Source organism: Parasteatoda tepidariorum, chromosome 5, assembly GCF_982258835.1.
Source record: "Parasteatoda tepidariorum strain Cologne lab strain chromosome 5, Ptep-v5.0, whole genome shotgun sequence".
In the NCBI taxonomy this organism is placed as follows: Eukaryota; Metazoa; Arthropoda; class Arachnida; order Araneae; family Theridiidae; genus Parasteatoda; species Parasteatoda tepidariorum.
In genome coordinates, this window is record NC_141759.1 from 97,940,325 (window position 1) to 98,084,503 (window position 144,179).

General features: G+C 29.7%; 4 protein-coding genes across 4 annotated transcripts; 2 read left to right on the forward strand and 2 right to left on the reverse strand.

Moving 5' to 3' along the window:
• Positions 1–40,615: 40,615 nt before the first annotated feature.
• On the reverse strand, positions 40,616–50,723 carry LOC107454375 (magnesium-dependent phosphatase 1). Its single transcript, XM_087164590.1, has 6 exons — positions 50,495–50,723; positions 48,141–48,201; positions 47,306–47,416; positions 46,489–46,596; positions 42,365–42,450; positions 40,616–40,834 (listed from the first exon to the last, which is right to left on the reverse strand). The coding sequence occupies exons 1-6, from the start codon at positions 50,529–50,531 to the stop codon at positions 40,755–40,757; spliced, it is 483 nt and encodes a 160-aa protein (XP_087020716.1). The 5' UTR covers positions 50,532–50,723; the 3' UTR covers positions 40,616–40,754.
• A 109-nt stretch (positions 50,724–50,832) lies between these two features.
• Rrp4 (exosome complex component Rrp4) lies at positions 50,833–79,677 on the forward strand. The gene is made up of 8 exons (XM_043044183.3): positions 50,833–51,097; positions 52,545–52,649; positions 55,183–55,318; positions 71,125–71,190; positions 72,217–72,285; positions 74,298–74,471; positions 76,162–76,290; positions 79,547–79,677. Exons 1-8 carry the CDS (start codon positions 50,982–50,984, stop codon positions 79,625–79,627), a joined length of 876 nt encoding a protein of 291 aa, XP_042900117.2. The 5' UTR covers positions 50,833–50,981; the 3' UTR covers positions 79,628–79,677.
• Positions 79,678–85,057: 5,380 nt separating this feature from the next.
• Positions 85,058–96,334, reverse strand: LOC107454373 (uncharacterized). Its single transcript, XM_043044181.3, has 2 exons — positions 91,228–96,334; positions 85,058–86,106 (listed from the first exon to the last, which is right to left on the reverse strand). Exons 1-2 carry the CDS (start codon positions 96,144–96,146, stop codon positions 86,070–86,072), a joined length of 4,956 nt encoding a protein of 1,651 aa, XP_042900115.2. The 5' UTR covers positions 96,147–96,334; the 3' UTR covers positions 85,058–86,069.
• Positions 96,335–97,145: 811 nt separating this feature from the next.
• On the forward strand, positions 97,146–100,342 carry LOC147809892 (protein FAM200C-like). The gene is made up of 2 exons (XM_087162925.1): positions 97,146–97,181; positions 99,785–100,342. The coding sequence occupies exons 1-2, from the start codon at positions 97,146–97,148 to the stop codon at positions 100,340–100,342; spliced, it is 594 nt and encodes a 197-aa protein (XP_087019051.1).
• Positions 100,343–144,179: the final 43,837 nt, after the last annotated feature.

A 144,179-nucleotide genomic window follows, 5' to 3' on the forward strand; every position in this document is an offset into this window, starting at 1 on the left:
ATATATCAATACTATATGGTATACGATAATTTTTACATTTGTTTTCCTCACTGCATTTTTATGTTTATATTAATATAGAAAAAAAGTTGTGTAATACCAATTTTTCTGTTAGTTACCAATTCTTATCGCAGTGAAGCATTTTGTAAAACAATTGATCAAATACTGCTTCTGCTACTTGGTATATCTGTATACTCGCAATATAATGAATCCATTTCGAATCCTTGAGAAGCGTTATATAGACTATTACTGCATCACAATATCAAGATTTAATTATTAACTTTTTTAGCAAGTTAATAAATAAAAAATTAAGTTCAAGGGAGTGACATCAAATATGCTAATTAATTAGTGCAGAGGATTCTTTAAGCTACGAAATCGGACGCAAAAACGTACTTTCACTGAATAAACATACCTTTTTAAAAGCGGATTCAGGTTTCTGACCCCCAAAGTATAGGGGGTAACTGCAATCAGTGAAATATGTTTGGTCAGGAGAACGATCATGTTCGTTTAGTGAATCAAGTACATAAATGTTAATTTTACTTTTTGAGTATTTCCCTATATCTCGAGAACTTTTTAAGCGAATTGAAAACTTTTTGCACATGATTGTAAAATTCGTTCATCCAGAAATAATTCCCATTGAAAAATAAGTTTTAGTGAATATTTATTATTTTATTTAAAAATAGTAAAGAAAAAGGGTTGAATTGTCAGGTCTCCTTTGAATCCTTAAGACTAAGTTCTAAACCGTGAAGATCTGATCATTAGATCAAAAATAATTCAGGGTGGTCAGGTTTTTATTTTGCACGTAATACATTTTGTATTTAAAATATATGAGTGACTTAAATGAAGCATCAAAGCAAAATGTTCTTAGAAATACTGTCTTTTATTATAGTTTAAATAAATATTAAAGTGAAAAGAAAAAGTTATATGAGAAAAATTAGTTACATAATATATTATTATGTCACTAGGGGTCTTAAAAACCAATAAGTAAAAATGATAAAGAAACTTGATGCGTGAATAAACTAGATTAGTGGCGAACTATTATGCAAAAAGAAAATTTTTTGCCATAAACAATAATGTGAAAATATTTGATTATGATTAATTTAAAGACAGTGTCAATGCTCTTAGCCCGTTGACGCAGAATATTTTTTAAACATATTTTTCTTGCTTTTTTCATCATTTGATATACATTTGGGTCAAAAAACGTGAAAAATATTATATTTAGGATTTTAATAATTTATAGTTATGAAATACTATACGAAACACCGATGTTCTTTTTTCTGTGTTAAAGGTAATACAATCTTCCAAACACGGCTCACTTCGAAACAATAATTTTTCTAATTTGTACTTATTTGCAGTTATTTAGATCGAAGAGAAACGATGATTTATCAATATAATTTAAATTTACCAAGTATATTATTGATAATTTTTTGAATAATAATGAAAGAAAATTTTTTCCATGATACTTATTTTGAACTTAATGTTTTAATACAAATATAATTCCGATAATCTAACAAAAACTTTTATTAGCTCTTAGACTGTTTTTCGCAATTAAGAAATACCAAAATATTTTTTGCTTGTAATAAGAGCGATGGAAAAAATTATATATAAAGGAGACAATGGTGCACTCTCATCATTAAAGGGATAAAGATGTGCATCAAATTAAGCATGCACATTTTATCTTATCGTATATATTGTCTTAATAATTTTACTTAAACATATTATATTAAGGATGAAAACTAAAAATATGTAAATATCAATAAAAATGTTTAAAAAAGTGTAAATATAAATTTTTATCAAGATACGTAACAGTTTTAAGTTTATGCACCTATGTGATTTTATATTTTGAATTATTACATTTAATTTTTCTGTTTATCTATTTACCTTAATTAATAAATATTTGAATTGTAGATTAAGCGAATTAATAGTTTCTTACATTATAAAATATGTATGATAAAAATTATTGGCTCCGTAAGGATAGAAAATACGCTTAAAGAAGTAAATATAAATATAAATTACGTTTGATTCCTAGCATCATTTCCATAGATAAATGTTTGCAGGATATCTAATGATAAAAATGGAATATATAATGTTTGATTTGAGTAAGATAGTTAAAGAAACTTTTGTTAGGTACAGAGCCAAAACACGAATATGAAAAATTTTCGTCCTTTAAAAATTATGATTTAAATTATGATTATTGATAAATTCTTTAATTTATGATGCATAATAAACATGAAAGCTCTCAAAGTAAATTTTTAAAAGAAAACTTCAATTAAAATTTTCTAAATAAATAAATTAGGAGAAAATTTTAATTTACTTTAGTTAGAAAATTTTAATTTTCTAACATAATTTTTTTCTAATTTTTTTATAAAATAAATGGGCTTTCTAAATATTATTAAATTTGCTATTAAGTTGCTGTGCAAGAATTTAGACTCTGGATTATAGTTTGTACAAATTAGAAAATTTGCAATAAATATTGGTATTAGTTTGTAATGGATACCAAAAAATAATTTTTTTTATTCAACCTAACATTTAAGCATATATAACTTTTTGCATACATTTCGGTACTAAAGAAATTGGAGAAATATAACTACATCAAAGAAAATAATTCAACAAATGTTTATTTTTATAATTACTGTTGTCAAAAAATATATTAAGAAAGTAGAATTTTATTTTCAAACACCTTATATTCAATGGCCTAACCTAAATCTAAGATTAAAAACTATAGATTTAGGAAGAATATTAGTAAAATGCTAATGATTTATGTATCATATGTATATTTTAGCCATTTTTAAGGCTTATTTATCCTTAAATTACGAGATACATTATATATTATGAAATATATAAAAAAAATATTATGATTTAATTCGTACATTTCGACGCAATTTAAAAAGAGGCTGTATTATAATAGCATCAAATAAAATATAATTACAAATTATGCCTTCATATCATTCTTGATAAAATAATATATTTAAAATTCAAATATATTTATAAAGAGAAAATTTTGTTTTCAATCTCAAAATTTGACACAACATTAATCTAATAAGTGAAAATATTCTATTTAAGTAGGGTATAAGCAAAAATGTACTTTCCTTCAAAATGTATATAATTTTAATGCATATATATAACCCATAATCGAGAATATCAAATATTATACTACATATAAGATAAATATTACTATTTAATGCATGCATTTTATAGTCAAGAAAATATTGGCAGGTAACTTTAACCCAGAAATGTTTTGGATAATTTAATATTATTTTTTTCCCATAATGTATTAAAAGCTGATTAATATATGGAATTAAAGAAATTTTTATATTAGCTATCCATCTTTAACTTCATTCACACACAGATAAAAATCAGTAAGTGAGCATCATTTTAATATATCGCATACCGATAATTATAAGTGTTGTTAACTATTTTTCAATCCGTATCCGTAATAGCCCGCAAGTTGTGGCTACGTTTGCCAGCGGACAAATACGGAAGATATCTTAAATCGATATGTTAAAGAGTACCAAAAAGCCATTCCAATACATACCCAGTGCTTAGAGGGTACTTCGCACATAGCTTTAAGCACCCATATCCATTCCTAGGGAGGCAGAATAGGTTGGCAAATCTGGATCTGTACCACCACATGTACACCCGGTAAATTGGAAAGTTATACCGTATAACTATTGGAGCAAACGATATACCGACACCATTACGGGCGCCATGTTGTAGGCAAGCAAAACTGGAACAAGCGGTCGGCGTTATTATTGTTGTAATTTTTTCCTCTCTCTTATCTTTCTGCGGATGGCATCCAGGTGGCGCTACTGCTGATCGTCTGCCGGTATCAAAGATTCTTTTTTTATTGTTCTGTTGCTACTTTTTCATTCCTTTCTCTTTCGTTTCGCCGGTACAGCAGCGAACGATAGCTCTTTTCTATGCCTGTTTCTTTATTCAAATGAAATATTTGACGAATGATTACAATTGTTCGAAAATTGGAAACAAAAATTCGAAAGGAAAGGTAAAAGGAAAGAATAAATGAGTAGAGAAAAGAGTGAGGATTCGGATAGCTTATACTACTCCCGTTGTAGGGGGCGCTGGTGCTCTTCTGTGATAGGGGTGAGAGAATTCTCCTCGTTCGGCAGCCCCTGTCTTGTCACATGGAGACGCCCTTGCACTAGGGCTTATCCACTATGAGGATCGAACTTTTCAGAAGCTGTGAACGGGATCTCCCTTCTAAAGGTGGGATGACTTGACTCTGTCGTGCCTTAATTCTATTCCCTTCATTTAGAACTTCTTGGCACGCTTATAAATTTCGAATTTCTTTTATTTGTTTCAGGGTGGTGATTATTATTTGCACTTTTGTTTTTATCATATTCAATTTGGTAACAATAATTTGCACTCGTAATAAACATACTAATCAGAAATAAATAATAATTATCAATAATAAATAAATAAAGTATTCCACTTTATATTGTAATTAATAGTTTTAATTATCCCGGTATTCTACTACAAAATGGCAAAGATTGAAAAATATCTCTAAGTATAGCAGATTTTTGACATGAGAATAAATATTTCAACTTAGCACTAACTAACGTAATCACCTTTTACTCACAATGAGAAAATTTATTTTTCCAACTATGAAATATATATTTTTGATTTTGTGAAAACCAAATCCATTTAATCCATAATTGCACTTAAGTCTTAGTTAAATTTTTAATTAGAATATAAATTTTTATTTATGCTTATAAATTTCGACTTCTATTAATTTAGGGACGGAGATTATTGATTGCACTATTTATAATATATTTAATTTGATAAAAAATTATTTGATTTCGCGACAATTATGTTAAGTAAATAAAAAGAAAATAATTACACTTCAAAACAGAATAATTTATTTTAATACATCCATTATTCCACAACATTTTAATAAATCCATTATTCCACAATATTTTAATAAATCCATTATTCCACAATATTTTAATAAATCCATTATTTTGGAAAATATCTTTAAATGTGTAAGATCTGTTGATACAAATATGCTGAGCAAAGAAAAACATTATTCCATTTTATTGAGGAATAATTTATTTGAATTATTCCAGTATTAAACCAAAATATGTTTCAATTTGTAAAATGTCTCCAAGCATTGCAGATGTTTTTACTTAATTACTTCCCAGATAGCAAAGTAAGGTTGGTTTTAATGTCAGCAACAATATTTATAAATAATTCGAAAATTAACCATGCAAGCTTGAAACAATCCTACATTCAACTATGCTAGTTTACGCGCTACATCGTTTGTATGTATCTTCCCTAAGCCACCCTTTTATATCGAGATTGAATCTGTCTTTACAAAACAGGGACAGAAAAACCTTTTGGATTAGAGGATGAATCACCAGCCGCAAATAAAAAAGTAGAAAGCGTTCTCAAACCGACCTTCTCAAGGTTTATTTTATATTTTATAACCATCATTAAAACAAGGTTTATTTGCTCAGGCTTTTATATATTTTTTGACACTTTAAAAGCGAAGGTTGGCCTGATCATTGAGTTTTCAACACAAACAAAATGCTGCATTAGAGACCCTTGACAAATCTAGAATGAAAAAAGTCAGAAACTGGGTTTACAGCAAAAGCTAAAATTTAGTTTTTTTTTCATGCCTTTATTCAATCTTTAAGAGAATATGCTTGGCATACTAATATTTCTCCTAAGTTTAAAAAATGATTAATCAGTCAACCTTACTCTGTCTACAAAATGAAAATATAACGTTTTCCGAAAGGTCGCCAGCTATCTGGATTTTTATTGAAAAATAAAACCAATAAGGAATGTATAACTGCATTTTAGCATTTATTTAAATTTTTTACCAGGTTTAATTTTTTACCTGGAATTTCCCCTCCTTGTAACGCAAATGCGGGTTAACTCCATCAAAAAGTCCACCACAAAGTTTGTCCTAATGATTGTCAGGTTTGTTTGTCAGAATCTCCACTGCCATCGGGCTAACCAAGGGAGATTTTCGTGGTTTTCCCTTCCATGTAATGCATGTCTTTGTTAGTTCCATTAAAGAGTCTTCCACTGAAACAAATTTTCTTCCAATTCTTCAGCAGTTCCCTTATCTTCTAGATGGGGCTCACAAGGCTGCGAAGTTGAACAGTGGTAGTTCTTAACTCAAAATTGGATTGATTGTTACCGACGGTCAAAAAATGAAATGAAATAATTAGAAAAGATCTCAAAAGACAAATTCTATCATCATTCGCCTTCCAATGAGGTGACCGAGACTCGAATACCAAAGGTAGTTAGTTGATACGAATTCTGCTCCCGGTTCGCACCAACTACAGTACTGACGTAGAATATTCTCAATAGTAGGCGGATCTTGGGTTAGAATCCCCTTGCCACCGGGCTAACCGAGGGAGGTTTTGTGGAATTTATCTACAAGTGTGGGTTTGCTCCCTCAAAAATTTGCCATGAAGGATAGTTTGGTTGAATGCTTGATACAGAAGTTCCCTTGTATTCCGGGTTGCGTTCAAAATTCAAAGGGAATTTAAACATTTACTAGTAAACTCAGAATTGGATCGACTGTTCAATATCGGTTATAATATATATATATATATATATATATACGCTGAATGGCCAAATTATTATGACCACCTCAGAGTCTTAAGCAAATGAGTTATTGCGTCACAGCGTTGCCGCTAGAGGGCAAGATAACAATAACACGGGAATGCTGGACAAGTGAGTCATCAGTTATACTGTGTTGCTTGCTCAGATATGGGAAAGAAAAGTGATTTAACCGAATTTCAACGTGGAATGATTGCGGGTGCGAGATGTGTCGGAACGAGCATCAGCAAAACGGCTGCACTTGTGAAGTGTTCTAGAGCAGCAGTTGTTAATGTGTACAAAGAATGGACAATCAAGCAAAAAACCGGATCTCAACGTCAGACTTGTGGTCGCCACAGGGTACTGAATGCTCCATCAGAGAGAAGGCTGGACAGGGCTGTGCAGCGCAACAGGAGAGCAACAGTGCGACAAATTGCAAGTGATCTTAATCAAGGAGCAACTGTGAACTTCTCTGAACGTACTGTTCGACGCACATTGCGCCGTATAGGGTATGGAAGCAGACGACTAAAGGGGTGATCATAATAATTTGGCCACTCAGTATATATATATATATATATATATATATATATATATATATATATATATATATATATATATATATATATATATATATATATATATATATATATATATATATATATATATATATATATATATATATATATATATATATATATATATATATATATATATATATATATATATATATATATATATATATATATATATATATAATGTCTCTGTGTGTGTGTCCTTTATGGACTCCTAAACTATATACAACCGAAAGCGATGAAATTTGTCATACAGAAAGTTCGAAGCAAGTGAATGGTCATTGTCGACATTAGAACATTCTACTGCAAACCATTCGAGCCGAAACACGAAATCAAATTATCTGATTGGTTGAAAGTTAGCCATTGTTTCAAATGAAACTGTAGACTATTCAGCTTTTCAAATATTTTAAAGGTAACACCACTAATATTTGCTATCGTATTGATTAAAAAAAAATTTTGCAGTTACTGCAATATTTAGTTATTTTTTATTCCATATGTCAGATAAATTCAATGAACAACATTAGCGTGGGAGCATTCGTAGAATGCGAAACCAAATTGATATTTCTTAAGTTATCTGATACCACAAGTTTATTTTGTTTATAATAATTCTGGTGATAATTTTAGTAATATGCACTTCTGGTATTATGGTAATTGGTGAAATTTTAATAAGAATTCTATAACGGGTTTACCGTAGTTTCAGAAAATATTTTTCTCGGTAATATTTACCGTTGTGCTTTGTTAATGATTTTAGTAAAATTAACAATAAAATAATTTTTTACAATGTATCATTCTAAAATTTAATAAATGTAGTAAAATGATGTATGGGAACTTTAGAACATAGCATGAAAACCAATCATTCGGTTAAATTTGCTTTTCAGTTTTGTATTTTTTACAAAATATGTAGTAATAAGAACATTAATTTTGGAAAACGGAATTTCTTGTAAACCGTTAGCATGTGAATGGAAAAATTACCAAACAAATGATTTCAAAACCGCATATTTTAATTTTATTAACCAGAATTCTGTATTTTTTTTCTTCTTTTTCTTTTGAAAATCAGAAGAGTTATGATCTTATAGTTCGGTAATGTAATCAGAGCTTTTTCATCTATGTACAATAAAGTAAAACAAAAATAATAAATAAATATAACGTACTTAAAAAATTATTTTTAACATTTTTCTCATTATTTAAAAATATTTTAACAGATATTATAGCAAATTGCTTTTTTTAAACCATTGTTTATTACCACTGAAATCAAACTACTTTTAAAATTCGAATATATTTAAAAAAGAAATAAAATATCTCACTAACTTTTATTTAATATAGTCTATGTGTGCCCATAATCCATTTAAATGCATCTATAGATTTATGTTTAACACACGATCATGGTAATTTATAGTAAAAAATGGTGAGAAATATTATTCAAATAAAGTTATTGATTTAATGATTTCTTTAAAGATATGGCTAAAATGTTTATTCCAATAAGTATGAAATATCAGTAATATTTTAGCTTTAGAAAGTAATCTTGAATAATGGTAGTTTTAGTAATGGAAATAAAAAGTTTTGCTATTTAAGATTTTAGATTTTAAGATTTAATATTTTAAGATTTATATATTTTTATTATTTAAGTTTAGTTTTCTGTCCCCATCTAATTATATTACACACTGGGAAATAAAGTATGGACAAAAGTACCAGAATATGGTAAAATATGCCATGTTTCTGAATCTATGGGGACACCAAAAATGCTCAATAATTTTTATCGAAAGGGTTTCTTAGAGAATTTGGCAAAGTTAACAATAAAATATAGTTTTATAATATGTGATAAAATTTGGTACCATTTACTCGGTCAAACTTACTTTTCATTTTAGTATTTTTTTTTTTTACTAAATAGACGATAATAATAACTAAAATTGTGAAAACCAGAATTTTGATTAACCGTTACCATATGAATGGGAAAATTAACGAACGAATGGTTGAAATACCGTATATTTTAGATCCAATAAACAATAATATGATTTTCTGTCACAAATATCATTACTATACAATATGGCAATTTCACCAGAATAGTTTTCTTCGTTCAGTCTTTGTATTTTAACAATATTAAATGCTTATTATGAAGTAATTGGCACAATGCAATAAATTAATCACTTTTGGATTCTTAAAAAATAAAGAAAAGATGCCAAAATGTTGTGACTTTTCTGATAGGATGTCAGAAGTCGTCTCTGTTTCCTCAGATAGTCATTTTTATTTATTTTTTATCTCTTAAATATTAATTTACGACCCATAATGTGTATACTTTTTTGACAAAGATTCTAAAAATGCACATTACGGATGGTAATTACAATGCGCAATGTAATTTCTCCAAACGAGGTAACTGCACTGTTAGAAATTTCTCGGAAAAGATGGTTAAATAAGCATTTATTTAATCGTTATTTTGTCATATTCAAATACCAGTCAAATAACCATAAATGAGATGTTATTCAAACTGTTAACTGTAAGAAAAACCGTTTATTAACTGCTTTCACCTAATACAGATAAACAACTAAAATTTGATCTCACCAACTAAGCCCACCTAATGAAACGACTTAGTCCTTGCAGTTGGGTGCATATTACAGCCGAGAGTGTTAATTGGTCTCATGACCAATAGATCAGAGGTACGAATCCCTTCACTGACACTACATTTTCACAGTTGGAACAATTTTGTAAAAATAAATTGATGTATTCAACATCAAATTTTAATATTTTTTAAGCAATTTAATTTGCCATAGCATATCAGTTGCATTTGGTGTAAATATGTTATAAAAAGTTACACAGGAAAGTTTTACAGCGAAAAAGCTGGAAAGCTACGCAGTAAAAAACTGGAAATATAACACAGTGAAAATCTCCCGCATATTTTAACACTAAAAATGGTGGCAACTACTTTACACCAGAAGTGCCGTTCTGATACAAGATTAATATTCATTTACGCTACTTGCAGTAAAGTAGCCGCCACCATGTTTTCTTTCAGTAACTCTAAAATTTCCAATAACAGTAAGATATGATAAAACACATAAAAATCAATTGAATTATTCTTACGAGACAGTATAAAAAAATCAGCATTTGAGGTTGCGTATATACACTAATTCTCAAAATAAAAATGAATTTGTAAATCAAACATACACGGAGTCAGAGAGATTATTAAGATGAATTCAGTCTAGGCTTAACAAAGCAAAAGTGGACTGATATTAGACATAATAAAATTGTTCGATTCAGTTTACAGAGACTTAAAAATAAAAATATCCTTATAACACAACTAAAGAAGTTGGCAACATAATTTTGGTATTCAATGACACTAATATTTATAATTAAAGTAAGATAAGATATGTATAAGAGTCAGTAAAGTTATTTTTAAGAAGCAGTATAAAGTAACGATCATTAATTCAGGTTGTATGCGTACACGAATTCTTAAAATAAAATTAGTTTGTAAATCAAACATACCGTAACACAGAGAAAATATTAAGAAGAATTCGAATTAGGCTTAACATAGCAGAAGCGGATAGGAGCGATGTGCTATTAAATAATTTAATACAGTTAACAGAATAAAATATGAATATCTTAATTATTCAAATAAAAACATACATTCATCTTTTAACGGGAACTCTAGTTTCTGTTTTTATAACAATCAGAAACACTTGACAGCTCGTTATCGATAGTAAACAATCATAGGTGACGTCACAACGAGCCAACATTGAAGTTTTCGAAAGTGAAAATATTGAACATCTGATGTAAAAGACCGTGATCTCGGTGTACTTTTTTTGTTGCATTTAAGGTGTTTAGAGTTTTCATATATTATTTAAATTGTATATGAAAGCTATATTTGGTATTGAGTTGAAATAAAGTGCACTTTCACACATTTTTTAGCGTTGTTCATCATCAAATTCGGAGAAATATTACGCCATAGTTTTTATAGTGTGGAAGCTATATACCAGCTGGGGTTCTCTCAGCAACACCCTCGATTACTTCTCTATCAGTTTAGTTTCTTGACGTTAAACAGATTTTTGTTCCATCAAAATTCAAGGTAGATAGGTATTTTATTTACGTCGTACTAGAGCTGCACAATCGGCTATTTATAACTGTCTGGGAAACATCTCCGAAGATGATCCGAAGACATGCCATCACAATTTTGATCCTCAGCTGAGGCGATGGTACCCCTACCTTGGTGGCTCGATGACCTGCACGCGAAGTCGAACATTTTACGGTAGAACAGTTTAACGAGGATCGATACCTCTCACCCTACGTAGGATGACAAAAGTGGTCACCCACCCGCTTACTGACCGCAGCCAGTGATGCTTGATTTCGATGTTCTACTGGGAACCGTGTCTTTGCGATCAGTTCACTGCGGGACCATCAAAATTTTAAATTATTCCGCTAAAAGATCTCAAAATTCTTATAGAATTAACGCAAATTTAGCTTCCGTTCATATTGAGATAAAAGTAAGGACCTAATAATTTTATCTGTTTTCTTTTACAATCTCATCCATAAACTAGTTTTTTAAATTCTTATTTAAGTTTTGTTTACTATAAATCTCGATCAATATTTTTTCTCCAAAAAATATTTAGCGAACGAGCAAAAGTTTCTTTAAAATTTCAGATATTTATTTTGTATTCATTATTTAAATTTTATACTACATTTGTTACAATATTAAATATAATTTTTAGAAAAGTTAATATGCGGTTCATTTACAGTTCAATCATTGTAAAACGGTAACCAAATTTCTTTATCATAAAATGTTTCATACACCCTAAAAAAATTTCGAATCAAATTAGGGTAAAAAGTACCTGCACTTAGCGTGCCGATAATTCTTACAGTAAAATCCATTTTCCGGAACGTGTTACAGAACAAAAAATCTGATACATCGTAATTTTTACAGTAATAATTTCCATAAAATCATTAAAAATTCCAATTAAATGAATATTATCGCAAAAATTACAGTGCAATTTTTTACGGTTAAAATGGATTTTAAGGTAAAATGGATTCTATGGTAAAATGGATACTACGGTAAAATGGATTTCACGGATGATGCAAACAAAGTACCGGAACTTTATCCTGAATTTTTTACAGAGCATTAAGGTATTATCATACGATAACTTTATAATATCATAATGGTACAGAACTTTAATTTTAAATAATAAAATTCAATAACGTTATAGAGAAAAATAATATAAAGGTTCGATGATAAAATAAGTTACCATTACTGATTTTTATTTCAATTTTTATGCTGATGACAAATAAAGATTTCCAGATCCTTGTTAAATATTTTGATTTTCCTATACAATGATAATGCACGAAACAATAAAATAACTATTATCTTTTTATGGCATATAGAGATCTGGAGAAATTCTAACGCCATGAATTGACATTAATTCCGACATTTTATTTAATCGATCTAAATCATGAAAACTATGCTGGAAACATGTTAGATATTAGAATAATTTTCATATCGTTTTCTTCAAAACATCCATCAAGCAAAATGGGAGAGTCGTTTGAAGCAAATGATAGATGAATTTCATACCACAATCTCGATAAGAATTATTCTTTTGTGTTTATTTCGAATTGAGGAATCGATACAAGTTCTTCATCTCAAATCTCTAATGCATTCATAGTTTACTGATAAATCAATAATTTTCTATGAATGTTGAGTTTTAGATTTATGATGAGTAACAACTTTTCTCCAAATGCTTTCACCATTTTGCAAAAGATTATAAAAAATTAAACCTTAAATAGATGTGCATGCTTAGATATTAGTCAATAAGATCTTTAAGGTACCAAAAATTTAAAAAATTTAATTGGTTTTTTAAATTGAAAAACTTTGAGTTAAAATACCGGAAAATTGGATTCAATGGAAGAAAATTGATCTTTAATCACGTTCAAGTTGAAAAAGTGAAGAAATTTCAATATTATTTTTAATTAATGCTAATTAAATCCTCTAAGGAAAAGAACCAATTTAAAAATTCAATAGGTTCCTCAAATTTAGAAGATTTGAATTCGAATTTAGGAAAGAAGAAATTTATTCAGTTCGATAACTGAAATCTCTAATACGTTCGTAATTTACTGATAAATCAATAATTTTCTATGAATGTTGAGCAATTTTTCAGTAAATGCTTCCCCCATTTTGCAGAAGATTCTAAAACAACTTTAAATAATTAGTTACGATTTTGATGTTGGTCTATATAACCTTTAAGTAAACAGAGCTAATTTGAGAACTTCAATTTGTTCTTCAAATTGAGAAGAGAGAAGAAAGAAATTGAAGAGAAATTGAAATCCAATTGAAAAGAAATCAAATTGCAAGTAAGAAATTGACACATTTCTAATTTGTTGAACAATATTTCCAATCAATGCAATTTAGTCGGTCCTGCAAAATTTTCCAAATTAGTTAGCTGAATTATGAAACATTGAGTTTACTTGAATAAATTAGAGAAAATTGAAGTTCTAATTGTGATCGAATTGAAGAATCAATACAAGTTAAATAGCTTACCTTTTCCATCAATAATTTGCTTTTTAAATTATGAGTATTAGATTTTTAATAAAGAACAAATATTCAGTAAACAATTTTACCATTTTACAAAAGATTGTAAAATAACCTTAAATTGGAAATTCGCGTTTTGATATTGGTAAATAGTTTAACGGTAATATCTTTAAAAAAAGGCGCAAGATGAATTAATTTATAATAATAATGTTCAACTTGACGCCATATTAAGATTAAAATGAATTCGAGTGATTTATTCCAGAACTTATAATGCGATGATTTCATTGTTCCAGGGTAACACTAGACTACAATACACAGCTAAATGACTACAATTTTAGACGTTAGTTAAGATCCCCTGTCTGTTAGGGCATACAAAAGAATTTCTTTTTAATTACCGTCCTATAATAATTATAATAGTAAAAATGATCAGAATAATTAAATGAAGAAATTATTGACTTAATCAATTGCCAGAGTTGACCATGCTGCATCAACCTTATCAAACACAGCTGTTAACTAAGCCAACCACTCAAAAAAAATGTAAATCTAACAACATCAACAAAATAACTCAGGGTTGTGGAACCCGTTTTTGTATAAAGTAGCCTAACCTCCATTGGATAAAAAATTAAACAGAGGAGCTGACATAATTTATAGCATAAACGATCTAATCTTGACAAATTATGCCGACACGTTGATAATTTTGTGTAGAAATTACAATTTCGCTTTCATAACAAACTAATTATTCGATTGGTTTTATTTTCTCTTGTGAAAGATTAATTCACTATTTCATATTAATTTCTTCTTATTCTAATCTTTAAATATTCTACTAGGATACATTTAATATTTAGTTTAATTTTTACATCACATTAAAGTTATCTTTAAAATATTACTCATGCTGCCATCTACCAATAGCATTTGTGTTCCGTTTCTTTAAAGATGTATATATTATGGATTTTCTATGCTTTAGGAACGCCATCTATTGATGTGTTGACGTATTAAGAACGATTTCTAAAAGAAGTTTTATTTTATTTATAGTACTAAAAAATTTTTAAAAAATTGAATTTTAACGAAAAATAGATTTCAAATGTTAGGCTTGTTGATAAACGTTCATAATACGAATCATAAATTTGATATTGACATTCAAATATACGTATGAGATAAGATTGGATTTTTATGACTGTACTCACAAAATTGAAATTAAGAGAAATAACAAAAATTAAATGAAAAAATTTTATGTCACTTTTCTAAGACAATTATTTAAGATATGAATATAAGTCTAATAGTCTTTTCTTTTTAAATTTAATAAAAATAAATAAATTTTTGACTTCAAATTCAATATAATAAATTTCAAACATTTTCAAAAATTTAATTCTAAAAATAATTTTTATTTATAGACTGTTTTCACTAAGCATCATTTTTGCACTATTTTTAGAATCTTTGTCAGAAAAGAATTATTACTAATGCATCTCAAAAAAATTGCAAAGGAACGTGATATGTTGTCTCCTCTTACCCTTGACATCTATTTTACCCTTTGCGGCAGATTTACATATTCATTGCTGATGTATTCACATTCATATATTGACGATGTAATATGACCACATATTCATATAGTCATTGTCGTTATATTTATATTCATATATTCACAATGTATTACGTCGGCAGATTCTCATATATTCAGTGTTGATATATTCATCTCCATGTATTCACTATGTAATATGGCCGCATATTCAGATATTAGAAGTCGTAATATTCATATTCATATATTCGTGATGTAATATAACCGCAGATTCATATATACATAGTCGATATGAAGATAAGCATATTCATATCAACTGGATGTGAATAGTATTTTTCAAGCTGAGAGGAGATATACGACAGAAAAATGGGAAAAAAGCTTTAATTGCTACGAAGAGTAGATATATGACTAAAAGGGTAAAAAAGTAAATAGAAATTAATGAGACCATTTTCTGTTTTCATCCTGTAAGTTTTACAGTGACTCACATGATTTTAATTTGTACATTAAAATAAGATTTTTGTCAGATGTCCTAACTTAATGGTTATCATTAATAAATTATCAAATATAAAGCGTCTCCTTCAGAACATTAAACTTGCAGCAGTGTACATGAAAATACAAATATTTGAAACAAAGTTATTTTAGCCTCTTATCTTGTTTGACAATAGTTGGAGCATTTTAAGGTAACAACAACCAATTCTAACTTTAGAATACATTTCCTTTTTTCCTCTTCCTGTTGCCCATAATCCAGATATATTTTCTAGCACTGTTTGATTATTAGGATACTACATAGAAGATGTTAGTGTAGTCATATTTGACTAGATATCATAAACGTACGTTACGGTAATTTTATTTACATATCGTACTAAAGCTGCGCAATGAGCAATTGGCGTCGGTTTGGGAAACATCCCTTAAGATGATCCGGAGACAACATACATACGTCACATCCCGTTTAACATGGAGGACACATTCACACACCATCCATCCATTCACAGATTGTAGTTCTGACCTGAACCAGAGCACGATCAATCTCCGATCCAGTATCACCAGAGGTAATGATTTGTTATGAGAACTTGGAGGATTTTGTGACCCCGACGGATTTAGCGTGCACTAGTTTAGCACCAGTTTTGTACACGAGGAGTGTTCGGACAGGTAGATACAGAATTAACAGGTTAAGTGAAAGAAAACTTTTAATTGAATGAAAATTTCTTTACATTACTTAATATATTTCGTATTATTTTTCGTATATGTATAGATTCATAGAAAATCGGTGACGGTGGAGATCGAACTCAAGATCTTTCGGTCATGAACCTAACACCCTGCGAGCCAGGCTGTCCCGGCCTCTATAATAAACTTAATTTGTCAAGTTATTAAATTTCGGAGAACTTAGTGTATGAAGGTATCAAGAGCGAGTTTTAATTGTTGTTGGAGGGGAAAAAGATTCGAAGTGCACTTATTTATTGATTTATTTGTCGATTTCTTTCCTTATTTATTTATTAACTTGTGTGCTTAATACTAAGACCAGCTCGTCAGCCGAGTTGAATTATCGAATGTCAAATTATAGAACAGATAGTACAAAGGACATCACGATGATACCTCCAATGATAAAACGGAATTTGAACCCGCTACTTCCACTCCACTCTTTGGAAATTTAGGAGGACAGTCGATACCCCTTTGACATAGAGGTTTTATTTACATTTATCAACAAACAGCCAATAGGTAACCTTAGAAAACATGCTTTTTGGTAAAACACTAAGAGTGCGAACGCGATGACAGGAACTGTTTAATTAAGATTTAGGAATCAATTGATTTCACTGGGAAAAAAATAAAAACAAACCATAATATTAATTTCTTATTGTCAACATATAAACTTTGCAGCTATTTACTCAAAGTCACAGAAATGTCAATTAGAACCTTTATCTACTCAGATACCGCAGTGGACTGATTGTTAAGACACGGTTCCCAGCAGATCACCGAAGTCAAGCATCACTGGCTGCGGTCAGTGTGCGGGTAGATGACCAATTGGATTAGTCTGTGATGAAGCCGAGGGCGAGCGGTTCTTGTTAACTTGTTCTACCATAAAGATCTCCACTTCGTGCTCAAGTCGTTGGGCTATTTCACTGATAATTCACTGATAAACGTCACAGATAAACTCTCATAATCGAATGACTTCCATGTCTATAATTGAACGAAGAAAAATGCACTTCAAAAGAAGAAAATAGTAGAGTGTCGTTGTCGTTGTAGTTCATTTACGTCGCACTAGAGCTTCACAATGGGCTATAGGCGACGGTCTGGGAAACATCCCTGAGGATGATCTGAATACGTGCCATCACAATTTTGATCCTCTGCAGAGGGGATGGCAACCCCTGCTTCGGTAGCCCGACGACCTGCACTCGAAGTCGAGCACATTACGGTAGAACAGTTTAACGAAGACCAATACCGCACACTCTCGGTCCCTATGCAGACTGATCCAAGTGGTCATCCACCCGCACACTGACCGCAGCCAATGATGCTTGACTTCAGTGATCTTCACGATCAGTCCACTGCGGGACAGCACGTCATATTTAAAAAGAACAGCTTGCTAATATGTTACGGGAATTTGTTGATAATATTTGAACCCGGGTAACCTAAAAGTTTCAAAATCGTTGAACTATGAGCGACTGCAGTTTTAAAAATCATCTCACATTGCAGTCGCAACGCTGTTATTACCAATGCTCGCAGGGTATTAATGATCTTGCAACACTCAAGATGTCGGAGCATACTGAAGAGCTCAAATCACACAGAATACCATTTATCACAGCCTATCAATGAACTCTCAACTAATTTGTATACTGTATATCGAAGCTTATTAAAGAGCTCATATCACTCAGAATACCATGTATTTCCCCTATTAATGAACTCGTAACATTCAGGATAAGACAACTTATTATGAAACTCGCAACACTCAAGATACCGCAGTTTATTATGAAACTCGTAGCACACGGGATACCAAAGTTTATTAATGAACTCACAACACTCATAATACCAAATTTCGCAGCATATTTAAAAACTTTTAATATTCAGGTTATCATAGTTCGCAAGACATTTACGAACTCAAAAAACTCAGGATATTGTTCATAGATTATGAAAGAAATCACAAACCTCAGGAAAACTTGGTTTGAAGTTAATTACCAACTTCAAAAAATTAGGGCACCATAATTTGCGGCTAATTAATAAATTCGAAACTTCCTGGCTGCCGAAAATTATTATAATTCTATCCAACATCTTTTTTTAATGAGGTAGGTAGGATTTACGTCGCACTAGAGCTGCACAAAGGGCTATTAGCGACGGTCTGGGAAACATCCCTCAGTATGATCCGAAGATATGCCATCGCAATTTTGATCCTCGACTTAGAGGATGGCTCCCCTGATTTGGTAGCCCAACGACCAGCGCGTGAAGCCGAGCAGTTTAACAAGGACTAATACAGCAAATCCTCGGTCCCTACGCAAGCTGATCAAAATAGTCACCGTCCCAATTACTGCTCGCAGCCAATGCTGCTTGATTTCGGTGTTCTACTGGGTACGATTAGTCCACTACGGGACCTATTTTTAATGAATCTATACATATACGAATGATAACGACAAATATATTAATATAAGGCAATTTCCATTCAACTAAAAGTTTTCTTTCACTTAAACTGTTAGTTCGATCTTCACCACCTGAAGATTTGTGGCTAATGCCCGCTAAATCTGTCGGGGTCATAAAGTCCTCCAATTTCCGATAACAAATCGATACCCCTGGGGATACTGAATTACAGATTGATTGCGCTCTTGTTTAAGACAAAATTGCGATCTGCGAATGGATGTGGGTGTGTGAATGTGTCATCCGTGTAAAACAAGCTGTGACGTATGTATGTTGTCTCCAGATCATCCTCAGGGATGTTTCCTAGATCATCACCAATAGCCCATTGTACAGCTTTAGTGCAAGGTAATTAAATGTACCAGTAGCACTTAGCCAGTTAACTGGTTGCTGCGATATATTTCGTCATATACGAAATATTACTACAATCGACATAAATTTTCGTCAAGGAAATTACTTCAGGAGTGATAATGTTACTTTTAACTATGAAGAAAAAGTAACCAATGTGAAACGAACTAAACACAACACAAGGTTTTTTTCGCAGTTGACCGGTTAAACCTTAAAATAATATATATATATATTTGCTTACTAGAACTAGTTGGGAGGTAAAATTATAATGGTGGCTGGGAGGTAATAATAATAATAATAATTTTTATTTATTATTTGAAATGAACACGATGATTTGAATAATTTTAAAGAAACAGCTTCATAAATTTCGGCTTCTTCTTAAAAAAATCAATTTCAGATGACAAAAATAGGAAATAATCGTTGTTAAAGCTCCAGAGAAGTAAAACCTAAGAAAATTATTTTATTTTTAAATTTTTATTTATTGAAGTTTATTCGACCATTTTTATTTTAAATATTCGATTAAATCATAAGAAATAACTTTGCTAAGATGATGTATATGAAATGTTATATCTATTTTAAAGTGTACGATCATCATATGAAATAATAAAAAATGAACAGTTACATAAATAATATTTTGCTGTAAATAATTTTTGGGTAAACGAGTTAAAGAAATAGAAGCAAAACAGCAAGTTTTTTCTGAGTTATGTTGAAATAATAAATAAACCTACTCTGTTTTTTTTGTGTGTGTGTGTTTACTATCAAGATATTTTTCTCTCTTTCTGACGCTGAACTTTAATGGGAGAAAATTCAATTTTTACCTAGAAATATGTTCGAAGAAAGTAATCTCCCGAATGTGATAAAAAAAAAATTTATTAGCTTCAATTTATTAAACTAAAATTATTTTCTTTATTATTGCAAAAGAAAGGATAAATTATAACCATTAGCATTTTTTACATTATGCAGGATACTTTTATAGAACATATATTCACATTTTGGTTACTAAACAAAATCTGCTGAACTCAAATGAGTTATTTATATGCCATAAAATTTTGTAACATCTAAACATCTTAATTTAATTACACATTTTACCCAACATAAGCACACCCAAATATGGTTTTACATAGATAATCGTTTATAAAAAGCAAGCAAATACAAAACATCTAAAAATGTAATTTTTTAATTCATAAAATTATTCCAAATATTGTCCAATATATGAAACACTGTGTTTAATGCGGCTATGCAATTATCTTAATGTTTTACGGATTTCAAATTCGTTGAAAAAAATTATATTTATTTAGAGAAATTACGTTTTTACGTTTGATTTTGTAACTCTAGTTAATTTATAACCTAAATCATTAACAAATTTATAGTTTAACTTTTGAGCAACTGAAATTGCTGCTTAATATGTAACAATCTGATTATTATATCAAAAGTTAGGAAAGGTTATTTGCTTTTGGCTTTGCAGATAATACATGCAACAGCAACAAGGAGGTAAATTGGGCATAAAAATAAATGCAAAGAAATCTAGCAGCATACAATAAAGAAGATGCATGCGGCAGTGTATAAAAACATAAAAATGAAAGCAGAACTCATGGAAACAATTCGTATAAGTAAACTTTCGTGTGTTTCGTATTTATATCCGACCAACCTAAGTCTTTGTTCTGTTCGTCAAGCAATTCTCCGTCATCAAACATAACGATTTAAAGAGAGTTCCGTTATGATCACGTGTTATACAGGGTGTCCAAAATGTATGGTAACGGTCATATATCTCGAAAAAATGCATATCAATTCAAAGGTTTGAGAATACACATGCGAAGTATTTATTACCTGAAGTAAGGCTGGGACAACTTCAAAACCTGAATTGGAAATCTTTATTTTTATTGCAGATTTGGATTTTCCATAAAAAAAAGTATCACATTTTGATTAACAAATTGACCATAGGCAAATGCAATTGCCAAAGGAAGTTAACAGTTGGCTTAAAAATCGCTTAAAATAGAAATACCTCGAGAACTGCATGCCAATATTGAAAAAATAAAAATAGACTTGCTTGATATTCTAGAGAAAAATAACTAGAGATACCAGTTTTGGTGATTTTCATCCGATTTTCTACATTAATACGACAGATTTTAATTATGTACTTTTCTTTGATCTATTTTTACTAGGATTTTAATAATATAGATTAAGTGTGATGCGAACTTATATATTCAATATATTTCACATGATAATTTTAAATATTTTTCTATGATAAATATAAACTAGTTTTGAAGTTATAAACTAATAAATTAAAATATTTTCAGTAACATTGCTTAATGATAATTATTAACATCTGTAAAAATAAGGCATATTATAAGTTTAATTCTTCATTATTTAGAAACTAAAATTTTCACAATAAAATTGACATATTTATTAAAACATTTTACAAATAAGCTAACATAGTTACTACAGTTACTCAACATAAATAGCATAAAAGTAATAATTTTTTAATAGGACTTCATATCATAAAATAATGCAAATTCTAAAAAATAATCATTTTCCTAAAAATGTATTTTTTCACTTACTTATGCTTATCTTGCAAATGTTCGTAATGTTTAAACTCAGAACTATATTAAAACTTAGATAGCTGATTATAATACAGAAAAAAAGTCCGCAAATAGTGATTTAAGGTATTGCTATCTATTTAATTACGAACGAAATTGTTTTTATGGCAAAAAAAGTGGAACTATCACTTTCTAGTCGATGTAATCGGCATAGTCTAATAATTCATAAAATTAGTCAGTAAGAATTTTCTCTCAAACTTCGTTCTAATCTTTACGAAAACTTGAAGGTTGAAGGATTAAGAATATCCTGCTAGTTTTGAGGAGTCGAAATGTTATCCTGAACAACTGAAGAACCGAAAACTAATCTTCGAATATAATCTTCAACGTCTGGTGCACTATTAACATAAGACACAATTGCAGGTTCTGTTGAAGAAAGTAAACTGTTCTGGTAAGTCGAATTGTTATCATGATATCCAGACTCCAATCTTTCAGAAAGCACTTCCCTGTCTGTACCACCATTAGCATATGGCAATGATTGAGCAATAGCAGGTACGTACTGTTGCTGATAGTTCTGATGAATCGAAATGTTTTCTTGAACACTTGATGAACTAGTTATTAAACTACAATCACTGCCTGTTGCACTATTAACATATGGTAAGTAGATAGGCTGTGCAATGTTAGGTAAATAAAGTATATTTTGTAACATTGAAGAATAGTTTATTGCATTTCCAAATTCACAAGTAGTAGGCGAATCTTGATTTCTAACTAATAATTTGCCTGCCTCACTAAAATTGTCATTAAATACATAATTCAGTCCAGATATAGGGCGTGATACACAAGGGAAATTCTGGAGTTCCATAAAACCATCGTTTACTATAGGTACCGTATTTCCATTGTTTGGGAAAAAATGGGCATCTTGAATACTACTTGGATCTTCTAAAGTACTGTTAAATACGCTGTTTACTTCTCTAGTTGTTTGGCAGTCTTGTGTGGGTACAATATAAGAAATGTAAGGGTAGTATTGAATGTTATGGGGGTCAGTATGTTCAATTTTCGTTGCATTGGGAATATGAGAGATATTCTCTATATCTAAGGGTCTAATCGCTAAACTATGTTCCTCCAGAAGTGGGTCTGATAGTCTATTTGCTTCATTAAATGTAATATTATTTGTGCAATGCAAAGGAGGAGGGATGTTTTGATAAAACTGAAACTCCTGGGGAGTCAAATAGTCATAATTGTGCGTCTTTTCAGCTGTTCCTGTATCATATAAACCGTGAATATTGAAAGAACTATCAACCAATCTATTTTCCTCTAGATTTCTGTTTAATTGTCTACTAACTTCTCTAGGTGCATTATTCTGTATAGAGTATGAAGATTCTTCTATTTTACAATTGTAGCTGAAACTCTGAAGTTTGTGAGATCCATACTCTCCAGCTATAGGAAAATCATGGCTACTTGAATTATTTGAAATTTGTTCCTCTATATAACTCTCTGAAATTTTATTTTCATCTCTAAAACTGAAATTTTCTTCTCTAGAAGAGACATTTTCTTCTCTAGAATTGACATTTTCTTTTCTAGAAATGACATTTTCTTTTACACTAGGTGCAGATACAGGATGTGTTCTGAAAGATAAATCTTTACATTTCTCAAATGATATTAAGACATTTGGGTCTGTAGATTCATTTTTTATATAGTTAGTTGAAAAATCGGGGATTAATATATGCTGTTCAGCATTAGTGGGTAATGCTCTATTTACATCTCTAGCTTCATTTTCTTCATTAAATGTTGATTTAGGATTCTCGAAGTACGGTAAATTCTGACATTTCTGGAACGGCACAAGAACATCATTTTCTGTTGATTCCTTTTTTTCATAGTTGGTTGAATGGTAGGCAGTCAATCTAGTTGAAAGATCGGGATACAAAATATTCTGCTCTAAATTAGTATTTGGTACTGTATTTACTTTTGTAGAATTGAAACATTCTTTGTCGTTTGAAACAGTTACGGGTTGTTTAAAAGTCGGCAAACCATAGTTTCCTGACGAGGAATTTTTCTCTTCTTTAGACGAATAGGAAATATTTTCGCTGTTTCTAGTTTCAGTGACTAACATTTGTTCTTTAAGATTGCAATCCATCATTCTACTCTCCTCTATTAAAGTGATACTACGTATATATACAGCTTTAGATACTGGCTCTTTTATAAAAGGAAAGGTCTGAGAGGATTTAGATAAAGCCACGTTTTCCACTGATGCAGTTTCTTCAGATTTTGATGTCTGCTGAGTGACGTTTTCAGGTAAAATTCTCGAAATGTGAGAACAAATCTCGATGTTTCGAGATTTCTCCAAATCTTTAACCTCTACCGTTTTAATGGAGTGTTGAGTATTCTGAGTATTTGAAGAACCAGCAACTAAATTGGTTTCCTCTAGATTATTTCTCGATACTTTTTTTGATTTTATAACAGTTACAATTCTTTTACAAAGAGCCTTAGGTACAGGTGATGATATGGGAGGAAAGTTTTCAATTGAAAATTTTGGCACTTCTAAGGATTCCGCTTTCATATTATTTAAGAGTATTCGTTGCAATTTTGATTTCTCAGTGCTTACATTATTCTCAAATTGAGCGGTAACAGCTTGGGTAGTATTATTATACTGGTATGAAGTCTGTTGAATGGGTGGGTCTGCAACAGATCTTGGCTTCGAATTAATATTCTTTGAACGTACAGTCTGCTTTTTTAGCTCTTTGTCACTACACTGGCTCTTATATTGAGCTGACGCAACTTGTGAAGTGTTATGAAACGGCTGAGAAGTCTGTTGAATCGAAGGGTCTGTAGCAGATCTTGGTCCAGAATCCTTTGAACGTACAATTTGCCGTTTGGAATCTTTGCCACTAAACTGGCTCGTATATTGAGCTGACGCAACTTGTGAGGTATTATGAAACTGTTGAGAATTCTGTTGAATCAAAGAGTTCGTATCAGATCTTAGTTCCAAATTAATATTCTTTGAACGTACAGTTTGCTTTTTCGGCTCTTTTGTACTAAACTGGCTCACATATTGAGCTGATGCAACTTGTGAGGTGTTATGAAACGGCTGAGAAGTCTGCTGAATCGAAGGGTCTGTAGCAGATCTTGGTCCAAAATCCTTTGAACGTACAATTTGCCGTTTGGAATCTTTGTCGCTAAACTGGCTCTTATATTGAGTTGACGCAACTTGTAAAGTATTATGAAACTGCTGAGAATTCTGTTGAATCAAAGAGTTCGTATCAGGTCTTAGTTCCAAATTAATATTCTTTGAACGTACAGTTTGCTTTTTCGGCTCTTTCGTACTAAACTGGCTCACATATTGAGCTGATGCAACTTGTGAGGTGTTATGAAACTGTTGAGAATGTTGAATCGAAGGGTCTGTAGAAGATCTTGATTCCGAATTAACGTACAGTTTGGAACGTACAGTTTGCCTTTTTGGCTCTTTAGTGCTAAACTGGCTCTTATATTGAGATGATGCAACTTGTGAAGTATTATGAAACTTCTGAGAATTATGTAAGATCGCAGAATTTGTAACAAATCTCGGTTTCCTTTCAACATTTTTTGTACTTAAAATCGGCCTGCTTGGTTCCCTAGTATTAACAGGATATTGAGCAGATGTAGCTTGTGAAGTTGGATAAATATTGTAAGAAGCATGTGCAGTAGACGGAGTTCTAAAATTGTTTGGACCCGAACTCATGTTTTTTGAAGGTACATTTCGACATCTCGCCTGATTCTTACAATGGACTGATACATCTTCCGAAGCATCATGAGGATGGTGTGATGTCTGTAAAATTGAAGGGTCTGTTACCGGTTCCCGTCCAACATATTTAGAAGGTATATTTGGCCTGCTGGATTTTGTAGTGGTAATTTGACTCTGGCATTGGGTCGATGTGTTCGATGCAACTTGCGAAGTATGAGACATATGATGAATTGAAGAGTCTGCAACAGATCTTTGTTTCCATCTAATGTTCTTTGAAGGTATATTTTGTCTGATTGTGTTAATAGCAGCATATTGATTATCATTGACAACTGATAGATCTTGTGAAGTACTTTGAGAATTTTGCGGTATCTGTCGATTTGAAGGATTTGAAACACATCTGGGTTCTCTTTGATTATTTTCTGTATTTATATTATCTATATTAGGAGTTCTAAAAAAAATTCGACTCTTAAATCGGATTGATGCAGATTGTTCATCATTATGGGATCTGCGTGAAGTCTGCAACACTGAAAAGTCTGAAGCACTGGTTGGCTGCAATTTTTCCTTCTTTGATCGTATGTTTTGCCTGTTTTGTGGCCTGCCGATATCATTGCTCCTGTACCAATCAAAAACAGTCTGCGATGCATGTTGAGATAAATGTGGAGTTGGTAGATTTGAATGACCATCATATCTTGACCCTCTTTTAACATTGCTTGATCGTGCGTTTTGCCAATTGTGTTTCAAATTGTTAAAATTTCTCTCATATTGACCAAAGACAGAATAACTATGGGTCATGGGAAATTGATTTAGCGTCTGTTGAAGCGAATGCTGAGTTACATATCTATTATTTATCAGACCCATCTTTTGCAAGTTTGGTTTTCTACGTGTAATTTGGCTTTCATATTGGGATGATTCACCTCGTGAAGTATTATGAGACCAGTGGGAAGACAGAGTAGAAGGCGATTCTGAAGTTGCAAGAATTGTATTTTCTTCTTTAGATGCAGTTCTTATCAATTTAAAATGCGAGTCTGGGGATATAGAAGTTGCAGTTTTTTCTCTTAATGGAGATTTTATCAGTTTAGAATTTGGAGATTCTGGTAGTGTTGAAATTGCAGATTTACCCATACATGCGGTTTTTGCAAGTTTAGAATTCGGCTCTGCTGAAGTAGTAGCAGTCGCAGATTCACCAGTTTTTAGTTTAAACGGCGATTTCGATAAAGGGATGTTTTTTGTACTTTCCAAAACTGAAGTTGTTTCTTTAAATGAAACAATCTTCTTTGCCCCGGCGACATTCTCAAAATTATCTGCATCTGTTTGCACAATTTCATCCTGAGATTTACTACATGAGTGTCTTTTGAAGCATTCTTGAACAAAATCTTTTCCAAAGCCACTGTTTTGTACAGCATCAGAAATATTTGTAGTTTCTGTGTCATTAGATTGATTTGATTTTTCTGCCATTATACAATGCAATTCTGATGATCGTTTTAAAAAGTACTTAAATTGTATTTCAAATTCTGTATTTACTACTTTCTAATGACACAAACTTAAATCAAGAAATTCGTCTATATCATATTATTCGGATTTGTTGCATCAAGCATAGTCATACCAAAGTTGCAATAGAACACGTTGTTTTCTTTTCTTTGAACTTAAAACTATTTCAAATAAACGAGCATAAAATATTATTATAAAATAAATAGCTTCCGTTAAGTAACTTACAAATATTTCCACATCCAAATGCAGTTTGTATTAACACTTAAATGCTTTATCTGATAAAGAAAAATACAGAGTCTCTTTTGTTTTGATATTTGTTTATATCAGGCGAAAATGCACTTGCCATCACAAGTTCTGATAAACTTAGTTAGGTCATTTTAGAAAAGTAGTGCACAAATCGGAAACTCAATTTTTTCAACTTTTGAGTTCAATCCATCTGCTTATATCCAGCTGCATTTTTAAACTTTTTACGAACGTCACATAATTTTTGTTCTTTGATACCAAGACGACGTAAATTCTCATTTTAAAACTCCCATTAACTAATTTTTTTAATTTTCCTTTTTTATAGTATCCTACACTATTAAATTATTCTTCGTTGATTAAAGTATAATTACTAAGTGTATTATTCTTTAATGCTACAGTACCAAATTTACAGTTGCGTAGTTTTTCAAACCTTGAGTTCACGCTCTGAAGTGTAAAGGTCACGGGTTCCGTCCCAATAGTTTTTTTTTGTTATTATCCCTGTATATTTCTATAATTCATCCTACTTGCTTTTAAACTAGACAAAAACTTATAGGCCTTTTTAGCACGCATACAGCAGATTTATTTAGGAATAAATGATTAACTTCATAAAGAAACTATGTGGTTGTGCGTTTAAGCCCTCATCAAATTGAAGGACAAGAAAAATTAAGATTTCACACCGTAACGGAAAGTTTAATACATCCTGTACCTCGAACCGGTTGGGGAATCTTACTGCTTACAAGTAAAAAATATACAAGACCTTAATTGAAGAAGAGGCCTCTTCGGCTTAGGGTCGTTGTCCTTCCACTGAACGCACTGAAGCATAGAGGCAGTGGGTTCAAATCCTATTGCAACCTTGGTGTTGAAGTTGTTGTTGTAGTTCATTTACATCGCACTAAAGCTGCACAATGGGCTACTGGCGACGGTCTGGGAAACATCCCTGAGGATGATTCGAAGACATGCCATCACAATTTTGATCTTCTGCAGAGGGGATGGCACCCCCGCTTCGGTAGCTCGACGGCCTGCATGCGGAGTCGAGCACTTTGTGGTAGAACAGTTTAACGAGGACCAATATCGCACACCCTGGGTCCCTACCCAGACTGATCCAAGTGGTCACCGTCCCACTGTGGACTGATCGTTAAGACACGGTTCCCAGCAGATCACCGAAGTCAAGCATCACTGGCTGCGGCCGGTGTGTGAGTGGGTGACCACTTGGATCAGTTTGCTTATGGACCGAGGGTGTGCGTTATGGGACCTCGTTAAACTGTTCTACCGTAAAGTGCTCGACTTCGCTTGCAGGTCATCGGGCTACTGAAGCAGGGGTGCCATCCCCTCTGCAGAGAATCAAAATTGTGATGGTATGTCTTCGGATCATCCTCAGGGATGTTTCCCAGACCGTCGCCAATAGTCCATTGTGCAGCTCTAGTGCGACGTAAATGAACAACAACAACAACCAAGTGGTCACCCACCCGCACACTGACTGCAGCCAGTGATGCTTGACTTCGGTGATCTGTTGGGAACCGTGTCTTAACGATCAGTCCACTGCGGGACATAGTAACCTTGAAAGCATCCTTGTGCAGTGCTCTACTTTGTTCTACTTGTTCGTCTACTAGACAAATGCTTATAATTTGTTCAGGGTCTTGTTAGGTAGATACCTGATTTTTGTACTAGATTTTCGTAGGTAGGTACTTGACTTCACTAGATCTTCCCAATGGCCTATTGGCGACGGTCTGGGAAACGTCCCTGGGGATAATCCGAAGACAAGCCATCGCAATTTTGATCCTCTGCAGAGGAGATGGCTCTTCCGCTTTGGTATCCAAACGACTTTCACGGGAATTCAAGCACTTTACAGTATAACAGTTAAACAAGGATCTCGACCACTCACCCTCGGTCCCTACGCAAACTGATCAAAGTGGTCACCGACCCGCTTACTGACCGAAGACAGTTATTCTTGACTTTGGTTGAGCTAAATAGTTTGCATATGTGCAAAAATAAATGAATAAATTGAAGTTTAACTAATTTCACTCAGGTTTAAGAGATACGAATTTTAGGGGAGGATGTATTGGAGACTTAGATATACAGGTTAGATATATGTTGGTTACAGGTTCGTGTCCCGAGACGATTACAGAAACTAAGTGGGAATAGCCTAAAAATTTTACTAAAAATCCACGGTGTATTAAAAACTTCGATTTCGGACAGCAAAAGTGAAAGTCACAATTCCGTGCCCGGAAACCTCAACACTTAGAAGCAAATAGCTTGAGCGCTTAATTGCTAGGCTAGTTTGTAGAAGACCTGATTAGTTAGGTGAAGATGGTTTTGAGATTAAGGTCATAGCCAGTGAGGTAAAACGTTAAGTTCTGAAATTGCTAGAAATATTCATCGCTTTCAAGCAAATAGCATACAAACGCTTATGCACAAAGCTATAAACTAAAATTGTAATTAATTTTCTATTTAAACTCGCAGGTTCTTCAGTAACACGTGGACACGAACCTACAACCTCTTATGTCATAACCCTAAAAAAGGCTTTCCTAGAAAAAAACTATATAAGCTATTCTGTAAGGGTTGCCAAGATTCTAGATTCTACTACTTTAACGAAGAAAATTGTATTTATTTCTTTGTTATATATCTAGATATGCAAGCTCGTGTACAAAATGCAAAGTATAGTTTAGGAGAACTTATCAGAATGATGAACAGATTACAAAATTTAGAAGAGGACATCGCAAATAAACAACCAGTGTTACAGTATTTATACAGTATATAGTATTATAAATTATAGTTAAAAGAGATTCGTTCAAAGGGATTCGCTTCATGCACAATGTGATACATACACAAATTGTATTTAAATGATAATATTAAATTGCGGTTATTTGACCACCAGATTTTGAATCTAAACCCTTTTACCGAAAAATAAATTTTCATAATTTAAAAAAAAATTTAAGTAGTAAGTGTAGGTACGTCGTTTCTGTTCATAGAGCGCAAGTATGTTCAACTATATATTTTTTCTTTTTATTAAAGAGAATTTCCTACAAAAAAGTTATTAAAATAAAAAAAAATAATACATTTTCTTTCTCTCCGGCTAACGTAAAAATTCCTAAGTTAAAAATACCTTATCTTTGATAATAATAAATGTTAAAAGAAGCACACACAATTTTATTAAATTTTTTGTGAATTTGATTTTCAGGTATTTTTTTTCACTTTTCATTAAAATCATTATGATGTTCTAACCATAAAAATAAGAACACATAAATAATGTCAGTACATGAAACCAGACTTCGTAAGAATTAATCACAGGCAATAAAGATATTAATTTCAACAAATCGCTAGTGAATTCAGTCTTCTGCATTTATAGTTCTCCCAGACTTTTAAGTTTGAATAATTATGATACCTTCCTAATAATAATCACAGATATCAGAGACCTGATCGATATTTAATATTAATCGGTTTCTTGTCACAGAGAAATTTTTCTTTAGATCTTTCACCATTTCGATCTATCAGCGACGATCGTTTCCCACGACTTGGTGATCGGAGCGTCGTGATGCCATCGCCTAAATAATATTGATCAGATATAATGTCAGTGTCCGGACCGTGAGAATAATATTCATAGGGTTCGTCAGTTTCCGTCTCGTAGTCATCCGTTTCATATTCATCCGTTCGGAAAGTCGTGGTGGGTGGTGTGGTTACTCTGATGATTTTTCTACGTGATGGAGGTGGTTTCAAACGTTTCCGTGCGGTTGGTTTCGGTGGTGTTGCGGATGATGATTTTATAGTAACTGGCACTGTAACGTACACGTCTCTAACTGTAACGCCTTTGAAAAGAGCTTTAAGATCAATGCCTGGTCCAAGCATTGCATCGCTTATTTCGATTTGCTTAAAAGCCTTAAATGGTTGTTTCGGAGCACCTGCAGCAACCGGGTGGGATTGCGATGTTGCGTCACTGTCTATTTTACCGGGAAAGTAGTCGGTTAAACTGGGAATTTTACCAGGAGCTTTACTGCAGAGAATAGGGGTAACTTGAGTTTGTTCATAATGAGTTTCAATATCAAAACTTACGGCAGGTCGTACAGCAATGTTCGGCGGGGTATTTATAGTCAAGAATTGGTAAGCCTGATAAGCCTGCCGCTTGACGTGTCTAGAAGTGATTTCACTACCTGAAAGAATAATATCCTGTTGATAGTTTTTTTCATCATAAGAGGTTTGTTTGGCAGCAGTATAGCCATCGTCTTGGATTGTTGAGTTTTGAAGAGTATCGTTCTGCTGAGAAAATAGAAGTTCGTTTTCAGTAACGTTTACTGGATAATTAAGCTGTAACTGCGAGTTTTGCTCTGCCGTGTATTCAAGTGCATTTGAGTCGTTATATAATGGATTATCTCTGCGCATTCTGTGATAATTCTGAGCACTATAACGATGATCAGACAATTCTTTCCAAATACCCGATACTACTGAAGGAGGTTGAAGATGATAATAGCTGTAAAATGGATAATTTCGGCGCAGTCTGTGATGAATCTCAGCACCATAACGGTGATCAGACCAGCCTTTTCCAATGGCCGGTAATAATGGTGGAAGAGTCTGGTGATAATAGCTGTATACTGGATAGTATCGGCGAATTCTGTGATGATTCTGATCAACATAACGATCATCAGACCTGTCTTTGCCAATACCTGGTGAAAATGGAGGTATATTCTGGTGAAAATAACTGTATAATAGATGATTTCGGCGTATTCTGCGATGACTCTGTGCACTATAACGATGATCAAACTCTTCCTTGTCAGCACCCTGTACTACTGAATTAAGGTTCTGGTGATAATTATAAGATTTTTTAGGTTTATGTTTAACTAGCTTAGCAATTGCATATCTTTTCATCCTTTGAATAGTCAGATCGGAATTTGACTGATTCTTATCCTCAAATTCGTTTATCGAAACAAACTGCTTATCTCTCTTTTTTTGATGTAAAATTTTAGCCACTTGTGATTTTACGGGACTAGTAGTTTGAAATTTTGAGTTTAAAGATGCGGCATATTCCTGAACTTTATATGATGAAGTGTTGTCACGTGTTCTATAATAAATCTGATCATCGTCGTATGCAATTGAGAATGAGCTATTATTATCAGTGCCTAAAGTAAACTCTGAGGTAGCCCGATCTTGATTTTCATTAGCTGAGAGCATTCTATTGCCGTCATCGTCTTGCTTAAATGCTGTGGATAAATATAAGGTATAAGGAGTAGAAACGAAATTCTTCTGTTTATACAATTTATACTTGTTCCCACTTCTGTCAACTGAATCTACTCTACGCCTTTTGCTTTTTAACTTCACTAATGGCGCATAAATAAGTGGCATAATGCATCTTTGAGAGTCATTATTGTTCGTACAATTCAAATCTTTTAATGAATTTTCAAAAAGATCATTGGATACAATTCCATTTGATTTGGCATAAAAGTTATGATTTTGTTTTGAATTCGATTTAATAGAATAATCGTTCTGGAGACTATTTCTGCCACTATTTAGCAGCCGAAGTGTTGATTTTTGCTTAACATTTCTATATGGGTTCTTGTTTCTTTTCATAGATTGTGTGGCGCTGTTTACTACGGCAACGTAGTTTAAACAACAAAAATTAAAGAAAATAAAATCAAAAATTGTCATTTCCGTTAATATCAGTTAATCTTTGCTTTATAATACATTTTGTTTATTATGAAACAATAGTAACTAGTTGCTTAATTCATTTTTATGCTTTCATAGTCATTATCGACGCCATGTTTAAGCATACTAAGAAATGAATGTTTCAAATTTCGACTTAAAATGAATTATACCCAAATTACGAACATAGATTATTTTTAAGTATGTATTAGAACTATCATTTTACATTTTAAAACAGCGTGACGTTGAAAGCTACTATGCAGTTTCGATTGTGCGTTAAAAAAATCAATTTTCATGAATTTTGCGTTCCCCAGATGACGTATTCGAGCGTGAATTCTCCCTAGATGACGTATTCAAGCGTTGCGATTGCCTATTTCAGTTAGAAAGGTCTGTCATGCAGCAAAACAAATTCTGGTATAATATTTCAAGTAAGCAGCATCAGCTGTTAACGAACTTGGTAGCTAATATTGAAAGTTTGTAAGAATAATAATCTTTATTAAGAAGAGCTCATAAAATCGTACATTTCTATCTATTTTTATTTTTCATTAATTGGCGACCTACAGGCGGCAGTTTGGTGATACTGAGTACAAAAAACGCTCTTATATTTTTATAAAAAAATTACTTTTGAAACTAAGACATCAATAAATTTAATAAAGAATTATTCTTATCAGTACTACAATTAAGTAAATAATTTAAAGCTACTATAAAATGTTTGTCATTAGAAGATGTTTCAATGTCATGGCAAAGTTAAGAATCACTTGTCACTACAGTTATAATTGTATCGCAAGTTATATTCTTCCACGAAAAACATTAATGTCGGAAGATACACCACAAATAATCGCACTTAACATATTTTTACAAGGAATTCTGACCTAATAGTATAACTCAGAAGAATAAGGAACTCAGACACAAAACCTGATAGCTGCACTGTTAATAAAAAAAAGAAAGAAAAAGCATGAAGTTTTTTTCCGGCAATCTTTAAAACGACTTTTTTTATTAATATTTTATGAAATTGATAATCCGAAGAAACATAAGAGGAAAGATAAAACATGAAATTGGAAAATCCGTTTACTTCGTAATTAATGTGGGGGAAAAAAACGACATGCTGGTTGAGTTTAATGTTCTAATTTACACGTTGTTAGTCTTAAAAGAACGAAAAGAAGCCCTTTTTGTCAAATTCTCTCTATGTTTGGTAGTATAAAATGTATAGTGTAGAAAAAATAATAAATTCATACAAGCCCTAGAATAAACTAAAAACAGTTCATTCATTCATTCAATAATTTATCCATTCACCTATTCATCCATCCATTAATCCTTTTATCCATTCATTCATCCTTTCAAACTTTGAACGAAATCGGTCGAATAGTTTCTGAGAAATCAATTCTCAGAAACTATTCGACCGATTTCACGCAAATTTTGTATTTTGCCATGTAAAATTATATTCCTTAAAATGAATCAAAAAATTGCATACCTTACAATTCAAAAATTTTTCTACCATTGTTAAATCAAATAATAAAAAATGATAGAAATTTACTAAAAGTTATTTTTTGTATAGAATTATCTTCGGATAAACAAATTTTATAATTATGGGCAAAAATGTTTCAATTCGCTTAAATAGTTCTTGAGATTTAGTGGAATACACAAAAAGTGAAATTAACATTAAGGGGTTCAAACTTTGGAGCACACTCCTGAGCAAACTATTGGGGCCATATTTTGGAGGTCAGAAATCCGAATCCGTCAACAAAAAAAAGAAAAAAAAAAGGTATGTTTATTCAGAGAAAGTACGTTTTTATGTCCGATTCTGCAACTAAAATATCGTCCTCACTAATTAATTAGCATATTTGAGGTCACCCCCTCAAACCATTAAGAATGAGTCTAGAACTTGAAGATCGTATCATTAGATCAAATGTCATTCATGTTAGTCCGGTTTTTTTTCCATATTGTGCAAGGAGCAAAAAACGGAACACCCAAAACAAAGGAAATCCTAAATGATCTCAGATTTGAACAAAATTGGTTAAATAGTTAAAAATCGAATTCTAACTATACGGCTTTTTTTAAAATTCGATTTCTCAGAAACTATTCAACCGTGGAATTAGTTCAAGCTTTGTATTTTGTCATATAAAATTACACTCCTTAAATTCATCGCGTCCATTTTTTTTTGTTAAACTGTACTTGACATGCTCTCTCTAAAGTCACAGATAACACTAACAATATCAATTGTTAGTGTTACAAGGTTACAAATTGGCTGTTACAAATTACTTTACAGTTACAAATTACAGTTACTCTGTTACAAATTGGCGAAAACTAAATTTTTTTGTCTGAAATAAAATTAAAAAAGTAATGCTGTCATAATTTTTTTCCCTTAACGAATTTATTAACCAAATTATTGTTAAATATGGGGTCAAAAAAAAAGTATATACATTAGGAAAAAAACAAAATAACGTTATCAAAGTCAATCGAAACATTAGTGTAAAAGGCGGGACATCACAACCAAATTGATTGAGGAAATTTAAAGAAGTTTCTAATAATCACCCTTAAATTTATGAGTTTCTTCAAGCAATTAAACAGGCTTTGATTTACTTCCTCCTGCCTTCTTTGGTAGTGATTCAACGGACTTGAGTGTCATTGTTTCTCTCTCGCTTGAATTTTAATATGAAACACCTAATGTGGATACTTTTTTGACAAGGATTCTAAAAGTTCTCATTAAAGGCAGTTATTACGAAATACCCCGTAAAAGAGGAGATTACGGGGTAACAAAAGAGATTTTATAAAATCCTTGATAAAATTGTTGATTCAGAATGCAGATGTCAAAATTTATTCAAAGCAAAAGTAAATTTAATTCAGAATCATTTTGGAGCCTAAAGTAACGAATAAAAATACTGATTTGTTTGAACAACTTACAAATTTTATTGATGGAGATAAAATAGAAAATAAGCGAGACACTTTTTTTTTCTTATTTTCCTTTAATTTCATATAGCTGCCTTTGTATGTCAAAGATTCCAAAACTTACTTGACTATGATTCAAATTTCTCCAAATTTTTTAAAAATTATTCTTCAATGAGTTTAAGGGTTCTAAATAAATCCCATACTTTTTACATCGACTTTTGCAATATTAAATATAACATTTCTCAATGCAGAAATATAGGCAGAAAGCATCTCATCTGCAGTATAATGTATAGATACGGAGCAATTAATTTTGAATATTTTCTTAAATAAACACTGCTTTCACAATACTGATATAAAATTTATTAATGAAGGTATTAAGTGTTGAAAATGTCGGATCTGCGTCAACAATGTAACATGCATTAATGCTGATACTAAATTATACCGAGTGTTATAATTGAAGATTCAATTACAGTGAATTCGCGATAACTCGAATCTGATAGGACTGACGAAAAACTTCGACAAATCGGAAGTTCGACTTACCGTTAGTTTCGGTTTTGGACTTTCAAAATATTGTCGAATTATTTAATTAATGCTTATTAATTACAAATCTTCTGATTGCTTACAATATTTAAGATAATTTTTCTGACAGGCCATTTACGATAAGACTGTTTGAAGCACTTTATGATACCCTGGTCCATCGGCTGCAACTTTGCTGTTGCGTTTTGGCGGGAGAAGCTGCAAGTTCACTGCTTTCAAATTAGGTAGATCACTATGTGCTGTGCATTTATCCATAAAGGGTATCACTTTTCTTTTTTTTTGCGAAGAATTTCCGATCCCATTTTCTTACATAGTCTACAAATAAAACTAATGTCATCCAAAACTTTTTGTTAGACTTGTAATCCAAAGGATACGTTTTTACATTCTTGAAACATCGGAGATTTTGGTATTTTCCGATAACAAGTAAGGACAATTTCTCTGTCTCAGACGCATTTCCTCCAACTAGAACAGTCAAACGTTCCTTGCTCATTTTACCCCCTGAGAAGTTTTCATCCATAAACATCATAGTCTTATTTGGAAGACATTTAAAAAATAAACCCATTTCATCAATATTGAAAACATCATTTTAACTGTATCCTTGAAGAAAATTTGGTAACGTTTCATTTAACCACTGTTCACATACTTCAAGAGGGACAGCCTTAGCTTCTCCATGAAGAGTGCAAAAGACATTGTGTGTGTGTGTTGCAAAGGTAGGGGCAAGATATCAGCTCCTAGGTTTTTTTTCTTGCTTTAAAAGATCCAAAAAAAAAATCGAGTTTAAGGGAGTAAAATTCGAGTAATCGAGAATAATTAACATGAAATTGAAGATAAAAGGGTCGGGACCTCATAAAAAAATCGAGTTATAGTAATATTCGAGCTATCGTACTTCGAGTTATAACGAATTGACTGTATTATATATAAAAAAAATAAAGATTTAGTTAAATAACAAAAGGCTTTTTACCATTTTATCCATTCAAACGTCTAATTCAGAACTAATTAAACAACAGAAAATTCTTTAAAGATGGTATAATTCAATATTTCAGTAGATGATATAATTCGAAATTCTTTACTTTCTTGCCAGTATTCCATATTTATCAAAAGATTTCCCGCATTTTATATTTCCTGTAACAGGTTTTCAGCACTTTGCCACAAAAACTGCACCTGGATCAATCAACTACAAAACAGTTCCAAAAATATTCTTTTTAAATTCTTTTCTTTTTAATCTAAAATTCTTTTTAAATCTACTGCTTTTATTATTGCTTAAGTTAGCCTGATTTTTAATAACTCTCACAACATGCTTGACTAAAAATTTTTTAATAATAATAAACGAGAGAAAGTAGTAATAGTTTATTTACATCACACTTGAGCAGCACAGTGGGCTATTTTCGACAGTCAGGAAATTATCTTTGAGGATGATCCGAAGACATACAAACTTAATTTTATGCAGAGGGCATGGCTCCTTCCTCTTTGTTAGCCCGAAGACCTGAGCGAAATTAAGCATTCTACAATAGAACAGTTTAATAAGAACCGATACCGAGCACCCTAAGCAGAATAATCAAAATGGGTCACCCACCCATTCACTGACAGCAACAACAAACGCATTCAATTAGTTTAATGTATTAAAGCTAGACTTTTATAATCTAAAGATCTTAAAAAGTAATATATTAGTGCATAATCAAGCTTTAAATTGTAAAAAGAACTAAGTCTTAAAACTATCTGTCAACTCAAATCATGAAAAAAAAAAGTATTTGGAACAATCTTCCAGAAAAAGAATATTTAAAATACTTACAGACTTAATTTATTTTTTTACTATATGTCTACATAGATAGTCCAACAAACTGTCAAGCTTTATGTAGATAAAAAAAATCCAGAATAAAACAATAATAAAGTTTAGAAATTTAATTTCTTTTTAAGTTTAGAAAGTTGGAAATATTCCTGATTAATACTTAAATTTGGACAATTTTTAAACTATTTTCTATCAAGTTAAAATAGAAAAAAAAAATAGAATTCCACAATTAAAATTGTAATCATGTTGGATGTAGAAAAAAAAATTTCATGTAGAAGCTTTTTACTTTTTTTTTTCTTTAATAGTTATTCTAATTCAGCTGAAATATTTAATTGTGGGTCCAGTAAAAATTGTGTGAAATATGTTTTAAATTAGAAAATACCTTCAATTTTAGGAATTGAAAGTGGAAAATAGACACTGTTTAAAAAGAGATAGCATAGTTACTTGTTAATTTTTTTTTAATTTAGAAGGGTATAGAGGAGGAGCTCATAGACTCAATACGAAGCATAAAAAATACCTAATTGATCAGATATTTTCAGTTGCACAATTTTTGAAAGAATTTATGTGTTTTTTGTGTTGTATAATGTATGACAATATGTAACTAAAAGTAAAAGTACACAGTCAGCAAAAAAATCACACCTGTTCTAACATTTAAATTAAAACATCACATTATTAACAAATTAAACATTAACATTAAAACCAGTTTTGATAGCCCAAAAGGCAGATTTCAATATGCTAATTAATTAGCGTCAACTAGTAAATTAGTTTATAAAATAGCTGACAAAATGGCATTTTCTCAGAATGAACCAAGTTTTTTTTAGTCAGATTTAGATTCTTAAGCATAAAAATATAGAGAAGTAGCTGCAATCTAGGAAATACAGTTCCAATATTTACATGAGAGAGAGGTATGTAGTTTTTCTTTTTTAAGAAATAAAAATCTCTTAATAATCCCCCCCCCCCCCAAAAAAAAAACATTTTATCTTTAAAATAATATATCTAATAACTTATAAAAAAAATTAAACTACATAAATGAGAAACTATTCGACTAACAATTTTATATTTTGCTATTTAATTATATATTTTAATGTGATATAATATGATAATATGAGCTATATATTTAAAAATGGTGCAAAATTTTGTGTACCTTAAAATTCAAAACTTTTTTTAACCATAATTGAATTAAATAACAAATAATTATTAAAATTTCAGTATTCAAAGATTTATCCAAAAATATGAGTTCCATAATTATGAAGAATGAAATTTCAAATTTTGTTCCCCTTAAGTTTCCTAAATGTGGTAAAATACAGAAAATATTAAAACATTACAGGAATCAAACTGCTAAAGCATAGACTTTTCATTTAAGCATTATTATGTATGTTTCAAATTGAATTTAAACACACATTTCTCTTTCATTTATATCTACTATTTACAAATACAAAATTTTGCTATCTTTATTAGGTAAGCCTTATTTTTACATTATTAATCTCCCCATGATTGCGTTTCGTTGCAGACAAACTTTAATTTACAAAGATGATGCTGCAAATTGGCTCAGAAAATACTGCTACTGAGGTTACCACTATTTAACCAGCATAAAGTACCTGAATTATTCCAACTATCAAAACAAAATTATCCAACCACTATGACATAAGTTTTTCGGGGTAATACATATTTTTTGGCTTAATGTATGAGCCCTAATTAGTGTTTTATAATGTGCAAACAATTTAGTTGGCAAGAAGTGATTTTATACAATTTGAAACAACTGAAAATTAGGATTTTATACGCAAATATTTTTACCTTAATTTCTTAAGCAAGTAACTCTTGTTTGAAACATATATATAAACACTGTTCCAATAATTATAATGTTACCATTAAAAAAAAACACATATACACAATTTGTCCAGAATATATGAAATTTTATATAAAAAAAAAGGAAGGAAATAATAAAATAAAAGTATATGGTAATTTTTGTCTACATAGTGCATGTTTTGTATGGGCAGACAATCATGCCTTATTTGCCCAAACTTAGAATATGAATATTTAAAAAAAAAAGATGCCATATCTGAAAAAAAATTTATTAATATGGAATTTCAGTACATTGTTTTTGTGCAAACATAAAGAATTAAAGTATCATTACTGCTTTAAAAAAAAATTTTTCTTTAGAAAACAGCCAACAATAGGGTACACATTATGCTACTAAGTATACAGCACCTTTTCATGGTAATAAAATTAACTGCTAGTTATATGGTAACTTGGTAATATGATGGTTATCTGTTATTAGTAGTAGTATAGTTTATAAGAATTGTTACTATCTACTAGAATTAATCATCATGTAGTATTATTTATAAAAAAGTTAACTATGGTTATTTTATTTTTATTCCATAAAATGCTTAATTACAGGAGATAAAAAAGTTAATTATGGAATTGTTAGAAAATATATAACAGTTGATGCTCAATCTAACTGCCCTTGTTGTCCAAGCAAAACTAGACACAATAAAAGATCACTTTGTTACGAGTGCATGAAAAAAAATATTAATATTTTTTTGGCAAATAAAAATTATACTGATTCTAAAAAAAATTTTAGATAAATTTTAAAGCATTTCTCCACTAAAAAACTTGCCCCTTAAATACTAAAAAACATGACTTCGAAAGCAAGAAATGAGGGAAAGCTTTCACAATAATATATGAAAAACCAGCTTTAATATACTAATATCCACTCTATTTATGTACAAATAAATAATTATGAAATTTTACACATAAAATGCAACTGTAATAACATAATAACAATCAATATTTTAGTAAAAAAAAAAAAAAGCATTGCTAAGAATTTTCAAAATTTTTTAAGGCATCATCAACTAATTTCTGAGTAACACCATCTGTCACCAATATACTTTTTACACCTGAGAATAAAGAGAAATATGAGGTGTTTTACAATAATGATATAAAAAACAAATATAAGATAGAAATATAGAATTCTAGCTATAATTAGAAATTTAAAGTCAGAGAAATATTTTTCCAGTTATGGTTAAGTGGTTATGCAACCCCGTAACAGCAAAAAAAAAAAGCTTTCTTTTTAGAATTTTATTAGCAAGATAATGGAATGAAAGAAAATTCTATAAAAATTAATTTATCAAAAGCAATACAAAATATTTTGTCGCAGAATGGCAATTTATCAATAGATCCTTTCTTTTTGAAGTGTACACAGGAGAAGTAAATAAGTTATAATGAAAAAAAATCTTTGAACTATTAACTCAACATTGTAGTCCGTGGATCGAGATTCAGACAGAAAGTGAAGTTTATTAACAAAAAGCAAACAACACATACAAAGTTAAAAAGAACGCTATCTGGTGGCATAAAAAGAAAAAGACTTCGTAGCTATTCTTCCCAGGGAATGACAACAATCTCCCCCTGCGAGAAGGATTTTACTTTTTAACACAAATAACAATATACACATAAAAAAAATTAATTCTCTTAATATAAATTTCAAATTAAACTTATTTTTTCCAATGAAAAAATTAACTTCTCAAAAGTTACAGCTTTAGTTAAAAAATCAGAAATATTATCATTAGTATTCTTATAAACAGTTTTCAATATTTTATCTTCAATCATATCTCGCACAAAATGAAATTTAAGATTTACATGCCTGGTTTTATTAGAAGATCTTCCCAGGGAATGACAACAAATATGATACCCCTGGTCATCAGAAAGAAAACGAACATTATTATATATGATTTTTAAACAATAAAAGCTCTAAAATACCACCCCATAATTACAAGATTTAGTTAAAAGCTGGAAAGTGTTTAACATTATTACTTTTTAAATAGATCTCATAAAAGATTAAAACTTTTTTATCTTAATTATTTGTTCATGTTTGTCTGTAGAATGAAGGGCGATAGCCAGCCTATTGAAAAAAATTAAATAACCCTTTCCTATGATGGTAAAATAAATCACTAAATAAAAAAGCTAAAATAAAATAACACTAAAAAATAGCATATTTCATTATTCTTTTTTTCCAAAATGAAAAAAGAATGGTGAATAATTTCTGAATCTAAGTAATAATAAAATTATACAGTGGACTCCAATTATTTTATTGCGATTTAATCCAGTCTTCTAGGGCATTGAAAATATTATGGTAGCAAATAAAGTGGGTTTTTTCACCAGTCTTTAGTAGAAGACAATAAAAAATATTATAATATTGACTATTGTTACATAATTGAACAATATAAAGTTTGTCTACATCTTAAAGAGTGTGATATATATATGGTGTTGAATTTTATATATAATTGAATAGAGTGATATTATAAAGTGATTTATTCCCAATCTCTCATTTTTTTCTCTTAATTTTTTGACAATGAAAAATATGATAGTATTGAAACAAGTTAGATATGCAACACCACAATTTACAAAATATTTCATGAAAAAATACAAACCAATAGCGTTTAAATCATGTATATTTCGATCTTCATCATCAAAGAATAACATTTCCGAATAATCGACTCCTGAATCTTTCTTAATCCTGTGAAAAATCAATTAAGTTATTAAACATTCAAAAAGTATTTTTTAACCCATAAAAACTCACAAAATAAAGATAGCCAGAAATTAAAAGTAAAACTTAGAAATGTAAACACAAAAATAAACTGGCAGAGATAAATATTCACGCGTTTTAAGGAGTCAGGTTATTCCAGAAGCTAAGCAAGAAGCATTTTTGAATTCTTTTCAGCAGAACAAAGGGATAAAACAAAATTTTTAAAAAGTTGTTTGTTGTATAACTAGTGAACAGTAAAAATTAACCAAATTATACAAAACGAAATGACAGCTGTACAAATGTTTTACGAAGCAGTTCTTTTTTGAAGAGTGTACTTTGCAATTTTAGTTAGAGTGAAAAACAAAATATTTTTTTTTTATTACATACATGAATAGTTACAGAAGTAAATAGGAGTTTTTTGATAAACAACTTTTAGCAAGAAAGGCACATTTAAAAAAGAAATTCAAAATTTCCATAGCAAACATCCACATCATTGCTTTTGAAAAAGAAATGAAATAATTGTATGTCCAAGGCTTAAATACAATATAATTTAAATTTGAAGTTAACTTGAGAAAGATTTTCCCAAATTATGAGATTGGCTAACTTGGCTTGAAATATGCTTAGTCTTCTAAATGCACACTGTGGCATATAATTTCAAATTTAAATACTTAAATACTATTTGTGCTTGTTCATAAAACTAGGGGTGCATCAATTTAATATTCAGGAGCACTCAAAAGACAAGAAGTTGTCTAACCTTTTAAATAAACTAAAAATGAAAAATAAAGATTGAATAAAACTTTTACACAACAAAAAGTCATTGTTACCCAACCATAACTAAATGCTTTAACATCTTACCTGGATGATTAGTCCCTGGAAATTCCATTTTTTAGTAGAAATTAACCTTTACATGTTTCTATGCGCATAAAAGTTTAATAAAATATAATTAAACTATAACAGAATGACATTCCTCATTGTAACAAATTATAAAGTGACCTAAAAATATACTGTTATATCTAATAAAATAATTATACGTTTAACTAATAATAGTAGATGTTTATTGACAATAATGTAATAAATGATATGTTTCAACTCTTGGGAAAATAATAATTTATATTATAAAATGTCCAAAACGTTTTATCTTTAGCAGTAAAAAGAAATTATAACATTACTATATGGAGTTCCACCTCCTCCACATAATTATTAGATACACTTGTTTTATTCCTTTGTTTTCATATTTCCCCTTTTTCATATTACTAGTAATGAAGAAATTCCACATTTCTTTAGTGCCAGGCAAAGGAATGCAAAAAACTCAAAACAAAAATGAGCTTGAAAAACAATTTAGAAGACTATTTTTAAAATATCAAATTTATTAACAACAGCTGTGACAACTCTAACCTTAAACATGAATTATAATATTTGCAATGTCCCATAAGTATAAAATAGTTTACATTAATATTGTTCATGATCTTGCTAAAAGAGATGTCAATAAACAAATACAAATTCTATTGATAAGAATAGTAATAACTACGAAGAATTTAATCAAAAAGAATTTAACTTATATTTAATCTTGCTAAAAGAGAAGTCAACAAACAAATAAAAATTCTTCTGATAAGATAGTGATGACCCCAGTGGCAGAATTTTTTCTGGCTTTCTGCGACAAAACTCTCTAGCACTAATATCTTTCTGCAATGTACATTCAATAATACCAAAGATGAATGTTACTAATTAAAGGTAATTAAAACGCTGTGTTTAAAAAAAAAACAATACATGGGCAATATTCTCGCATATTGTTGGAGGGCGCACTAATTATTTCCTTTATCGCATTTTGCAAATCATCATCACATGAAAAAAATAATTCAACATAATGAAATCTGTAGCAGTAATAAACAAAAAACAGATCGACGATGAAATCACGCGAATCGGACTCTTCAGAAAGGTGTTAATCAAATGCAATGTTCCATTTTCAGATTTGATTGTTGTAGAAAATAACACCGTATGAAAAATATTGGGTTTTAAGAACAATGTGGAAATCAAAAGCAATAAATGCCCAAAAAATTGATAAAATGATTGCCTTAAAAAGTAAATGATCAAATGCGTAATTCGAATTTCCCATATCACCTACCTGAAATACATCCGGACATCTAAACGCCACGTGAAAATCAATGTCAATAACTGATGAAAATACAATCAAAATGGATTAACGATATCGGCATTAATTGAGGGCTTCAAAAAGTGATTATTTAAATGCGCAATTTGAATTTTGCGTGGAAATTTCTGATGAAAAACAAACCAAAATTTTTTACTTCTCTAAAGAAAAATCTTTCTGCAAGAACTCTGTTAAGTTCTGCGACAATGTCGCCATGTCGCCGCGATTCTGCCACGGGGGTGATGACTAAGAAGAATTTAATCAGAAAGAATAATCTAATTTATATTTAAATGACTTTCTCTAAGAGTCTATTGAGTTCACTAGATATTTCTAACACTTTATAACTTTATGGGAGATTAAATCTTCCATATGGTTAACCTACTAATTGGGTGTATTAGTTAAAAAGATTTTTAAGACTCTGTATACAACTAAGAAAAATATGCATGCGTTTCCTTACAAACAATTTTATGTACTATTACAAATTATTCAACAATATACTTTATTAATAAATTACATCTGGATTCACAAATTTCAATATCAAATTCATTTAGCAAAGTAAATTAAAAAGATAATGCATAAAAATTCAATGCACTATTTGAAGTAGTTTAGCCGTTTTGAAGTAGTTTGAGCATGGGTGCAAGTTGGAAAAAAGGTCAAGACTGAAAATTTTTTGACTGAAATACCTAACATACACAATACCCCATACCTGCCAACTTTTAATCCCTTCCATTATCATTTTTCCCAGTGGTATTAAATTAGAATTAAAACTTCAATTTTAAGCAAACAAATATGTTGTATATAAGCAAACTTAAGTTGACAACCATGATAGTAACGCATATTAATATATGTGCTTAATTTTTGTAAGAATAGTGGTGATCAAAATCATTTAAAAATTAACTTTATAAGAGAAAAAATAGTATATATTTACTACCACTTTAAATATGAAAACAAAATCTTCCGGAAAATCCGGAAGAGTTGGCAGGTATGATACCCCCTCGACATATGCAAATTGCAAACTATCTAAGAAAGCCTTACCATAATACATCAAGTTTAAATACTGTACAAAAAATATTTATTCATCTGTCTTTTGATAAAATAACAACAGGACATAAGAAAGCAGACCAATAACGTAGACCTAAAAAATATTTTTAAGGACAGAAAAAAAATCCGATTTTCGTCTTCAAGTCAGTCTTGTTCCCGTCTTACTTCCGTCCGCGGACATTTTCGAAAGACGGAAATCCGTCCTGGGGACGGAAGACTTGCACCCATGAATTTGAGTAGTTAAGTAATTATCCGTTTATGAATATTCACTGTAGAATCTTTGTGGAATAAGAAGATAATAAATTGTTATTTGGCTCTTGATTTCAGGTATCCAGTTAATAGTTTTGAACAATTTCAATATTTTTAACAAATAAATTAAAATTTATTTTTTCAAATGTTATGTGGGAATATAAAATTTCATTTTAAATACATAAAATATATTTAATTCTAATCAAACATAAAAAAATTGGAAATATGAAATTATATTAGAATTTAACATTAGTAATAACACTTATACTCTCTAAGGACTTGGTTAAAAGTTTAACAGAGTACAAATTAGAGCTGCGTTTTCGAAAAGTTTAGAGTTGGAGTCAAACATTTTAACTCCTCACAGCTCTGATTCTTAGTAGTAAGGGATTTAAAATCAACTTAAACAAAGAGATGCTACAGTTACATGTAAATGTAGATTTTAGGACACTAAAAGTTTAATTTTCTAGGTTGAGCTTTTTTTTTTTCAGATTTAAATCAAATTTACACAAAATTCAAACTAAAAAATATGCTTTTTCTTAACATATATTTATTGCAAATATAAACACAATACAACACAAAATTATTAAACTTACTTTTGAAAATGAGTAGTCTTTTTTCCAGGGTAAATTTCTTGAAAGGTAAAAAACTTGTTCCAGTCAAATAACTTAAGCAACTCTCTCGCCCCTGCTGGCCATTCTGTTCTAAAAATAAATACAATTAATTAGGAATTAATTAAATTTATTAATAATTCTTTCAGAAATAAAACTTTAATAAATTATAATTTTTTCCTTTTTTAAAAAATGGCTGAAAATATATAATATTAAATATGGAATATAAAAATATTAAAAAAAATAAGTTAAGAAAAATTTAAATCTCAGAGTAATTATTTATTAAAAATAAGATTTTTATAAGATTAATAAAAAAATAATAAAATGTTATAAATTCTGTTAATGTTCAGTCTTAATTAAAAACAGTGCTTAGCTGTGCCAAAACATTGCACAATTAATTTACATTCAAAACTACCTTCAAAATTTCAAATACAATATTTATTTTAACTTTAAAATCCTCACCCAAAATTAAAATTCTTTATTTCATCAAAAATGCATATAAAGGTTTAATAATTATTCAATAACAAGAAAACATTAAAATAAAAAACAAACTTAAGATACTTATTTCATAATACCCTAATTTTTTACTGTTTTATTTATTTATTTTGCTTTAAAAGAAGTCTAGAGCAAAATATTACAAAATACTTAACTAATTTTTTACTTTAAAACGTGTATTAGCTATTGTCATTGCTGCAACAAAACACTTTAAAACCCTGTATTAATGGTTATTGAAACAGAATTATATTTTCATAACTTGACATTAATTTAAATTGACAATTTGAGATCTTAGGTAACCTCATACCTTGAAGCAATTCCAAGTAAATAACCATCATTTTTTAACTTTTTTAATACTTCAGGGACATCTGGATAACACTTAACCTTTTGACCAGAACCATCAACAATTTGATTATGCCTGTTAAAATAAAATTAAAATGAGAAAAATTAACATTAATAGTATGATAAAAAATTTCACATAATTGTAAATGAATATTTACAATTAATACAATAGACTAAAGGGTTATTCTAAAATATTTAATCAATTGTAAGGCTCCACAATAAAATTAAATATTTTCAAGTTTAAATTTGAATCTGTAATGTTTCTGAAATAATAATATATATTTTTTTTTTATAAGTTGTTACTTTTGTTTCATAGTTGGTGATTTATCAATATATAAAATGGCTAAAAACAAATTCAACACCGAGTAATTAATATTAAATTTAAAATAATCTGGTTACATCTTAATCACCAAAAAGACTGTGAGAATTAATATAACACAGTAACTGAAACATTTTGGTTGGGAGAGAAATAAAGTAGCTTAAGGAATAAAGAGTTAAAAATAGATTTTGATATTTAATTTTGCAGCAACAGTAAATTAATGAGTTATACATTCATATTGAAATAAAAAATTAACCGTTACATTGATTGTTAAGGAAAGAATAAAATATTCCTCTTCATTTTTTTAAGATGTTGATAAAAGTTAAATAATAATTAGATTCAATTAAAATTGGATAAAGAATGATTAAAAAAATTAAACCTATAAATTAAAAACATTTTAAAAGCTAGGAAATATATTTTAATGCCCATAATGGTATCACAATGACATAAATTAATAAACTATCATAATAAGCAGTTTTACTTGTCTTTTGTTAAAGGCATCCTGACGTGAGTATCAACCCAAAATGGCCACAATGTGTAATCTAAAAAAAAGAAAGAAAAAATTTATTTTAAAACTATTAAATATCACATAAATTTTGAGTAATTTAAGAGTTTATATTATTTTATAAAAAAAGTTAGATTATAAGAGGAGGTAAGATTGTTATCCCTGTTTCAAAATACCGATATCACTAATATAATAATTAAAACCCCAGGACATTTTGGCTCAATCAGAAAATTTTGAAGGACCATTGCAACGATAGCTGACGCATCAGCAACAGTATGCTTCTGATTGTGCTTACATTGAAAAGCAGCTAACAAAAATTTTACTTGGATAGGCAACAATCTGGGGATTATCTTTCGTAGAGACACAATCAAATACTCTCCGTATTAAGCTCTATATTTCACCGTCCATTCCTAGTCCATACCTAAATGTGGTGAACTTAAGTGGTCAATGTGAGTGGAAGGGTTGGAGAGAAATTTCTTTTTTGAAGTGTTAGTTTTATACCTTCTTTTCATCCTGTCATGGTGGTCTCAAGAAGCGACATTAAGGCTAGAAATTATGACATGTTAATTCCATAGAATCAACAGGAAACTTGGCATTGGGACTCTTTGTATTACTTGTAAGAGCAGATTTTAAGAGCTTGGAATTATTCTTGGAATTATTCTTTAAAAATAACTAGTATAAAAGCTTGGTTAAATGTTTCAGAGAAGGTATATGAAAGTATGAACGACTTCAACAGTCGATGCTAAACTGAATTTCCTGATAATACTAATTATATACATGAAGTTAATTTGATATGTTATGTCACTCAGTTGATTAAAAGAATATTTTGTACATAAATACTACTGAACAGCCGACCAAATTTTGAAATTGTGACTACAAATGTTCAACTCGTAGCTTTGACAGTATTGTTCAATTGATGATAGTGATGCTTTTTTTTTACCAGACAACAATAAGACTTGTGATTTTTTAAAGAAATAAAACTATTTCCAAGTCAGCAAATGTTAGTTAAAATTAAGAAATGAAACATTCAATAGAAGTATGCATTACTTACTCTAAATTGTAAAGAGGAAAAATTTCATAAAATACCTTCATAAAAGTGCCAAAAAGTTTTTAAACTAGCAAAAAAAAAATTTTTTTTTTTAAATTTATAGTTTGCCTGGGAGTCAAAATAAGTCTTATTCTTCAAGTTGGTTTCATACTGGAATTTAATTTTAAAGCCCTTTGCGAGGTGCTAACCTGGTTGTCAACCAGGTAATCAAATCGAAAAACTTTCCTTGTAGTGCTAAACAGCTACACTTAAGTTTCAATTAGGGATGTAACGAATATTCGGCCACTATTCGGTATTCGGCCAAATAATGAAGTATATGCTATTATTAATTATTTAGATTTGTGAAAGCCTTATTGTTGGCATCAAGATATTTAAAATATTACAAAAAATACATCAAGTTGTAAATTTTTTTTAAATATAGAAAGTTTAAAAAAGAAAATTTGTTAATATTTATTTCATTTTTAATTTAAAATTTGAAAATTTTTTAATTACAAAATTATTTTTAAAAGTGAAACTTTTTAAAAAGTAATTTTCTGAGTTTTAATAATTTTTCTGACAAAAAAGAAAATTAAGAATACATTTAACAGTAGTAAGTAATGAGTTCTTATCTTAAATAAAATAGCATATAAATTACAAGTATAACTATAACTAAAATATGCTATTATTAATTATTTAGATTTATAAAAGCCATATTGCCTTGTTATTGGCATCAAGATATTTAAATTATTACAAAAAATAAATCAAGTTGTTAAAATTGTTTTAAATATACAAAGATTAAAAAAGCAATTTCGTTAATATTTATTTCATTATTAATTTAAAATTTGAAAATTACTTTAATTACAATGTAAGTTTAAAAAGTAAGTATTCGGCCTAAAATTTGGCCGAATATTCGGTATTCGGCCCCATCACTATTCGTTACATCACTAGTTTCAATATGAAACCTGCATTTCTAAAACATTAAATAGCCACAAGATGATAATTACAAAACACTGTTGGTTTTAATTAATTGCAAAAACCGCAACATAAACTCTGCGAATGTACTTCAAGAAAATAAACTTCCTCTTATTTGTGACGTACTGTATAAGAAAACGAAATTAATTAAATGTAACTTAACTTTAGACTCACAAACGAATATATGTTGCAACTAGATTGTTTCATAAAAATTAATACAAGACTTTAAATACTATTGCGACACTTTATTATCTATTTTAATAGTAAAATAAACAATATTTGTTTTTTTCAAATTTGATAAAGCAACAAAATAGTAATGATAGTACTTTACCAAGATCAAACACAATAACTTTTGCCGTACGCATCATGCTATAATTTCTAAATTAGACTAATTACAGCTTACAATGAACGACAAAACTGGCGAATTAATCTGACACAATTTTTTTTCTTACAATACTATAGAGAACAGTTCATGGAGACTACAGTATCAACTAAAGACTGGAGCTTCAACATCCAGGGAACAGTTCTACCAGTTTTTATTATTTTGTTGATGTCGGAGAGCAATTCCGCAGCATTTGTTAAAGTAGGATTTACTTATAGCTTGGATGTTGAACCTATTTAATCCTCAGCGTTTTTCCCCTTGCAGCGAAAACATTTAACTGTTGAATAAAAGAAATTCAAACCTGGCAACTTCAGTAGTTTGTTTATTTCTTTTTCGCGAATAATTTGTGTTGGGTTTGATAATATTTTTTTTAAATAAAACTAATTAAATTTTTTCTGTATTTAATTTATGAGAATCTTCTGAAGTTAGAAACAAAATGTTTGATATACGACGTTATAGGGACGAAGATGAAGAGGACAAATCCCCTGTGCTGGAAAATAATTTAATTGTGACTCCAGGCACAGTTATTTCTTCTGATGAAGGATTTATGAGGTTTGGATTTAAGGAAAACCTTTTTTTAAGTGGTAGCTAGTAAAAAATAGTTTTATCTGAATAATAAATTAATCATATTTTGAATATACTGCTTTAATTTGTTATTGCCAGTTATGTGAATAAGTTAAACTTAGGTACTCTTAAATTTAGAATGAATTATTTAAAATCTGTAATGACTCGAGAATATTTTCGTATTGCGTGCGTAAACTGCAATCTTCAAAGTGCCAAAAGAACAAATCAATAAGGAAAGAAAAATATCTACTACCTTATAGTCTTCTAAATTTCTACTACCAAATATTCTACTGAACTTCATTACTTAATTTAAAATTCAACTCTTTTAGTGAAGAAGACTCATATAACCATATCGCTAAAAAATGGTCCAGTATCTCTAAGAGAAACTAGTTTTTTTTTTATTTTGCAGTAAATATGATAAAGTCACAATAATTCTATAGTGCAGCTTTGTGGAGAACTCCTCCAGACTGAAAGTCTGGGGCTGTCTGCTGCTATGGTAACAAGCGAGAGCACATTTTTAATGGGTGTGAAATGGAGGAAAGAAGGTATCAATTAGTTTACTGTCAACGACCTACCCTAAGATGCAAAACTATTTACCCCACACCCCTATTCGAAGTGACCTTTCCTCGTAACCATAGTACGTGCCACAACGCAAGACGGGTGTCTGGAGGAGTTCTCCAGAGAGCCGCACTGTAGACTGTCAGCTCCTTAGTATCTTCTTTCACTTCCAAACTTTTACAGCTTTTGTCAGTACCTGATTATATGATACAGGCTGCCAAAAGAAATTACGACGCCTATGTTCCATTGCAAAACAGGAGATTTATTTTAATCATGTATGGAAAGTTTTTTTTTCTTTAAAAAAATATTTTAAAGGTAAAAAATAATTTTTCTTTATATTATCAATGTAGAGAGTAAACTATTCTGTGAGTTTATTAAAAACTTAGCTTAACTTGCCTTTTTACTAACTGTATTTTTCTATCATTCGAGGAAATAGTTATAAATATGCATTTAATAAATTGGTAATATTTTACTGATGAATCATCTATTAAACAATAGAAAAAAGATCACCTGCTCAATATCACTGTTTATTTTTAACTTTATTTTAAATCTTGGAGATTTTCATATTTTCTCCCTTTTCCTACATTTGGTTTTAATCTATAAAGCATTCACAATTTTTTTTAATTTAGGTATATTTTTGTATCTTTAAAAAAAAAATTTCTAATGTTTGTTTATTTTAATAAAATTCAAAATAAGTGCAATCTAGATTATTTTGAGACTTTTTTGTGGTTTTCTTTATTGCTTTCCTGTAATAATTAAATATACTTTTTCCATTCATTAATAATAAGAATATAGAATAGAATAGCATTACTATAATAGAATAGAATACTTTATAGATTGCATTACTTATCAATATTTATTTATTGCTGAATTTCAGAGGTCATGGAACATGGATTGATGAAGAGAATAAAATATGTGCTACAGTAGCTGGTACCATAGAAAAAATTAATAAGCTTTACACTGTGAAGCCTCAAAGATCAAGGTAAAGATTTATTGTTTTAAATTTCTTGCTTTAAGTTTTTACAGATTTCTATAGGTAAAATTTTATACATAAGTATACATATTTTTAGCTTATTTCATCATCCAACTCTTCTAAAGTTTTCTTAAAGCAGATTTCCTATTTAACCATTTTCTCTTTCTTGGGATAGAAGACCACTAAATTTCGTTTTTTTTTTAAACTTTTTTTTGAAGAAAGAGACTTGGAACAACAATATCATCCTTTTTTAAAGGCAGCATTTTTACATTTAACCAGAATTATATCCATTTATTACATCCGCTAGTCAATATAAATTTTGACCAATGAATTCTTTATTCAATTTGTTTCATTCTAATCAAGCATATTTCACTGGCATATGTGTTTGAGCTAAGTTACATTTGCTAAAAATGTCAGATAAGTAACGTAACACCAATAAACACAACTTAAAATCAAGCATGAGAAAAAAAAAATCCTAACATAATGCTAAAATAAACAATAACACAAATGTTTTTATTTATTTTGGTTACACTAGGTCTTTTTTCTAATTTATTAGAATTAAGAAGCAAATAACAAGGTTTACTATTTTCTACATGCTTGACAGTTTCATATATTTTTTATTTTGGATTATTCCAAATGTAGGCTGATATCACAACTCATTAGATATAATTAGGGTATACACAGTATGGCCACAATTGTCGCCAAATTTCACTAAAATCACATGAAAAGGCCACAAATTTGTCGCTTTGAAGTATGTGTGGAATTTACAAAATAATAACAACAAAAAAATGTTTTTTTTTTGCAACAAAATCCATGCATTTAAAAAAAAATTATTGTACTAATTTTTTTTTGTTTAATGCATGGTATGGAATTTCAAATGTGTGGTATTCAAAAGAATAACAGAGAGTGCCTATACAAAAAAAAAAAAAAAAAAAAAAGATTTTAAATGGTGAAATTTCAAATTTATATGTTTTGCTGTGCTTTGGATTCATGTACTGACATTACAATGGTTCATCACTAAAATGATATTTTTTGCTCTTTTACAATTGACTTAATTCATTAATTGACTATTTAAACTATTTGAATTAATTGAATTGATTATAAATAATTAATTAACTATTTAAAGTCATATAACAGCATCCTAATTTCTATGTTGAATCTACTTATAAATATTATTTTAGCTTTTTTGCACTTTTACTAATCTTTAATTTTTATGGGCTAATGAACCTAATTTATTTTAGACTGTAACATATGGCGATTAATAACTTTTGACTTGTACTGTGAATTATGGAATTGTAAAGTTCATTTTTTTCTAAAGTTAAGCTACCATAATGAGTTTTTGGACCACTTAATAAATACCTCAGTTGGCCTAATGGACTACTAAATTTTCATTGCTGGTGTGAAACCTAGATATAATGCTAATTCAACAATTAACATTGTATTTCTCAACTCATTTATTTGTTTAAAATAATCAGTACAGATAATTTTCAGCATTTGTAACGGGTTTTCTCCAAATTTATGTAAATACAGAAAGTTCCTTATTGTTTCAAGGTTATCTGCAGGTGCTGGCACTAGTTGTGGTTCTGTTTCACTACCTTCATCAGTATCACTAGCTGATGCAACTATTTTCATTTCTTCAATCAATCACTAATTTCAACATTTTCATGTGGTGTTTTGTGAGTTTTCACCAAACTGTAACTAACCCTTATTTTTTTTTCTTCAACATTAATATCCAGAGTTTCTGTTTTTTTTTTTTATCTAACTTTTATTTATTTATTTATTTTTGCAAAATAAAATAACTGAATTAAAAAAAAAATTTGATTGAATTTCTGAATGATATATGCCTGAATCTGCTAGTTTCAAGGAAATTTAAACTGATTTTATTAGCATTATAATAACAGAACTTGTGACTGGACCATTAAAACAAGGTAATACATACAGGATAAGGAAAGTTGCAAGAATGATGGATCAAGGTTCAACCATTAACATAGCTGCCAACTCTACTGGATTTTCCTGTAAACTACTGGTTTAATAAAAATTCTCCCACTTTTTGTACATTTTAGTAAATTCCCTAAAATTGTAGTATAAGTTTCCTTAAAAAATCTCTATTGAAATAGAATTTTTGTGCAGATTATTGTTGTCTTGAATATTTAAATAAGTCTTGCTAATACATAATAAAGTGAGCCTCATTTATAAAATTCAGTTAACTATCTTTGATGAATTTAATGCCTATTACTATTCAAAATTATGAATAAACATAATGTATAACATTTCAAGATAATTCAATGTGAAATCATAACTGGAAAATAGTGCAGTTTTTTTTAGTTTGATAACTATAAAAATCCTATGTGCTAAATATTTTGTATATTTTGCTACAACTATCATAAAATTTATATTATTTCATAAAATGTACTGGATTTTTTCCTATCCGTGTTGGCAGCTAAGCATTAATTATTTTTTTATCTGACAGTGATGTTATGATGTCTTGTGAATGGATGAAACTAATAAAATATTTTAATCTGAAATATTTATAATTTTTTAGGTATATAGGTGAAGTTGGTGATGTTGTTGTGGGCAGGATTGTAGAAGTGCAGCATAAGAGATGGGCTGTTGATATCAATGCCCGTTTGAATGCAATACTGTTGCTGTCATCGGTTAATCTTCCTGGAGGAGAACTGGTAAGTCATTTTTCAATTAATATACATTAAAACTTGTGTAAGTTGACCACTTGTGGTGCATTGATTTGGTGGTCAACTTAGACAAGTGGTCAACTTATAGAGGGGGTGGGTCATTATTTACTTTTTCGCTTCCTATATCATGTTGCTATATATTTAAAAAAAATTTTTACTTGACTTGAAAATTTTATTTAGCAAATAGCTAAATGAATATCTTAAGAAATGTGCTTAAGCCTGAATGAACTATAATTTGTTACATATAATTCTAATACTTAACTAACTTTTTAAAAAAAAAAATTATTTATTTAGTTATGCATGTGAAGTGTTTAATAAAAATAATTTCTTATAATATCAGAACACGAAAACATGTAATTTGAAAACTTTAACAAAACAAAAATATTTTAACACTTCAAAATTTATTGTTATTGCTACATTTACAAACCTATCTGTTACCAAAACATTCCCTCATTGTTGCTTGGCGCTGCTGTTTAGACTTTACATCACCCCAATGTTTTGAATGAAAGAAATGGTCAAAAGCTGACCCCCTACAGTTTCCCAAGATGGTCAACTCACAAAAGGGTTTAGATTAGCTTTTTACACTATTTCACCCCAAACAAGTGAAATTTTAACATATATTGCAAAATGACAGAAATTTTCAGAATTTCTTTCTGGTCAACTTATGAGGATTTTAGAATAGAATTTCATAATACTCCTAGGCTAAATTGACTGATTTCAGTGGTCAACATACGGGATAGACAGGTGGTCAAATTACAAAGGTTTTGCTTTTTTATATTATATAGGAAAAATTCCGTTCTTCATAACTGAGGTCAACTTGGCAGGTTTCACTGTATTTCATACAATGGTCAAAGGATTGTGTACAAAAATTTCACATCGTCTAAGTTTAAAAGTAAATATTATGTATTTTTTGAAAATGTAAATCCAAAAAATAAGTCATTAAAAAAATGAAAATTTTGTCTAAAATGTTCTTGAATTTTTAGATAGATTTATGTTTTTTTTCTTCCATCATAAAATTCTTTTAACTTTTTTAGTTCTTTTATTATTTAAGTTTCTTTTTTTCATATCAGTTTCCAGCTTCTTGTTCTGTTTACGCTGAGTCCGAAAATAGATATTCAGTATAGCTGTCCCTAATATAATTTTTTTTAAACCTTTGTCAAAAAATGAAGTAAAAATTAAAGATTCATTAAGGATCGCAATTAATATTTTAGAGAGGAAAAAAACATGTCGTTAAAACATGACAAATTATTAGTGATTAAAACATCAAAACCTATTTAAATACTGGAAGGAACAGAAGATAATGTTATTAGAAATACCTCAAGTTTTATCAAGCAATAGAGCAGGTTTTAAAGTTTTGCATAATTTTTTTTTTTACTTAGGGCAGCTTTTACAAATTTGATTGTGCTTCAATTCCCTTCCCCCCCCACTTAAATTTTATTTGCAGATCCCTATATAAATAAATGTGTTTATATAGAGATTTATATTTGTGTGTATTGCTTTTTAAATATATTTTTTTTATGGAATCTCAAAAGAACATGTATAATAATTTAAAGATAACTAGATGTAACGTACGTAAGGTGCATTTAATAGACAATGTTAACCAAACATGGTGTTACTGTAATGTTTAATTTTATTTGGTAGATCGCATTTAGTGTATGTAGAATAGGAAGCTGCATCACAAAGTTTTGTTACACTCTATTTTTTAAGTTCATAATTATTAGGAAAAAATAAAGCTACGTTATTTGTTCTTCTTTCTAGTTTTGATCTGGGGAAAAATAATACAATAACATTTCAAAATAATTTTATTAATGATACTGAGTTTAAATGCCATTGATAAAAAATACTAAATATTTTGATCATTATTTTCAACTTCTTCTGTTTGCAGAGAGTCCAAAAAATAGATATTTAGTATCGCTGTCCTTAATATAAATTTTTTTTAACCTTTGTCAAAAATGAAGTAAGAATTAAACATCCGTTAAGGATCACGAATTAATATTTTAGAGAGGAAAAAAGCATGTTGTTAAAACCTGTTAGATTATTACTGCAGAAAACTAGACTGAAAACATAAAAACCTATTTAAATGCTGGAAGAAACAGAAAATAACATTATTAGAATTGCCTGAATTATCAAGCAATACTCCAGCAAGAATTATCAAGCAATAAAACAGGTTTTAAAGTTTTTTATCTTTTTTTTCTTTTTTTTAATTACTTACTACAGATTTTACGAATTTGATTGTGCTTTTATTTCTCTCTCACTTAAATGTTATTTGAAGATCCCTATCAAAATAAATGTGTTCATTTTTGACAAGGATTCAAAAAATATGTATTAAGGGCAGTGAAAGTAATGAAATATATATTATTTCTTTCATATTGTTAAACTATTTAAAATGTAGAAAAAAGAAAAATCTCTCCAATGACAAAATCAATTGGCCGAAAGGGTTTTATTATGTACAAGAAATTTAGGGGCGCACAGTGCAATTCATAATATATAATAATAAATAATGATTAAATCATCCAAACAACATCTATTCACATAGGCATGTCTCCTTAAACTGAAAAGAAAAAAAAAATTCAAATTAATAATTAACTTTAAAATATGACACTGAAACTTAAGTAACAATTATAACAATAACTTATAATATTAACTATTCTTTTACAAAATTTTCTTCTTTTAAATGTTTGCGTAAATCAGTAAATTAAAAAAGGTATAATTTTTTTTTAATTCGAAATAATGCTTGCATTTTTCTAAAGTTTATTTTTAAATATATTTCATATTTGTGTATATTGCTTTTTAAATATTTTTTTTAAAAGGAATTTCAAAAGAACACATAAAGGAATTTAAAAATAAATAGATGTTGCATACATAATGTGCATTTAATAAACAATGTTTCCCCAAAATTGTGTTACTGTAATGTTAACTTCTATTTGGATACATTGAAGCTGCATCACAAAGTTTTGTTATACTCTATTTTTATGTGTGCAATAATTTTTAGAATAAAATAAGAATATGGTACAGTAGGGAACCGATTATCCGGAACGATCGGGACCATCGCTATTCCGGATAACTGATTTTTCCGGTTTTCTGAATCGCTACAAAAAGCCGTTTTTTTATTGTTAAACCCAACTAAAGAAAAAATATTTGGAAATAATCTTAAAAAGAAGAAAAATGATGAAGTAATACACTAATAATTATTTCCAAAATGATGGTAAGGTAAACATTTTTCAAAAAAGAAAGAAAAATCCTGAAATCTTAAGAGGAAAAAAAAAAAAATTTTTTTAAATGGCGGGAAAATTTATCGAATTTCGTTCCGGTTTTTTGGTTTTCCGGTTTTCTGTTTTCCGGATAACGGGTTCTGTACTGTATTTGTTCTTCTTTCTATCTTTGGTGTGGGGGAAAAGTAATGCAATAAAATTTCAAAATAATTTTATTAATGATATTAAGTGCAAATGCAATTCATAAAAAAACTAAATATTTTGACTTATTTTCTTTTAAAAAAATCATTGCTGCCCTTTTGAGGAAGTCTGAAGTCTTCCTTCTTTTAAAGTGATAAAAATTCAGTCGCATTTTTTGGAAAAGGTATTGAAAGAAGAATGACAAAATATATGGTTAAGAAACGTACATTTTGTGAAGAGCCTACACATGACTCAAAAATCTAATTTTTTAAAAAAAAAAAATTGTATTTGGGAAACTTTGTACTTAGTTGTGGCGGAACATAGTAATAGAAAACATAACTCTTTTTATCACATTTTGAAATTTGACAGGAAATTATGATGCAAATGAAAGGTAATTTATGTTGTAATTTGCTAGAAATAGAACAAATAGAACTTGTCAAACGAATTCAAGTAATTTTTACTTTTAACAATCCTAAGTTTTAGGTAGTAAGTAAAAATGTTAATCAGGTATTTTTGAAACGATATTGCTTTTTATTTTACATATTTCCTATTTTTCAAAAAAAAGAAGAAAAAAACGAAAAACATTTCTATGCTTATTTATATTGTGTGGTTATTTAATGAACTAAAATGCTTTTGAATTATTTTAGCTGAAAAAAATTTAATGCTTAGAAACATAACTTGAACTGTTCAAAGAAAAAATATTGTTATATTCATAGCATTTGTATTGTGACATGGCATGACCAATCCTATGTAAAAGCCTATGTATTCCTACCAATCCTATGTATTTGAAGAATAGTTGTTTATTCGAAATATATTGCCTAAATTTAATACCAGTAAAATGTCAAATTAGTTTGGCCTTATTTACTTTAGTCTTATTTATTCTCCAGGAAGACAAGGCAGCAATCATTAATTTTAATCTTTCTTTACTTTTATATATATATATATATATTAACATTTTGGAGAAATTTAATGTAATATTCATAATGAATTGAGTTTTTACTTGTTAGGAAATTTACTTTTAAATGTTGTTGGTTTTCCAACTCCAAATATAACTTCAAATTTGGTTTAAATTTCAAAAACTTTTTGGAGAAATATTAGGGTGACCCGGGGTGTCACATTTACACTTACTGTAATGTGACAATTTTAATTTCTAATTTTACCTAAGCCTTTAATTTTTCTTTAAACGTTATTCCTCTTTTTTTTATTTCAGCAATCTTTTTAACTTTCTTGGTGACCTTTCTCATGGTCAGCGCGGTCATCGCACTTCCTGTGGGGAAAGTCAACCAACCCCTCTATTCACGCCTTTCTTTTTCTTCTTTTAATTTTAGGGGGGCTAACTAACCAATCTCTTTCCTTTAAATTTTAAATTCTCGCTCTTATCTCAATATGTGATTGAATTTTTTTTATGACAAGATTTTGATCTGGTGATGTAAAAAATGTTGGAAATACTTTGCGGAAAATGTGTTTTTTATTATTGTGAGTTTACGAAGGCTATGTTATAGTGTGTTGTCGATGTATAACAACGATTCAAATAAAATAAACAGATTTATTATATTAATGGTTTTTGTTTATCTACTTATTTTTCTAAATTTTTGACCCAATGGACCTAATGGGTTATTTCGGAGTTCAACAATGCTGAACTACCAATATTCGGCCTTTCATTTAACGCAATTTAATGTATAATTTTTAACCTTACCATTTTCATTTAAGTATTATTTTATTTTATTTTGTTATGCATTCTTGTGGGTTTGCCTTGCCACATACGCAATTTTTATTGTATTTATTAGATCATGTACTTAAGTTGTGAATCAATTGTCTCTAGTTATTGTTTTAGCATTAAACTTTTATTAGTCATTTAAGATTAACCTTATCTTTTAATCTTAACTTTGATTAATTATTTTAATGTCATATCTTGATTATTTTCAGTTTTTAATTCCTTTATGACTTTAACTAACTTATATAAATTATTAAACTTTAAGACTGGGTAATTCACGATCACTCTGTTTCTGGGGTAAATAATGATCACCTAAGTTTTATTTAAAATTTTTTTTTTTTTTAAATTTGAGACATGGACAAGAATGCTTGTTCACTTTACTAAAGTATAACTACATTTACTTAAAAATAGTTTTTTATTTAATCTAACAAAATAAGTATCTTTTAAATTGCTTTCTGTAATTTCCATTTCAAAGATGGGTTTCAAAATGTGCTCATTTCTGCAAAGATCCCCCTCCTTCTCTCAATAATAAATATTTTGAGTTACTTTCTTTTTCTTTGATATAAAAATAGTGTAGGCTTTTGCTTAATTATTTCACATCTACTGTAAACATTATAATTGATTATAGGAAACTATATCAAATGTTGCCCCCTACAGATTGGGTAATTATTAATTACTGGGGTAATTCCTGATCATTGTTATTTCTTCTTATAAATAGTATAAAAAATAGCTAATAAATAGTCAATTGTCTTTTCTTAAATATTACAGTTCATATTTATTGAGTGGAACAACTATAAAATATATTTTAACTATAATCACAAATTTTTTTTTTAACTGTATACAAGAAAAATGTGTTCTGATATGCACCATTTCTAGCTTGTCTTACCTTGCTTCTATCTTAAATTTATGTGTGTAAATTGTTAGAATAATTTTTAAGTTGATAAATTAACCTAATATAAATATGGTGAGAAATTATAAGCTTAAAAAGGATACTAAGCTTCTAGAAAGCAAAAATAGTGAGTTTCTTTTACTGATTGAAAATGAAAATTTCAGTGTGAGAGCTACTGCCAGAGCTGAAGTGTTATTCTTTATTCCTGATTTTAAATAAACAGTTTTATTAGCTGCTTAAACATATCTTTTTGGTTTATTTGGTTGATCTTAATGTCTTATTTGTTAATTACCATTGTATAATTATTTTTAAACAGCCCATTTACTATAAAAACTGGTGATCAGTAATTACCCCAGAAATGATCAGGATTTACCCCAGAATTGATCAAGAGAAGGGGTAATTGCTGATCACTAAAAATTTAAAATTTTTTACATTCTAATTATATTTTCAAACAAAAGAAGGTAGCATAAGACTCATCTCATATAGCCTCAAACTTCCATAAAATATTAAAATTCTATCTTGAATAGTTTTTTCACAAAATCGATGTTTGCATTTTTTGATCAGGAATTACCCCAGGTCACCCTACTCAAATCAAATGCCTCTTTATCTAAGGGTTGCTTATCAGAATTGTCAAAGTTTAGGTCAGTAGTCTGGAGATCAACTAAGACTTTTTTTGAATAAAATTGTGGTAAATCTACCTATAATTTTGTAAGTTTGAGAAAATAGGGCCCAATTTTTGTGTTTATATGAAAATCTCTATAAACTAGTTACCTGTCTCATCTTTGTGACAGTTCCTGTTTTATTCCAATTTTTAAAAATCCTATTCCTAATTCATTTAATCTAAAACTACTCAAATTGGGTACAGGCGGTTAAACACAAAATCATGTTTTTCAAGGAGACAAAGTTTTAAAATTATGAATGAGTTACCGTATTGACTCTATTTTTCAAGGAAAGAATTTTGTGATTGTCCATTTTAAAAATAATAATTATTTTGAAGAGTTCATTTTTATTAAATAAGAAAATGGTAGATTAGCAGGGGTCTATTTATCTTAATTACGAAGTATAGAAATAATTTTTTATCTCACCTTTTAATTAAAGAAAAACTGCCCATTTTTCTGAAGTTCATCAATTTTCCGCAATTCATTTAGCAATTTGCGGCTTGATAAAATGATTTCCTCAGAATTGAGCATGTCATATAAACTTCGAGGATTAGTGGTCTTCCTCTTTAAGTGATGTTTCATGCCCAACAATACATCCACATGGTGGCAAAATGCCTCCCTCAATTCACTCTGCTCAATCTTGTTTTTTTTCTTTGCCTTTCCAAACAAGGCTCTACCTGGCTTTGGATGCGCTGAAAAATAAGTTTGAACGTTAAAATAATCTAAAACTATACTTTCAACGATCTTGAACTGATAGTTACTTTAGAAAGAAAATTGTGTTTGATGGATTTCTTCAGAAACTAAAACAATTGTTGTTTTCCTACAAGTTTATGTAATGAAATGTAGTAAATCCTAGTTTTATAAAAGAACTATTAAAATCTCTTTCTGCTCATAATTTCTGCAAGAAATCAGATATTTTATTTACAATTTCAATAAATGAAAATATATTTTTTTATGTAAACATAAAAAACTTTTTACTTTCTTGTGTTATATTAAATTTTATTTGTTTAAATATATGACATTTTTATATTACGCTGAACAATCCTATTAGTTTATTTCATTTCTTTCAGTTCTTTTTCTGGAATCTAGTTTTTTTTTCCTTTCTTTTTATTTCTTCTACATATTAGTTGCTTGGTCAAGTTTTCAAGTATAAGTTTCTCGGATGAATAACAAAATAAATATTCAAAGATATAAAATGAATAAAATATATCAAATGAGTACTGAACATATTTAAATTTTTATTTTTTGAAAAAAAATGAACCTTGCTACAAGTTTTAATTTATTATTTACTAATTAGGAAGATTTTACTAGATGTTCTTCTTAATGAAGCAAAATGTTTTTAAATTATTTTAATTCTTAGAACTTTTGTCTTATCTACTTTTTCTGAATAAAACTCTGTTTTAAAGACCTCAGTATGGTGCCTGTGGTTGTTAAATTAAAAATTCACAATTTTAATTCCATATCACTTACTTTCCATCCGATGAATGAAATCAAATTGTAAGAATACGTAATGAAAACCCTCAATTCTCAAAAAGAAAAGTGAATAAAAAGGAATGCAAGTTTTAAAGGGGAAGAAGATTCATGGGAATAAAAAATAAAAATCCTTAGACAATCTAGAGGGGGGAAATAAATAACAGATAAATTTGGTAAATTAATAGTCTGAATTTTTGTCTGGTAGGATATTTTTTAAATGTAAAAACAGAATACATTTTGTTCTCATTTTGAGCATTCTATTAATTTTAAATAACATATTACGTAAAAAAAAATTAACAAGAACTTATTATTAAGTACAGTTTTAAATTTCAAAAACTGCAACTATTAAACAGTTTAACCCCAATAGGTTAATAATTTACCTGGTTTACTTTTTTTCAAATCGTTCTTATAATTTTTCTCTCCAGCACCACCAGAAGCGCAGGTTTTAGTACATGGCATCTCAGCCTTATCACAAGATTGATTTTCTATGTCCGGAAATCGGACAAACTCCTCTTCAAAAATCAATCCTTCATTAACAGGAAGACAAGAGGGCTCTTCAATTATCTCGACTTCAACAAACTCTTTTCGCTCAATTTTGTTGGTACACATTTGAGCAAATTCTCCATCAGGCTTTTCATTAAAGCCATTCTGATCAGTGTTATCCAAAGTTGAAACATCCACAATTTGGTTCTTTTTCTTCTTCTTCTTCTTAAAGATACCAAACCAGGTTGTACGGACAACACTAGTCTCTGAAAATATATTTACAAGTTTCAATTGATCTGTTTATAATTTAAAATAACACAACTAATTTTTAATACTCACTTAAAATGTAGCAAATACATATTTTTGAGCCATGAGTTTTGCCAGAAAATGTAAATACTTATACTCACAGAAATCTTACTTAAGGAATATTGATATTACTTTAAAATTCAAATGCCAGTGTGTTAGTTTTTAAAATGATTGTGACGGTAACAGAAATGTCAACTTGGTCTGTTTTGTAAAAAAAAATTTCTACTGGTAACGAAATTTAAGTTATTTTTAGTTTAGTTCTTTTCATCTGAAGTAATTTTTCTACCACTACATATTGAAAATTTTAAAAAAATGACATAAAACTTTATTGCAGTTATCTTGTGGTATCACTTTGAAAGAGTAGGCATAATTATTCTTATTATGTTTTACTATTTAATTCACTTTAAATTTATTAAAACTTTTGTAGAATGAAGAGCAGTTGGCATCTCTGTTCAAAATTATACCTAAACGATAAGTATTTAAAAGTTGTAGGAAATGAACTGAAACTACAAATATTCTTTTCAATGATGTAATAAGTGACTTGTTATTTACAGAAAGGTTTGCTGCCACTTTAATGTTTTATATAAAAAATAAAGTAATAATAATTAATTTGGTAGGTTAAAAAATATTTCTTCTCACCAAAAATAGTATATTTCTTCTTACCCATAGATAGCATGAGATTACAAATAGATAACAATATAAATCGAGATATAAAGCCATAAGTTCTTCATTCACAAAAATCACATTTCCAGCATTCGTTTTTTTTCTTTCCCATTATGGAGAGTAGCATTGAGAAAGGAAAGACTGGCATTTAGTTCATGTCGAAAATTAATTGAAAAAGAAACACAAAAATTATAAATTTTTATGATTTTTTAAACCATTTTAGGGGGAACTCCTCCTTTCTACAACTGTTCATGTTTTAAAACTTTTCACCTCTTTAGTTAATAAAAATAAAAAACCTATTCCTTTCCTCAAAATCAAATCCATGGCCATAAGATGATCAAAAAATTATAAAATCAAATGAGTGAACATTTTCTATATTTTATAAACTACAAAAAAAAAAAAAAAAAAAAAAAACAATACTAATGTACTTTTTACATTAATATTATAAATAATTTTGCTGTTTAATTTTTTCAACTTGAATGTTCAGACATTTCCAATGCTAAATAAAATAGTGTTATTTGGAAAATATAAACCTCAATTATAAAAATGGTAAAATTTTACCTTTTAAATCATCTTTTGATTTTTCTTTTTTAAACAGTTTCTTAAAGCTATTCATGTTTTCAATGTTACACAGGCAAGCATCAAAAATAGAATGAGCATTTTTTTATGCTCTTCCTTTGTTTTAATCTTCCAACAATACATAAAAATATTGAACATTGTAGAAACATTTCTTAAATAATAGCTTTCAACAATCAGTTAGAGTTATTAAAAATGAGCCTTAGAGTTATTGAAAATATTAAAATTTAACATTGTTAAGAGTAAATAGACATTGTTGCATTTTCAGAAATAAAATTAGAAGATTATGTATTTGGCGAGGTATAATAATAAAAGACATTCTTAATAGAAATTATGTCACTCAGTACTGTGGAGATGTCAAATAATGAAAATCATGCATACTTATCTCAAAATTTTAAATCTTAAATTTACAAGATCTTGAAACAGACAAAATCTGGTTTGTCTTGTTGAAAAATATGCATGTACAGTACGCCAACACAAAACACCACCCAGAATAACTTTTGATCTAATGATAAGATTTTCATGTTCTAGGACTTAATCTTAATGGCTCCTAGGGGTGATCTCAAATATGCTAATTAATAAATGCAGATAATGTTTTAAGTTATGAAATCAGACATCGAAACGTACTTTCACTGAATAAACCTAATTTTTAATGCGTTCGGATTTCTGAAGCCTAAAATATAGGCTGTAGCCGCAATCTGGGAAATTGGTCCCAATAGTTTGGTCAGAAGAGCTCTTCAAAGTTTGGATTCCTTAATCTTAATTTTACTTTTTGCTTATTTCACCGTATCTTGATCACTTTTTAAGCTAATTGAAATATATTTTGCCTGCAATTATAAGATTGTTTATTCAAAGATAATTCTATGAAAAAAATAACTTTTTGTAAGTATTTATTATATTTAATTAATTTTATTTAATGACAGTCCAAAAAATTTTGAATTTTAAGATATATAATTTTTTACATCATTTTAAAAAAAGAAATTTTACGTGGCAAAATACAAAATTTCAGCAAAATTGGTTGAATAGTTCCTGAGAAATTGAATTTTAAAAAAGTGTACTTAAAAAAAAAATTTTTTTTTAGGAACTATCAGCCAATTTCACTCAAATTTTGTATTTTTCTATATAAATTACATTTTTTTAATGGTATCCAAAAATTGTATACCTTATAATTCAAAATTTTTTCGATCATTCTTAAATAAAATAATGAAAAATAATAAATATTTGCCAAAAGTTATTTTTGCATAGAATTTTCTGTGGATAAATGAATTTTATAATTGTGGGTAGAAATTTTACAATTCACTGAAAAAGCTCTTCAGTTATTTAGATTGAGTCCTAGAACGGAAAAATCTGATAATTACGTTAAACGTTATTCAGGATGGTCCTTTTTTTATGCACTGTACATTGGTTATTAAATGAAGTTTTAGTATAAACTAAAAAAAAAAATGTTTTTAATGAATCCTTATATTAAGCCGAAGATAGATTTTTTTCCCAATATATCCTTTTGTCATGAAAAATTTTTCTAGTTTCTTCAACTTTTTCAATAAATATTATTTCAAAATAGGCATAAATTTGGTCGATGAACTTCTTTTTCGATGTGAATCTTTATCTGTTGATCCATTTGATTCAAGTTTGGAAATAAATGTGGGCTAAATCTACTTATTATGATTTAAACTATAATTCCATAGTTTTCACTTTTTAAACCGCTGTTACGTTTCTTTATTGTTGTCTTAATGGAAAAGGATTTTTTGCTCCAAGTGAAGATATTTTATGTTGCTTTCTTCTCTTAACCAGTACAAAAAAGGTCTATAATATTCTTCATTTATGGTTTGACCTTTTTGCAACTAATTAATGTAGATGATTTTGCATGCAACCCCTAACAATTCGGCCATCCCAAGGACTGATTCATGACAGCACATTTGGGGCAAGTTTTCATGGTCCCCATCTTGTGAGGTGCCCCCATCCAAGGTTGATAGTTTAGCTAAATTAAATAATGAATTTATGTAAAAAAATAAAGCTGCAGTTAGGTTAGAATTTGCTGCTGTCTAAAAGGTTATATTTTGATATTATGATTAAAAACTATACATGTTAACTGAAACTTGTCGACTCTCATAGAAGACCTCCAAGTGGTTTTGTGACCAGGATCCTAACATCTGTAAATTAGGCCCTAGGCCATGTACATAATCATACGTTTCATCTGTCATATATTAATGCAGAAACTCGTCAAAATTTCGCCAAAATAGGTTCCAAATCAAATAATTGCATTCAGTCACCTCTTAGAGCAATAAAGCGACTTTCTTAATCCTTTCAAAATTTTTTTCTTCAAAATAATTATGAAAGAGCCTGATGGATTTGGCTGGAATTTTAACAGCAGTCTGAAACAGAATGACTTACGGAAAACAAACCTTTTTCGATGCTGCAAAGCTCACGTCTCGAATTCTCTAAAGGACTTATTAGACAACCCTCCTGTAAATACTAAAAAATGTCTTTTTTTAACCATGGGTGATCAAGACTACTTTTTAAGCATAAAAGGAACTAAGAGCTACTACTTTTTTTTTATAAAGTAGTGATTTTTTGAATATTTAAGCTTTTTCAGGGGTTTTATCTTCTTTAGATCAAACACTGGGGGTCCCATTCCCCCATTGACTTAGTTGTCTTTCCTCCCTTTGTTTTTTCTTCTCTCTTGTTGTAATTGCCCTATTTACTGGTGAAGGTTTTACCTGTGTCTAATCACCACCCTGTTGTATTAGACCAAGGAGAAGGAAATCCAGTCTGTAAAATTTTGCAAAACCTGGCACTTAATGAAGCACGCCTAATCCTCTTCGCTTGTATACCTCATTCTGGCATGTAGTATTACAAGGCTGCTAAGACCTCTCCTTGTTCTGTCAATACGCAAACTGTTCTAATGTCTAATATTTTGCCTGTGTCTAATCACCACCCTGTTGTATGAGACCCAGGAAAGCGAAATCCAGTCTATAAAAGTTTTTCAAAATCTGACACTTATTGAAGCCCGCCTAATCCTCATCGCTGGTACACATCATCCTGGCGTGTAGTGTTCCAAGGCTGCTAAGACTTCCCGTTGTTCTGTCAGATCTGATTCTCTAGCCCAGTCATCTATGTCAAATAAACAGTTTAGACCACCTATGTAAAAACCTGTCTTTAATTTTGCTGAACTTTTGACATCCCATGGATCTACATCACCTCTCTACCAAAACTTTGATATTTGAAAACCGTGATAAATTTCGGCCTGTTCTATAGGAGCATGCAAACCACACAATCACAAATTGTATATAAATCTTTAATTAAATAACTAAAATAAATCTAAATTAAAGAAAATGTTAATCATAAAATAAAATGCTATTTTTAAAACACCTATAATATAGAATAAATAAGTAAAAACAATGTTAATAAAGCACAAAAGGTACAAAAATTTAAAAACTATAATTTCTCATCTATTAACAAAAACCTTCCTCAATGACTATACACCAAACAACTATATAACACGACAACCACTTGCAAAGTGGTTTGACAATATGGGGAAAAGGAAACAAGTTTGAACAAGATGTTAAAAAAGGAAGGAAATAAGAAACAGGTCTGAAGGAATTTGCCCGGAACCCCAGGGATACATATACTCTGAATTAAAGAATATTTTATGAATATTAATTTATTTTTGATTCTGTAAATATTATTTTAAACTTTATTTATTTTTCGTTTTCAGAAGTAAAATTTCTATATACTATTCATTTACTTTTTGTATACAAAGTGATGATTTCATATTTTCAATTTGAATTTTTTTACTTCAAGTAAGATTTTTTTCATTATGAAAATAAAAAATAATTATAATAATTTTTGTTCAAATTTTAAACTGAGTTTTTCAAAAAGAAAAAAAACTATAAATTATTCCTATACTTTTTGAGTTTAAAAATAATAAGAATAATAATGTTTTCTATCTAATATTTTCAGTGTGGATGATCCATATTTTTAATAGGGAAATAAATCATTTTTATTAAAAAAATAGGCAGTACAATTATAAAATAATTTACTAAATAAAATTTGTGATTTAAATTTACCTTTATCTTTCGATTTTCCCTTTTTAAACAGTTTTAAAAAGCTATTCATGTTTTCAATGTTACACAAGCAAGCATCAAAAATAGAATGAGTAATTTTTTATTTTTTCCAATCCATTTGTTGCATAGATAGACGGTGTAACGTTTTACCAACAATGCTTTAAAATATTGTGCATTGTTGAAAAATGAATCCCTTTTATTTAAACAATAGTCCTCAACAATAAGTCTGCAATATTTTAGATTTATTAAATATATAAATATTTACATTTCTTTACATCTTTCTCTCATTGTTGTGATTTAAAAAATAAATTATATTTAAAACAGGGGGGGGGGGTTCTTCCACAGTGGGAACCATGTAAAAAAAATTCATCAAGAAAAAGTGTTTCTTTCAGTCTAAGTTGAACTAATTCTTTCTGGAAAAGAAATATCGAATATTAAAACAATTATTTAAATAGTTTATAATCAGAATTTTTTAGCTACTTAAAATACATTATTTTTAAATAAAAGAAAATTAAAAAACAACAATTCAAATTTAAAAAAAAACTTTATTTCCTTCAATATATTATTTAAAGTTTCAAGGGAAAGCCTAATTTTATAATTAAATCTAAACAACTGCTAAAATATAATCAAATTTTATGAATACATTTAATTAACAAACCAAAACATTTACACAATTATATATTATATATTGAATTCACAATACAAATCCCATGCTAGTTTTTACAGTTAAATACTGTTAAATTTAAATGCTCAAACTTATTCATAAATAATATTATAGATAGATAGCAGTTAATATTTGTATACTGTGATGGCTTGAATACCACCCAGTTTCTGATTGTTAAGTACCAGCTTGTCTTTGAAGTAAAGGCAGCCTATGCATAATGCTAGCCATATTACATGCAGTTGGTCTCAAAATTAGGGTGCCTTGACCACTAAATTCCTTTTGGCTCACAGTAGAGCTGTTGCGGCAGTACTTTTTATTGATATTCTGTATAACACTTAAATAATTTGAATGTATCTTTACCTTTCGGATACTATATTAATTTTAATTTGTTTAAATTTAAACCACTTTTGTTGTACTTATTGCTAGATTAATTGGTAATATGAATAGCAGAGTTTTATTTAAATCAGATTTTTTTTAATTCAAATACACTGAAAAAACTTTGATTTATAATTAAAAAATTTTTATAAATGTTTAATCAAAATTAAATTAATATTAAAACAATATTATAACAATATTTCAGAAGATCTAACTACCTAAAACAATTTTTCATTATAATACTTAGCTTTGAATGGTTAGTAACCATTTTGAAATAAATGCATGATTGAAATTTAAAGACTAGAAAAGAAAAAAAGTGCCAAAAGTTTCCAAAAAGTGCTTATGTGAAAAGAAAATATAAATACTGGGTGTTCTGAATATCATCGGTATTTCAAAAAATCTATTAAAGCCAACATGATAAATTTAATGAAATTAGCATAACTTATTAAAAGTCAATTGAATTTCCAGCAAAAAATTTATCATATTTCGTTTAAACTTGCAGCAACATTTTCAATGACATGGTATTATTTTTGCAGAGAAGAAAAACCGAGCAAGACGAGTTGATGATGCGGCACTATTTGGAAGTTGGAGATCTTATTAATGTATCCTTTATGCTGTGTAAAAGATTAACAATTTCTTTAAATGTTCTTAATTTTTTTTTTTACTTAAATTCTTTCAAATTTTTAGCAAAATTTCTGATTTTCTTGACTTTAAAAAGGGAAAATAATAGAAGAAAATGTTATGTTAAATGTCTAATACTACTATGCTGCTTTTTTTTACTTTATTGTTATTTAGTTCTTTTTTAATTATATTTTATTTATAAAGCTGAACAGTTTATTGGACTGTAAATATACAGATATAAAAGAACTTTAAAAGAAGAATTTGTTATGTAATATTTTCTTTTACTATTCTTTTTTTCATTCTGCGCATTTTAATAGAAAGCGTTGTTTTATTTTGTTTTAGAGTTTCCATAGCATTTAGTTTGTTTGTGAAATTGCTGTTTGAGCGGTTTAATGCGAATTTTTATTTTCTCAAGATTTTGTTGAAATTTCTTTTCTGATTTGGTTTTATGTATTTCATGTATTTTTTCTTGGACTTCTACAAAGCCTTCGGGGTACTGAGAGAGTTAATTTAACCTCTCTCTCAATAGAAAAGGTTTTGTTTTATGGCTTCCGAGGCCGGTACCCCTTGAAGACGTCGGCTTCGGTGGTCATATTTTTATTTCCATTGTTTTCTTTATTGCTTCAATTTTGAAAAAAGACACATATAAAAGAAGTTTTTGGCTAGTGTCAAATAGTTTCACAATTTTTTTTTTTTACTTATTTTTTCATGATTTGAATTGATAGATGTTTTCTGTCTTTTTGTTCTTCACCCACTCACATGCCTAAATAAAATTTAGTATTACATGTTTAAATCAATAAAAATAAAATGCTTTGAAAATATTTTAACTATTACTGATGTGCTAAATTTCTTTTAAGCTGTTCATTCCATTAAATCCCTATTTGTATAGATATCATTCATAGAAGAGACTATTATTGTTTTTAATTTAAATTGTTATAAAATCTAGATCTTGTTCTTTTTTATTTGTTTATTTTAAAAGTCACAGTTTTTCCTTGATTGACTGCTAGGCTGAAGTACAATCCATATTTGCTGATGGATCATTGTCACTCCATACCAGAAGTTTAAAATATGGAAAGGTAATTTCTTTAGTTATGTAATTGGTTTTTAACAAAATACTAAATAATTAATAATCTTTAAAGAAAGTGTGTTCCTAATATTTGCATCAAAGAAAGCAAAATAATAAATATTTTCTCTAAAGTGTTACATTAAAGTTTGCTCATTATTTTCTGGAATTGATATCCTTGATTATTTAAAAAAATCTTTGATTATTCTACAAATAATGTAAAATATGTGCACTAACTATTTTTTCTGGTCTTATAGAGGAAACATTCCATCAGTATGTTATGTGAAAATTTGTTGGAGAAACGTTAAAAAAATGTGTTCTGATTAATAATGTGCCTTCTTCAGATTGCAATACAATGGTGGCCCTGACTTTCTATGCTGTCAATTAAGTTGTCCGACAGCTAAATCAGGAGCAAAGATCAGAAAAAGAGTAAAGCACTGTTCAATTGCATGTAAAAACCATTGTAGAGAACATAAAGCATCTGCTGAGTTAGTCCCTAATATTTTCGATTGAATTGAGGTATCTGCAGATTGAGCTGGTCAGTTCGTTTTCTTTAAACCATTAGCCTAAAGGTCTAATCAAACAGCTCAGCTCTCTGAGGCCCCACATTGTTATTCATCAGAATGAAATTACTGCCTAAAGCTGCAGCCCAGTAGCAGAATTTACTGAGACACTCTGCAGTTCATAATATTCTTCATAAATCAAAATATTGTCTACAAATTCAAAAGCAATGATGCGGAGACTATTGTTATAAATTTAAGGCGTACTCAAACGTTTGCATCGAAAATTTTAAGTTTCAAATTTAAATCAGATTAAAATTATATGCATGTTGTTCCCTTTTAATTTGAAACTATACTTAACAAAGTAAAATTTAGTACATCCATTTATCTTTATCATTGAAGTAACTGAGCAGAAAGAAAAAAAATATGCACGTTAAATTGAATAAAAACTTTTATTCAATAAATACTATCAGTATAAATACACCATTCCAGATCCATTATTTTTAAACTATTATTGTCATTCTTGTTTCAATAACAGCTCTAGACTCGGACAGGAATAGTTCTTTTGATCCACGGGTTATGGCATCTTAAATATGCATATCATTACATGAAAGTATGTTGCAAAGTATTTTATAATATTTCTATTTTTGTGCAAACATTTTGATAAAAGCTCCTTTGAAGGGAAATTTCTGCATATTCATTGCTGATTTCTTTTGCAGACAAATTTCCCTTCAAAAATTTCTCTGCTAAAAATTAAATACTTTTGAAAACAGTGTTTCAGTTTTTTTACTCTGAAATCTCAAATGGAAAATAATTTGCATATTTTCTCATAATCCGCAGTGCCTACTACCATGCTAGAGGGCCTTTGTTACCAGGACTGCTGTATATGGGTAGATATCTGTATCACAAATAACACGCAGGTATTTTACACCAGCCTCGGTCTTTCTATGGAACATGCAAAACTTGCTATTAAAGGGATGGCAAAAAAAAATCCCGAAAATATAGAGCTTGATGTATTTGAAACTGGCATAGTGGTGAAAAAAAAAGAAAAGATAAACAGAAAATTTATGAATGAGAAGAATCAGGAATACTAATTATTTTTGGTAAAAAATTGTGGAAATTGAAATTTATTTTAAAAAGCATATGAAATGTTCTTAAAATTTTCCAGAACTTTGTTTAGATTTATTCATATAAGCTACACAAAAATAACTAGTTTGCAATAATTTATGGCTGTATAGATAAAACTAACAATTAATTCAATGGTTTTTGTAATATGTTTTAAAGACATGGATCTACATTTAATAATAGTTTAATTAATAAGCTGTTAATTTTGTATAGTTTATTGCTAATTTAACAATATTTTTGTTTTACTTAAATGAAATTTCAACAAAATTTGGAAACAAGTGGAACTAATTTTAGATCAGTAAAATTCATGGGTTTTGCCATTGTGTCTAACACCCTGTTCATAATATTATCTCTGCTTTTTTCATACTTGGTTTTCTTTCCTAATCTAATTTTATTTCAGGTATCTCAAGGACAACTTGTGAAAGTTCCCGCTTCATTAATTCAAAGGAAAAAAACACATTTTCATAATATTGTCAGTGGAATACAAATAATTTTAAGTAATAATGGTTACATATGGATTTCCCCTGCATCTGCTGAAGATGTTGAAACTGGTGGATTTGCTGAAAATTTGGAAGTAAAGTACAATTGATACTAAGTATAACGTTTATTTTAAGTATTTTATATTTTTGTGCTTGCTGCCATTGTGCAAATATCTAATTTAAGGGTGCACAACCAGTTGTCTTAGATTAAAATGTTGACCTTAAAATTATAATGTGCAGTCCACTGTCTTCCAGCAAAAAATGTATTTGAAAACAATGCTTATCTATCATAAGAAATAGACTAGTTGTTTTCTCATCAATTTCAATAAACCTTTTAAACCCTGGAGTTATAAAACTGAATATTGAAAATCCATGTTTTCTGACTTATGGATTTTCTTTTAAAAGAAAATATGCCCAAACAATTGTTGTTTAAGTATTTATTTTAAAGTTGAAATCATGATGTAATTTATATAAAGTAAAACATAGTTAAAAACCTGCTGTGATTTAATTTTATTAGGAAAGACAAAATGTGCAAAACCTAAAATGTTTTTAAATTCAAAAATATTATGCATATTAAAACTTTATCTTTCATTTTTAAGACAAATTGATATTATTCTTATTGTATTAAGCACTGGGAATAATTAAAAAAATTATTAATTAATATAAAAATTAAATTTATTATATCCCCTAAAACTAATTTTTCTTTCCTGTGGCTCTTTTCTGCATACGTCTGTACATCCCTTACTTTTCCAGCTTAACTTATATTAGTACCATTATGAATTTATTAACTACTATAATAATATTAAATTTAAGAAATATATTGTTTAGTTATTTTCATTCTGTATTGTGTGTGTTTAGCATATTATGATTTTGTTCAACTCAAATTCTGTTTATGCCATTATTTTTAATAGTTTGTATCAATTTTGAATGTTAAAACAACCCTTTCCAGATCTGTGTCTCCTTTAAAAATGATATACACATTAATTTTAATACAGCTACCTTTTTTTTCCAATTTTTCACCAAAGTTATACAAAATACAGCATTTCAATATAATATTTTCTGGGCTATTGCTTGTAAATCTGTTTCAATTTAGTGACTATCAAATATTAGCTACTGTAAAGAAGTATATTTATCTTCAAAAATTAAATTTGTAAGCAAAGTTTTGATCATTGCATCAGACTGTGCCAAAAATTCACTATAAAAGGGTAATTGAACGCACCAAAGTTATAAATACTAACTAGTAAAATAAATTGTATATTTAAAGTAACTTTTTTATTTAAGCTAGAAAAATTATCTTTAAATATTAGAAAACTTAATTAAAATATGTTATTATTTATTTCATGTAATGAAACAAACTTCATTTCCTTTTTTTTTTAATTATTTTGATCTGTCTATAAGTTTAAAAGTTTATTTCATTATTTCTGTCCTACAAGCATCTAAGTTTTTATTGTTGCATAATTTTTTATTTTTATCTAACTATAGGGGAAATTATCTACCTACAGCGGTTTATTAATTATCCCCATCCCCTATAGTTATATAATTTGCTTTTCTCTCATAAAATCAAATATACAATCTAATAACATATTTCATTCACCTGAAAAAAATGTTCAAAGTCTAATAATTTAAAAAGTTCACAATAATATTATTAAATATCAAAAAATGTTAAGTTTTTGGAAAATTAACACTGACGTTAAGATTATTAATAACAATACAACATTGAATTATGTGTGTCATAAAGCAAAAATATTGGTATATTATGTAATTATTTTTGTTTTCTTTTTTCAGCGTGTTTCTAAGGAAGACAGAGAAAATATTTCTAGAATAAGAAATTGTATTCTTGCATTGACTCAACATAATAAGCTGTTGTCTGATACCATCATACTCTATGCTTATGATGCCTCTTTAGTATATGAAGTGAGAAAATTTACAATTTCTATGCTTATTAATATGTTGAGTCATAAATATTTTCCTTTATATCTATCTTTATTTAGCTTATAAAGTAAGGAAATTTACAACTTTTAGACTCGTTATTAGATTGAGTAATAAATAATTTCCTTTATACCTCTATCTTTGTTTAACTTTTAAAGTAAGAAAATGTTCAACTTTTAGACTTATCCTTAGGTTGTGCCATAAGTAATTTCTTTTAGATATCTATCTTTGTTTTGTTTATGAAGTAAAAAAATGCATAACTTTTAGATTTTTGTCATTAGGTTGAGTGAATAATTTCCTGCACATCACTTGAGTTTGAAAAGAACATTTTAAACTGTACAATCCACAAACTATAGTTTAAATAAACTATAAATATATTTCATAGTTATCTAAAATTAATTTTTAGAAAAAAAAACATTTATTTTAACAACTTATTTTGAAAATTTGTTTACCATATAAGTTAAAGTTTTTTATTTTATAAATTCTTTTATAAATCATTCTTTTGCTTGCCTTGTGCTCTGAATAAAGAGGGCATGTTGAAAATTTTTATTGTAATGATCTAATTCTCACAAACTAGGACTCAACGTTAATGGTTCGAAATCCTGATCTTAAATTTTATAATTAAATTGTCCACAAGATATTTAAACTTATAAAATCAGACTAAAAAAATATACTTTCTCTAAATAAATATCAATGTTTTTAATTTTTTTATTTATTTTATTTAGTTATTATTTATTTATTAATTTTATCTGTTTATTTTTTATTTATTTATTTGTTGACAGACTTCTATTCTTGACCCTAGAAATGTAGGAGGTGGCATCAGTCTGGAAAATATAATCTCAATACTTTAGGTCAAATGTTGTGACCCCTTAAGTTTTATTTTACTTTTTATGTATTTGTTCATTTCATTGAAATTATTTTTAAATTTTTACTTATCAAAATCAAGTTACTCCTTTAAAACTCTTTAGAGATTGCTTTAAAACTTAGATTTTCACTTAAAATTATGTAGATTAAAATGGTGTTGTATAGCTTACTAATCAAAATATTTTGACCATTCTTAAATTGAACAATGCAGAATTACAAATAATTTTAATGAATTAAATTTTCACAATTTTCAAATCTCTGTAAAAATCAATTCTTATTTTTTGAAAAAACGTTTTTGTTTCACTTTATTAGTCCTGGAGATATGAAGGGATTCAAACTTTCAACTTGCTTAAATTATTGGGATTCCAGATTGTGGCTAGCCTCCTACTTTAAGGGTCAATACTCCATTATGTTAATTCTGAGGAAGTATGTTTTTGTGTCTAATTTTTTAACTTTAAGATTAAGTTCCAATAATTCAATCATTTGATCTATAGTTATTAAGGTGTTCTTCTTTGTTGTGCAGCATACAGTTTATTTTTATAAGAAATGCATGTATTGCCTAATCCAATTAAATTTGTATTTACTTCCTAGTGACTTTACATTATTTCATAAAGCATGTTTTCAGAAATTACATTTTTTAAAAGAAAGATTAACTATACTAGAACAGATTTGAAAGATTAACTCAAACTGTTTGAGTAGCAAATTAATTTGGCGACAAAAATGATTATATTGATCCAGGTCAATGAATAATAATCAATATTTACTTCTGCCACATTGTGAATTATTAGATTTGTAGTTAAACTCATGCACTTCAAAACTTAGCACAGTGAAAAAATAAATAAAATTTAAATTTCTTTTTATTCTCTTTTTAATTAATTTTTACACTTAAATTTGATTTTATAATATTAGGTTAAACAAAACATGATTTTAGAAGATCAACTTATTGAAAGGAAGGCTACCCATACTTGATCTAATTTTAAAGGTTTACTCAAATGTTCAAAAGAGATGCTTATCTCGGCTTGAAAAGCGATGTTTTTGTCCATTTGTCATTGAATGATAGTCAAATTTTCCTCTGACATATTGTGATTCTTGGGATTGTATGTAAAAGTGTTAACCTAAATATGAAAAAGTTTATTTAAAATATACAGTATGCCATCTATTACCAAAATTAATAACTCATAAAGGTAACAAATAACTCACAAAAAACCTGACTTAAATGTCAATCTTAACAGGCTGATAAAAATTCCTAGTCCCATAAAGTTTTGTTGGAACATTTTTTTTAAAGTATCAAAGAGTCTCTGTGGTTGCCATTGATAGTTATTAAAACATAGCATATTTTAAAACCACAATCAACCTCAATAACACAAAGAATGAAATTTTGCTATTTATAAATTATTCCATTTCAATTACTTTTAACTTTAAATTATTTTGTTCCATAGAAACAAGTTTCAAAAGCATAATAAATAAAGTAAACACATGGTTTCTTTTAGTTTAAAAATTTTTAATTTGAAAACTTCTCCTTAAAATATAATCTGCACTGATTTTACCTGTACGTAACTATGAAGATAAATAATCACGAAACATGCATTTAATTCCCTGATTAAATAGAGTTGCAAACATTACCAATGTTATCTTTTAATAGATGAAAAAAATTATCCACCGTTTAAGTGGCAGCAATACACAATGCTTGTCCTGTACGAAAAATAAATTTCTTGTGCATGTGTTCTGAATGGAATGATTAACATTTTTTGACTGATTTTCGGAATTTACGCTAAATTGTATTATGCAATGTTTTATCCCTCCTACTTTTTAAGTAATTTAAAATTTAAAGTATAGAATAAAGGGAGTTCAGGCAAACTTAAACTAATCCATGAAGTTTCAAATATTAAAAAGATATTTTCAACATATTGAAATGAGAATAAATTATAAGAGAATAACTTAAGATTACTCAATGGTGAAGTTTTTTTTGAATAATTTATGCATTTTGTTATTTTCAAATTTTATTTAAAAGAATTAAAACCTCATGACTTACTTTAGGTTTACCTGAACTTACTTTTCTATATTTTAAATTAGTAATTTCTCCTGTGGTATAGATTTCTCGTAAGTTTCAGGATCCTAGTGTGAATAGTTCTAGAGTTATTAAGAGAAAGACTTACAAATGAATTTTTCCTTTTGCTTTTGTGGATAAAAAGACAACAAATTTTAGGACTAAATAAGTATTATAATTAGAAATGTTTTATAACAAGTGTGTTAATTCTGATAGTTTTACTGCAATTTATTTTTAAACAGCTTGATAATTGTTTCTAAGTATAATTAATCAAATCGTTTGTTACGATATAATTTTTATTTTCTCTGTTTTTCTTAATTAATGTTATAGGTAAAGGAATTGCTAAAGCCTGAAATTATAAAAAAGGTTGTTACTGCTGTTGAAGAAAGAATAGAGCTGGAAAAGAAATAGTTGCAAAAAAAGTTTTTATATTTTTAATAAATTTGTTGCTTTTGTAAAAATATTGTATTTCTTGATGCCTCATTTTGTAAAATTCATTTAAATACCTTTTATTTCTAAATTATAACTGACCCATGAAAGAGTTTCCAAGATTTTGACATATATAATGTAAAATGATATGCCTGATATTAATCTTTTGACGCTGTGTATAGAGTGCCAGTTTCCATCATTCCTTTACAAATATAAATATATATATATATATATATATATATATATATATATATATATATATATATATATATATATATATATATATATATATATATATATATAAACAAAGCATCTTTGTCACCTGGAAATGAATTTAGTTTTTTACGTTTTGGAATTTATAAGAATTAATAAAACAACCATACTTGAAAGAAATGGTTAACAATATGATGTGGGTAATATTCAGTTGGTTTCTCAATTTAACTCCCAAATACCTATAAACTATACAGGGGTCTGTCCAGGCCGAATTTACTACCGTTTAGCGGTACCTTCACAAATTCAACTTTAGGAAAAACGGTAGTTTCACAAATTCAATTTTGGAAAAACGGTAGTTTCACAAAATACTTTTTCTTAAAATTTCATTTTTGTATCCCTTAAGAAACGATAAATCCATATTTTTGTGTTGATTTTTTAATATAATTTTTAATTTTTCACAAATTACGTCTAAATTTTCACAAAATAGGTACCTGTCAGAAAAACCTAGACAGACCCCTGCTATACTTTGTTAGATATCCCTTCAGCAATTATTTTATTTAGTCAAGTTTTATGTCATGTCTTTTCCAGAAATTCAAGTTTGTATATTAGAAATCCTATTGTTATTTTTTTCTCCTTGATAACTTGTTAGTTAACTTATAGACTATTCCTCAACTTTGCTGTTAGTTTATCATATTGAAGAGTACAGGTTTTCTGAAAATTTGACTGACAAACTAGAATGTTTAACCAACATCCAGGCGATATGAATGATCGTCTGTTAAATACAGTGCTCGTGCACACACAGGACAAAAGTTTGTCACCCTTGTTTTAAAATGTATCATACTGAATTAAATTACTACGATTTTTTTTCTAATAATTTACTTTTTTGAATTATCCTGTTCATTTACAATGTTTACAAAATCTAACAATATATTGTTTTGTCACATTTAAATAAGAAAATTTGAATATCAGCTAACCGACATGCAATGTACATGGTTCACGGCTTTGTGCACTGTTCAATGGGCATCACTTGCTTTAGCCAGGGGGGTGCAAGTGCACCTTTGCAAGCAAGGGTGCACTTGCACCCCCCTGGCTTTTTTTAAAAAAAAAAAAAAAACAATTAAAGAGATACAGAAAAACAATTTTATTATAAAAATTTTTAATTAAAAATATTTTTATTCAAAAACAAATAATGAAATAATTATTGATACATAACAATTATAAAATTTTTTAATCAAACAAGAATTGTAATCGTCTTATTTGCTGTCCAAATCTGTTTATAACTTTTTCAATGAATTCTGAGTCATCTTTGACTCTTTTCTTATGCACATTGAGCATGCACAAACTTGGCAGATATCTAAGCTATATTTTTAAATTTCATTTATTAAAATATAAATAATGTCTTTAAAAGAACTTTAAGGGTGTCTTTAAAAGAACTCCGAGGTTTTGAGGCAAAATATTTTAGTGAAACAAAAAACATACATACATGTTTTATACATGACTGAAAAGCTTACATTTTCAAGTTTTTTTTTAACGCTTAGTAAAGTTCTATATGAGCCCCGTTAGTGGCACGGCAGACGTCTAAACGGTATTCTACCTCTTCCCATGTCCTGGCGAGCATGTGTGGGGGGACGGTTAGCACACAATTGACTATTCGTTCCCTGAGATGTTGAACAGGACGAATTTTCTCTGCACTTTGTACGGTAACTAAAGACTTAGTTTCTATGCCAAATAACACATTGAGCCTTTTGTTGCGGAGTCGCCATCATTTCAAATTTCGCGACGCCATTTCAAGGTCAACGCCCTGCAGCACCGCCAACAGTTGATACAAACATTCCCAATTGGTATGAGTAAAACTTTACTCTTTTAGTAACTCTTTTAAGTTACTCTTTTCAGAGAAATCGACTAAATTTTGCTATCTTTTATAGTTAGTGAGATATGAATTTTTAAAACCCCGGAGTTCTTTTATAGACACCCTGTATTATATTTTCTATTAGTTATTTAGTTTAACAAAGGTGTATAACATAAACTGACGTCTCACAACTGTAAAACTTCATCAACACAATAAATACCAATGCTAAGCTTGTTAGTATACAAACTACTTATACCATGTTAGTATACAAACTACTGTTTGTAGTTATTTGTGTTTCAAAGTCAGTAGCTATGCCAGCGCCATCAATACAGTTTCTCATGGCAAAATTTGCAAGTTACAAGAAATTCGTACTTTTTTTTTTTTAAGTATCTTGTTAACAATGATTAAATGTATCTTGAAGAAAAAATGAAAGATGGAAGTATATATAATAACAAAACAAAATATAATAGCAGAATATTTAAAAAAAAAAACTTTTTCGGGGGGGGGGGTAGTTTGTTAGAGGGTTGCGCCCCGTTTTATATTATACTGCCGGCGCCCTTGTAAGTGAGAAAAATTATTAAAATCTAACACATCACTGCTGAGGAAAGAAATAGTGAAGCAAAACCTGTTTATATAGCCAAACAAAACAGAAAAATATTCAGTTCTCAAGAGGTAGTTCATATTAAATTCAAAGAAAAAGTTTTAAAGTAAATTTATAATTCTGTTGAGTAACAGAAATTAATATAAATTATTGCAAAAGTTTTCTATGAATACCTTAATATATTCTAATCAAAGGGATGAGATTTTTCCACTTTTTAGTAGATTTTCGCTTCTGTCAGTCTGCCTTTTTATTTAAAACTCCGATTCTTTAAAAGTTTCGATTTTTTTTTTAAAATAAATATTCCGCTTTTTCTGGAAATTCAGGGTCCCGCAGTGAACTGATCGTTAAGACACAGTTCCCAGCAGATCACCGAAGTCAAGCATCACTGGCTGCGGTCAGTGTGCGGGTGGATGACCACTTGGATTAGTCTGCGTAAGGACCGAGGGTGTGCGGTATTGGTCCTCGTTAAACTGTTCTACCGTAAAGTACTCGACTTCGCGTGCAGGTCGTCGGGCTACCGAAGAAGGGATGCCATCCCCTCTGCAGAGGATCAAAATTGTGATGGTATGTCTTCGGATCATCCTCAGGTATATTTCCTAGACCGTCGCCAATAGCCCACTGTGCAGCTCTAGTGTGATGTAAATAAAATACCTACCTGGAAATTCAGTCGTTGAAATAAAATAATTATTTCCGATTTTCAAATATAAACTGAAAAGTCAATCTACGTAGCCAACAATCCTTTCGCAATTTTACTTATTTTAGCTATTTTCTCCATTTATGCGCGCAGAAAATAAGATTTTCCGTATTTCTGCCCACCCGCTAGATAGTTCGTATTTTCGTAATTCAGATGTCGCTGTTTCTTGCCTGCTGGGGTAAAAGCAAGCGAAATAATAAAAAAAAATAGCGCAGGATTTGCAGTGAAAATATTTATTTGCCCATTCAATTAACAGGGTGCATGCCGTTTTTAAAAGGTGCTTATATTCGTTTTTTAAAAGCTCTTAAAGGTGCTTTTATTATTGGGTGCTTAATTTTCCCTTTTCCAAAATGAGATTTTTCCTTTACTATGTTGATTTTCGGTTCGAATTATGCAAAAAGACACAGTTCACATTGTTCTATTCAACGTTTTCATAATTAATTCAACCACAATCTATTTCGGTGTATTGTCAGTCCGTAGCGTATGAAAACGCCATTCGTTTTACATGATTCAAAATTTCATGATTTTTGACAATTGTTAAAAACAATGCCAAAAGGTATTTTTTCTTTTTTTTTTTGAAATGACGGTTAAAACAAGATAAAGCCGTCGATTGTCAAAAACTTTCCAACCCTGCCTAATTATGATATTTTTTAAAGTGCTTGAAATATTTTTTGAGAGCTTGAAAAGTGCTTATTTTTTGTTAAATGATTTGGCTACGCACCTTGATTAATCTTGTTAATTTTTATTTATCATGGCTAAACGGAAGCAATGCAAAGAAGCCTTTTAGAAATACCAAGCCCAGAATCTGCTAATATCAAACATCGATTTTCTTTTTTACCTGATTTAAAAGTTGCGCTTTGCGATTTTTATTCGTGCGATTTCAATATCGTACATTGTGATTTTTATTTACGAGATTTAAAAATCCAATATCGCGATTTGTATTCACGCATTTTCAAAGTCGCGATTTTATTATCAAACATCGATGTTCTTATTTACCTGAATTACAATTTGCTCGTTGCAATTCGTATTCACGTGATTTAAGCATCGTACATTGCGATTCTTATTTGCGAGACTCAATTTAAAATTCAATGGCGTGATTTGTATCTACGCGTTTATAAAGCCCTTTTTAGTGATTCGTATTCATGCGAATTTAAAATCCATTGTCGTGATTCGCTTATACGGTTGTAGTATAAAACATTTTTTTTTGTCCAATGCCCCCCTGGATAATGACCTAGGTCACACAGGCACCTGTTGGCCACTCCTTCAGGGCCACCATATTAAGTGGGCCAACGTTGCTCTCACAGTAAGGACAGATAGTACAGAGAAGGAAAGAACATCCATGCCTTGCCCGGGATTCGAACCCAGAACCTTTCTGATGTAAGGGCAGTTTCCTAACCCTTACACAGGCCGGTCGGCGTAGTATCAAACATAGATTTTCGTATTTATACGTTATTTAAAAAGTTAGACGTTGGGATTCGTATTCACGCGATTTAAACATTATGCATCGTGATTCGTATTTAAGCCATCTAAAAATTACGCATCATGATTTGTATTTTCGCATTTTTGAAATATATATATATATATACATTCATTCTTGGATTTCCTCTTTTTTACTCTTTGACTACTCTCATCCCTGTAAATCAAGAGGACCAATTTTGGACAGTCACGATGTTAACCACGAGACAATCTAACACCGCAAAAAATTTTTTAAGTAGTTTCTAAATGTTTACAAATAGTATAAATTTTAAATAAGTCTTACTATATTATACCCTTATAAATGGATATTTTGCATAGCATAAAGATCAATAGAATCCAGAATTAGCTTTTAGGTTATTGTTCCCACCTTTTGAGAATTCCCCAGTTATAAAAAACTTCATGTTTCGCTGAGCAATCAAACTGGTTTTGATGTTAATCTCATCTTTTTCAAGTGATTAATTTTCACAAGGTTTTTTTTCTGGTCATTTATATATTAGTTTTATAAATGTATTCTAAATTGTAGACTAATGAAGAAGTCTCCTGTATAGTGAGAAGCGTGTGACCAAATAATGTGAGACGTTTTATAATAAATATTTTTATTTAATTTCTTTCTCATAAATATACAATAAAAGTAGAAAAATGACATAAAATAGCAGTGAAAAATTTATCCTACTGAGCAAGACAATCTGATAATATACTTAATTTTACATAAAAAACAATTTAATTTCGCACATAAAATTAAAAAATTGCATAAATTGAAGAAACAAGCAATATTAAAAAAAAAACAATATTTAATAATTTGTCTAAATGCATACTCTATAAAATCAAATTTCATTTTGTCTTCTTACGCTTTTGTAAAAACTTGACACTTGTAACATAAAATTCAAAGAAACACCTACAATTATTAAAAGCACGTGATTAAAATACAAAACTTTTTCGAACATTTATCTAAACGCGTAAAAATGCCTCTTGCAACTTTTTATCTTTATTTTCACTAAATTTGGAAAATAATGTAGAAAATTTTAACTTCCATTTGTAAATTGTGATAAATATTTTAATTCCTATGTAGATTGTAATATAAAAACTTTTAGTGTAAAATACTAAAAATAGGTTTTTGTAAAAATAAAATTAGGTAAATTCAAATTAATTCCTTTGTTAATGGATTTTAAGTTAACTTACACACAATAAAAAGAATTTTTTTCGAAAACGTATACACATTCATTAATAAAAATATTCACTTAAAAATATAATCTTGTGTTAGAAATTTTCCTTACTAACTTGTGTTAACGTTAACTTTCTACACTGAACTTTTGCATTTTGTTTTTATACAATTTTTGCACTGTTAATGTAAAGCAATAAAAAGATGCTTCTAAAATAACGAATAAATCGGGTAATTTAAACACTTTGCTAATAAGTTATAACTTTCACATACTAAAGCCAAATTATTCGAAAATTTATCCGCATCAATTAAAATAATTTTAAAATCTAAAAATTTCCAATTTTTGTGCTAGTTTTTCTTGCGTCTTCGCACTTGATACAACTGATATTGAACTTTAAGAAATGTTTCTTGTATTTACAAAAGTGCTTCTTCCTAACTTCCTCGATTTCTGTCTTCTCTTTCAGATTCTCTGAAAAAAGCATGAATCTCAGTCAATTACAAAAAATATATTTCATAAACAATTTTCATAGGTTTAAAATTACAAAATGCAAGGATGGGAAAAAAAATCAAGAAATTTAAAAATTTTATCATAGAGCATTTTTTAAAAAGTTTTTTAAGTAAAAGAATATTTAAATAGAAAATAACAGAGTCTGAAAGTTTTTTTCCACCTTTATTTTATTTTTGTTGGCAACTTTTAGTTTTATATTTAAATCACTTATTTCTTCACATTCACGTCTGAAATCTTGAAAATGGGTGCCTGTTTTTGAGCGTTTAAAACATGCCAACTGTTATTTCCTATTTATATATTTTTGAAGCTATTCCTATTTATATTGAAACTCTTTCTGTTCCTATTTATATACATTTTTTAAAGTTTTTTAAATATTTAATTATTTCCTATTTTAATTATTTCCCATTTATATATTTTTGAAGCTATTCTATTTATTTTGAAGCTATTCCTATTTACATTTTTCCCTCATTGTAAAGTCTTATGAATAAAAATATATAAATAGAAAATAACAGTGTCTTAAATCACTTATTTCTTCACATTCACATCTGAAATCTTGAAAATGGGTGCCTGTTTTTGAGCGTTTAAAACATGCCAACTGTTATTTCCTATTTATATATTTTTGAAGCTATACCTATTTATATTGAAACTCTTTCTGTTCCTATTTATATACATTTTTTAAAGTTTTTTAAATATTTAATTATTTCCTATTTTAATTATTTCCCATTTATATATTTTTGAAGCTATTCTATTTATTTTGAAGCTATTCCTATTTACATTTTCTCCCCTCATTTCAAAGTCTTATAAATAAAAATATATAAATAGAAAATAACAGAGTCTTAAATCACTTATTTCTTCCCATTCACGTCTGAAGTCTTGAAAATGGGTGCCTGTTTTTTAGCGTTTAAAACATGCCAACTGTTATTTCCTATTTATATATTTTTGAAGCTATTCCTATTTATATTGAAGCTATTCCTATTTACATTTTTCCTTCATTTCAAAGTCTTATAAATAAAAATATAAATAGAAAATAACAGAGTCTTAAATCACTTATTTCTTCCTATTCACGTCTGAAGTCTTGAAAATAGGCGCCTGTTTTTGAGCGCTTAAAACATGTCAACTGTTTTTTCCTTTTTATATATTTTTGAAGCAAATGAAGTTTTGAAACAGGTAGATCAGACCAATTCTTAAAAAAAGAAAGCGGTGCCGAAAAAATGAACTTATTATGCAATTTTAGCATATTTAAACTTTAATAGTTTTATTCTAAACACAAAGTTTTTTTTTTTTAAACAAATAAAGTGGCTACAGAGCCCATCTTAGTATTTTTTTAACTGTATTCCATTATGAATATACATAATTCAACATTATTCTACATGTTTAATTTAAACTTAAATTATGTGAAACAAAATTATCAACAATTAAATTTCTCTTTTGAGGTTATTTAAAAACGGCAGACATGATAACTCCATTTTCTTACCCAGTTTGTTATAAAATTTGACGCTTATAATGATCTTGATGTAGTTTCCGTTGTACAATTCGAACAAGTTAACCACCCTGAATGAATTTTGTTCTAATGATCGGATCGAATTTTTTGCAATTCATCTGATCGTTGGATGAAGAACAATCTTAAAGGTTTGAGTCATGGTGACTCAGGAGATTCGAGATCGCAACTCTTAAGGCCTGATTTCTTAGGACAAGACGCCGTCAGCTGGAAATCAGCGCTAACCTCTGATTGGTCCATTTGCGAGTTTGATAGTATACGTCATTGAACGCTCATCTTGAACTACAATTGCCGTCCAACTCAACTGCAGTTGGATTACAACGTGACGTTAACCACAAAAGCAATGGCGGACAACATCCAACAGCACATTGAAATCAGCCAAGATTTTGATTTTGACATTAAACATAGCATCTTCGTTAAACATAGCACTCTTCATTTAGCTCAGCTATAATGTGTTTTTTCTTGAACAAAGTCATTATTTGTTCTCTAAAACATTGGTCGACAAAAACAAAATCAATACAAATTCAAAATAAATACTATTTGTTTACGTTATTAACGCATGCGCAATGAGAGATAATGTCTGCGTTGGACCGACTGCTCACGCTGAGCTAACAAAAAAGTATTTTTTTGGAGTCAGCTCTACGTCAACTTTCCGCTGACGTCCAGATAAGGCGTTTGTCCTAAGAAACCAGACCTTTAAATACACCATCTGAGGATGAGACCGGTTCCATGTTTTGTCCCTTCCCTCTCCTCAGCTATATGGGAACATACTACATTTTCTTCCGTAATATTTTTCGCATTTTATTGTTCTAACTATTTTCTTAAATTTCCACGATTCTTTCTTTAAGAGCTATGTTTAATGCAGTTTTGAATTCCATAAAGTTTCTTAACTTAAAAATATTTATTCTGTTTGAAAATATCGACAGCAACATTCTTCCATCTCCTATGACTATCCAGACACTTATGGAGGAAGCATGCGAAGCGTTGCCATAAGTAGAAAGTTTCGTTTTGCGCCAATTGTAGCCCGTTTTGATCACCAAAAGAGTGCTCTCCTCCCAATGAGACGACTCATGTTCGCATCTCAACGGCGGCTGGTTGAAATGAATTTTGCTCGCACCGAGCACTGTGATGACGTAAAATATCTCCAGTGGTAGACTGTTCCTGGCTTGGTATCTCCTTACCGTCGGACTAACCGTAGACTTTTTTTGTGACTTTCCTATTCGTTTAACAAAAATGTGAGGGTTAGTTCCATTCAAAAGTCGTTCACGAAGGCGAATTTCTCTTAATACTTGATCCAGGATTTCCCTTGTCTACTGGGTTGGGTTCAAAATTACAAGTCTACGGAGTTGAATAATGGTAGCCATAAAATTGAAATTGGGTTGGCTGTTTAACAATTAAATAAAAAAGAGCTTACAGCAATAAAGTAATCCAGCTTTCAACTCTAACTTTGAACAGACGACGAGATCTCGCGAGATAAATTGAAGCGTGATGTAATTTCAGCTTTCTTACTGATTTTTTGTAAAGTTAGTTGGGGCTTGTTTTCACGCTCTGATAAAGCATATTAAATACGAATAAGAAACTTGCAATCAGGGTTCGTGATTTTTTTGATTTAAATCAGATTTTTTTAAATTCAAATACACTGTAAGAACTTTGATTTATGATTAAAAAAAAACTTTATAAATGTTTAATTAAAATAATAAAACTATATTATAACAATATTTTGGAAGCTCTAATTACCTAAAACAATTTTTCATTATATTATGGTTTGAATGCGTAGCAAATGCATGATTGAAATTTAAAGACCAGATGAAATAGAGAATTTAAAGAATACTTTAACTATTATAACAAAGTTTCAATTAGCAGACCATGATTTTAATTTAAAATTGCAATTCCTTTTTTTTTCGCTTGATTTTTAAAATGACAGAATAAATGTAACAGACTGTGTTTATAAATGTAGTCATTCATCAAAAAATAAATTAATATTTAATCTATATATTTTTATATTAGGATATTTATTTTGATATAGGATTAAAAATGAATAAGTTTAAACAAATTTTAAACAATCTATGTACTTATTGGAATTTTCTTTTTTCACGAAATTTCTTTTTAGAAAATCTGACAATGTCAAAGATTCTGTAAACATATTATGAGAAAAAAATACTTATTGATAAATGAGACAGCACAATTCTGGGTTATTTAATTTAATAACATCGACATTTTCATTCTGCGATTTGAAATTAAATTATAATAATTTAATAAAAGTATAATTAATTTAAAAGACTGCTTTTTAACTTTTTAAATTAATATATATAAAAAAATCAGTTGATTTAAATCGCGATTTAAGTGAAGCTGATTTAAATCAACAAACCCTGCCTTCAATATTTATGTTCTTAATATCAGGTTTTACTAATAAATGAGATAAAAAAAAGATTCGAGTTAATTTTTTTTAATGAAAGGTGGGAATAATAATTAAAACATCCGTGTAATTCCTCAGAACCGAAAAAAGGAAGTTTCTTTTTATAGACTAAAATGTTTATTTCACCCCTTTTGGATCAAATATGCCTGATTCTTTAAATAACAGCACATCTAATATGCAATTGAAAACATATTTATGCAATCAATTTAAAAAAAAAAAGATAATAGCTTCAATGCTTTTTATTTTCATCAAATGATTATAAAAGATAAATGTTTGAAGTACAATACATTTTGAAATTCGTATCTAATAAAATTTTTGAAACATTGAATATTAAACTAAAAAATAATCTAACAAAAATTATTAGTTTTAAATTATTAGTATTAAATTTTAATTCGAAAAAAAGTGTTTTTTCCCTAAAACATATAGACTATCCCCCAACGAGAAACCGAGATTTTATCATCACCAAAAAATCACGCATTTTCAAAACCATTAAAAATCAAAATTTCATGCATAACTGTTCACTCTAAAAAACAATAATCAATTCTATTTCATTTAACAACTGGCATTGAACAGTTACCCGATTCTGAGTTGGCGACTATCAATGTTCAACAATAATCCCGCATTAAGGTCATTGTGATTGAACTAATCTAAATATGCGTTACATTGAAGGTAAAACCAGGAAAACCTTCCATGTTTAGCCCGACGGCAAGGAGAATCTAACCCATGATCCGTCTACCACTAAAAATAGTTTTAGTCAGCACTCAGCCGGGATTAGAATTCGAATCGACCAGCCATCGCTGGGATTTGAACCTGGGGCACCTGATCGAGAAACAAGCGCTCTGTCCCCTAAGACAAATCACGTTAATGAATTTTAGTTTTTGAAAATGTATCCGTATTTAATAACAGTTGTTAAGATTTTCTTGAATTCATAAAATACGAGTAGTGCGCAGCCTTGCATCGATACGTTTTTGGAAATGTGTCTGTGCAGTAAACTGAGACAAAGGCATTAGGGAATTTCAGCAGATTCAATTAAATGTTATTTTCCGTAGAAACAATGAAAAATTTTTTTTAAAAGAACGAAAAGCAAATTTCAGCTAATTTAATTAAATGTTATTTTCAATAGAATCAAAAATTGAACATGTTACAGCAAAATACAAAAATATATTACCTCTTTTTCCCTGGTGGACAATTGTTCAAATGGATTCTGAATTCATTATTTGTTGCATAACTCCTCCAACAGCGAAAACACGCAAAAGGTTTCCTTCCAGTATGTTCCTGAAGGTGTTCTAAGAAGGCTGACCTTAAACGGAACTTTCTTTCACATTTGAGGCACCAAAAAATAGAATGCATCATATTATGTGCTATGAAGTTACTCGCAGATTCAAATGTTATGTTGCACTTAGCACAAGTGAACGCAATTTCACCTATAGGTGCAGAACTTGACTCCGGTCTGGCCTTCTTTGGTCGTATCACGTAAGTTCCAGACACTTCAATTTGAACCACTTCTTGATCATCAGACGATGCACCAGCAGAAATGTCCGCATCGTAATTTTCCGTTGTTTTGATGGCTGGAAGCCGAGAATCTGGTGGACTTACAATTGACTTGTACTCTTCCAGACAACTTTTCACTTCGTTATCGTCTTTCCTAATTCCTCCCTCTTCCACAACAGGTGTATAGGTAAAAATCACTTGGCTATTTGGTAAATTGATTATTTGGGGTGTGGAAGAACTTGCTATGGCAGCTATAGATTCCTGTAGACTCCTTTCAGATTCTTTATTTTCCTCTCTTGTGATGTCTTTTTGATCAGAAGGTATATCTGTGGAAGTAATTTCAATGTAAACGGTAGGAGGGCTTTTGGAATCTTCAGCAGATACGAATGCTTCGAAATTCCCCTCACAATTCTGACTTGTTTTATTACAGTCTCTTTTATTGATGTCTTCTTGATCACAAGAACTTGCACTTTGTGAAATAGAAGAACTGGTAAGAGATATAGACTCGTGTTTATTTTCTTCAGATTCTTTGCCTTCTTTAATGACGTCCTCTTGATCTATACAACTTTCCAGCTGAGAAACTGAACTAGATGTTGCAGATATAGATTTTTGTTTGTTTTCTGTAATGATGTCATCTTGATTAGAAAATACATTGGTGGAAACGATCTGTTGAGTGCAAGGTACAATTTCAGGACTTAGAGAATCTGTAGCAGATTTTGAGCTCTTTAGATTCCTTTCAGATACATCACTTGTTTTTTCATTATCTTCTCTAGTGATATCTTCTTGATCAACAGAACTTGCAAATTGGGGAACTGAAGATTTAGGAGTAACAGATAATGATTCCTGTACATTCTTTTCAGATTCCTTACTTATCTTTTTAGTGATGTCCTCCTGATCCGAAGATACACTTGAGGAAACAATTTGTCTAACGTAAGATGAATGCTTGATTTGTTGACTCGAAGAACCTGCAACAGATATAAGTGTCTCCGAATTGCTCTCGAATTCTTCATTTTTCGTTGAAATGTTTTTTATGTCTTGCTCACACGATATCTTTGCAGACAGAACTTCTTGTGTTTGTGTAGAACGGATTTCTGAAAGCACAGAACTTGCAAATGTGGTTTCCTCGAGGTTTCTTTGAAATTTTTCTTCTAATCCTTTCTTTATGTTCTCTTCATCATACTGCATATTTTTCGTTTCAGCTTTTCTGTAATTAGATGATTGAACAGTTTCCAGGCTTGGAGGACTTGCAATGGATTTATGCTCCTCTACACACTTTGAGCTGACATTTGTGTTCTCAGATGTTTGTTTTTTGTTATTTTCATCCGAAGGCATATTCGTACACACTCTTTCTTGACTTGTAGGTGATTGAACGAACTGGTCGCTTTGAAGTCTTGTATTAAATCTGTGTTCAAGTTCTATGTTTGATTCATTGGTTTCATTTAGAATTGTGTCGTCATTAATCGCCTTTTGCTCATAAGATGAATTTGTATCGATATTAAGTCTACTAGTATCTCCAACGTGTTTGGCATTAGGGGAATGATGATTAGCCTGGTCCACCAAAGAGCTCTTTTCAGATTTTTGATTATCTGTAGCCTTCTTTGATCTCTTTCTTCTTCTCTTCGGCATGCTCTTGGCATTATCTTGATCTTCAGTTGAATTGGTCAACTGAGCATCATTTCGTGAATCGCGATATATCTTTATGATATCTGTCTCATGTTCTTGAAAATGATAATCATAATCAGTTAGGGTTGCTAGGAACTCGTGACATATAGTGCAGGTAAACTGTCGAGTGTAAATCAACTGGAAATGATCTGTCAAAGCATTCCAATCTTCAAACTGTTTTAAACAATAAGGACACACTTGGAACTGATTTGAAACAGCGTCCGGAGACTCGAAATTTGACGGATAGCAAACTCTCAGCAATTCGTGAATTGAATAATGGTCAACCATGTCATCCAAATGCTCACACGCATAAAAACAATGCCTACACGTAAAAGCCGTCTCTTCCACATAGTTACTTGCATAGGGGTCGGAATAAGCTCCCTCTACTTCTATTCCCCTTCTGTCACCACATTCTGCTGATTCGCATCTATCATTCTCTTTTATAGGATCTGGAATTCGTGATGTTCCTGGACCGAAACTTTTATCTGCAGATGAAAAATCGGAATGTAGTTCAACAGATTCTGTTATTTGTGAAAATCCCTGACAGCTCGTAGAACTTTGATTATTGGTACTTGGAATTTGTAATAATCCTGAATCTCTAACCCCAGACTCAGATATGGTACTTTGTTCAATAGGATTTGGAATTAGTGATGATTCTGGATAGCAATCTCTATCCACAGAAATCGGTGTGGCATTTTGTTCAATAGGAATTGGAATTTGTGACGATTCTGAATTGCAACCGCTATCCACAGTCTCTGGTGAGGTATTTTTTTCAATAGGAATTGGAATTTGTGTTGAACCCGAACAGCAGCCTCTATCCACAGCACCAGATAGGACATTTTGTTTAGAAGGTTCTGATATGTGCGATCCCGGACCGCAATTCCCTTTGGCAAATGCATCAATATGTTGTTTTATTCCTTCAAAACTGCTGAATTTTTCACCACATTTTTTACATTTAAAAACTCTCCCCTTTACAAACTCATGCTTGCTCGCATCAGCAGCTAATTCTCTTGCAGCATCTCTAGCAGAAAATGTCTTCTTCATATGTTTATTTTTTATGTGCTGTCTCAAAGATTGATTTTGCACCGGTTCTATACAGATGGGACAGTTATAATGGCTCGACTCAGAAGATGAAGCATAATCATCCGTAACCTCCGATATCTGTATAGTTGATATTATAAATTGAGTCTTATAAAAATTTAGCATGTTGTATAGGAATTCGGAAGTGACAGTATTATCGGAATGTGTAACAGAATAATTCCCTCCGGAATCAAGAATATCATCGGGTCGCGTTACCTCGCAATCAGGGCGAGGCATATTTGCGAAAAAGCATGTCACTGCATGATGATAACACAAGTCAAGATCTGTGCATGATAGTAAACACCCACATTCAGGACATTTATAAAACTGCTGAAGCTGACCGTTATCATAATCTAGTTTTTGTGATGCTGACGAAATCGGGATTGAATATTTTTCACCAAGATTTTCTCCTGGCTGGGACTCAAGGGAAGACTTTTTGCCAAGACTATCCTGCAAGGGACGTTCACCCTCTAAATCCAGGTTTACATCGGAACTCACTTGTGTATCTTTTAAATACCATTTGCAGGATGCGCTGTGGTCATCCAAATCTTCTTGAGTCAAGAATAGTTGAAAACATCTGTTGCAGGTGTAAAGATGGTTGTCTTCAGATTTTGCAATTTCCGATTTCAATGAAACAGGATCCAATTGGTCCTGTACAGGCGTTTTCAACATTTTGTTCGGTGACACTGAGGGATTGCCATCCCTTGAACACACTGAAATCGAATCTTTTACTTCCAATTTTCTTTTAGAAGTCGAAGACGACGAAGCGCTGCTTGAATCACTTGGAATAAATTTTCCCGTTAAATCATAAGTAGAAATTCCTTTTAGCCACTTTTGGATGCGATACAGTTTCACTATATCCAGTTCTTTTTCTTTTTCTGGAATTTTGTTATCAGTTTTATCAAATTTTTGAGCTTTAATAGTTTTTACAGACTCTTTATTTATTTCATAACATTCTAAGTTTGCAGGTTCTTGTGTTAAGCCAACATTGGGTAATGTAACGTCTGTTCTCTTTGAATTTAATTCCTGATGATAGGAGCTTAAATCTAACACTATGCCAGAATTTATAGACTCTTTATTCGTTTTACCACAATCGACATCTTCTGATTTTTGTATTAATCCAACATTGGACGAAGCACCGTCTTTTAATTTAGACTCGTTAATAAAGTCATCACATTCAACATTTCTTGAGTTTTCTATTAATTCAACTTCGGGTTGTGCAACTTTAGTTTCCGTTGAATCGGTTTCTTGAAGTTGAGTCTTTAATTCAAAACGTTCCCTGACCTGCAATTCCGGTGATATTTCTGTTTTAACATCCAATTTCATTGATGTAGATTTTACCACTTTATTTGGGGATTCTGAAGGATGAAGATCATTCGAATATTCCAAACTTGAAACTTCAGAATAAAGTTTTCTTTTTACAGTAGAAGTCACCGACCTAGAAATTTTATCCGATAGAATCCCGCTTTCAACATCTGAATCTGGAACTGATACTTCTATTGAATCTTCTATCGTATTATCTTTGATATCTAATATAAATTTAGTTGTAGTTTCCGAAGCAATTTTAGCTTCTCCAGTATCAGCTTGAATGACTTTTTCAGAAACGGATTCGAGAGCTGAAAGTTTTTCAGAGCGACCATCAATGCTGCATTTATCGTCTAAAACTGGTTTTCTTTCGTTTTCTGAAGTTTTTTCAATATTACCGATATTAGATTCATCGGACTTCCGGAGTAAGTCTGGTATTCCAGATTCTTCAATTTTATCTTTCTGACGATCTTCTTGGCCAGCACTAAAATCTGAACTTTCCTTGATATCGTCTCCTTTGCTTTCACCAGTTTCACCCGGAGCACTCATGTTTAAGCAATGAGAAATTTAAAAAAAAAATTATAATGTATAGTCTAGAACACCAAATATAAAAAGTTCAAACTAAAAGATAAATGAAAATACCGTTTCTAGATCTAATACGCTCATATCTAATGACATTGCGTAATAGATTATCCGTATAGATAGGTGGGGTCACTTTCTTGTGAAGTTGCCATCTGCACATTACGATGTATTAAAAATTTTCGAAGTTGGATTAGCCTCCATTTTCGAGAAGTATCATTCTTACACCAAAAGTTCTGAAGAATAGAGGTAGTGAGTTCGATTCCCGATGTATGTGTTTATGTGATATCCTTCAATAATTTGTGTAAATTGAATCTTTCTTAGTGCTTTCTTTCTGTAAATGATTCTATCTTTAAGATTGGAAAGCCGTTATTTAATGCTACTCAAAAGTTAGCAAATTTATGCATGTGATGTTGTATCTGTTGTCGTAGTTTATTTACGTCACACTAGAGCTGCACAATGGGCTATTTTATTTTATTTTATGAACAGCTGACCCAATATTGGGTTTATGATAACTAATGTTTAACTCCGTAGCCTTGTAATTTTGAACCAATCCAGAAGACAAGGGAACTCCTGGATCAGTACCCCCAGAAGTATTGATTTGTTATGGGAACATGGCGGATTTTGAGATTCGACAGATTTAACGTTTATCAGTCACCATTTACTACACAGGGAGTCTTCGGCCGGCGAGGATCGAACCCACAACCTCTTGGACATGGCCCAGCGCCCTACCGACCAGTCTATCCCAGCCCTTTGCGCAATGGTCTATTGGCGACTGTCTGGGAAACATCCCTGAGGATGATCCGAAGACATTTCATCACACTTTTGATGCTCTTCTCAAGAACAAGTTAGATAAGAAAATCCCAAAAGTAACGGCCGGATTCGAACCAGCTTTTTCCTCGCTACAAAGTGGCAGTAAGACCATACTAGGTTCACCCTTGGCGAGAATCTAGTAGTACTTGAGCCGTGATGGCTCAAGCGATAGAGCGTTCGACTCCAATTCAGGTGAACCGGGTTCGAATCCCAGAGATGACTGGTTGATACGAATTCCGCATCCGGCTTCCATCGACCACAGTGCTGACGTTAAAGATCCTCAGTGATAGACTGATCATGGGTTAGAGTCAGGGGACTCTACACACACACGGCTAATTTCGTTGTTGGAGGAGTTATGTAACAAATAATGAATTCAGAATACATTTGAACAATTGTCCGCCTTAGAAAAAGAGGTAAAATATTTTAGTATTTCGCTGTAACATATTTAATTTTTGATTCTATTGAAAATAGCATTTAATTAAATTAGCTGAAATTTTTGATGCTTTTCGGATTTTTTTCCTTGTTTCTACGGAAAATAACATTTAATTGAATCTGCTGAAATTCCCCCAAGGCCCTTAACACAGTTTTCTGAACAGATTTTAATGGGACTCATTTTCAAAACTGTATCGATACAAGGCTGATTACTGCTCATATTTTATAAATTTATGAAAATCTTAACATCTGTTATACGATACGAACACATTATTAAAATCTAAAATTTATAATCGTGAGCTGCAGTGTCTCAGGGGATAGAGCGCTTGCTTCTCGATCAGGTGTTACAGATTCGAATCCCAATGTTGACTGGTCGTTACGAGTTCTGATCCCGACTGAGTGTTGACTTAAACTATCCTAAGTGGTAGACGGACCATGGGATAGTATCTCCTTGCCGTCGGGCTAACTGTGTGAGGTTTTTGTGATTTTGCTGTCAATGTAGCGCAAATGCAAGTTAGTTCCATCAAAAAGTCCTCCACGAAGGAAAATTTCTAAAAATACTGATCGTTAAGACACGGTTAGCAACAGATCACCGAAGTCAAGCATCACTGGCTACGGTCAGTGTGCGTGTACGTGACCACTTGGATCAGTCTGTGTAGGGACCGAGGGTGTGCGGTATTGGTCCTCGTTAAACTGTGCTACCGTAAAGTGCTCGACTTCGCGCGCAGGTCGTCGGGCTACCAAAGCGGGGGTGCCATCCCTTCCGCAGAGGATCAAAATTGTGATGGCATGTCTTCGGATCATCCTCCGGGATGTTTCCCAGACCGTCGCCAATAGCCCATTGTGCAGCTCTAGTGCGACGTAAAGTAACAACAACAACAACAACTAAAAATACTTGAATCAGGAGTTCTCTTGTCTTCTCGATTGTTTTCAGAATTACAAAGCTACGGAGTTGAATATTATCTGTCATATACGTATAAACCCAAAAAAATTAGTTTAGAAGTTCAACGACAGTTATGAAATAAAATGGTAGTAGTACTTTATTTACGACACACTAGAGTTGAATGATTGGGCTATTATACAGAATAAGGCATGGGAAATCATCCCTGTAGATCAGTGTTTCTCAAAGTGGGCGATAACGCCCCCTTGGGGGCGTTTGAAACCTAGAGGGGGGCGTTAAGGGGCCCAGAAAAAATGGGGGGCGTTGATGTGGGTTAGGGGGGCGATGTATAATTTGTAATTTCATTTACTTTATATAGTATTCTAAATTTCACTAAAATTAAAGCACACCTACTACACAATAACGAATAATTAGTTTATATTTCTACCCTGTATGATGTTATAAAAACTTAAAATACTTAACATAGATTTCGTAGGATAGCCCGCACACCGTACGCAATCAAGTTGTAACAAGTTTCTACGGATAGATAAAGGGACATGATCGCTGATAGTTAAAAAATTAGAGCAATTTTACCTTAATTACATTGCACCAGAAATTATTTTAAACATTAGGAAAAAAACTAACATGCAGAGTTTTGAAGTATTGTACATACGTAAACTAACATAAATTGAAGTTTACTTTCTTTCTTGTTTTTAACATAAGGGCATTTTACAGCATTTTCCTAGCATTTTATAAGAAATTACTGATGTAAGAATCATCATTTTTATATAAAATGGAAATACGTGTACAATTAATGTTCAAAAACTTGTGTTAGAATTTTTTTTTTATAATTATCCCATTACCGTCCAGTGTCAAATAGTATAGTAAGCTTAAACAGTTCACTTATTGTAAACATTGTTTACTATTTCTATATATTATAAATATTAAATATGACAAATAATAAAAACGCTGGCTTAGGCGGCGGTTTTCATTTGAAACAGTTCTAAATTATAAACTAAGATTCTATGAGAAATTACCCATATTTATGTATAATACGAAATGATATTAATTTATTTTCCGTAATTAAATAAGTTATTATTGTTAGTAGTATTATTTACTAGTCGAAATATAAAATTTTAATTATCTTATGATGAGAATCTTATATTATTATGATGATATATTATATCTTATTATGATGAGAATCTTATCTTATATCTTATTTTGTGATGAAATAGGAATTCCGTTTTAGAATATTATATCAGCTGCTACAGATGGTGCTCCAGCTATGACGGGGTGTCAAAAAGGCTTCATATCGTACTTAAAAAAGAAAATTCCTGATGTGCTTCCTATACATTGCGTTATACATCGACAGCATTTAGTTGCTAGAAATTTAAGTGAACGACTATTTCAATCATTGTAACATGTCATCAGAGCAGTCAGTAAAATCCGAAATAACTCTTTGAATGACAGATTATTTAATCAGCTTTGTGTTGATAATGATGAAGATTTCAAGAGATTGATCTTTCACACAGAAGTGCGTTGGCTATCAAAAGGAAATTGTCTGACTCGTATTTACAATCTGCTTGACTCTGTCATAGAGTTCTTGGAAAGCAAAGATGCAGAATTGTGCGAAAACCTCATCACATCAAAGAATGATATCGCATACCTGACAGACCTTTATACACTGCTTAATGATATGAATCTCCAACTTCAAGGCGATGACTTGAACTTAATAAAAACAAAAAATGTCGTCGCTGCTTTCGTAGCCAAGCTGCTCTTACACAAAAAGAATATTGGCAGACGTGAGTTCCATAATTTTCCCAATTTATCAGTATCCTACAACAACGACGAATTGCTCGTCTACTGCCAACATTTGGGGAATCTTCACAGTGATTTCATTGAAAGATTCCAGGACATTTTGAAATTGGAAATACCAGACTGGGTGTTAGATCCTTTTTCAAATGTCAACATAGCAATATCACCCCAGTTGGACGAAGAACTTATAGAACTCACCACGAACGAGGAAATAAAAATCAAATAAAAAAATGGCTACCAACAAAAGTCAATTCCGCAGTTGTACCCTGGATTGTGGTCTATCGTTGAACGATTTTTGATAGCATTCCCATCGTCATATTTATGTGAACGTGAATTTAGCGCTGTGTAAACGCTGCAAACCAAACGCGGCGACTTACGACTGTTTTGGGGTAAAATCGAACCTGATATCAACAAACTTATTAAATATCATCAAATTCACCCATCTCATTAGATTAGTATAAAAACGAAAACTTATTACATATTTATATTGTTTCTTTTAATTTGATTAAAATATATTATTAATATTATAAAGTTGGGCTTTATTTGCTCTCACTGGTAAAAATTTCTAGTTTAGAATGTAAGTTTAAACGTCAGAACCGACTAATATGTATAACTAAATTAATTAAAGTAATGAAATTGTGGTTAAGTTTTTAGGGTGCAAAAAAATGGGGGGCGCTGAAAAATAATTCATTTTCAAAGGGGGCGGTAAAAGAAATAAGTTTGATTATCACTGCTGTAGATGATCCGAAGTTATACCATCCCGATTGTGACCATTTACAGTGGGGTCATGTCACCCACTTTGGAAGCTCGATGATCTACGAGTGAAGTCGAGTGCTCCATGGAAGGACAATTTATTGAGGACTGATTCCATGCACTCTCGGTTCCTTAGCAGAGTGGTCACTCACCCACTCCCTGTACACAGCCACTCATGCTTTGCTTCGGTTTTCTACTGGAAGCCGTGTTTTTATAATCACTCAACTGTGAGACGGCGAGAATCTAGAGCTGTTGTTGTTGTTGTAGTTTATTTACGTCGCACTGGAACTACATAATGGGCTATAGGCGACAGTCTGGGAAACATCCTTAAGGATGATCCGAAGACATACCTTCACAATTTTGATCCTCTGCAGAGGGGATGGCGACTCTGTTTCGGTAGCCCGACGACCTGCACGCGAAGTGGAGCACTTTACGGTAGAACAGTTTAACAGGGACCAACACCGCACACCCTCGGTCCCTACGCAGACTGATCCAAGTGGTCACCCACCCGCTCACTGACCGTAGCCACTAATGCTTGACTTCGGTGATCTGCTGGGAACCGTGTCTTAACGATCAGTCCACTGCGGGACGTAGAAAAAGTGTGAGTAGCAGAGGGTACTTTATTCACATCTCACTGGAGCTGCACAATGGGATAATAGCGACTATCTCAGAAACTTCTCTGAGAATGATCCGTATAGACATGCCATCACAATTGTGATCCTCTGCAGATGGGAGGGCTCTTCCACTTTGGAAGGTTGTAACGGTGAAATAGTTTAACAAAGACCGATACCACACAATCTCAGTCTTTTCGCTTGATCAAAGTGATCATCCACCTGCTCACTGACCACCGTCTGTTATGCATGACTTTGTTTATTTACTGGGAACCATGCCTTACTATCAGTTTGCTGTGAGAAGAAAAATGTTTAAAGGGTTAACTTGATTTCTGAAAATCGATGTGTTGAAACCCCAGAAAGGATGTTTTTATAGTTGGTTGTCTCAAGCAAAAAAAAGTAAGCTCACGGAAATTGGTATACTGTAATTAATTTGTTTTGGTTATGTGTTTGCTATTAAGTTATGCATCTACGTTTTGCATCTAGGATAAATAATATAATGGAGCCGATTGATCTTTGTGTTCGCCCTAATTTATGCATTGTTTGCAAACGCCGATTTTGGACTCTAAAGGAGCTACACGATCATTTAACAATCGACCATGAAGTGATTGAAGCTAATATTCCATATCCAACTAACCTAATACAACAGCAACATCGCAGTGTTGATCGATCTATCAATTCCGCTCATGACCATGATCTTGGTTCTACAAATTTAAAAAGAGGACACCCAGAGGCTAATCAACTGTACCCCGAAAGTAAAAAACTGAAAAAAGTCTAAGCGTAATCAGCTTGGCAGCTAAACTTGGCCAAAACCTTCTATTTATTAAAAACTAGAATCAAGTGAGGGGATCATGTTGGAGAACTGCTAAGTAGTAATCTCACATTGAAAACTCCAAAGGTTGGAGTTATTTTATAATTGTACTGAAATTTCAAACGACAAATGAAGAAAATATGAAATGTTCTTTTTTAAAACAGATTTTATTGAGAATTAATGGATTTGATTTGATATATCAAATCCATGTTTTCAAAAGTGATTGTGGTAGACATTGCGAAGACAAATTGTCCTCTTAATCATATAAAATGCTTTTTAGTGAACCATGATAATAATTCGCAATGGACAGTTATTTAGATTATAAATTTAAGAAAACTTCTGTTCTAAACTCATATTGTTTAGATTGTTTTAACTTATTCATTTTTAGCCATACTTTTAATGTCATCACTTACAATTTCGAATGTAAAAATTAAATCTATTTATTCTATAAAATATTTCTGAAACTTATTTTATTAAGCTTGTGTACATAGTAACTAATTTATTTACTTATTTTTTAAACTGTTTGAATCACAAGCTGTATGGTTTTAATATGTATGCAAATTTTTAAACCAATATCTAATGCTGAATATTACGTTAATATTGCGCATTTCTCAAGTTTCAATGCATTTATAAAATGCTGAAAAAAAATCATGTTCTGGTTTTAAAGTAATTAAAATTTAACCAGTTAACGTAGAATTTTTGCTTTACATATTTTTAATACTTTTTTTATTTTTTTTGTAGTAATTTAGGTCAAAATAAGTGAAAAATATTATATTTATTATTTCAATAATTTATAATAATGAACAGGGTGGCCACCCACCTGGAAAACCTTGAAAACCTGGAATTATCAGGGAATTTTTTTATACTGGAAAAAACCTGGAAATATCAGGGAAATTTGGATAAAAACCTGGAAAAATCAGGGATTTTTCCAAAAAAAAAGCTGGAAATTTTTCTTTGATTTTTCAAATTTCACTAATTTAAATTATTTGCTAATTTTCTTAATTTAAATTATTTCATCCATTATACCCACTTTTTTTTAACAGAAATGTATCGCCAAGCAGTTGAAATATCATCAACTCAGCGATACTTTGCTTGCATCAAAATTTGCTCCATTATAGTTCTGTTAAACTAGAATGCCATATAAAATTCTTCCACGGTTGCTACACAAATGTGGAAACTTTTGACCGCTATGGGAATTTAGGTAAGATTCTGGTGGAAAAAGGGATTAGGATATTAGCTTCTGTTTTTAAATTCTGTCCTTGGGCTAAATCCATTTATGGCTCAAGTTTGTTCCGATGCTTTGGTGGTTATTTTTTTTTCTCTATTTTGACAAAATGTTTTTGTATTTTTAACTTTATAAAATTCTCCAAAAATTAGTTGGTTATAATTTTATGATAATAGATTTTATAACGCACTCTTTTTCTGAAAGATTTTCTACTCCTATTCAAAGAAATCTGTGAATTATTTTTTCTGAGCAAACCAACCAATCACACAGTTTTTTACAATCACTAACAGCAATGTTCGTCGACAAATTGTTACAATTGTTTCATTAATGCTAATTTTTTTCTATTTCATTTTAACCTCTTATAACATATTCTAATTTTAAACAAAAAAGGCTCCTTTGTTGGTCAATATATGATTTTTGATTCAAAATTTTGTGCCAAAACATTAAAAAATAAATAAAAAATCTTGAAAATTGTCAAAATAAATTATTTTTTTCAAGATGATATGTTAAAAAAATAACATTTTGAATAAAATATTTTATAATATAGACACTTTTCATGTACACATCCTGTACTTTATAAGAAAAAAGAAACAAAAACCTGGAAATTTTAAGATTTTTATCTGGAAAACCTGGAAAAATCAGGGAAATTTTAAATCTGATTTGAGTGGCCACCCTGATGAAATACATGAAACACTGATGAAACAGTATTTTTTCTGCGTTACAGGCAAACTGTTTCAAACAAGTTTCACTTCAAAACAATTTTTCAAATTTACACTTATTTTTATTTATTTAAATCTAAGAGAAACAGTTATTCATCATTGAAATTTCTTTAATTTGAAAAATCAATTTTTAATGAAATTGTAAATAGGAATTTAAAAAAAAGGCAAATCCTGATTGAACTCCATTTGAATTTTAAAATTTAAAGTTTAGAGAAATGTATATTCAGATAGATCATGGTGTTTCAATGGTTGAAAAAAATGAAAAGAACACAACTTCTGGAAGGGATAAAGAACACGAAATGGTGGGGTAAACCCAACTTATGACTGGGAAAATCTCAAGAATTTAGCTGCTTTATAAGACCTAAATTTTATATTTCTTCTGTCTTTATAAAATATCAGAAAACGGTCAATAATTTGAGTAATGGTTGATGAAATATATGCTGAAAATTTTAGTACTATTACTTTTATCTGAATTCACTAGGTTTGCAAGTAATTTTAATTTCTTTTTGAAATGCCTTAACCTCCTGAGACTAGAGCTTTGAATTGTGGAAAAATTGCGAGTTTTAGTTAGAAATATTTTGTTTAGAATAACGTTTGAATAATTTTGTTAAAAAACTCATAAATGCAACAAAATATTTAAAAAAAAAAACATTTAATTCAACTTTTTTAGTTATTTTTCATTACTGCATAAAAAGTGAGGCATTTAAATCTCGGCAATTTTTGCACATTGTAGGATATTTTAAAGTAAATTGCTTCCTGATTGCTCTAAAGTGAATTGCTAATCTGAAAAATACTTATTTCACGCGTGTTCCTTAAAATGTTTCTTTTTTTTAGAGATCAAGTAATGTTTATCATATATTTTTAAAAAAGAGCATCATAAGACATGATATATATTATTAACCCTTTTCAGGTACGGATACCTCTTAGGCATCCTTACCTTCCATATTAAATAGTAAAATTTTTACAACTTGAAGTTTAGTTACCATAATAGTACTTTTCAGGTATTATATGGTAAGAGCGCAATCATCAAGTTTTGTCTTGAAAACTTTTAGTGGTACTCTTTTTTTTTTAACAGACGAAGGAACATAGAATACAAAAGAGTCACCTTTTTAATTTTTGAAAACATGGGCACATGTTTTTAACCCCTTCCTTCTCGCTCTCGTGAAAATGACGGAGTGAGTTTTCGCTCGCTATTTCTCGCTCCCGTGATATTGACGGGCTGGAGGGTTCAGTAGTAATGCGCCAATAAGAATAAAACTAATTCATTTCTTTTGCCCGGAAACTTTTTTTTCTTCTCATTTTACTCACCATATATCAGTACCAGGATAATTTTAAGGTAATTGTAAATAATTAGTTTATTTTAAACTAGATACTAGCACTAATCAAATACGCGTATTTGGCAAAATAGACACTTTTATGACCGTTTTTTTGAAAATTAACCGATCGTTAAGGGGTTAAAAAAGTTGCTTGCTTCAAAAGTATTAATTTATAAGAATCCGATCCTTCAAACAAAAGTTATTTAGTTGATATCTTTCTTCATTTTGCGCACTATACAGTTAAGTTGTTGTAGTTCATTTACGTCGCACTAGAGCTGCACAATAAGTTATTGGCGACGGTCTGGGAAACATCCCTGAGGATGATCCGAAGACATACCATCACAATTTTGATCCTCTGCAGAGGGGATGGCTCCCCTGCTTCGGTAGCCCGACGACCCGCACGCGAAGTCGAGCACTTTACGGTAAAACAGTTTAACTAGGACCGATACCGCACACCCTCCGTCCCTACGCAGACTGATCCAAGTGCTCACCCACCCGCACACTGACCGCAGCCAGTGATGCTTGACTTCGGTGATCTGGTGGGAACCTTGTCTCAATGATCAGTCCACTGCGGGACCTATACAGTTAAGAGGATTCATCCTCGATTTTTATAATTATGATAAACATATATAGCCCTAAAAAGGTGTTACACAAAAATCAAATATTTCTGAAAATTCGACATCATTCAAGTTTTTTGAGCTTAAATCATAAAGTAAGGATCAGAGTTGTATTAATTAGATGGTTAAATATTAAAAAACATATTAGAAAAAATTAATTTAAGAATCGAAAAATAATTTTAAATAATTTCCGTTGATAAAGGTCTTCAAAATAATTCTTCATCAAAAAATAATTTTAAATACTTTTCGATAATACATGTTTCGCTGTGTGACAGTCTGGGATTTTATCAATGGTTTTAGGATGGCTAACGAGGAACCAGACAATTACTTTTTTTTTTCATCTGCAATGAAAGGGTAATACAATCATTCATAGGAAAAGAGTTCAAGAAGACATGGGAAAAAAATATATAGATAACATAATATTATATGATTGTTTGAAAAGGGACGGTCGGTAGGTACTTTTGCGCACAATGGGCTATTGGCGACGGTCTCGGAAACGTTTGATTTTGTTCGTTTTGTTCATTTACGTCGCACTAGAGCTGCGGAATGGGCTATTGGCGACGGTCTGGGAGACATCCCTGAGGATGATCCGAAGACATGCCATTACAGTTTTGATCCTCTGCAGAGGGGATATCACCCCCGCTTCAGTAGCCCGACGACCTGCACGCGAAGTCGAGCGCTTTACGGTAGCACAGTTTCACGAGGACCAATACTGCACACCCTCGGTCCCTACGCAGACTGATCCAAGTGGTCACCCACCCGCACACTGACAGCAGCCAGTGATACTTGACTTCGGTGATCTGCAGGGAACCGTGTCTAAACGATCAGTCCACTGCGGGACTCTAAAAGATCAAGATCATTAATACCGTGCAACCTCGATCCCTCCACAGGCTGATAAAAGTGGTGAATCACTCGCCGCTTACTGACCACAGCCAGTGATGCTTGACTTTGGAGTTAGAGCCGTGTCTTTACGATAAGTTCTCTTTGAAACTTCAAAAAGGGACAATAAACCCATAATTTTTTTAAAAAAAATATGACGCCTGTGGAATATTATACTAGCCAATTTGTGATCTTCCACATTGATTGTTGTAGCTCATTTATGTCGCATTAGAGCTGCGCACAATGGGCTATTGACGACTGTCTGGGAAACATACCTAAAGATGATCCGAAGACATGCCATTGCAATTTGGATCCTCTGCAGAGGGGATGTCACCCTCGCTTCGGTAGCCCGACGACCTGCGCGCGAAGTCGAGCACTTTAAGGTAGAACAGTTAAACGAGGACCAATATCGCACACCCTCTGTCCCTACGCAGACTGATCCAAGTGGTCACCCACCCGCACACTGACCGTAGCCACTAATGCTTGACTTCGGTGATCTGCTGGGAACCGTGTTTTAATGATCAGTCCACTGCGGGACCTTCCACATTGATAAACACCTGATAACAATGAGCAGTCGCTCTCTAGGGGTCTCATATCCATCAGTATTTGAAACAGAATGGTAGATCAGGGTATCTCCGACCATGTCAAGTCGCACAACACAAAACCCTTTGATTCATGTTTTAATAAAGTTTCTTCTTATTCTAAGATTTATATGAGAGCTATATGCTACATCTCTTGAATAAGTTTCAATTATAGTCGTCACTTCAAAAGCTAGCAACCGATAAGACAGCGTGTTTCAATTTTCGAAAGAATGCTATTTGTGTTTATATTTGGTTGAATCTGTGTCGCAAGCGGCTCCAGGTGAACTGTTGAAGGAACGGAATCAGGTTAAAATTCCGTTTCTATCACACTTCGAGAAAGATGAATAAATTAAAAATGCCTTCTGATGAGGTAGTTTGCGATTATTGCCATATTCGTTATCCCGATGAACGAGCATTAAAGTTTCACGAAGTGATCCATATTGATGATGATATTGATACCTATCTCAAGCGTTCTGGAATTTTGAGTGATTCGGATCACTTACCTAAAGCAAAACAAATTTTACCTAACGGGATTCGGAACAATCGCTCTTTAGAAATCAATCACCGGAGACTAGTTTCACGATACGGAAAGCTTCAATATTCGAAAGTACTCGACGTGTCAGAAGCCATCCACGAATTGCTTGATTTGTGCAAAAGATATCCACTACGAGGATCAGCTGATCTAACCCGTGAAGAATTACTTGAATATGATGACACACGACGTGCTGGGAAAGTGCAGATTGATCTTTGTTCTCCTCCGAACAATTCGGAATTGACTTCAGTTTGTTCATCGGATTTTGAAGCTTCGTCTCTTTCTTCACCTTCGATTGAATCGGGCTCAGATGATTCGGAATCTGATCAAATTAAAGCGCAATATGAAGAAGAGCAAGACAATAGAGTTTCGCCTGCTCCAATTTCGAACAAAGAATCATTTCGTGATAGGGGCTCAACTCCGAAAGAACTTTCATCGAAAATCGTCGTGAAAGATTCAAACAACCCAGCTGATGTTACAGTTTCACAATCGAAGATTGAAATAATTGATTTAATGGAGAATCTGGTGTCGGAAGTTGCAGTCGTTAGAGATGATCTTTCAAAGTCGAGCAGTGCTCCAGAAAAGTTGAATCCGAATATGGAAAGATCAACTTCTGACAAGTGTGCTATTATGCAGCAAAATATAAAGTTTGATCTCCAAGCATCAGATAAACCAAGTATTGAAGCATTTGAGCAAGTTGATGAAAACGGGATAATCGACGAAATTCGTCAGTTTCAGAATGTTCCTGATTTCCAAGCAGTGGATAAACCATCTGTGTCATTTGAGAAAAACATGATGATTGACGATAATCTTCAAATTCAAAATGTCCCTGATCTCCATACATTGGATAAACTCGGTTTTGAAGTTCGTGGATCAGATGATGAAAACGTGACGATTGTCGTAAATCATCAAATTGAGAATGTTACTGATGCGGTTTATTCAATGCCAATCATATGTTAAACACGGTTTCATTGGATATATTGTGTATATTGTTTCACGGATATATTGTGTTTCAAAATGTTTTCTTGTGCCATGTTTTTGAGCAGATGGATATATCAGATGGAAAGCTCCATATGCAGTATGAAAAAAGATGTCTCAAATAATAAGGATTCCTAATGCTGATTTATATTGATCAAACATGAAATATTTGTAAGTGTTTTATTTTGTTTTGTTATTGTTTATGTTAATGAAAGCTTAAAAAAGTTGACTGATTTAATTTAAATTAATTTTACAAAGATTTAAGTAACCATCTTGATTTCTGTTTAAGTTTTCTCTTTCTGTTTGTAAATGAATTTTATGATTATTAGAAAAACTACTATTATTAGAAAACAAGATTATTGAAAAAAAAATGGGCACTCAATCTTTAGATTTTAAATTGAAACTTCGTTTTTTTAAATGCATATTAGTAAAGTTGATATGAAAACAAAGCTCAATTTTAAGAAATAGAAAATCCTACATTTTAAAGATCTTTAAAAATGATACTCAATGTAGATTTTAAAAAAAATATAGAATATTTTTGATTTTTTTTTCTGAAAGTCAAATTGATGTTTTCGTTCAACTAAATGTAAGCAACAAATTCGATATATATTTGCAATAAATAAATTTTTGCGAGATTTATGATGCATGCAGTATAATTTTTGTTATAATTATATTTATGTTTCTGAAAGTTGTAAGTTCTTCAGTTCTTCAAGCATTTAATTAAAATACCGAATTCAAATTTTTTTTGATTAAGCAAATTAATTTTCTTATGCTTTGAACAATATTCAGCTTATTTTATTTTATTAGTATTATTATTTTCCTGTTTTTCATCATGTTAAATAAAAGGTTAAAAATTGAATGCTAGAATTGAATTTAATGCTTTTCATTATTTTTTCTTCTGTTTGTGAAATGTGAAAACTTGAACGAGATAAGAAACTTCTCAAACTTGTCAACAAAGAAAATGAAATTTCGCAAAATTTATAATATGTTCCACAGAATTTATTTATTTTTACTTCATTGTTTCAAAAATTAATGAAGTAAAGTAGTTTTCACGAGCTTTAAGATATATTCATCTTGATTTAATTTGTATTTTTCTTCCTTTGCTTGTTAAAGAAATTAAAAAAAATAGCGAATAATAATAATAATTATAACAGAGATAGAGAAAAACATGAACCCAAGCTTCATAATTCGACTTTATTAACAATCCAATTTTATTTACCTTGAACTTTACTTTCTTGTTTTCATATTAATGAACTTAATAAAGAAAAAGCTCTGCAATTAGAATTTCAATAAAAGTAACTATAAAAAATAGTACCACAAACCCTGAGTTGCATAATTTGTAATAATGTATTTACTAATCGTAATTGTACATAATTGTAATAATACATTATTAATTGTAATTAATAATGTATTTGATTTAAGCAAGAATATTTTTAAATTTGATATATTTTTGAAATCTTAACAATAATAAAAAAAAATCGGATTGTTCACAGATTGTATTAATTTACGCATATCTACTAAATAATCAGATTGCTCTAATTTTACTATATTAATCACTGCATTATTGCTATATCACTAGCTATTTGCAATATTTTTAAATGTCTAATTTTAATAATGCAGTTGTTGTTATAATTACATGGACAAACACACAATTCTCATTCATAATTTATAGAAGTAAATTGTATGGCATAGTTTTTGAAAAAAATATATTTTTATATAAATTTGTTAGCGTATTTATGAATAATAATAAGTTGTATATATTGCTTTACATGTTAGCTGCATTAAAAGTATTTATCTTTGTTTTTTCTGTGTTCGGAATCACAAATTCAAAATTAAATAAGAATATGCATTAATTTATTTTTTCTGACTGACTTATTTTAGGACTTTTAATAAAATAAATTAACTGCAAATAATTTAAAAAATCCAGGTTGAAAAAAATTATTTACATTATTGCTAATAACTGAAAATTAAAAAAAATTGATGCTGACGAAATTTATATGCTGCTAAATATATTGTTGAAATTGCATTAGAAAACTTAATTTTTATACTTTCACCATGCAGTTCGTTTTATATTAATAATAGATCTTAATGTTTTTTTGTTAAGTTTAGCAGAAAATTGATAAATAAAATATTTTTTCCAAACCTTAGAGTTAAAATTGATTTTTTTTGACCAGTTTGATAAACATTTAAATGTAGGATTTCTTTATTCATTGGTTTAAACATTTTACGTTTTGAAAAATCATTATTTGTTTACACAAAACTTGGAAGTTTGTTAACACAAAATTTGTCTCATAGCATACTGTCTCTTTCCAGTTAAAAAATAAAAACAAGATTTATTTCTTAATAAAATTAAGTTGAATTTTTAATTATTGAAATCTGTTTAAAATAATTGTTATTGTTGTTAATTTACGTCGCACTAGAGCTGCACAATGGGCTATTGGCGACGGTCTGGGAAACATCCCTGAGGATGATCCGAAGACATGCCATCACGATTTTGATCCTCTGCAGAGGGGATGGCACCCCCGCTTCGGTAGCCCGACGACCTGCACGCGAAGTCGAGCACTTTACGGTAGAGCAGTTTAACAAGAACCAATACCGCACAATATATTGCTAGACATTAATGTAGTTAATGCAACTTAAATAAATGATTTTTCTGTAATCTTAAAATAAAAATGTTTCAACTTAAGAGAAATGCATTTTTTTTAAAAATAAAAGGAACAAATTTTTAAAGGAACTTTTTTTCCTTCTTACGAGTGTTAAAATTCAAATTTAAAATTAAACAAATGATCTTAATTTGAAAAACCAAACTTTACATTTCTGAAAAAGGGTACATTACCTAAGTATGAGTAATCCGATCCCTTTTATTCTTTTAAAATAATAGAACAAAATTTATTTCACCTGCTCTTTCAAACAGCTGCTTTTATTAGCACCCACGAGTTAGTATATGGAACAAAAATATCCAAAAAGCTTCTTGAAGCAGACGATTATTAAGTCAATAATTTAAAATATCTTTCGCTTTTTATAAGTGACATTTTATCTTTGATGAATCCAAACTAAGTATTGATGGCAAATTAAGTTAAAAAAAAATGAATATATAAATAATAATAAGCGGGAGAAGATTTGAATAGAAATAATGGGATAGTGGATGTAATAATCTAAAGTTTTGTTGAGTTATTAAAAATATATATATACATATAATTTTTTTAATTATGCAATTAATTCAGGAAAAATTTGTATTTGCGCAAAATATTGAGGGGGCACATGCCCCTCCCCACTCGCTGCGTCTATGCTAATAATTATGGAACTAATTGTTAAATGTTATTTTTCTTTTATCCCATCGTATTTCTTGTATATTTTTTGCACAGTTTCCTAATTTAAAGTTTCTAAGTCTTTTAGTTTTTAAAACAAAATCTAACACTAAGTTGAACACCTAAAACAACAGCAGTGACACTTTATGATTTATCAATCAAGAGAAATTAAAATATTGGAAATGAGGAAAGCATTCCAAAAAAGGTAAGTACTTTCACTCTGAAATCACAGCCTCATATATTTGTGAAATAGAACTAATCAAATCACTTCATTTATCTAATTGCATTCATAGCAATGTTTAGTAAGTTATATAGATTGCAAGCTAGGTTTATATCTATAATTAAGAAGCCATTTTTTTACAACCAATTCAAAAAGTCAATTAAGTTAATCCTCTCGCTTAACAATTCAAATTGCTGATGAAGAGGGAATTAGAAAATTGTAACCTTTAAAGTAGACGTATTCAATAAATAAAAAAAAATATTATTTTTCATATCGGGAGCCAATCATGCCGCCAATTGGCGAGCTCATACGGTTCAGATGATTTTTGAATTTGACATAAGCGTTATCATCTCTCTTGACGCAAAAATATAATACATTCTTTCAAGTTTAAGTGTTAATTTTTCGAAAACAATTCCAGTTGTTCTTTTTATCAAAGGTAGGGTTCGCTACCTTTTTAATATTCCCTTTTTTTCGGCTTTAATGTTTTGTTTAAGTGACTTAGATTTTAAACACTTTCGAATTCGTCACTTTATAAATCTACCCACAACTAGGCAGTGTTAAAGGTTTAGCATTCTTCGAAAGACAGGTAAATTAACTGATTTTAATTATTGCATTACATGGATTTGATGTTGTTTATTTGTTTTTTATCGTTAACATTTATCGTATTTATTTAACTTTAAATTAAATTGAATTTGTTTACAAATTTTGAACTTTCAAATATTGCTTGAACTGATCCTAAATTTTAAATAAAGAAAAAGTGTATTGCAAAAATTGCTGTAAGAAATGTACAATATATATTTTGTCGTATTAAACCATGTTTTGTAAACAAAAGTAAATATTCGAAATTTTAAAATAAAATGAATTAATTCAATTTTTGAATTGATTTTAATCAAAATGAACAAAGAAAAAAAAATTAAAATGTAGATTTTAAAAGTAATTGCCGTCCGGTAGCTAATTTATGTTTTCTTTACAGTATTTTTGTTTCTTTCTCATTTTTTATTTTAGTATCGATTATAATTTTTTTTCTTCATATTTGGCAGAAAACTTCTTTAAATTAATTATTTTACTGTACTTGGATAAAAACTTCTGACTTTATGACAGACATGTAAAACTCAATGTGTCAAATTGAAAGTTTTAAATGTTACCACAGGCTGAATTTCCAAAATAAATAAAATGGAATAAAGCCAAAAATATAATTTTTTTATTTAATTTTTTTTAAAAATGTTTTGGCGGTTGGTAAGTAGTATGGAGTAGAGTTTGGGAAAACGAAGTGTCTAGGTGATTCGAATCAGTAAAATTAGTTCACCTTGGTGATTAAAACTACTGATTCGAATCACTTATTGATTCGATTCAGTTGCGAGTTGATGATTCGAATCACAGAATCAATCCAGTGAATAATTCGAATCATCGAATCAGTACCCAACTCCAGTGAGGTGATTACTACTACAATCTGTTTTTAGATATATATTGTGGTAGTTAAGCTGAATGTCCTCAGATCATTAAATATGAATCCTAGACCGTCGCCGATAACCCATTGGTATAGCTCTTTTGAGGCATTTATTTTCAAGCAGAATGATGTCCAATTTGTGCTTAAAATATAAGAGCTCTGAATTTATGATGCAGTTTTAGGACAGTAAATAAAATAGGTATAAATTTTGGAACATGTGTGAAATGAGTTTTGTATTAAAATAATAATTGTAATACCTAAAAAGCAAAGCATTTAATTAATTTAATAGAGAAATTATATTTCAGATGAAGTTTGAGCTCTCTAGTCTATCAAAAAGTGGTTTAAATTTCAAATAACGATATTTGGGAATAAAATGGCGATACAATTTGTCTGTAGTCATCGTTAAACGATTAGAACTTGCATTGTTATCATGCACAAAATTTTGAGAACTCTAGCTAGTATAAAAATGATCGAAATTTCGATCTCAAGATTCCAACTTTACATGCAGGAAAGCGAGTTAATAAATACGTGGGAAAAAGAGATCAAGGCAACAAACAAATCGAAAAGTAAACAAATAAAAAGTTACGATAAATGTTGAGTTTAGTCTACGGGAACCGGCAAAAAACTACTTTCATTCAAACAAAAATCAAACTACATACTCTATGTAAGTAATAATTTAAAAAAAGATACGCGGACTGGACCGATTTTATATCTATGTTCGTGAAATTTTAATTTTAGACCTTTAAATACTCTTATAACTATGCGTCAAATTTATTGAAATCATGTTTACGCAATCCCTTTGCTGTAAAAAATTTTTTAATCAAAATGTGTTGTAAAAGGTTCGACTTGCTTAAAAAAAATGATCTAATAAAAGTGACGCAAAAGTTGAGTAAACGATTAGGTACGTCGCATACTTTTTAAAATCTTTAATTTGAAATTAATGTTCTCGAATGTAGTATAATAGATTTACATTATTGGGTTATAAATTGCAGAGATTTATTATTTGAAATTAGAAAGTTAATTTCAGTTCCCGTGGCGAATTCGTAATTTTACGGTCTAACATAGTTAAAAGTTCTCCCGAGTATCAAATTTCCAGTTTCTTTAAATTTGTCAAATGCAAGTTTCTAAGACCACGTGCTTTAAATAATAATAATAAAATAAAAAAATCTCGATCGCTTGAATTGTTATGCTCATTCGAAAAAAAAAACTTTTTAATGCTTGTTAACCATTCGTTGTGACGTCAATGCTATTTTAACCAATGACAGCAAAAATCTTATACATACACATATGCATTATCTGACGTATTTTCCCTCTCATCGCGTTGTGTTTTCATATTAGAAAATGGAAGCTTCGAAATTTAAGATTTTACAGTTTAACGCTCTTTACTAAGGAAATTTGGTGAGTTCTATGCATTGATAGAACTTTAAATAAATGTTACTCGTTTTTATCAAAATCTAAAATGCAAGTCAAATATTACGTCTTTGATTTAGTGCTCTGCTTTAAATTTTAACACTGAGATTTTTTAAATGCAGTTGTTTACACATATAATTATTAATACAGCAGCTTCTAATATTGAAGAAATAAAATTTTATTTGGAATTTTTAGGTTTTAGGACAATGCGATAATTGTTTTAAAAATTTCAATTGTAGGTTTTAGCAATTGCAAGCATACTTCATATTATTAATATATTCACACTTTTAGGATTCAAGAATAAAAAGCAAAATTGTTTTTTTTCTTCCCTTTTTTTTAAACTGAGTTGTGAGTTTTGACACTCTGAAATTGTAATTGCATTTGTTACATTAAAGTTTTTCTTTATTTTTTTTTGTTGTTGATCGAAATCGAATGCGGTTTTCCAATGCAGCAATTCCCAATTTTTTCGATTGTGGAACGCTAAATAATCGACCTTCTTTTGGCGGATCGGCGAGACTAAATGAATAAATTTATTTAGCATTTTTAAAAACATATAAATTGATGAAAGACTTTTAAATATTTAAAAAGTATTTAGTAAATGAAATCTTTTCTCTATATCGTTTTATCAGAATTAGTCTTAAAATGGAGTTTTTAACGTCTGATGGTTGAATTTACCGTTCTAGAGTAGCATCTAGTATAAGTCTTAATTTGATTTCAATGCATGCATAGACTGAAAATGAAAAAGCTGGAATATGGTTTCCATTAAAATGAAAACGGAAGAATAAAAAGAAAGAAATAAACGTTGAGGCTGGTTATCAGGGAAACAGACTTCTTTATTGTGGAATTTGGTTAATTTTATTCGATGCGAAATAGTAAAAGAATTTTTTAAAAATACATATCCTTTTCATAATTCATACCGAGGAACCATAGGGTTCCTCGGAACACAACTTGGGTTCACACTTATTAACCGCTGTTCTAATCAATTTAGGTAATAGTTAATCAACAAATAATTCATTGAGCTTCTTCTTTCCGCTTGCCCTTCCTATGTCAGAATGTAATATGACCTTTTTCCCACCACCTTCTTATTCCATTTTTTTTTTTTAAAGTTTTGCGTTTTTAATTCCACATCTAATTTTACACTTTTTATGGAAAAACTGTACCGTTCTGTTAAATGTTCAGATATTTAAAATTTTATACTGTATGCGTTCTATTGTATTTTATTCGATATGAGTAATTGGTAAGCGCCATGCTTTTCAGGGGGATTTATCTCCTGGTAAACACAGGCTTGAAATTTCTTCAGTATTTTAAAAATATATTCTACCACTGTATTCTTATATTTTTCACTAAGTAAAGTTTAAAATTCAGCTAAGTACTAAATAATGATTTAACCCATTAATGCCTAGCCACAAATAGTGGTCTATCTATGAAAACTACTTGAGTGAAAAAAGTTATAGAGCGCAATTATCTACACTACATCAAGTGGATATTTCATTCTGTTGCCAACCACTTAAGCTTAAGAAAAGAACTATTCAATGAACTGAGACTGAAACATAAATATTTATACATAATTAATGTATAGAACTATCTAGTTTCTGCAAAATAATTCGGGAAATTGAGACGCTTGTGCTACCACTTTTTCCTTTTTGAAAACTTTCAAAAGGACGTCAAGCACAAATGAGTTAAATCGCTTGATATTTTTTTAAAAAAAATCTTTGATTTTAATTTTACTGTTACAGGAGTAATAGGAATATTTCTTACTAAATCTATGTTATTTCGTGAGCAATTAGTTTTAGTATAATAAGGGTTCTTACCTTATCTCAAGGAATATTCTAAGAAGTAACGTTTTTTCATGAGATTAATTCAGAGGTTTCTGTTACCTGCATCGGTATGAAAAAATATATAAGTAACAAACTTAAGTACTGTTGCTAGAAACATACGTGAATGCATACAAAACATATATAGAATACTTACGAAAATTTAATCCTAGAAGAAATCGCACAAAAAATCCTAGTTATAAACTAAAATTCAGAAATATACTTGAGGTATTAAAATAAAATGTGTTTTTGAATATAGTGTAGAATAGTTTTTGAATATAGTGGAAATGGTATAGAATTTTCATTTTTCCGAAAAATTCCATACTATTTACTGAAGTATAAAACAAAATTGTAGTATAAGAAAATATTCCTTTTTTTCTTATACTGCAAAATTCGAAAGAAGTAGAAATATGATTTTGCTCCCTGAAACTTATTAACACAGCAATATATTTACTAAGAATTTTAAAACTGTAAAAATATAAACGTGACTTAATGTAACATGTAAATTTTTATCTTGATTTTTTTTAAAAAACATTGAACAACTATTAAAAATGAAGGAAAAATTTTAAGAAAACTTCTTAAAATAAAGTAATTTTTAGAATACTATAAAATATTCACAATAATTTCACACTTATTAAAATTAATAATAAAGTGCACATGGGATGCAATTTTTAAAAAAAATCTCATTTGTCATATTTAGTTGCCCAAAGGTCGATTGCGACTATTAATTTTTTTCCCTTAAGACATAAGTTATTTTACAGTTACTAAGGTTACTTACAATATTTTCGCTGGGGTAATGAGATATCTATATTTGAAAATTTTAAATGCCTTGTCCTTAATGAGTTTTGTTATGAAGTTCTAATTACAAACAAAGTAAAAAATTGAACGTTTTCCTTTTTGAAATTTTATTTTACTTTGGCATATTTTAGATTCGTCTAGCCTCAACTTGTTTTGAAAGCTGGATTACACAACCTGATTCTCAGAAAGTGAATGCCTACGCTGATGTTAACGGAATATTATGGATAAGTACTTTTTGTATTAATTCTTATTAATTGTATTTAAATGTCACAGGCTGCTAGGGGTCACTGAAATCTGGTTAAATTATGTGAACAATGCTTATTTAGATTTTACTTTGTAACCGGTTTTGAGAAGCCGACCCATTTTTGAACTTACTCTCAACTCCGTCGTACCTAGCCCAGAAGACAAGGATTCTTTAACCCTTTGGTTTTTGATTTTGACATGAGTGATTGGGACTGATATATATATATATATATATATATATATATATATATATATATATATATATATATATATATATATATAAATTTCAATTAAAGCGTTCTCAAGTATAATGGCAGATAAGATTTTACTTTTTCACTTCTTTACATTTGATGTTTTGTTGTGTAAAAATTTTATGTACGTTTTTTTTTGTTTTCCTTTAATTCATCTTTTTAAGGAATCTTAAGATTTGATGTAACTTTTATATAATGCATAACATCGGATTGATTTTTTAAACAGAATATTCTTAAGAGGAAACATATTTGAAATGAAGCATAATTACAAAATGATAAATCTGTACTTCCATTAATTTTTTAACTTGGTTCCATAAACTTGGTTCCATAAACTAAGTAAAAACTTTGAAGACATGAAATAGGTTTTTTAAGCCACATATTAATTTCAATAGCAACATAATAAATTTTGTATTTTTATTAAAAAAAATTTGCATAAGAAATTACTCTAAAATTTGTATTTGCTTACAGAAAAAAAAACACTTTGCTTTTTTCATTTAAGATTGTATAAAAGAAAAAAAAATAGTATAGATATTAAAATATCTAAACATCTTTTTCGTTAATTATAGTTTATTTTAAAGCAACTTCACATTTATTCTGCTTTTTTGTGAGCACAAAGTGATTTATAGCTAAATTGATAGCTGGATATTGCTTAGATAAACTGGTAATTTTCGAATATTACATCAACTTTTCTTTTTAGGTATCAGACTGGGTGAAAATCAGCAATTACGATAAAAAATTGATTGATTTTATTTTGTTATTCATATTTAAACTTTTGTTCATTAGCTTTCCCAAAACCTTAAAATTTTAATCTCCGATTTTTAGAAATGAAGTTATTTTTTCGTATGTGAAACCACAACAAAAATAAATTTACGAAAACGAAACTAAAATGTTAGTTTTACACTGAGTATTGGAACCTTTTTTTATTTGAATGAATTATAGATTTAAGACAAATAAAATTCATTTTTTCAAAATGAAATTTTCGGATTTTTAATTGTTGTGTTGTCAGAATATTTTCACGTTCAAAATTTTCTTGCATTTTAAAGGCATTTTCCGGCGAACGTTGATTTTGAGAATTTCTTTACTCTAACACACATTACAAAAAAAAGTTTATTAAATAACTCTTCAAATTTTAAATGTAGATTTTGTATAAATTTAGCGTTGTTTTTAACTAAACGTTATTTCATAGTTTTTTTTCTTAAATTTTGGGATTTTAGTTCAAAACACAGCTAACCGTATTATTGATCTGTAAAAACAAAATATTTTGAAATTTATACATTCCAATTTGTTGTAGCCTGACATGAAAAATTTGTAGTTTTTAAGCTCAAACTTGCTCTTATTTTGAAAAATTATTTTACAAATTTCTAAACTTAAAAGTTTATAATTTTAGGACCCCTGCTTACCAAACATAAATTTAAAATTTTAAACAAGTTTTCATTTAAAAAAAAATTCTTCGAGACCAGCCAGATACCTTAAATTTGAATTCTAATATAGTTATAAGTTTTTTTCGTACTCAATGTAAAAAACAAGTATATATAAAATTCGACTTATAACACTACATACAATGTGCTATTTAAAATACCTAGAATAATGTTAATACAAAAAATAAATTTTGAGGTAGTTTACAGAGGTGTAGACGTTGCCCTATTAAAAGTATAAAAATGAATTTATTTAGTTTTCAAAGATGAAAATAATTGTTTAATTTCTAACAGGACTTAAGCCTCTGAACAAGGCTTTATTTCAATGCATTTATTCAAATCCAGTGTTTCACTTGTAATAATTCACTTGTAACCTCTGAGCAAGGCTTTACATATACATATATTCAAATCCAGTGTTTCACTTGTAATAATTCACTTGTAACCTCTGAGCAAGGCTTTACATATACATATATTCAAATTCAGTGTTTCACTTGTAATAATTCACTTGTAACCTCTGAGCAAGGCTTTACATATACATATATTCAAATCCAGTGTTTCACTTGTAATAATTCACTTGTAACCTCTGAGCAAGGCTTTACATATACATATATTCAAATTCAGTGTTTCACTTGTAATAATTTAAAATAGAATACTAGAAATACTTCTTTCTTTGCTAATATTTTTGAAATTCCTTTTTCAAGTTCTCCCCTTCGTTATTTTGTTTGTACTATTGAACTTGTTCTTTTCTTCGAAACAAAAATATTTGCAATTAATTTATTGCTGTTTTACTATAAAAATATATAGTTGGGTTAATTAACAGACGTAGCCAAAAGAGAAAAAAAAAAGCTAGTGATTGTTTAGTTTTTCCTTTCTTTCCAATTAGTATTTTAGACAACGAGCACATTGTTCGTTATTGGTCCTCTACAAGATGCATACGGAATCATTCAGATATTTTCTTTTAAAAATTTTTAACATTTGTTTTATTAGTATTTCTGTAATAAAAGGTAAATATTTTTCAAGATAAACTCATTATTATTTCTATTCATGCGTCAAAAATCGATCCACATATTTCGCACTGAGACGGTTCAATTTTATTATTTTTGTTTTATTGTAGTTGTCGATTTGAAAATGCTATTTTAAATAATACGAAGTAAAATGACATTATTTTAATTAATGGTACCTCACTAGCAGCTCTGTTAACTTTTGTTCTTTGTAATTGTTTTAATGTGATACATACCATTGTGCAATGTTCACAAACCGGTTTAGTTATTAATGCATGTAGTGTTCTGCCCCAAAAGTAATGAGACTATAATATTCTATGGTCACCCATCGCATGGAAAGCGTACTTAAGTTGTATGGTTTCTAAGTACGAAGCGCATGTTGGGTGGGATTGATGGATGAAACGTTAGGTTGGGACTGATGGATGAAACGTTAGGTTGGGATTGATGGATGAAACGTTAGGTTGGGATTGATGGATGAAACGTTAGGTTGGGATTGATGGATGGAACGTTAGGTTGGGATTGATGGATGGAACGTTAGGTTGGGATTGATGGATGGAACGTTGGATTGGGACTGATGGAAGAACTGGGTGGATTTGATGCTGGGCAGTCTTATAAGAGGACGCTATAATGCTGGAGAAACATTTTGTGGTAAATTCTGTTTTACTTACATTATTAATTTTCAACATAGAACGTTCAGATAAATTAAGAGTATAACTTGAAGTTTCAAATGCGGAAATGTTTTACTTTTCTTTCGAAATATCAAAATAAGAATTATGGCAGAATTTGCCGCGTAATCCTGAATAATTATTCTTACAGAATTTGTTTGCATTTTGATATTTAAAAAAAAAATTCAGCGTTTTATAACTTATTTGACTCATAGTTTATTCTGAATTCTTTTTCTATACTATAAATTTTATATTACCGACGTAAATAAAACAAAATTTTTCATAAGGCGTTTCTCCAGCAGTAGTGCGCCCTCTTATGGATAAAATGTGATTTGGCTCGAACTTTGAAATGATCAGGATCTCGCAGTTGCTAAGGGCTTAAAAGTCTTTCAACGTTACGCCAACAAGTTCTGCACCAAGTTTCAGCAACTTTTGTGCAAACACGTTCAGATTGTTTGCAGAGATGGTATCCTGTCTCGTTCTTTGGTTTTAAGTGGCCTATTATGACCAAATGTGATCTGGATCACACGGTAAATAAGAAACACTCCAGTATACACCAAAAAAAAAACACGAGAATGTGAAGCGAATACAAGTTACTCTTTGAACTCATAACAGGACTCATTGCTGATGAAGTAAGGCTTTGAGGAATGACACTCATGGAATCATTCTTGGCATCAAGTATCATTTCTCGCTGTTGGTGAAGAAAAATATGATAAGTCTTCTGCCTGATATGTATCGCTCAATTTTTCTTTTAAATATTTAACCAGTCTTATAAATTTTGAGATAGTATGCAGTAAGAAAAAAAAGGCCCAAATATATAAACTTAGTTTTATAGAAATGAAAGATGCAAGAATCTTATTTTACCACGCTCACAGAAACAACAGCACAAGAAAGATACAGCAGAAATATGAAAAATACAGTTTGTGACAAAAATCCAAACTTGTGGTATAGAAAAAAATTATTAGCTATAATAAATATGAAGTGATTATAAAAGTACATATAAAATTATACACGGTCACGGTTAGCGATCGGTTTACGACTTCCTGTCAAGAACTCGTACTAAAAATTAAACAGATTTGTAAGAAACAGGGTTTGAAAAATCCCAGCCCACCTAGATTTTTCATCAGAAACATGGGATTTATTGGGTTTTCGATGAAAAACAAGTTTTTTTTTAAAAAAATTCTTCTTTTATAGTTTTAGATTGTTACGCTATTTTTATTTCTAAAGGATAAGCAGATTGTTGCATAAAACTTTGAATCTACTCAACTAAAAGATCCTTTGATTTTTAATAATCGTTTTATTCAGTTAATACTGCAATTTAATATACTGTTTTTAATTTTTGTTCAAAATTTCGGTTGCTTTAAAATTCATGTTTTTCGCCAAAATGTTTATTTACATTATGTAAAGTTTCCTAATAATAGGTTTGGCTAAAAATGATTTTGTTTAAGTCCATCATAAAAGTAAATGTAGCACATTTGCTGGTCTAGTAGCGAAATATAAAAATTTGTTGAAACAATTTTTTCAATATTTTTGACAAATTTCTTCATTTACTCTTTTTTTTTTAATATACATGAAAAAAATTGCAAATCTTAATTTCTGCACTTAATTTTACAACTAAATTTCAATGAAGTCATTAAAATTGAAATGCAGATTAGTTTCATATGCTAACTTTAACAATCTGATTGACATTAAAATGTCCTTAATTTTTAAAAAAAGTACTTAATTTTTTCAGAAAAAAAGTCTTTAAAAGTGCTTAATTTTTGCTTTGTTGAAAGAGTGGGAACCCTTTTATATCATGTCCAAAGCCTAACACCTTGCTTAGAAATGTTGTACCTTCAAATAACAAAGTATTAAATTGCATCATGTCTAAAAACTAACCTTGCTTACAAATTACCTTCAAATAACAAAGTATTAAATTATACATTTCTCGAAAATAAGGACGTTTATCTCTATTATGTTGAATCTGTAGTCCAACTCAAAAGACCAAGTACTGAGACTAACTTCTCTGTGAGGACGTATTTGGTGAAACTAAAGAGCATTTGCATTGCTTAGATAGAATGTAGGGCTTATTACTTCTCCAGTGTGCCAAACGGCAAAGTAATTTAATTCTTCAACTGATTCCCAATGAGAAATTTTTGTCAGCATTTGTGCTTTTACCAATAATCTAAATAATCTTCACTTATTATTTTACTCATTTAAATTTTCCTTATTTTTTTAAAACTATAAACATCAAAAAATTCGACCTACAGAATTGACTTTTGCCATTTTGAGAAATATCATGGCTACCGAAACATAAATGCCTTCAATAATTGCTAACTTAAATTTATTACTTATGTTTATTTTAACTGATACAGACTTCGTCCAGTTACATAGACGGCTTAATTGCAACGACCCGAAATTTTCCTAGTTGCCAGTATAATGAAATTCAGTTGCGAAATTTGTAATCAATTTGTTTAATAATTTGGAAAAAATTTTTGATGCCAATTTGCTCATTAAATTCTCTCTACTGTGTAGACACGATTGACTTAAAAAAAACCATGCTCACTGTTTACTTGGACAACGGGGTCATTTGTTATAGATTTTTCCTGTACATTTTTTCCCCTCTTAAAGCAAAATGGCGGTATAACCTTTTTGTATTATTAATAAAAGGTTTTCTGCTATTCGTTTCATGACAAGCTTGAAAAAAATGCATAAACAAGGTTGACTGAGGTTGCTTACTCTCTAGACTGCCGTATCTTTCTCCCATGATCTTCAGTTTATATTTAAAAAGAAAAAAATATGGTTTTGCAGGTGCATACTAGGAAAATATGTGAAGTCGGTTATTTGTAAACATTGCACACTGGTGTTCATGTTATTATTAGGTTGTCTTTAAAGTATTGAGCCTTTTGCGAACACAGTTTTAATTTAGAAAATCTGCGACTCGGCATCTTTTATACTAATTAATAACTGACTGTTGGGTTTAATAAATGTGTCCGAAATATTCATATTTTTATCACCAGACGCAAGCATGGAAGATAAGAAAATTGTACTCATAATTATGCCAAATTTTACAATTTTATTCTTAAAATGGCTGCTAATGCTGCGGCACTATTTGGAGTGGTGTGTTACTGTCAGTCTCTCTCTCTCTCTCTCAAAACTCAGTGACGCGACAGCTCATAGAGGGCCAAGGCCTTCTGTGCCCATCTCAGTTTTCTTGACCTTGCGCTCTGGGGTGCAGGAGCAGATATTCCGTTTAGGTGGTCAACCAAACGCGAAGCCCCCAGTGTTTAGTTTCCAAGCATGCTTGGTACACATTTATCGACCCACTGAAGGCATGAAAGGCTGAGTCAACCTTGCCCGGCCCGAGGATCGAACCCAGGACCTGTGGCACGGGAAGCGGGTTGTAAGACTACCAATGTTCAATTCTGTAGCCTTTTAATTTTGAACTCAACCCAGAACACAAAAGAAGTCCTGGATCAAGTATTGGGAGAAATTTACTTTCGTGGAGGAATTTTTGATGAAACTAACCCTCATTAGCGTTGCATGGAGTGGAAAGCTACAAAAACTTCTCGTGGTTCGCCTGATGGCTAGGAAACTCTAAACCATGATCCATCTACCGCTGAAAGTATTTTACATCACCTCGCTGGTTGGCACGAGCTGGGTGCAGAATTCGAATCGACCAGCCATCAATGGGATTCGAACCCGGGTCACCTCGTTGGAAGGCAAGATGTGATATTTAAAATCGATGTTATGTTAAAACTGGAATTGAAGGAGCGTTGGCAGATCAAAGTTTCGGACCGAAGAAGATTCTTCAGCCACGCCAAAGTGGTCCGAACATCTGTCAACTTATATAATTCGGTATTGTTAGATCAAGAAAAGGTTTCTATTTTTCAGAATGAGTTAGGAAGTCATTTCCTGTGAAAGAATATTTTTTGCCTGTTTTTGCTATGTTGTGTATCCATTAGAATTTAGTAGAAACATTGAAGTTGTTACACGTTACTGTGTTAAAGAGTGATTGTAATTAATAATTTTCAGTATCGAGATGGAACTGGTACACTTTGAGCTTCTTAAGGCTTCATCCTCAATCATATGATTTGACTATTCACTTTTACTGATCATCTAGCCTAGGGGGCGAAGTTTTTACAGCTCGCCATTCATGATAATTTTAAGAGAGTAAGTTTTGTCGTTCAAACTGCCATGTTTTCCCCTGAGTTTGCTGTTGAGAAATATGGTGAGCAAAAGTTTTAAAAAAGATTATTAAAACATGCACAAAGATGTGCATCTCAAAAAGACTGAAATCTATGTTATTAGATGTGATGAACATGTTTTTAGCATTTTGGGTTTTCCTCGTAAAGAAAAAGAATTCTTGAATTTGGGATGAAAAACATGTGGAAATTGAATCCAAATATCTTTTATGATTAAGTGAAGATTGTGTTGTCAGAGTGGGTAGAATCTTGGTTCACTTCACGACCTTAGACTCAGAATCTGGAGAAGTTTGACAATTGTTAATTTGATAGATCTTAACTTGAGATTTTGAAGGACAAAAAAATGCAATTGTTTCATTTTGTAGTTAGTGTAATTCATTCACAAAATGGCCAAAAGGAGTCACTCGAAATTCGACAGCTCTCCGATCTCGAGAGCTTAAATTCTGCTTGAGCTATGTGTCTAACGAAAATAAAAGTTTCGATTGCTTGGTTACAAATAGCAGAGCTCTAATTGCTAATGATAATTTAACTTCTATCGCTATTTCAACAACTTTCCGTCAAGCTAGAGGGCGGAAATTTTCAGCCGAAACTCTGCTGTATAGTATAAAAAGTATCCATGCTTTTTTTGATTGCTACAAAGAAAGATTCATCGCCAGTCAAATCAATTACCATTTAACATTTTGACAATTTTTTTTACATAAACTGACAGATACATCAAAGTTTTTACACTAGCGAGCCTACTAATTAAATCAAGGGTAAATCTGGATTTTCCAACGTAAGGAGCGAAGATTTACGAGTTTTTTCATGCAGAACCTGTCGTTACCGTTGAAGAAATGATGTTACTTATGCCACTTGCCAGTTAGCAAGCCTGCTTGAAATCAAGTGATTTTCTAAGAGAGTGCGTTTCTTGTTTTTTTTTTCAATATCCCCATCTGTGGCCAAGAATACGACTTTAGCAACACACTCGTCACAGCCTGCCTGTTTTACAGTTAGAACCCAATCATACTTCATTCATTCATCGATATAGCGTAATTTTGACCTGTACCAGAGAACGATCAATCTCTAATCCAGTACCCCTAGAGGTTTAGATTTGTTATGAGCATTTGGGGGACATGGTGACCCCGACAGATTTAGCCTGCACCAGTCACTATTTAATACACGGGTAATTTTTGGTCGGCCGGCGTCGAAATCTCATCCTCGTGAACACGTGCCCGACGTCCTACCAATCAAGCTATTCCGCCAATGAAAGAATGATTAATAACGACCATTACAAGGAAGTAATGACAAAAAGCATTAACGCAGAGTTAAAAAGTTTTCCATTCAAAGATCTAATTTTTTAACTAGAATAATCTCACCATAATTTCAAAAAATGAAGAAATGCTTTGTCAAAAACAATGTGGTTGACTAAGAACGACCTTAAACCTCCTCGGATCTTGATAGATAGAAAATCTAGGGCTATCCCAGTAGAAAACACTCGAAAACACATATTGCAGAACAAAAAATAACATTCTTCGATTCAAGTATAATACTTGAGTTTCGAAAACTGTAAAAGCCCTAGAATCTAGGAGAAAACGTGAAAATTTGGTTCTGCAGTCTAAGGGAAGACATTAGCTACTAAGATCAAAATGTGTTTATATTTCTAATTAACTGCTATTTTTCAAAATGTGTTGAATTCAATTCAAAAGCTCGCTACTTAAATAAAAAAAATCATGTTTCTCAAGTCAACTTGAAGGTATAAATTAGTTTCATTTTTGTTTCACTTGCAATTAAAAATGTAGAGAGTATCCCTTCTATCACCACAGCAAACTTCATGCCTGACAAGAGTGTTGCAACCTACATTTTGCCTTTATAAACATGTCAAAAATAAAATTTTCTTTTTAAGTCTAGTTGAGAAACAAGTTTTTAAAACTTTTATATTCTTTTTAATATAATAAGCGTCTCTAGGTTGCGTGATTTTTCCACTCTCCATACTTTTCCACCTTCTGGCACCAGGGTAACGGAAAATTTTGTTTTTTCCCCATGATTTCAGTAACAAGTGGGACAAAGCAAGATTTGCCGATACCATGGGAACGGAAAGTAACAAAGTGCGGTGGATGGTGAAGTCACATAACCTTGATTGTTGCTTTTAAAGTTTTTTTCTTACATAACTTCCAAGGACTCAATACCTTAAAGACAACCCAATATCTTTGTATTCTTATATTTATTGCAAAACTTTCAAAGTGTTTAAGTGGACTAATATATTTAATATCATTTTCATTAAAATTGTTTTTAAATTGTATAAATGAATATTGAAGGAAAGGATTGAGTTTTTATGTACTGTGTTAATAGATTTTCAAGTTCAAGTGGTTTTTTTAATTTTCCTCCTTTCACATTCTTTTTTATGTTTTTTAGTGTTTGAATTGTAATTAATCATGAAATTTAAAAAATTGCCTATTTCAAAGCACGCGGGAATGTTCATGTGTACCTTTGTATTAAAAGCATATTCTATCTTAGAAATATTGTTCCTATCAAATAACTATACATCGTCATGTAAGGGGAAGAGGGTTTTTTAAGGTTGTAACAAGGTTTTTTTAAGGTTCTTAATCCCTTTTGCGGTGCGAATTAAACTCTTCAGTCCAAAAAAGAAAAATAATAATTATTTGACTTACACGTAGAACATAAAAAAAATTGCGCGCCCTCATTGGTTTTTATTTAAAATTTTATTAGTGTTCTTAAACCTTTTTAAAGGTTTTAATCAATTATTTTTTTTAAAGAAACGTTTTTAAAATAATCTTAAAACTAATTTACCAATTTACCACAATTTTTTAAAAATTTTATCACAGCATAATAATGTTTGATACACACCGATTCTAATATACATATTACATTATGCACATAAAGGAAAGAAATTGATAATTATTATCAGCAGTAATTGGAGATGTCTTAATATTTAAATAAGTGTTCATATTAAGATCTAGTTTTTTTTCAATCATTCCTTAATTTGATAGCGTTAAATATTTTAACTGGTTGATGATGATAAAATAGTAATAATAGAGAAAAGATAAGATTTGTTCTAATTCACTGGGCAACTAACTTAAAAATTTTTTTCGCTTCCAAGTGAAATGGAGTAAATTACAAATATAAATGTGCCATACTGGCTACTTTCTGCATTTTATATACTAATACATACATAATATTATGCATGCATTATTACATAGTTATGAATACATGCTTTTATACTGATTATGCAGCAGTGTAACTGGTCAATTAAAGCAACCTGATAAACGGAAAGGAAACATCAAACATTTTAATTACCCAAAAAGTAATATATAAGTTAAATATATAATTTATTGCATATATTACTATATGCACATTTGCAACACGAAAAACGTTAATAGATCTGCAACAATCAATGTTTTTTAATTCTTCAACATTTTAAGTTCATTTGTTAGGCGTTATTGCGTGTGTTTGGAAAAAAAGAATTCGCTTTAACTAGTAAAAAATGTTAAATTTATTAATGTTTGCGTTTTTGCACTCAATATTTTTAGAAATTTTACTGTTGCCCAGTGTCAGTAAAAAGTAAGAAGGGGTTAAGAATCAATGAAGTGTTCGAAGTTTTGAGTAAAATTGAAGGGTTTACTATGAAACAATGGCAAGCCATGAAAAATGTAGAAATTAAGTTTCAAAAATATTAAAAAAAAGTTATCCGTAAGACCCCTCTACATCGAGATTTTTAAATTAATAATTTCGTACTTAAAACTATACTCAGTAAAAATAAGTTTTAAAAAAATCAATGAAATTGCTTTGCCTTTTAAAAATGTTTTTTATATTGATTGGGCAAGTTTAAAAATTGAGGAGGAAACATTTGTGGCTTGTAATAAAATTTCGAAATAAGCTCTACAAATATTATCTATCACGCTGACACAACTCATAAGTTAATTTTCTAAAAGACTTAACCTTATAAGTTTCGTTGCAAATACAAGACATGGCATAATTTTACCATGTAGTGGATAACGTTGTTTGAAGTTTGCCTTCCGTAAGAGCTATTTCCTACTTCGTTTTTTTTCCTAAATAAGCTAAAGTTTTCTTTTGACTTATATAATACGAATTAAATAAAGTAACTTATCCTTTGCATCCCTTTAGTCTGGTAGCAGGAACTCTGCATCACTGCAGATCATTTTTTCTTCCTCCAGATTTTTTAAAAGGCTAAAAAATTGTTGAGAGGAGATGTAGAAAATAATTATTTTCTATTCCAGAACTTATTCAATTATTTTGTTTTGACAATCTGGATTTATATAAACTGAAGAAATTTAATGATTTTCTAAAATTCCAAACAAATTTTCCACAACTAAAATTTTGGAAAACATTGATAATTCAATTGGCAAGAATAATTTTTTTCGAAAAATATATATTTCTCGAAACTCTTATTTGGTTACAGACCATGTAAGATTAAATTTTAACATAAAATTTTTATCTTCGTTATACACAGATGCAAATTTTTCTGCTATGCTCTTGTCAGATTACTTATACACAGTTGCAAATTTTTCTGCTATGCACTTGTCACATTACTTATACACATATATAAATATGTAAATTTTGCTGCTATACACTTGTCAGATTACTTATACACGGTTGCAAATTTTGTTGCTATGCACTTGTCAGACTAAGCATGGTTTTTACGATAATAGTCTCCGCTTAATTCTCGTAAGATGACAGAGAAATTTGAATTTATAAAGATAGTGATACAGATTGACTTGGGAATTTCTGCTACCAGGTCTTTGAATGTATTACCACTAATTAGGTGTTCTAAAACGGTAGATGGCTCAAGTTTATTATCAACAAATTCTGTTCACAACAATTCTAGAGCTTTAGTTGGGAGTGCATAGGGTAACTGAAGTGAAGCTGCAGAGAATCTGTACTAAAGCTGCACGGTTGAGGCGATAACAGTAATTCTTATGTCTTTGGAATTAAATTTAAATGTATTCCGACAAATGCGATTAGTTAATTATTTCTTTTCGGATATTCAAGTTTGTTTCTTCGAGGGCCCTGTTGTCATAGGAAATTACTCCTTTTGGCAAATATTATAATGTTTTTGGTTTGTAGCAGTCATTCACGACTGTTAGGTTTAGTTTCGCCCTTCAGCCAGTGTCATTTATGCTAATTATGAAAATGGCGTGATATGATATTAAAAGCATATTTTGTGAACACGAAAAAACTTTTTTGGTCTTAATGTTTCAATATTTGAAGAGTTACACAAATTCTGTGTTTAAACTCGTAAAACTATGCTGAAATTGAAAACTATTCTGCATGTAAATGAAAAAATTTCGCATGAAAATAAAAACGAAGTTTTTGTTCACTTTAAAGTACAGATAAATTTTTTTGCTGTTAGTTAGTATGGATAGTTTAAAATTGTAGCTTTGTGTCAAACTTAAAGCATACAATCTATGGCTCTTTGTTTTCTTGGCGAACTTGAGCCGAACTATCATAATACTTACAATTTTGAAATTGAAATCATTGTCGTCTTCCCATCTCCTCTATTCGCATTCTCTGAATGGGAGGTTTCTTGGCATCATTTTTATGTATAATTCTGTAAGCTTCAATTCAAAACTTAATCTTTTTTTCAATTTAAATTTTGAGGTAAGAATGAAAGTGGTAGTTACGGACGAGTCTTTAAATCCAGTTTATGAAAACATTGCAATATACTAAGTAATGTTGTTTAACCCCTTAACGATCGGTTAATTTTCAAGAGAACGGTAGTAAAAGTGCCAATTTTTTTATTAGTGCTATTTGATTAGTGCTGACATCTAGTTCAAAGTAAACTAACTATCTACAATTACCTTAGAAATATCCCGGCACTGCCATCTGGTGTGTAAAATGAGAAATAAAATGTTTTCCTGGCAAAAGAAATAAATTAGTTTTATTCTTATTGGCTCGTTACTACTGAACACTCCAGCCCGGGAATATCACGGGAGCGAGAAATAGAGGGAAGAACGTTACCCCGTTATTTTCACGGGTGCGAGAAGGAAGGGGTTAGGATAGGAATGAAAATGATTGTTATGGATGAGTCTTTAAATAAAATCTATGAAAACAGTGCAATAACCTAAGTAATGTTGTTTAACTGAGGTTTTTCGTTGAATAATTAAGAAAAACTTTTTTATCAGATTTTGCGTGAATCCCAGTAAATTAGCTGAATTTGCTTGTTAGACATGCCTTATCTATAGTAATCAAATTAAACTTAACTAGATGAGTTGATGTAAAAGGTTCCTAGAGAAAAAAAATAGACTTTATATAAAGATGTTCGTTTTGTAGTTCTGTTAATTTTACAGTTTGCACAAAATATTAAGACTGTGAGACTGGGGAATGGCGCAGGCTTCCGTGCTTTTGTATTTCGGTATTAGAACAAATGAAGTTCTCTCCTTCACATGCAACATGAAATGTAGCTATTTATTTTGTTGTAAAATTCTAAAATAATTGTCGGCAAACTGTAACGATCAGGTGTTTTTAAAGAAATAATTCTGAATGCTATTTATCAACAAATATTTTTCTTTTTTAAATCAGAGGTCATATCTTAGTTTTCTACTTGCTATAATTTTTGTAATTAAAAGCAGAAAAGCTAAAAAGTTTGCTAGGATAAGTGAGTATACTTTGTGACAACATACATTGAGAGTAGCAAAACTTTAATATTTTAATTTATTTTACATTCCAAGTGTGCCAATGAACTAATTTATTTTTATATTTATTTTAGACAAGCGTTCTCATTTTTGAAAAGAAATTTAGTAAATAATTATATCAGGGTTGGTAAGTTTTAGCCATGGTTTTATCCGTCATGTCAAAATCTATTTTTTCTCAGTTTTCGACAAGTGTCACAGCACCGAAATTTTGGTGTAAGGCTAATTATTAGCTATTATTTGGAAGTATTTATAAATAAACATACATGTAAAATTCGAAGTGTTCAATTAATTATGCTATTCAATTATTTTGACACTAAACTCCTTGTTTTAACAATTTGCAATCAGAAAGTTAAATTCTGGTGTAGAATATAAAATTAATTTTAAATAAAAATTTCTAAAATTGCAATTTATAAAATCTGCTAATTTGTTTAATCACTGAAAATATAAATACAAAAACAATAGTCTTATAAAAAAAACACTCAACAATCTCTGTCTAAGTTCATATTTCAGTTTTGTATGAATAAGACCGAAATTCGAAACAATTTTTTGGCTGCCTAGACTGAAATATAGAACTATTATAACAAAATAAAATAGCATGTAACTAGGAAATTTATTCTAATAACTGTACTTAAGGATTAAATTAAATTACTACTAATATTGAGTTGCTTAACTGAAAAATTATTGACTCATTTAAACAAACATTATATTTTTTGTTAATTATGATTAGTTAAGTAATCGGAGAAAATTCAATTTGGTTCTGATAATTCTTGGAGAAAACACTCAGATTCCTTGTGAGCTTAATTCCTTTTTGGATAAAAACTTCTCCAAAAATTTTAGCTTTTTTTTGCACAATAACTTTTTTAAAATGGTTTTAGAAAATAGTTTCTGTATCAAAATAATTGTTTTGTATAGAAAGTTTATATAGAAAAAGTTTGATTTTATGCAATTTTTGAATAAACGAGGATATGTATTATAAAATAATAAAAATTAAAGCATATTGAAATAATAGTCAGTTATCAAATTAAAAAAGGTATCACTTTTATTAACTTAAGGAATTAAAACTAATAAATACACAAATTAACATATGTTTCTTTTTTTTTTTTAACAAGAAAAAGTTTTGCGAAGTTATGCATTTTTTAACTAAAATCTAAGTAGGAATTTTTGAGACAAAAAATTTCTCCCTGACTGCCTAATTTTTCTCTAAAACCTCATTAATCGGTCAGCCAAATTCTGCTCCCCTAAATATAATTAATAATAAATATTAAGAATCAGTAAAAAATTATAAATTGATCGATCAGATAATTGGCGAACTCTGAATTCTGAATTGGCGAACACTTTAATTTGTTAATCTAAAAAACATGCTGAAATTGTAACATAAAAAAATTTAAATCACCTATCAAGATTAATGCTAAGTAACTACTCATATTTATTACCAGTAATGTAAACTGAATAGTTATAATATGGCTCTTAAAGTATTAAGAGAACCATTAGAAAAACCAACTAATACTTGTAATAATTTTTGCTAAATTTTTTACATGAGATACATATATACTATAAATCATAATTATTGTTGTATAAAATGCAAGTATTGTGCTTGATTTGGTATCTAACAAATAGTCTCCAATTCTGAAAAAGAGACCTAAGTTTTTGACGGATTTCGTCAGTTTTTGACGCGTCTCGTCAAAAACTTTTGTTTGAAGTTTAACACCCAACTATGATTTGTATATGCAGGAATAGCTTGTATGCTGTTTACTGGATAAATGTTGAATTTGAAGTGCCGAAATAATTTGTTCATGGAATACTAATGGATTTTTAAAATATCACTGGATCATCGTATCATTGTTTCGATCAATGGAAACTAATAATTCAGTAGCACACAACATTTTAACGCAGGAAAATTATATATCTATATTTCCCTAACCAAAATGCATTTTATAAAAATGTTAAATGAATATAAAACGATGAGCAACCCTTTTAACGTTACCTTAAACATTACTAACATAGGTTTTAATTTTAAAAAAAAGCCGTTTCGTCAAAACATATTTTCCAACGCAGCTTTTTTTTTTGCATAAAAGTTAAACTCGTAAACTAATTCTGTAAAAGTGATGATAAGTTCGATTCCTATATGGCAATTAATTGAGCATTTTTATTGAATTCATATTATTTTTAATTTTGCACTGCGGTTTGAATTCTCAATTAGCCAATTTTGTAAAACTCCTTCAAAACATAAACCTGTTTGTTTGGTTTTATTGTAACTGAGAAAAGATGCTTAGAATAGGATTAGAATATCTTTCTTGCCTTATGAGGGAGGGGCATGACTTGAAAAAATCCCTTTGAGATGAAGCGATCATGGGGGTGCCAGGGATCTGCTTAGAAATTTGGGTTCGTTAACGGACTCTTCACAAAATATCTTTTCATTAAAACGGACCCATCACAAAACATCGTTTCATAAGAACGGATCCTTCACAAAATAATATCTTTTAATCGGACCCTTCACAAATTTGTTTATCTTCATTATTGTTTTGTTAATCGAATAAACCCTTCGCAGGAAGGGGGGAAAGAAAGACAAATGTAAACGAATTAAGTTTTGTCTTCGTGAGATGTTTCTTCCTTTATTCGTCCGAAATGAATATTCTGCGTTCAGCAGTGTAGGCTAAATACCAAATATTTGTATGTTGCATCTCTAATTTAGAAGCAGCAATTGCTGTTTATTTTTTAAAATGCTTTTTTTTAATTATAATTTTACAGTGTAGAGCATAATCTTGTATGACTTTACAATTTAAAAATTCCTTGAAAAAGCTTTTTGCAATAACAGAACCCTATTAGCACCCTATTTTACTTCCAAAAATCAAAAGCCTTCTGTTTTAAAATAATATAAAAATAAAATTCACGCTTGTCGTTTTATAATAACGATGCAAATTATATTGTTTTCTTCGTTACTTCTTTAGCTTTGGGCAAACTCGCTCAATATTAATCAAATAATATTATAAAGAGTAAAATTTGCTTCAGTTACGTGGTAAAATTTTCTCCTTAAGCATATGAAGTAAGCTCTTTTTTTCATCAATCTTGCCAAACAATGAAGCCCTATCAAAGTTCCTCTGGTTTGTAAAAAATTCGCAACACAAAATAAAAAAGGAAAAAATTATAATGAATAGCTAGAACTACCATTAAGGCAAAAACGGAACCACTTACAAATAATATTTCGTATTGCCCTAGCGAGTTACATAAAGGTGCAGTTTTTTTTAAAAAATTTTTTATCATCATGGATGTAATTTTCAATGAGAGCAAAATTGCATCCATGATAAAAAAAATATACATCGTAATTTTCATTTTCGATGTATTTTTTGAGCTTATAACTTTATTTCATTTATTGTATTTTTAAGTTATTTAATATTTCTTGAATTACAGTAATACGTTTACTTAAGAGAACAAAAAATTTAAAAGGTTCGTTTTTCCTGAGAGAATCAATAGAAAATTAGTTTTATTGCTGAAAATTATATTGCTTTAGTGATCTAATTTGGTAAAGTTTTTAACCACAGTTTTTATTTCCGTGACTCATTGGCTATTTACGACAGTTTACATTTGTTCTTAGCATAACCTTAAGTGTTTTCCTAAAAAAATGTATTAACTTTACACAGTGATTGTTAATTGTATAGCAATAAAATAAGCTAATTATAATCAAAATTGTAGTAAATTAATGTCATCATAATATACGTCGTTTTTAAAATTTGATTTTTTTTTCGTTTGCTAAATGCAGTATTATGGCAACAATACTCTTGCAGGCAAGAGTATGGATTGTGATTAACTTAATCGTTCTTTTATCCTAGTGAATCAATTCCCAAAATATTTGAAAAGTCTTTAAAAGTGCTTTTTTTTATTGGGGAATAAAGTGCTTAATTTTCTTGATGTTTTTTTTGCCGTGTCGATTGTCGTCGTTTAAAAAATATGATTTTCGCAATTTTCCCTTTTATATTTATCAGAAACTAATTATTTTATTCTAATGTATAGTCAGTGAAAATGCTTTTTGCATTTTGCTTATTTTATGCTTATAAATAAAGAATATGCAATAGAAAGAAAAATCCCTATTACGAGTATGCTTATCCTAATTCTGATTTTTTATTATTTTTTTAAGAAGTGATAAAAATTTTAGAGTGCTTAGAAGGTTCTTATTTTTTGTTGAAGAACTTGGTTACGCACCCTAGATTTCAAAAATCATACTTTCAAGATACATTAATTTAAAAAAAATTTTCTCTTGTTTTTCAATTGTTAAAAGTAATATTAACTCTTGTTATTGGTTTTCTTTTGGAGTACAAGTAAGAACATAAAAAGTAATAAGGTTTTGTTTAATTTAACTTCTTCATGAAGGCTATTGAAAAAAACATTAATTATATAAACAAGATTTTTTATTACTTGAAAAAAATTTTTTTTGTGATTTGTGCTAAATTTAATATTTTTGCTCTTTGCAAAAGAAAATATATTTTCCCAAGTTTGTAGTCTGTTTTCAATGTTTAACGAGTTTAAATAAATCCTATCATTGTTCTCCTTTTGGATTTTTCTCATTCATGTTTGGGTCTGGAAAATTTTTGTATTAAATAAATTTTTCTAGCAGCGATTTTATTTTTTATAGTATAATATTGAATGATTTTTTTAAAAGTGATTAATTGTTTAAATTTAATTTGAAATAAGTAATGTTGCCTAGTTTGAATTGCGTGTTTTGAAAAAATTTGTCATTTTAACGCTCGTAAATCTTAAAATATGATTGAAACAATAAAATTTTTCGAAATTTTGAAAGTGAGAAAAACATTTAACAGTGACTTTGCAAAACTTGTAAAATTTTGTAGTCCTATGAACGAATACTTAGTTATTTCCGGTTAAAATCGACCAAACAAATTTCAAGATTACCAAATAATAGAATTTTTCGATACACAGTTTCATAAAATGGCTAACATGTCTAAAAGATATCGAAGTTTTAATATTTTTAAAAGAGTGATTTTAAAGATTCGGGAGAGATGAAAATTGGAATAGGAGTCCATTTATTATTTGAAATCATTAATGATTCATTACAGAAAACAAAAAATCGTACTTCCCACATAACACTGATTTTTTTTCTTTCAAATTAATACAACAATGCCTTTTTAGCTTATATTTGAAAATTCTAAATAGAAACAGGGATTATTTTAGGAGCTTTAGGTTCGTTAACATATACGTCACAAAATTCTTAAAATTGTTCACAAATTAATTTTTCGAAAATAGATTCTTTGCAAAAAATTTTTTTTTAAAAATCTGAATTAATGTCTTTAACTCATTTTAAAACTAAATCTTAAAAGACATGGTTTTTATTTTTTTCTCACAAAACCAGGACCTTTCAAAAAGTTTGAAAAATCCCCTTTGAAATTTGCTTTTCTGTTTTATTTTATGTTTATGTATCATTACGGCACCAAAGTAATCTAGAAATATTTCCCCCCCTTTTTTTTGTTGATGGATTTCCTCTATTTTTGAGTGAAACTCTCATTTGTTATATACCATATGACTTCCCTAACTTCAATACGTTGTTTAAATACCGTTAAATTTGTCGTTGTACAGCCACTTTCGGATCTCGTGATAAACTATACAGTAAGTTGTACAGTGAATTAGTACACGATTTGTCTTAGATTTTCTTTTTAAAAAAACATATTTAGGGAAGAAAATTGAAACTTTGTTCAAAAAAAAAAAAAAAAAACGATCTTTCGAAGGTGCATGCTAAACACCAGGACCGTCTAGAGTGTATATTAATTTCTTTAGATGAAATAAAATCTAATAAAACAAACTTCTTACTAATCAGGAATTAATGAAATTAAACTTCGTGAATTAATGAAAAAAATTTAGAGCCAGAAGTGCTTTTATAGCACAGAACATAAATATTCATATTTATGTTCTCATGAGATCCTGTTTATTCCGATAACAAAAGGTCATTATTTGATTCTATTTGGAGTAGTAATCTATAGCTCAGCCATGCGAGTATAAAAACGTACTGTCACTTTTTTTTAGTTAATTGCACGACAATTTAAAAGCTATTTTGAGTTAAGTTAAAAATAGAATCCAGTAATAAAGGTTTTCTTATCTTGTGCATAAATTTGAATTGTTTTATTAATTATTAAAGGAGAAATTAATGTATTTGAATTAAATTTCTAAAGCTATTCCTGTTCATCTTACTCTATAAAAATTTCAATTTTTGCATAAAACTGCTTTTAAATATTTGTATATGCTTAAAATTAATATCAATTGTAACATTTTGGAATTTTATTTGATTTTCTTTAAGGATTTTTTTATTTTTTGCTATTTTGAAGTGCTGCAAAATCCTAGTAAACTCCATTGTGCGAAATGGCGCTTTATGCTTGTCTCCAAAATGTTGCCAAAGCCGAAATGACTTATTTACATTGAAGTATAATATTGGCGTAGATAAAAGCATATACAATTGATACCTGAATACGGAAAATACATGAAGTTACAACGAAAATAAGGCAGTAACCTATTAAAACTCATCAATCACCATATAATTAAATTGCAAATTTTAACATCGCCAATGTCGCCAAATCTATCATGCAAAGTTTACTAGGATTAAGCCTTAAGTGAAATAAATTTACTTAAAATATAGAAAACTCTTTTTATTCCCTATTTGTTTTCACTAAGATGTGTTACTAGCCCATACTCTAATTGTTTGGCGCAGCATATCCTCCTTTGGATCTTGTGCCATAAAACTTCTACATTCAATCAACCAATCAGCCCATACTCTAAATTCGTAAGTAAAAATGAACTGTAGGGAAATCATTGCATGTGATTAAAATTTAAAATTTAGTTTCATGTTTACATATTTTCCATTTTTAAGAGCCATTAAGTTTTACATTTAGTTTTTTTATTGTTGATGATTTAGGGTATATTGCTCAAAATGGCATAAAAATGCAGTATAAAAAATTTTCAACTTGTTATAAAGAATACGTGATTAAAACTAATAAAATGAATGAATAATTTAATAAAACGCTGCAAGTGAAACGTTGCTTCTCACTTGCTCAAAAACAATAAATCGCATGAAATTTCTGAATTGAAATTAATTTCAAGAAGTCGTGAAAGAACAAAGGAAAAAAACTTTCTTTTTAGATTCTACATTTAAAAATTATTAATTTCAAAGCAAAGTTATAACCAAAAAATATTAAGCGTTAGAATTGAGTTATAAATATGCTCATTAGTTTGCGTGGAACTTATTAAACAGAGTAAAACAATATAAATACTAAAATTTGTAAAAAATAATAATAATAATAAAAAAAACATATCCAATTTTCCTTTATAAATGCGCATTAAAAGTTCCAGAGTTAATTTGCTTGTGCCATGTAAAACGTTTGGTCTGTTCCATTTAAAAATTATATATACCATTATAAAATTATTACTTATTTATAAAAAGCTTCGGAACACATCAATTTGTTTAAAACAATTTACTCACAACGATTTTTTTTTAAGCTTTTGGGTACATAAAATTCAACTGCTCTAAATAAAGTTGTATTAAAAATTATGGGAAGAAACTAGCAATTTATTTTGGAAACTTATCGACAACAACTGATTTTCTGAAATATTTTTAATAAAGAATTATAAATTTTAATATTAGTAATTATTTCTTGTTTAGTAATATTTTTTTATGACCAAAATTTGGTGATATTTTAATTTTAAAAACCAAAAAGGCTCAGTAAGAAAACTCGCTGTACTACATGCATAGTATGTTGAAAATATTTATTTGTTATGAGATAATAATTGATAAGATTAAGTCACTAATAATTAATTTTGAAAAAAAAATCTAGTTTTGAAAAGTGAAAAATTCTATCAACAGGACTTTTCAACGTAACGTATACATATAGAAAAGGAAATTGCCTTGATAATTTCTTTTACTTATGAAGAAAAATAAATAGAAATAATACACAATTAAATTTGAAAATGTGAAAACTACTTTTCAGTATGAAAGAAAACAAAAAATTCAGCTTCTAGCAAATTTATTTAAATTCTTGTGAAGAATAAGAGAGAATACAATATAAAACGCAAAATGTAATAATTCAAATAGTTTCGAATGCAAAATCACTCTCATACAATTTTAAAATCACAATATGAACACTTGAATTTACAAGATTTCGGAAATTGTCGTTTTTCTTTGGATTCTCTTCACGCAAGGTTACATTTGGCGATAAAAATGTCAAATTTTTATATCTTTACTGTTGTAATTTAGCAGCGAATTTTCAGGCTATGGGTTTTCTATCAGAATACCTGTAAAATTCTAAGATTTTAGCTTGTGAGTTTTTCCTTATGAGTTGAATAACGAAAAACGCAAATTTTTCTGGAAAACAAATTTTCTATAGTTTTGGAAACTAAGAAAAAAAATTATATTAGTTCTCAAGTGCATGAATATTTTAGTAAGCTTTTCTCAAAAATCATTTTCTGCCACAGTGTTATTTATTCTTGGTTGGAGATAAGGTAGCGCGGTTTTTATTGGGGTATATATTTAGTAAGAAAAATACCAAAATATAAACGTGAAGAAATAATTTTTTTTTTGGATCACTCAGAAAATGTACAAAAATTCCTCTTAGTTAATAAAAGTTATAAATTATATGTTCCAGGCTGTTAAAAGGTTTTAAACACAAATTTGTTTCGTTTTATTTAGATTGAAATTATAGGGTATAATTCCAGGTAGAATGATTTAAAATAACTGTAATATGTAGAACCCATTGGTGTTTCGAACAATACTCTCTTTTATTTTGAAAATAATAGATGGATGTGATAAAATGTACAAAAATGCCTCTTAGAAAATTAAAGCGTAAAATATATGCTCCAGGCTGTTAAAAGTTTTTAAATACCAATTTATTTGGTTTTATTAAGATTGAAATTATAGGGTTTGATTACAGGTAGAATTATTGAAAGGAACTGATAATTTATAGAACCCATTGATGTTAGCCTTTTATTTTAAAAATAATGGATAAATGAACGAAATTCTTTCCTTCTAATTGTAAATTATAATTTTGAAAAAATTTATTAGGCATTATTTTTTTTATAGTAGCTAAAAACTCAGTTATCAAATGTTATCATGCAGTTGAGCACACAGAAAAGTTTTCTTATGCTATTAATTACAAAACTTTACTTTTTAGAGGTTCTATCTCATTTTGTTTCTATGAACTTGTCATTGGGTTTCCATGAGCAAGCGCCTACGGGAAAATGTATACTTTTATTATTAATTAATCTTAATTGTTATTAACTTAATTTTACAAATCTTAATACAATAATTGTTTATTTTGGTTAGTAATTTGTTTTAAATTAAAATACTTATAATCAATGTTTGAATAACATTGAAAAATTTTCAAAATTTTTTAATTGATTCAAAATTATTATCTTTTTTCAAATTGCTTTTAAAACTTCGGGAATATAGCATTTTCAAGAAGCATTCGAAATAAATTATAAATTTTTTAATATGCAAATATTGTTATCGTTCTCTTTTGATAAAACAAATAGTTTTGAGTAAAAAAATTCGAATAAAATTTACAAAAAATACAATAATATAGTAATAACATAATAATATAGTAATAATAACATAATAATATAGTAATAATAACATAATAATATTGTCACAATAATATAGTAATAATAACATAATAATATAGTAATAATAACATAATAATATAGTAATAATAACATAATAGCATTCTTTTATTTATCATTTCAAAATAGCAACGTACAACAAAAAATTTAAACAATTGTAATTAAATTAAAATATAGTTCTTCCTCAATTATTCACTCTTGTAGACAAGTGATAAAAAATGTAACAGTTTTACAAATAATAAATTTTTTTTTTTTAGTGTTGGTGACTTGAGTGTGTTCAAATTGTTTCGGCATAACACGTGACCTGTTGTGTAACAATATTCTAATTGTTAAGAAACACAAGAAAAAAAAATGTTTGGCAAATTGAATTGCACTTGTTTAAAGCAGGTTTCAAATGTCGTCAATACACTTTAATTTATTATATACTTATGTAAACTATTAATGATTGTTTTTAATTAAATATTGTAATGGTTTATTTGACTTCCTCGATTTGCGTTATTAGTTTTTAAGGAAATTTACAAACAATTTAAAAAAAGATTTAAATCAATTTATTTTTAATGGATAAACATGTTTTCATCACTATACTTTTCCTAAAATTTTTAAGTGGCTTAGTTGCTTTTGTTAATTGACTTGACAAATTGTTATAATCAAAATACAGTATTATTTTAAGAAGCTTTTATATTTAAATGATTTTCTTATTCAATATTTTTCAAGACTATGAGTAAGCAGCCATGAGTTTAAAATCATATACTGTTGAACAGTGTTTGCAAGATTCGTGCGTATTTTTATTCTCATTAAAAAAAAGTCATTTCAAGCTTAAAGCAAATGTCTTCCCATATTTAAACTGGTCATTATGTGTATTTCTGCGATTTTATTTAATAAAACAAAGGCGAATTTACTCTTCATACTCATTAGTTTTACAATATTGAGAATCTCGTCCTTAGCCGTGATTTAGTTATTACCTCAACTGAATTCACATTTTTAAATTAATTATAAAACAACTTTTTTTTTAGTGTCAATGAGCTTGGAACTTATAGTTAGTAGGAAGCTTACTAATACAATTACCGATAGCACTAGTATATGTTTCATATATTCTATATTATAAATTTTAAAAACTCGTCAAATTGAATATTTTTGTCAGTAACATAATGCATATTGCATAGTTCATATTATGCATATTGCTTAGTTCATGTAATGCAAGAATCTGCTACTCGTGATCAAAAATGACATTCTTACTATCTGGCTTATTTGGGCTGTTACTAATCAATTATTATTTTTTTACTCTAACAATTTCCGTGTACCAGAACATTGTAAAAGTCATGTTTACAATAACATTTGACCCTGTTATATGATATTTATTACATAGCCGTGTATAGTAATTAGATATGCACTAAAATTTAAATTTTTAAAATTACTGTTATTGCTTTGCGTTGCACATTCCAAAATTATATCTGTAAATTACTAGGTGTTGACGCCGAAAATTGCAATTTATTTATTTTAAAAACATTTTAGCCAAAAGCAAACTTTAATTATTATTTTTATATTATAAATCTCACGACATCAAACAAATGTTGCAGTCAATATTAAAATAGACAATTTTGTAAATATATTCTTAAGAATTTGTAAACTTCAGAAATTTTTTTATTAAAGTCGTTCAGATTTCTAATTCAGGCTCTTGATTACTAGAATTGTTCCCCTCTTGAATTAAAACATTAAGTTTTAAGTAGTTTTTTAGTAATCCTCTTAATTTCTTTTATCGTATTTTAGACATTTAATGAATTTCCGAGTAATTGAAATTTATTTTACTTGTGAAATCATTAACTTTATATTACAAAATAGGTAGGCATTTCTTTTCCTATTCCATTAAAAAACTTTTATCTGTAAAAAAATGTTTAAGAATTTTTATCGAAACTAATGCAAAAGCAAATAAAGTTAAATTAAATAACATTTATAATGTAATATTACAATACCTATATTTTACAAAATTCATATTTCAGTACAAATGTTTAAAATGTTTATTTCTTTTTAC

Excerpts from the sequence above, each read along its gene's own strand:
- LOC107454375 (XM_087164590.1), bottom strand. The coding sequence starts at position 50,531 with ATGATGCGTACGGCAAAAGTTATTGTGTTTGATCTTG. Across the intron at positions 48,202-50,494 it reads AGTTATTGTGTTTGATCTTG|ATTACACATTGTGGCCATTT; the intron begins GTAAAGTACTAT and ends TCTTTTTTTTAG. Across the intron at positions 47,417-48,140 it reads ATGCCTTTAACAAAAGACAA|GCATAATCAAATTGTTGATG; the intron begins GTAAAACTGCTT and ends TTATTTTAACAG.
- Rrp4 (XM_043044183.3), top strand. The coding sequence starts at position 50,982 with ATGTTTGATATACGACGTTATAGGGACGAAGATGAAGAGGACAAATCC. Across the intron at positions 51,098-52,544 it reads TCTGATGAAGGATTTATGAG|AGGTCATGGAACATGGATTG; the intron begins GTTTGGATTTAA and ends GCTGAATTTCAG. Across the intron at positions 52,650-55,182 it reads GTGAAGCCTCAAAGATCAAG|GTATATAGGTGAAGTTGGTG; the intron begins GTAAAGATTTAT and ends ATAATTTTTTAG.
- LOC107454373 (XM_043044181.3), bottom strand. The coding sequence starts at position 96,146 with ATGAGTGCTCCGGGTGAAACTGGTGAAAGCAAAGGAGACGATATCAAG. Across the intron at positions 86,107-91,227 it reads TGTCCACCAGGGAAAAAGAG|AGAATCTGAAAGAGAAGACA; the intron begins GTAATATATTTT and ends TGCTTTTTTCAG.
- LOC147809892 (XM_087162925.1), top strand. The coding sequence starts at position 97,146 with ATGGCTCAAGCGATAGAGCGTTCGACTCCAATTCAG. Across the intron at positions 97,182-99,784 it reads AGCGTTCGACTCCAATTCAG|CTTTGTGTTGATAATGATGA; the intron begins GTGAACCGGGTT and ends TTATTTAATCAG.